The sequence below is a fragment of the Oncorhynchus mykiss genome, chromosome 4, assembly GCF_057628025.1.
Source record: "Oncorhynchus mykiss isolate SJ-2025 chromosome 4, ASM5762802v1, whole genome shotgun sequence".
In the NCBI taxonomy this organism is placed as follows: Eukaryota; Metazoa; Chordata; class Actinopteri; order Salmoniformes; family Salmonidae; genus Oncorhynchus; species Oncorhynchus mykiss.
This window is the reverse complement of record NC_143025.1, coordinates 52,612,735-52,756,913: the sequence shown is the minus strand read 5'-3', so window position 1 is coordinate 52,756,913 and position 144,179 is coordinate 52,612,735. Positions and strand designations below refer to the sequence as shown.

Sequence of the window (144,179 nt, the reverse complement as noted above, 5' to 3'; positions counted from 1 at the left end):
ACAATGGGATTGCCTTGCAGTTCTCCAGCTTTATCCACTGACAAGGGAAAAGCTGACTAGGGAAACTTTTCCACTGTTCTTAGAGCCTGTCTGTACGTTCAAACTAAAACAATTTAACTAATAATGGCATGAAAATGCCCTTTAGATATGAATTCGGAGGGCAGATATTATTAAATATGAAAGCATTAGACCTCTCACTAAAGGTGTCAGTCAAAAGTTATGCTTAAATCCGAACTGGGTTTAACGAAAAATGACATGAAAAGCACACATTTGTAAATCCCAAACTCCAATAATAATTGGAAAGATAGATACAAATGATTTGTGACATTGTGGTTAGAATAAAGAATGCTGTGCTTTTATTTACAGTAGTGATGGACAGCTGGTGGCATTTTGAAAACTTGTTTTTCACAAGTGTACTGTAGTACTGTATCAAATCAAATCACATTTTATTTGTCACATACACATGGTTAGCAGATGTAAATGCGAGTGTAACGAAATGCTTGTGTTTCTAGATCCGACAATGCAGTAATATCCAATGAGTAATCTAACCTAACAATTTCACAACAATTACCTTATACACACAAGTGTAAAGGAATGAATAAGAATATGTACATAAAAAAATATATGAATGAGTGATGGTATAGAACGGCATAGGTAAGATGCAGTAGATGGTATAGAGTACAGTATATACAGTGGGGAGTACAAGTATTTGATACGCTGGTGATTTTGCAGGTTTTCCTACTTACAAAGCATGTAGAGGTCTGTAATTTATATCAGAGGTACACTTCAACTGTGAGAGACAGAATCTAAAACAAACATCGAGAAAATCACATTGTATTCCACCATAATTTGCAAATAAATTCATTAAAAATCCTACAATGTGATTTTCTGGATTTTTTTCCCTCATTTTATCTGTCATAGTTGAAGTGTACCTATGATGAAAATTACAGGCCTCTCTCATCTTTTCATGCGGGACAACTTGCATAATTGGAGGCTGACTAAATACGTTTTTGACCCACTATGTGGGTAAGATCATTGAGATAGCTTTTCAGATATTGTAAGTTTCTAATTTTGAGAGAAAGTTATTTTCATTTCAAGTTAGTGTACTTTTAGCTAGATAGTTAATGTTAGCTGACTGACTTGTAGGATCTTATTATTCATATCTCTGAGCCATATCTCTGAGCCATTTTCTAGTTATAGCCTAATTTTAGCTAGCTAACATTGAACCTGGTTGGTTAGCTACCTGCAGATTCATGCAGGGTAGTAACGTCATGAGTTGGGATATGGTTCATTGTTTAGCTAGCTAGTTAACTAGCTACATGTCTTAACAAAAGACTTCACTGTGTAAGTATCCATTTCAATAGAATATCACTGCGACAACTGTTGATAGATGTAGTTGGTAAATTCGCTCTGGCCATCTACACCAATTTCAGAGCACTCTTGCCTGAGTGTGCCAGAGCGCACACTAACTGACGAATTTACGAAGGCTCAACACCCGTTGAATATGGCCGGTGTCAGTAAAGTTGCACAGTTGCAGACACTAATGCTCTGGATAACATAAAAATAGCCTAACCAGCTCTGCTGGTGTGAGAAAAATGGTCAGTGAGCTGTTCTTTGTGTCTGGAAGAAGCTTGCAAGCTAGCCAACATTAGCCAGTTTGCTTGGGTGCTTGACTGCTGTTAGGGCAGAACGCTCGGATCAACCCTTAAAGTGATGGGTGGGGCTAAACCTTAAGAGGTTGTGAATGAGGCTGAATGGGTTTAGACAAAGAAGAGCTCTCCAGTAGGTACCAAAACATTCAAAGGCCATTTTCTCAAAAGTGAGGTTACAAGTTTATAAACTTTCAAAGCATAATTACTTTCCCTTTCTTCCTCAAATGCAGTGTATGACATAGTATTGTGTAGCTCTGTGCTTTATTCCAATGTAAACAACACCATTTCAAATTTTGCTACATAAGACTGAATCAAGACGGTTTATCATATACCCTATGCATGTAGGGAAAGATTGGGTTACGAATTTACCCGTGGCACTGATGTCAATGAGGGCATCAATGAACACCACCACAGGACTCACACCACATGAAGTGGTAACGGGGAGACCGATGAGAGTACCAGGAGCTGTTATTCACATGTCACATAGTAGGGATCTGGCGGTATTGGAAGAATCTGTTTTCCTATTGTCAGAAAATGACCCATGCGTTGCATTGTGTGTATATTCCCAGGTGAAAGCAGCCCATGAGGAGCAGGCGTCAGGAGATAACCGAGAGCACAGGCTGAATCCCAGAGACCAAGTGTACATTAAGATCCACTAGGCGGGGACAGCGTTGGTCCAAACCACAAACAGTACTTCTTACAGCATCTGGAGCTGTGAAGACCACAGCCTCTCCTCGGTGGGTACACACTTCTCATGTGAAACGAGATCCAGCTGCACAATGGGTGAGCTGGAAGAAGCTATGATAGAGGAAGTGGAGCTAAATAGAAAGAAGAGACTAGATTCCACTGTAAACAAGCAGTCGGGTTTGGGAGCTAACTTTAACCGCCATGGTCTTTGTGTCAGTTGCTATAATGGTCAACACTCCATGTAAAAGGATAGATTGACAATCCACATAAAATGGGTGGCCAAATATGAAGACACCAGAGTACATTGGGGTAGAGTCCGGACTAACATCCCTAAAAACAGACAGGTCACAAATCAAAGTTACAGTGATCTGGGAGGAGCCACTTGATAACAGGACTAATATATTGGACATAGAGTGGTTGCTCAACTAAAAATGTTGAGATTATGCTGCGGGATTTAGAGGTCATTTGTGGTTTAGTAAGGTACCTTGCGTCACAGCTTCATTGCTCCAGACCAGCGCAAGTTGAAGTTAGAGCACTGATTATGCTTTTGGGTCCCAAGGAGCAAATGTGTCTCTAACCTTTCTGCCGCAGGGTTTCCGTTAGCAACCCACCTCGACAAAATCCGGTGAAATTGCAGAGCGCCAAATACAAAAATACAGAAATAGTCATAAACAATACAAATGTAATACATCGGTTTAAAAAGGAACTTCTTGTTAATCCAGCCGTTTTGTCAGATTTCAACAAGGCTTTATGGCGAAAGCATACCATACGATTATCTGAGTCCCACCTGCCCATAAGAAGTTAACGAAAAAAATAAGCAAACACGTTTGCTGTTCACCTAAAGGCATGTGGGAGACTCCAAAAACATATGAAAGAAGGTGCTCCGGTCAGATGAGACTCAAATTTAGCTTTTTGGCCATCAAGGAAAATGCTATGTCTGGCGCAAACCCAACATCTCTCATCACCCCAAGAAAAACATCCCCATATTGAAGCATGGTAGTGGCAGCAGCATGCTGTGGGGATGATTTTCATCGGCAGGGACAGGGAAACAGGATGGACAGCTGATTGTCCTCGCAGTGGCAGACCAGGTGTAACAACACCTGCACAGGATCGGTACATCCGAACATCACACCTGTGGGACAGGTACAGGATGGCACAGCAACTGCCCGAGTTACACCAGGAACACCCTCCACCCTCACCAGACATCACCAGCAGCAACGTCGCCTATGGGCACAAACCCACCGTCACTGGAACAGATAGGACTGGTGAAAAGGGCTCGTCACTGACGAGTCGCGGTTTTGTCTAACCAGGGGTGATGGTCGGATTTGTTTATCGTCAAAGGAATGAGCATTACACCGAGGCCTGTACTCTGCAGCGGGATCGATTTGGAGGTGGAGGGTCCGTCATGGTCTGGGGTGGTGTGTCACAGCATCATCGGACTGAGCTTGTCGTCATTGCAGGACATCTCAATGCTGTGCGTTACGGGGAAGACATCCTGCTCCCTCATGTGGTACCCTTCCTGCAGGCTCATCCTGACATGACCCTCCAACATGACAATGCTACCAGCCATACTGCTTGCTCTGTGCATGATTTCCTGCAAGATAGGAATGTCAGTGTTCTGATAAGGCCAGCGGAGAGCCCAGATCTCAATCCCATTGAGCACATCTGGAACCTGTTGGATTGGATGGTGAGGGCTAGGGCCATTCCCCCAGAAATGTCCAGGAACTTGCAGGTACCTTGGTGGAAGAGTGGGGTAACATATGGCAAATCTGGTGCAGTCCATGAGTAGGAGATGCACTGCAGTACATAATGCAGCTGGTGGCAACACCAGATACTGACTTACTATTGACCCCCTTCTCTCAGTTACACATTATTCCGTTTGTTAGTCACATGTCTGTGGAACTTGTTCAGTTTAGGTCTCAGTTGTTGAATCTTATGTTCATACAAATATTTAAACATTAAGTTTGCTGAAAATAAATGCAGTTGAGAGGACGTTCCTTTTTTGCTGAGTTTATATTTCTCCATTCCCTTCCCTGGCAGTTCAATGGTGAAAAATGTCTCAGTCCCTGGAGCAAAAACATTGTGGTATCCAGGAGCATATGTACAGGACATCAATAAGCTGCTCCCAAACGTTTTAAACCTGCATCAGAACATCATTAAACTGCTCCCAAACATTATAAACCTGCATCAGGAAATTGAGTCTATCATACTTAATGTGGGATTCAATTACATTAAGGGCAGCTCAGAACAGCTGATCACTGCTTGACACCAACAAACTACCCAATATATCTGGCCCTTGAATGTTTCAGCAGACTTTTAGCCCTCCAGAAATTGCTACGAGACTATTACAGCTCTGTGAGTGTAAAATTAAGAAGTTTGAAACCTTCTGGAAACAAAGCTCACATGAGGACGGGATCAACCCAAATCATTTGGTTTCCTGGATCCTTTCACAGCATTATAAGACTGTGTTGAGACAATGACTCAACTCAAGCCCAGCTAATCCCTACCATTGTTTCGCTGAGTTGTAAATTTGCTATAACATTATGACATTATCCCAGGGGCGTTGTACGCCATGTAAGTAACTAATTTATGTCCCTGTAACTGCCCTGAATGCCTCTGCTGATCCCACAGCTAATGTATGCAGTAATCATATGCCTATGAACCAGAGTTATACTGTTAGCACTGAGGCTGTGTGCCCTAATAGGAAGCCCACTGTGCAGCTCACCCTGCACTAACATAAATAGTATGAGCATGACTACTTTTACTAAGCTTCCTAGTAAAGCAATGAAAACAATCAAGCATTCCAGAAAAGCACAAACAATGGCCCATGTTAACATATATAATAACTTGCTAGTAACAGATTACATTCATATCTCTGAAACTCATACAGTGGTAGCAATACATGGTTAAAACATGTTGCGTACCTATCTAGGAAGAGGCAATGCAACACCCTGTATGGGACTGTAGGTGTGAGTAAGGATGACAAAAGGCAGAGAATTTTCCATTTACGAGGAATTTATTGCTTCACACGGTAAATTTGGGGAAAAGGGGCTGAACGGAACCAAAGCAAAGAAAGTAAATATCAAAGTTCCTCTCCTACCTTACCTGCCTACCCACTACTTACCTAACTTAGCACCACCTGGTGCGCTAACCAAAATACAGGGGGTAGTCCGCCCAGGTCTTACCTAGTGTGCATAGACAGTAAATACTACAGGTTATGTATGCCCGCAGGCCTCTTGCCTAAGCACTCCCTAGGTGCCTTCCCCTTCCCCCCCCTGGGAACAAAAACAGAATAATACAAACAATGTCAATAATGAAAAAACACTGCGTCCTATTGACAAACTGAGTCCTATTGACAAACTGAACATACTTATAAGCTCTCTCAGCAACAACCAACATAGGACACACTAATCATCTCTCTTCTGAGCAACGGAACACTGGCTTATATAGCTGGAGAAGGAGTCTGTAATGGGATACAGCTGTATCCCGACGAGAGGGCGGGGTCAGCTCCAATTAGCAATGGGGCCGACCAATCAGCTGCTTGGGGGAATTTCAGGAAGCCATCTGGAAACATGCATACAAAACCACAACACAGGAACTGGGGAACGTAACACGCCCACCACAAAACATGCAGTTTACAATAACAAAAACCAACGCATCCCCAGTTACTAAACGCTTGATAGAGCGTCGGCAACCACATTCGCTGAACCCTTCACATAGGCTATTTGTACATTGTCACCTTGTATAATCAGAGCACACCGCTTAAGGCGGCTGTTCTGATTGTACATTTGCTTCAAAAACAGGATTATGGTATGTGAAGACCAGGAAAGGCAAGGCACTAGAGTCCACATATACTTCAAAGAACTGTAAGGCTAGCAATAAAGCCAGCGTCTCTTGTTCAATGGTGGAGTACCTTAACTGACGGGCTGATCCACTCGCTCTTCATCTTCCTGCAAGAGAACCGCACCTACCCCCACAATACTAGCGTCTGAAGGACCTCAGCGTTACTCTGGACCCTAATCTCTCTCTTGACGAATATATCAACACTGTTTCAAGGACAGCTTTTTCCATCTACATAACATTGCAAAAATCAGAAACTTTCTGTCCAAAAATGATGCAGAAAAATTAATCCATGCTTTTGTTACTTCTAGGTTAGACTACTGCAATGCTTTACTTTCCGGCTACCCAGATAAAGCACTAAATAAACTTCAGTTAGTGCTAAATACGGCTGCTAGAATCCTGACTAGAACCAAACAATTTGATCATATTACTCCAGTGCTAGCCTCCCTACACTGGCTTCCTGTCAAGGCAAGGGCTGATTTCAAGGTTTTACTGCTAACCTACAAAGCATTACATGAGCTTGCTCCTACCCATCTTTCTGATTTGGTCCTGCCGTACATACCTACACGTACGCTACAGTCACAAAACGCAGGCCTCCTAATTGTCCCTAGAATTTCTAAGCAAACAACTGGAGGCAGGGCTTTCTCCTATAGAGCTACATTTTTATGGAATGGTCTGCCTACCCATGTGAGAGACACAGACTCGGTCTCAACCTCTTGGAACTACCCATCCCGGATCCGGGAGAATTGTCATCAACTACACTAATTAGCATAGTGCAACGGACAAGTAATCTTACTAGAAAATATTCATATTCATGAAATCACAAGTGAAATATAGCGAAACACAGCTTAGCCTTTTGTTAATCACCCTGTCGTCTCAGATTTTGAAATTATGCTTTACAGCCGAAGGGTTTCAAAATAAGAGGCACTTCCTGTTTGGATTTTCCTCAGGTTTTCACCTGCAATATCACTTCTGTTATACTCACAGACAATATTTTTACAGTTTTGGAAACTTTAGTGTTTTCTATCCTAAGCTGTCAATTATATGCATATTCTAGCATCTGGTCCTGAGAAATAGCCCGTTTACTTTGGGAACGTTATTTTTCCAAAAATGAAAATAGTGCCCCTTGGTTTCAAGAGGTTAATGATCGGCTATGAACATTTCTCCTGAGGTGCTGACTTGTTGCACCCTCGACAACTACTGTGATTATTATTATTTGACTATGCTGGTCATTTATGAACATTTGAACATCTTGGCCATGTTCTGTTATAATCTCCACCCGGCACAGCCAGAAGAGGACTGGCCACGCCTCATAGCCTGGTTCCTCTCTACGTTTCTTCCTAGGTTTTGGACTTTCTAGGGAGTTTTTCCTAACCACCATGCTTCTACACCTGCATTGCTTGCTGTTTGCGGTTTTAGGCTGGGTTTCTGTACAGCACTTTGAGATATCAGCTGATGTAAGAAGGGCTATATAAATACATTTGATTTGGTCTACCTCCAACTTAAAAGGTTTGTCAAAGTTGGCGGCGGCAAGCACCGGGGCACTACAAAGTAGCACTTTTGCAGCCAAAAAAAAGTATAGTTACAGTCCTGGGACCACTTAAATGGTACCATGGGATTAAGCAGTGATGTAAGTGGAGCTACTACCATCGAGAAATTCTTACAGAATGTACGATAGTACCCGAATCAGCGCAACTGGCGGCGAGTCGTGGGAGCTGGAAAAGCAACAATTGCGTCCACTTTCCCAGTTAGTGGGCACACTTGACCTCGTCCCACTTGCTTCCCTAAGTAAGTCACTGTAGCCTTCCCAAACTCACACCTGGCCAAGTTGAGGGTTAAAGAAACATTCTCCAAGCTCTAAAACATTAAGGTGGCGAGATGAGCAAACCAAGTAGATGAATGAATCACCACATCGTCAAGGTAAGCAGTATAATTTGGCACACCCGTGAACACAATGTTAACTAGGCGCTGAAAAGTAGCAGGTACATTACACATTCCAAAGGGCATCACAGTGTATTGTATGAAGTTATCTGGCGTAACGAAAGCCGATATGTCAGAAGCACCTGCCAATAACCTTTTAGCAAATCTAACTTACTAACGTAAGCAGCAGAGCCAATTCTATCAATGCAGTCATTAACCTCTAGTGACACCCCATCCCGTGAACGGGACCGTTGTCATCATCTGACACTAATTAGCAAAAGTCAACGGACATAAATATTACTAGAAAATATTCCTATTCATGAAAATCACAAGTAAAATATATTGAGACACAGCTTAGCCTTTTGTTAATCACCCTGTCATCTCAGATTTTCAAAATATGCTTTACAGCCAAAGCTAGACAAGCATTTGTGTAAGTTTATCGACAGCCTAGGATAGCATTATGTCCAGCTAGCAGCAGGTAATTTGGTCACGGAAATCAGAAAAGCAATCAAATTAAATCGTTTACCTTTGATGAGCTTCGGATGTTTTCACTCACGAGACTCACAGTTAGATAGCAAATGTTCCATTTCCAAAAATATTACTTTTGTAGGCGAAATAGCTCCGTTTGTTCTTCACGTTTGGCTGAGAAATCGCATTCACTAAAACGTCGAAAAATATTCCAAATTAGCTCCATAATATCAACAGAAACATGGCAAACGTTGTTTATAATCAATCCTCAAGGTGTTTTTCAAATATCTATTCGATAATATATCCATCGGGACAATTAGTTTTTCAGTAAGACCGATTGGAGTAATGGCTACCTCTGTATTTTACGTGAGAATCTCTCTGGGAGCATCAGGTGACCACTTGCACAATGTAGCCGCTTACGGGTATTCTTCTTCTTCACAATGCTGTAGACACCTTCGGGAATACGGAGAAAGAGTAATCTGGTTGATAGCCCATTCACTGCTCAATAGGGACACATTGGAACGCAACGCTTTCAAAACATGAGGCACTTCCAGATTGGATTTTTCTCAGGCTTTCGCCTGCAATATCAGTTCTGTTATACTCACAGACAATATTTTTACAGTTCTGGAAACTTCTATCCTAAGCTGTCAATTATATGCATATTCTAGCATCTTGTCCTGACAAAATATCCCGTTTACTACGGGAACATTTTTTTTCCAAAAATTAAAATACTGCCCCCGAGTCACAAAAGGTTAAATTTATTTGGCTAAGATCTATGTAAACTTCCAACTTCAGCTGTAAGTATCTTAATGTATTTGGACCCTATGACGAGTAGCTGCTGGCTTGGCAACAGCTAATGGGATTCCATAATAAATACAAATACTGTGATCCAGAATATTATCATCACAACAGAAGGGGCTGTCGGAGAACGGGCTCATTGTTATGACTGGAACAGAATCAATGGAATGGCATCAAACACATGGAAACAACTTGTTTGACTCCATTTATTTCATTCCTGTCAAGGGGTGTGTAACTGGTGGCATGGAAGTCAAATGCAGAAGATCAGAACTTGGTAAATAGCCAGAGCCGTTTTATGTAGATAACTACCGGCTTACAAAAATAACAAAACAGATGGGCACAAAACCCATATCGCACCAGTCACATACGGCACACGTACTTACAATAAACAATTCCCGACAAGGACATGAGGGAAACAGAGGGAATATATACAACATGTAGTTAGGGAATTGAAACCAGGTGAGTGCGACAACCAGACAAAACAAATGGAACAATGAAAAATAGATTGATGATGGCTAGATGGCCGGTGACGTCGACCGCCGAACACCTCCCGAACAAGGAGAGGAACCGACTTTGGCAGAAGTTGTGACAATTCCAGCCATTACATGGAGCCTATCCTCCTATAGCTTCTCCCACCAACTTCCTCCACATCACAAGGCTTTCTTATGCAAACATCGCAAATCAGAGTTTGACCCTTTAGAGTAACCAGCCCAATATCGCCAGCTAAATTCAACCATTTGATCACAAATAATAAAATTCACACATTCCCGAAATACAAACAAATTATTGGCAGAACAAAATGTAATTAAATTACAAATTTCAATGTCATCAAATTCTAAATAGGGATATCAAATAAGCACAAGTCCTTGTCAAAATCCAATAATTCAAACAATGAAAGACAACAATGTACCATAGCCTGGCAATAGAGACAGGACACCATAGAAAAACATGGAAGGTCAGAGAATAAAGACTACGTTTGTGAGTCGGGTTAGGTAGAGAATGAGCAGCACTTCCTACTCCACTGCTCCAAATATAGGTATTTATCTCCTGAAATTTTAGAAAGAACTGCCTGTTGAGGAGAAATCAGAGTTTTGGAGGGGCACTTAGAAACTTGCTGCAGATTATGTCCTGGCCTATCATAATATAAGAACGACAATAGCTACCGCCATGTCATACAGATGAGCACTTGTAGTGTCACGGTTTTCTTCCGTCGAAGGAGAGGAGGACCAAAATGTAGCGTGGTTAGAGTTCATGGTTTTTAATATGAGAAACTCAACATGAACACAATTACAAAAACAACAAACGTGGCAAAACCCGAAACAGACCTATCTGGTGCAGAGAACACAAGTACAGGAAACAATCACCCACAAAGTACCCACAGAATATGGCTGCCTAAATATGGTTCCCAATCAGAGACAACGATAGACAGCTGCCTCTAATTGAGAACCAATCTAGGCAACCATAGACATGCAACATACCTAGAAAGAAAACAGCCCCATAAACATACAAAACCCCTAGACAAGACAAAACACATACATCACCCATGTCACACCCTGACCTAACCAAAATAACAAGGAAAAGAAAGAATACTAAGGTCAGGGTGTGACAGTACTCCCCCACAAAGGTGCGGACTCCCGGCCGCACACCTAAACTTATAGGGGAGGGTTTGGGTGGGCGTCTGTCCATGGTGGTGGCTCTGAACGTGGACCCCACTTTGTCCTCTTTAGTCTCCTCCTAGGAACGGCGACCCTCACCGTCAACCTAGGATTGGCAACCCTACAAAATGGCCCCACTGGACTGAGGGGCGGCTCGGGACTGAGGGGCGGCTCCGGACTGGCTGGCGGCTCTGGCGGATCCTGGCAGACTGGCGGCTCCTTGAAGCTCTGGACGCGCGGGAGATTCTAGCAGCTCCGGATGCGCGGGAGACTCTAGCAGCTCTGGACGCGCGGGAGACTCTAGCAGCTCTGGACGCACGGGAGACTCTAGCAGCTCTGGACGCGCGGGAGACTCTAGCAGCTCTGGACAGGCGAGGCTCACTGTAGGCCTGCTGCGTGGTACCGGCGCTGGTGGTACTGGGCCACGCACCGCAGGGTGAGTGCGGGGAGGAGGAACAGGGAGTACTGGGCTCTGGACACGCACAGGAAACCTGGTGCAGGGGGCTGCCACCAGAGGGCTGGTGCGTGTAGGTGGCACTGGAGCTCTTGAGCACCGAGCCTGCCCAACCTTACCTGGTTGAATGCTCCCGGTAGCCTTACCAGTGCGGCGAGGTGGAATAGCCAGCACTGGGCTGTGCTGGCGAACCGGGGACACCATGCGTAAGGCTGGTGCATTGTATGCCGGCCCAAGGAGACGCACTGGAGACCAGATGCGTAGAGCCGGCTTCATGGCACCTGGCTCGATGCCCACTGTAGCCCGGCCGATATGAGGAGCTGGTATGTATCGCACCGGGCTATGCACCCGCACTGGGGAAACCGTGCTCTCCACAGCATAACACGGTGCCTGCCCGGTCCCTCTTGCTCTCCGGTAAGCACAGGAAGTTGGCACAGGTCTCCTACCTGGCTTCGCCATACTTCCTGTGTGCCCTCCCCCAATACATTTTTGGGGCTGACTCTCGGGCTTCCAGCCCTGCTTCCATGCTGCGTCTTCAAACCGCCGCCTCTCCGCTTTGGCTGCCTCCAGCTCTGCCTTGGGGCGCCGATATTCCCCCAGCTGCGTCCAGGGTCCATCTCCATCCAGTATCTCCTCCCAAGTCCAATAGTCCTGATTGCGCTGCTTCTCCTGCCTGTCACCACGCTGCTTGGTCCTGTACTGGTTGGTGATTCCAGTACTGTCACACCCCGACCTTAGTATTCTTTGTTTTCCTTGTTATTTTGGTTAGGTCAGAGTGTGACATGGGTGATGTATGTGTTTATTGTCAGTGTAGTGTTTGTTTGTATAGATCCACGACAGGTCTTCGTACCCATATTTGTTTATATTCATTTTTCTCATTAGTGTTATGGAGCATTTTACTTGGACATTTATTAAAATACTCAATTTTACACTCCGTTTGACCCTCCTGCACCTGACTTCCCTGCCACCTACACACACACACACACACACACACACACACACACACACACACACACACACACACACACACACACACACACACACACACACACACACACACACACACACACGTCTCTGACATGTAGATTTTGTTTCTCAATTATTGCTGTTTGTTTTCTTTTTGAGTATTATTTTCCATGTGTAATTGTTTATATATTATTGTTGCTCAAAAATATTGTTAATTCATTTTATACTTCATATACATCGCTATGGCAACAGTGGCAACCCCCCCATTCATGCCAATGAAGCATTTATTGAACAGAATAGAAGAGGGAGAGTGAGGGAGAGAGAGGAGGAGGGGGTGAAAGAAGGGGGAGGGAAAGTGAAGACAAAGAAGGGGGATACATAGGAGGTAGACAGAGAGAGACAGAGGGAGGCAAAGAGAGGGAGAGAGAAGGAAGGATGAGAGAGAGAAGAGACATATGGAGAGGGGGATTAGAGAATATAGAGAGAAAGAGAGAGACATGTCTGTCTGCTTGCCTGCCTTTCTATCTAAGTCCTTCACCAATTGACCAATTGCAGAAGATAATCTCCCTCTATTGAAAGCAGTATATTCACATAATCATAATGTTCCTTGATTCCTATCTTTTTGCAAAATCCTACCAGATTGATGTTTATATGCTAATACCAGCCTGTACCACCTTATTGTGCTGCCTACCTTAACAACAATGGATTAGTGTTGCCCCGTAACAAGGTTGTAAATATACTGTATGCAGTTATGGAAAACTTTATATATTTTTCTGTAAACTGTTGTATGAGTTGTATTCTATTGTTTGATAATATTTTTCAGCCTCTGCAGCGAGAGGGAGACCAATTGCTCACATGACATAAGGTCTCTTGAAAAAGAGATTCACATCTCAAGGGACCTTTTTTTTAACTAGAATGTTTGACCTTTTCTGAGATGGTAGGTTTGTTTGATTTAAAAATGCACAGGAATCTTTTTCAGAAACTCAACATCAAGGATTATCTCAAACTATTGAATATTACCTGAGCATTGCATTACTTTTAAGCAGCTTTGATATTCATTGAAGGGAAAGATTAATCTGGTTTGGTTTTAAATGTATGATTTCTATCCACAATTAATCTTAACATCCAAGAGTGACCTTTTACGATGTTTCAAACAGTAACAAATAGGGTAATTGGAGACCTTCACTTAAACACAGAATGTTGATTCCAAAGAGGATATCTGTGGTTGAAGATGGAAATATTGACCACTTGCAAGTGCTGCATCAGAAGTCTTGACCTCGTCTAAGAGCCTAAATTATCCCAAACTGCAGGGTCCTTTACATGATTACTCACACAGGTTATCTGTGATTGAGAGAAAGGATGATCATCAAAATGTCTCTTCAAAGTCAATTCCTCACACCAAATCGAAGCATAATTGTTTTTTGGCTTGAACACAGCATAATTCAGCACTCGTGGTTACATTGAAATTAAATCTGAAATTAGATTTCTAAATGTACTATTCATTAATAATACTACAGATATTTTAGTCAACAATTCATGTTCAAAATGGCATAAAACCAGGTAGTTATGTGTGTGGAATAATGTAATCTCTGATACTAAATACAATTGGTCCTCTAAAGTCCCTCGACCAAATGGTGCAGCAGTGCTTGTTCATACTTTTATGAATAAAAAATAAACAAACTTGTTATACAGCGCACATGGATGGAAGGTGCGTCACAGCCACTTAATGTTAAAACAACTGGAGAGACCTCATCATTCTTGACGACATGTTATTGACATCACTGTGCTACTACAGCTAGCAAACTGTAGGATGGTCGTTCCACGAACTCGGCGCCTTTAGAGAAGTACACCTTGGTAAAAAAAAAAAAAAAACTATTGATTTCACCTAAGTTTAACATTCTGTCAAAATGTTTTACCAACTCCAGGGGTACATTTTTTGTTGTTGAAATAAGTGCTTATTAAATGCCAAATAAAGAAACAGGGTGGACCGTAAAAGGGTTGATGAGTTAAATCAGCCATAAATCAGGCTTACAGTGGTTCTTCCTTTAAAAGCTGCATCATACTACAGCACACCTTGCGGGCTGCCGCAGAATTCTATGGCACGTTATTTAATTGTCAGCCATTGCTGCCATTAATGCTAGTTAGTGCTAGTTTGAGGGCATCTATGAGAAGCATTTGATGGCCTTCAACATCAGCTGTACTAGAGAATTTTAAACATTTTTTTTGTAAGGGCATAGTATATGGGATTGATTTTAAGAGATTTAGCTGAATCATTTTGATTAATATTATGGTGTTTCTATTCCAAGAAAAACAAAACCCTCAGGGTTTCTGTTAGGATGGAACGGAAAATATTGCTTTGTACAATGTGACGGTCGGGAGTAGGCTACAGTACTAAGAGCATAACATTTCCACACCCTAATTGCACTCTAACCATTGCCCAAACGGACATTCAGTGAAAATAAAAGTCTCATTGATTTATCAATGCTTGTGTGCTGAAATAGTTGACCACAGCAGGTAGGCTATTGCTCAAATCCTATTGCTTCTAACTTCAATATGCTTTTTAAATATAAATAAGACCTACATCACTTTTAACAGCACATTACTCAACACTTGTGAGACTCATGTTGCCTACGGTAGGTCTACAGTACATCGGAAAATACGTTTTTCAATGACGTGACTCTCCGCCAATAATTACATTTAGAAGATTGGAGGAGTCTAAATTAATATCTAAGAGGCATTTTTCATTAGATATTCTCACAGATCAGATTTGCTCTAAGGGGCTTTTATATTATAAATTAAGAAATAATAATAAGTCATTTTGTTTAAAAAATAACAATATTTTGGAGATTATTTCATTTTCAAATAACCTAAAGTGGGCTTGAAAAAGGCCATTATTGAACATGGGCTGAGACATTGTTACTAATTAGTAAATAAAGCCAGTTTGTTAATTTAGATTATTTGTTTCTGTTTTTAGAGGGAGAAAAACCTAAAGCCCACTGTCGCCTCATGGGTGTCTCGGTTGTGGTATCGAACCAGCATCAATGCATTTTGCACTGCAATGCAGTGTCTTAGACTGCTGCGCCTCTCAGACGCTGTACAATGTGACTGGTCGAGAGTAGGCTACAGTAAGAGCAAAATAATCCTAACATAATAATCCACATCCTAATTGTAGTCTAAGATTCTCTTAGAATAAAAATCTTAGTGTAACAACAGTTTTAGTAAGTAATATTCACAAGTAGTAACAAAAAAATAAGTATATTTTTCCTGGTGTGCTCGTGCAGGATAGACAAATAGCAATTCTTACACTATTGTTCTAAATTCAATCACCTTCTTCATCACCATTCAGTTCATTGAAATTCAATTTTGAAGTTCACAATTATCAGTTTCTATTTGGTTTATGGGGCCCATTTAAGTTACCTCTAAGTCCCGCAGCATAATCTCAAAACATTTAGTTGAGCAAATCCCCTTGTGACCTGCTTTTAGACAAAAAAATAAGTATTGTTGGGTTCTGAAAATATGAAATATTCTTATTCATGTCACTGAGGGAGAGAGGGCAATGTATAACGTTTACATTCTGTCCGGAATGTAATTGTTAGCCGTCAGGGATCCTATGGGAGGAGAGGAGACACAGTCTGGTACGAGTCAACATGACAGCTGTGAGTTCGGGAGGAGTGAGAAATTTGGGGCTGAAATCAGGTCAGATGAAGTAAGGGAGAACAGATATCAATAAAATTCTGTCTAGCAACCAAGATGTATTGGCTGTTCAGGTGTGTAGGAGGAGACTCAGTATAGGAGAAAGGGTTAAATATCAGTGCTCGTGTAATTATGTCTTGTTTTATGCAGCTGTATGACTAATTGGTGAATAAACTTGGTTTAAGCTTTACTAATCGTCCGGTAGTTTTATTAGGTTCATTTAGAACCTAACACCATTTTAAAACAAGAGTTCACTTCACGTAACAGGGTTGACCTTAGAATGGGTTGACATTAGACATGCTGCATTTTGACATTTTAGCAAGTCCTTATTCATATAAAAAATCTGATTTATTGAATTATCCATGTGGTCTATATTAAAGGGAGTAGACAGGAAGTTAATTTTACATTTCATTGAGAGATGAGTTACCTTTAGAGCAGCTCAGCTTCCCTGCAGACAGCTGTCATGGAAAACTGGAATCACCATAGTAGGGTTTAAACCGTGTGACCTTCTGGCATTGGGAAAATAGATTACCTACCGCTCCTCCAGAGCTCTCCCCATAACCACCTTCATTGCCTTATGCATGCAGACAAGGGAGTCCGAATTACTACTTAATACTTACTTTAGTTACTCATTACTTACTCAGCATTCACAAAATGTTACAGTGTTTAAGACCAATATTTAAGATGACAACTGAATTTAAGAAATCCTCAGCTAAACAAATACCAGTACCTTGACTCCAAGGGTGTGATAACTTCAATCAAAATTTGCCCGTTGGGTTATAAACAGCTCATTTAAACAGATTAATGAGTAAAGGCTTCAAATGTGTATCAGCTTTCAAAACAGATTATGACTTTGAAATATATAATAAGATAACAGCTTCCAGTAGTACACATACAATGAGTGTTATGTAAGAGTACCTGCACTCTCTATACGTTGGCAAAAAGAATAGGGAAGGGATTTAAAATAAATTTAAAAAAAAATTGATGTGAGTAAAGTAGTTCATGAAATGACATTTAATATTTGACTTTTCTCTTCCTGGCTAGTGTTACCTGTTAAATAAACCCTGGGCGAGCTATGGAAGCATCTTATTCTGCTCTGAATTGGCTAGATTTGGAGATTCAGCAGGAAATAATGAGAAGTGATAGGCCAAAGCTTTTTCAGGAGATACAAGGCCTCAAGGCTTTATGAATGCTGTAAAAAGTGGAGGGCAGTTTCCAGATTGGATGAGCCCTATACTCTTTGGGTTTACCGCGAGCATATAAAATCCAATTTATTCAGCCGCTACCATCCTCATGTGTACTTTATTGCATGACTGACCCTCACTTGGCAAAAGACAAACAAAGCTACAGTATGTCGGTCACCCCTGCATTTGAATACCACAGGGCGAAACAAGCCGTTACAGTTTTATTTAGCAGGTAAAGGATGACTTGGTGTGTTTTTTTAACTCTGTGTTTTACACCTTACTCTGATACCAAGTATTTTTTAGCTTGTAGAACAAAACATCCAGTCACAATAGCCCATGTAGCTAGGGCCAATGAGGGGAAAAACACAAACAGCAAAACAGAACTACATTAGTAACTTTCTCAACTGAAAAATCTGGCAATTTTTTTAAAACCCGGCTCTATGGAGGGATTCTCCCATCCCTCATGCACGAGTCTACTAAACACCAGGAAGACCTTCCTAATATTGATTTGCACGCCTTTTGCCTTCAGAACAGCCTCAATTTGTTGGGGCATGGACTCTACAAGGTGTCAAAAGCGTTCAACAGAGATGATTGCACATGTTAACTCCAATGCTTCCCATAGTTGTGTCAAGTTGGCTGGATGTCCTTTGGGTGGTGGACCATTCTTAATACACACAGGAAACGGTTGATCGTGAAAAACCCAGCAGTGTTGCAGTTCTTCACACAAAGCAGTTCACCTGGCATCTTCTACAATACCCCATTCAAAAGCACTTAAATATTTTGTCTTGCTCATTCACCCTCTGAATGGCACACATACACAATCCATGGCTCAATTGTCTCAAGGCTTAAAAATCCTTCTTTAATCTGTCTCCTCCCCTTCATCTACACTAATTGAAGTGGATTTAACAAGTGACATCAATAAGGGATCATAGCTTTCACCTGGATTCACCTGGTCATTCTATGCCATGGAAAGAGCAGAGCAGGTTCTTAATGTTTTGTATACTCAGTGTATATGTAGTGTTCATGTTGTTTTCGCTGTTAAAGCTTGAGTTCTTTTTCCATTCTCGGTGGTTGACAATCCCTGCAAACCTCCATGGGATCGTGGGGGATAAAGATGAATGTGTCAAAGTGAAATGAAATGCTCTCCACAACTCCTGAGGGGTAACCCGCTCTATGTGCCCAGCACTTGACAAGAAATGGAATCGGAGTGAGCAGAACTAGCAATGCCACCTGTGTGATAGCATGGGTCGTGCAGCTGCTAAACAGTGATTCAAATATCAGCTGGGTTTAGATTGTAAATGATATGTGAAATCCTGATCATGCAATGTCCCTAATATCAGTTAATATATCCATCTGCCGGTCTGTCTGATTGATTGAACAATGGATACAAACTCTAATCCTAGATCATTAGATAGTACAGGAGTCTTAAAAGTGTTAATGAGTTATCTTTTATGATGCTTGGCACAGTGCCTGGCTGCTAACATGAATGTCAGGCTCCATATAAGAAACACACTGGGATTTAATGAGGTTGTTAGATGATTGAGATCATCGCTCATAGTTATCCACCAGTAATATGTTCATCTGAAATTCATTGGTACAAAATATTTTCCCCAGGAAGTGGTAGAACGACAGTCACAGAAAGACAGAACATGAACATACTTCCCACTGGGCAAAACTGGTCGAATCAACGTCGTTTCCACATCATTTCATCCAGAGTGGCGCAGCGGTCTAAGGCACTGCAGCTCTGTGCTAGAGGGGTCACTATAAATCCTGGTTTGATTCCAGGCTGTATCACAACTGGCTGTGATTGGGAGTCTCATAGGGCAGTGCACAATTGGCCCAGCGTCATCCGGGTTAAGGTTTGGCTGGGGTAGGCTGTCATTGTAAATAACAATTAGTTCTTAACAGACTTGCCTGGTTAAATAAAGGTAAAACATAATAATAATGTTCTGGCAAAAATGTAATGTGATGATGTTGAATCAACGTAGAAAACTGATTGGATTAGAAAAAGGTCATCAACGTAAGGGATTTTTGTATTTTTTCACCCAACTCTTAACCTAAATGGTTGTTGATTTCACGTTAGATTCACATTCGTTGACAACTCAACCAAATGTAAATCAAAACTACTGTAGATGTTGAACTGACGTCTGTGCCCAGTTGGTATTTACTGCAAAGGGGTCTTTTTTAAATATATATACCTAGCTCGGTGGACCCCCTAGGAAGCTCAAGAGTTAACCAATCCTGTGAATGGGTTAGGCAACTCGGGTGTCAATAATTCAACATAAAAGTTAGATAAGATGGAAGTTTATAAAGTAGGGCCTTGTAAACAAAAGAGGGAGCGAAGTCCAGCCAACCTGTTGATACAGGATGCAGTGATGAGTATCAAAACTGATACCTGTAACAAAATGAAGGGCACTTTGGTAGATGGCATGAAAAGGTTTAAGAGTAGTAACAGCTGCACTTTGATAAATAATATTACCATAAGAACAGATAAAAAAGGTTACTGAATAATCTGCTTCCTACTGTTTAGAGAAAGACAAAATCTGTTTCTGTAGAAAAAGACAAATGTAAATCTTAGCTTCTTAACCAGCTTGTCTATATGTTTTTGAAATGCCAAATCCATATCAATCCAAATGCCTGAGTAGTTATATGCAGGTACTCGGCCATTTGGAGTACCATCTAATGAGTGAACATATTGTTCATCTGAAAAATTCTTATGAGAGTTAAACAAAAACAAGTATTTCATTTTACCTGTATTTATATATTTATTCAATTCTTATTTTAACCTTAAGTTTTAAATCAGCAGGGGATTCCTGCATAGCTATAAATAAAAAAGTTCTTACACAGCCAGATCAAGAGTCGGGGCAATAGCATACATAATAATTTCATCCGCGTATAGATTATGTTTAAACATTTTAACAAATTGACCAACGGTGTTTATATAAATAGAGAAGAGAACAGATCCCAAAATTCGACCCGTTGTACACTTTTATGCACTTCAAGAAATGTAGACTTAACCCCATCAATTATATAGGCCTGAGTTATGTCACTAAGATAATCATGAAACCATGAACAGTTGTCAGAGGCCAGTCGAGGACAACTTATTCAACAAAAGTATGATCAACAGTATCAAAAGCTTTTGACAGCTCTATAAACAAGGTGTCCTAAGCACTGACCAGATCATTAAACAACTAAATAAAGGGGTGCTATGACCAGGCCTAAACACTGATTAGTTTACTTTCAAAATACATTTCTCAGATAAAAAATAGCAAAGTTGTACATTTACCAAGGATTCAAGAATCTTAGCTAGACAAGGAAGTCTTGAAATGGGGTGATAATGATTCAGATCACTACTATCCCCACCCTTATGGAGAGGCAGCACAAGAGATGATTTCCATACTTTTGAAATAGTTCCTGATAAATGTTAAATACAAAATTTGGGTTATTGTTCCAACAATGATGGGCGCTGCACATTTAGCAGACTGGGATCCAATTGGTCGGCTCCTGTGGATTTCTTGTCTTTTTCTAGCAAGCATCCAGGAATTATTTTTCTGTAAGTAGCCTAAAAGAATAGCTTTGACTATCATTTCTCTGATTATTCAGCAAGTTTCCCCTATCAGCCTCTAGCCCAGCATATTTGTGGATAGGCTTAGAAGTTATTTCAAAGAGATAGCCTGCTGAAATGAAATGGTGATTAAATGCATCAATGATGCCATTTTATCTTTAATGAGACCAGTGTCTGAATTAATTTGTTATGGCAGAGAGGAGGAAGTAGAACCTTTAAGGGATTTGACAGTTTTACAGAATTTAGCCAGGTTCCCATTACAAAACTGAAAGAGTGGTTACATAAATCTGATTTAGCCTTTCTGATTTGTTTTACACAATGATTTCTCAGTTGCTTAAAAGCTTACCAGTTTGGGCCTAAGCCTGTGTTCCTAGCCTTGAACCAAGTATAATCTCTTATATGAATGACTTCGGATAATTCCGGAGTGTACCAGGCATTCAACCTACCTTTAACCATTAATTTTTTGAAGACATCTGTAAAAAAAAGCAGAAAACTAAATCAGGTACAGGGATAGCTGAAATACAATCAAGGTCACTAAAATAAAGATCATGTAAAAAAGTGTGTTCACTGAAGTTTTTTAACTTCCTCTTTGTATTGAGACGAGGCTTGGATGTATGCGTTCTAACATCTAACACAAACAACTGGGCAGTGGTCACTAATATCTTGGGCAAAGACACCAGTAGAAACATATTTCTCTGTTGTATTTGTTAGACTAAGATCAATCAGAGTTGATTGTGAAGGATCTTTAGGGTTGGGCCATGTTGGCTTAGTCACCAGCTAGGTTAGGTTTAGATCATTACATGTCTTTAAGATTGTGTGAAGCCTGCATTTCCCAATTTAGGATAATAACACCCAGGATAATAATTTCTGATTTAGTAAAAGAAAACTAGTATACACACTTCCCATATCAGAAGTCATTGCCATCAGTACAGTTGGATATGAACCAGTCCATTTTCACCAGGGTTTATATTGCTGACAAATAAAGCATCGAGTCTGAGTGTAATATAATCCAGGTTTGATTATCCTATTTACATGGGCAGTATAATGCCCTTGTTATTTAGAAACACACCATGCACAGCATAGCATGTCTAATTCCTGTTCAGGGACCTTCATTTGTTTGCATCCAGTGTTCAAAGGCATTCTATTGGACAATAATTCAGTAGCAAGAACAAAACAAGAGCCCCAATGGTTTTCTCAGCTGGGCAATTACAACTTTGCACACTGAACGACCCACTGCATTACAAACTGCTGGAACGAGGAAGCACACTTATCTGAACAGAATGCATCATAGCACAATACTATGATTTTGGGTTTTTACCTGTTCAAGTCAGCCTTTCTGGTTGCCTGGAGCCTTTCTCTCTTTAATTGAACCTGATCAGTATTTAACTGAGCAACTTTTCCTCATCATATAACATGATTCACAATTTAATTAAGAATTCTGAACTTTTTTAGGATGTATGGTTTATTCTAACATCAGACACTTAGAGTTTCAAGTACTCTATTTTCTTTTACATTGGATTTCAGCTTCTGTTTGACCATTGCTGAAAAATCTACAATTAAACTTCCCAGTATCATTGTATCAATTTATATGTACAATGCAAATACATACATTACATTGTGATACATAGAAATAAAAGGAAATGTGTTTCATTCAGTGGTGCAGTAGTTCATTCTTCAGGCAAAAAGCAATTTGAACTAAGCAAGCATCTAATAAATAACTGCAGCACAGCCCCTGCAGAGGCTGTAATCCAACAATGTGAAGGCAATTTGTAGTGGAGGGATTCAGGAGTTAGAGAAGGCAGAGGAAATCAATGATAAGGGAAAGCATAATGATAAAACTCTTAAAACTGTTCACTGCTTAGTGCCCCTAGTCTCTGACTGTCCGATACCAACCACATGGAAAATTCCCATTTGTATTCTATACAGCAACTGCAATGCAATTAAGGTTATGTTTTGTCCTTTCACCTTCCCTAAATCAATGTGGATGGTACCAATTATTAATGTCACCTGTTGTCATGCCAGGTCTGTTATAGTTTCCTCCCAAAAAGTCTGAAATATCACTGGTAGGGTTTTGGATGTTTTTCATATGGGCTGTGTATTTTGGGCATCTCTGACCGATGATTCCTCATCAATTTGTCCAACATATGTCTTCAAAACAACCGCGGTGTATTTTTATTATCAAAGTTTTGTCAGAAAAAGAATTTGACCAGTTAAGTCAAGCACACTTGCACACACACAATTGTCACATGATTTAATGATCCAATGTACTTAAATTCTGTACATCGCTTCACTGTTCTCCTATTAGTGAATTCCAGTGGTAAGATCATATGAGCCAATAAATGTCACCTGATGAGGTGTACGCATATGGACGGTATGGTATACTGTAGCAGCCTCTCGGACAGCATGTGTTACGCATGTGCCAGGAACGGCTGACGAGACAGCCAGGCCACAGAGAGAAGATGGAGTGTGGATCCTCCCCTTCTGTCTCAGCGTGACAAGGCTTCTTCTCTGCACCTTCACATTTCTCTAATGAGGTGATAAAATGAATGAATGAGGCATGAAAGAAAGGCAAGCTACTGGGGCCTGGATGTTCCCATCCTCACCCTGCTATTTATGTCTGGAGTGAGGATCGAAGGCAAGCACATATGAGTGTTCATTTATGAGACAGTTATTGCTTTGTATTTAACCTCTTTTAGTGACATTTTCCACCTGACCTCTGCCCTGCACAATGTGTCACATACAGTCACACAGGTAGAATGATTCACTGTCTTGATCACCTGTTTTTGGGGAGACCAACATTTTCATCACAGTACAAGACGTGTCATTGTGGTGAGTTATTACATTTGGTTGGAAGACTATTTAGATTTTCTTCAAGGTAAATGCCATTTATTTGCAGCCAAGTAAGTGTAAAATGTATTGAGCGAACAGGCATAACTCTGATGCAAGTTCATACAATGTAGAAAATGATTTCCCTTCTTTTTGTCAGAGCATAATGAAAGGAAACAAAAGGCTCCCTTTCTATTTCATTATCCAGGCATGGGAATGTTCCCGTTTCTGCCAATTCATTGTAATGTAAAGGAACATAATCAAGCTCTTTATTCTAACTGGCAATCACTTTCAGAGATACCGGCAGGGCTGTGATCAAGCCAAAGAGATGTATTGAGACAGGTTATTTTAGGCAATGTAATGTGCAAAGATTGCTTGTAAAATAATATGAAAAGGACATGACTGATCATATTAGGGAAGCAGAGCCAATATCAAGATCAATATCCTAATGCTATTTGTATAATGATTTATGGAAATAATGAAATATTTAGTCAAACTCACAAAGTAAAATGTTTTACAAGAAAGGAGTCAGACATTGTAATTAAAGTGAATACTGTTTGTTGCACCAAGCTAATTCAACTAAAATATAAATCTATGGATATCATGCAGTGTTTTGAAGACCAACTGTGAAGTATACTCAAACTGCCAATGAACCATGTATTGTATGTCTGTGTACTTGAAATATTCATTTAATTTCAATAGGAGTCATTAGTTCCACCTAAAGTGAAACTACAGGATTTTAATTTTAAAGCAAGGGCATACAGCTAGAAAACAAATACAGGTTTCTACTCGTGGAAAGATTAGTTTGCTCTTCGGAAATAATGACTCTGTTAACATTCCAATCTGTCAATCCAAATATTTCCAGAAGTTCTGTGTGTCATATCCCAGTGAACATACAGATTGATGGATTGTGAAGACTTGGGAACTTAAGACGGAAACAGTGGACCGTATCTTTGGAATGTCAGTGGGGACTGGCAATGGGCTTAGACGTATTAACTAGATCCTCAGACTTACACAAACAAAAAGGGAATTTGTCAGAGCCGAGACATTTTTAAAAACGCAGTGCAGTCTATCTACATTGCTGTCCTGGTTACAAACCTTCCGTTTAAAAAAAGGTGGTGTCTACATTCATTGGCATGGCACAGTTTAGCGAGGCCCTCCCGCAAGGTCCACCCCAACAACCCAAATTAACATATTTAACTTCATGCAATTCTACACATTTTGTCATGGGCCAAAGAGAACATTGAGAAGTTGTATAGCTAATCTCATGCTATTCTACACATTTTGCCATGAGGCTGAGAGAACATTTCATATTTTTAAAGCTAATTTCCTGCTATTCTACACATTTTGCCAGCTGCCCAGGAGAGGGAGAATTAATCAAGCTGTGTCAAGCCTGACAATTCAGTCAACGCAATTGGGTTATTGCGTATTAAAAGATACACGTCAAATAAACTTGTTGACCATTCAGGATCTGAATATGACTGCAGGTCACATAATACAGTAATTGAACATGTTCATTCATTTTGTACTTAGTTATTACACATTGATTACACTATCACTCGTATTTCATATGTCACAGCTATCTATTTATGATACATATGTTATGATATTGGTAGTTTTGTATCACGCACCTGCCGCTGCCATACGATGCCGACACACACTTCCCAAGCTCTGGGACAGTGCTGTTCAGAAAAAAAGCTAGCTAGCTGATGGATGCAAACAATGTTCTCCCAAAAAAATTGCAACACGAAATCATCCGTTTCAGCTAGATAACTATCTTGCTAGGTGTCATCACATAAAATACCCCTAATATATATATAATACAGTTTTAGTATTTTTTTGATGATGATCGGACCCGGTCTGGTCAAGCCACACTAAACAGATGAAGCTAGCTAGCTATTTATACTGTTAGCTTGGGGAAACAGGGCTAGGTAGTTGGCTAGCTTGTTTAATTCATTATATAGCTAGCTAACTGAAGTTCGATTTGAATAGGAGAACAACAAGTTTCTGCCTATCTAATATTCAGTCACATGTATTCCTATATCATTGACAATAATATTTAAATGATTGCAGTTTCTGGTCATTGTTTTCAGGCTGGTTGCATGCTAGCTAGGTACCAAGTTAAAGCTAGCTACCCCAGACATTTATAATAACATCTCTATCAAAGATATTTGTGAGTGACTTTGTCGTACACATTGTGGCCAGTGTGAATGCTTGTTTGCAGACTTTATTTGCTACTGACCATAGTGGCTGTGCTTGCTGCGCTTTCTCATGCAAATTCACTGCACACAACATTCTATTATGGAATTTTGCTATTTGATGAGTCAAATTAAAAGCTTATTTAATGAGTAAAAAAGTGTTATTTGACATGTATCTTTTTTGACACGCAAAGACCCAAACGGCATTCTATAGACAAGTGCAAGAAGTGGGCTGTATAAAGTGCCATGTTTATGTAGAGGTGTGGAGCTTGATAATACCACTGGGGTTAAAGCTGTGTTTGAAGATCACAGAGGCCTTGTTAAAGCAGAGAAGGGGAATCTAAGCCTTGTGCGCACCTTCCAAACTGCTCCCGCCACTACTCCCAGACAAGGAATGAACAAACCTGTCAAACTTTGGTCCAGACACTCGGCTCATGAATTTGTAATTGACTACAGAGTTTTCACAATATTTCAGCAGTCATAGCTCAGCAGGAATGTAATTGAAATGTTGTAAAATTCAAAGTAGGGATAAACAATGGCACCCCCACTGATAATCTGCAAAACAATAGGCATAAGAATTAAGGGACATCAAGACATTGAGTGTTTTATCTCAATGTAGGCTACTAAGGACTTCAGTAACTAATCTCAGTCCCTCTGTCTGTGTAGATATCTTCCAATAGAATCATATGTTAGAGTGATTTTTTTTTAAAGATATTTGCCTCAAGTCAGCTATTTTTGTCAATAATGGATATTTTATCTGAGGAAATCATAATTTGAACCAACCAAGGTTGAATCAAGGAAACGACTGATGCTTTAGGTATTCTAAATGGTCTACTCAGGTGGAAATTATAGTGCAGTGTAGACATGTGCCTGGTTCTGATGATGATGCCCATCAGCATCAGTTTTACTTACAATGCACAGAATACATAGGCAGGGTTGGGGAGTAACGTATTACCTTGATTAACCTGTACCCCCGCACATTGACTCGGTACCGGTACCCCCTGTATATAGCCTCGTTATTGTTATGTAAATGTATTGTGTTAGCTATTGATAGATTTTTTTTGTTTATTTAGTAAATATTTTCTTAATTTCTTGAACTGCATTGTTGATTAAGGGCTTGTAAGTAAGCATTTCATGGTAAGGTCTACTACACCTGTTGTGTTTGGTGCATGTGACAAATAACATTTTATCTGATTTTAACTTCTTAGTGATCCCTTCGGGGGCGATTTGACAACACCCAGTGAAATAGCAGCGCGCCAAATTCAAAAACATAATAATAATAATTCATAAATCATACAAGTGTTATACACTGGTTTAAAGATTAACTTCTTGTTAAAACTTCTTTGGGACAGAGGGCAGTATTTTCACGTCCGGATGAAAAGCGTGTCCAAAGTAAACGGCCTGCTAAGAAGCTAAGATATGCATATTATTAGTAGATGTGGATAGAAAACAATCTGAAGTTTCTAAAACTGTTGGAATCACGTCTGTGAGTATAACATAACTTATTTGGCAGGCGAAACCTCGAGGACAAACCGTTCAGATTTTTTTTGTTTTTGAGGTCACTCTTTTCAATGAGGTTTCATTGGGAATCCAGATTTCTAATTTACTTTCCTGCAGTTCCTATCGCTTCCACTAGATGTCAACAGTCTTTAGAAATTGGTTGAGGTTTTCCTTTGAGAAATGAAGTAGTAACACTGTTCAGAATGAGGCTCGAAGGAAGTGCACTCTTTGTTAGAGGCGCGTGACCTGAAAACACGCTCCACTTTATTTTCCTCCGGTATTGAACACAGTATATCGCATCTCCAATTTGATTGATTATTTACGTAAAAAAATACCTAAAGTTGTATTACAAAAGTAGTTTGAAATGTTTGGACAATGCTTACAGGTAACTGTTGAGATATTTTGTAGTCACGTTGCGCATGTTGGAACCGGTGTTTTTCTGGATAAAACGCGCCAAATAAATGGACATTTTGGATATATATCGACGGAATTAATCAAACAAAAGGACAATTTGTGATGTTTATGGGACATATTGGAGTGCCAACAGAAGAAGCTCGTCAAAGGTAAGGCATGAATTATATTTTTATTTCTGCGTTTTGTGTCGCGCCTGCAGGGTTGAAATATGCTTCACTCTGTTTACGGAGGAGCTATCCTCAGATAATAGCATAGTTTGCTTTCGCCGAAAAGCCTTTTTGAAACCTGACACGTTGGCTGGATTCACAACAAGTGTAGCTTTAATTTGGTATATTGAATGTGTGATTTCATCAAAGTTACATTTTTATAGTAATTTATTTGAATTTGGAGCTCTGCATTTTCACTGGATGTTGGCCAGGTGTGACGCTACCGTCCCACATATCCCAGCGAGGTTAATCCAGCCACAGTGTCAGACTTCAAAAAGGCTTTATGGCGAAAGCAAACAATGCTATTATCTGAGGACAGCACCCCATCAAACATACACATGAAAATAATAATTAAACTCGCCAGGCATAACAAAAGTCAGAAATAACATATAATTCATGCCTTACCTTTGAAGATATTCTTCTGTTGGCACTCCAATATGTCCATTAACTTGTAGTGACACCCCATCCCGTGAACGGGACCGTTATCATCTGACACTAATTACAGTGCCTTGCGAAAATATTCAGCCCCCTTGAACTTTGCGACCTTTTGCCACATTTCAGGCTTCAACCATAAAGATATAAAACTATATTTTTTTGTTAAGAATCAACAACAAGTGGGACACAATCATGAAGTGGAACAACATTTATTGGATATTTCAAACTTTTTTAACATATCAAAAACTGAAAAATTGGGCGTGCAAAATTATTCAGCCCCTTTACTTTCAGTGCAGCAAACTCTCTCCAGAAGTTCAGTGAGGATCTCTGAATGATCCAATGTTGACCTAAATGACTAATGATAAATACAATCCACCTGTGTGTAATCAAGTCTCCGTATAAATGCACCTGCACTGTGATAGTCTCAGAGGTCCGTTAAAAGCGCAGAGAGCATCATGAAGAACAAGGAACACACCAGGCAGGTCCGAGATACTGTTGTGAAGAAGTTTAAAGCCGGATTTGGATACAAAAAGATTTCCCAAGCTTTAAACATCCCAAGGAGCACTGTGCAAGCGATAATATTGAAATGGAAGGAGTATCAGACCACTGCAAATCTACCAAGACCTGGCCGTCCCTCTAAACTTTCAGCTCATACAAGGAGAAGACTGATCAGAGATGCAGCCAAGAGGCCCATGATCACTCTGGATGAACTGCAGAGATCTACAGCTGAGCTGGGAGACTCTGTCCATAGGACAACAATCAGTCGTATATTGCACAAATCTGGCCTTAAAACCTGTTAAGGATATGGCAGACATACGCCCCCTTTGGAGAGATTGGGTACCCCTAGTAAACTGGAAAAGAAATCTGTCAAAAATTGCTAATATATGCAAATAAAAATTATTATTGGATAGAAAACACTCTAAAGATTCTAAAACCGTTGGAATTATGTCTGTAAGTATAGCAGTATAACTCACAGGGCAGGCATTCTTCCAAACTAGTTTTTGTGGCCATGAAAGTTGGAGCAACTTTGACGTCATGGCCCCCACCCTTCCCAACCAGTTATGACACTTTCTATCTCTTCCGCTAGATGTCCTCTTTCAGTAGAGCTATGAATCGTTCAAATCCCGCGAGAATTGACCCTATGGGAGTGAAATTAGTGCGTGCCACGAGAGAATAGGCTGTGCGTATGGGCGCGAATTGGTCCCAGCCATTCCTTTGTTCCAGCACTCAAGAGAAGGGCAGACGATGGCCGATTGAATTGAAGTTTGTTTTGCGTGTCTAAAACATCATAAAGCTTGCTTCTGCACTTAGTTTGACCTGTTTAGTCGACATATAATATGTAATTTTGAAGTTTTGATGCGCAACTTTTCCGGACCAGAGGACGTTTTGGGTGCATTTCAGCTGATGTTATTAGCAGTAGCTAATACAAAGACGCAATACTTGAAACCAAACGATGTATTGGGTAAGTATGAAGCCTTCCAGAACATTCTGAACGAAGACCATCGAAGGTAAGGGAATATTTATGCTTAAATCTGTGTTTCTGTTGACTCCAACGTTACGTGGAAATGTAGCTTGGAACTGAGCGCTGTCTCAGCATATGGAATAGTGTGCGATTTCTGTAACGTTAAAAATAAATCTAACACAGCGGTTGCATAAAGAAGCAGTGTATCTTTCTAACTATATGTAGAACATGTATATTTAGTAAAAGTTTATGATGTCTATTTACGTTATCTTGCCGCGCTACATAGATTTCCTGCGGGCATTTTTGAGTAATGTCTGAACGTGAACTCACTGTAAATGGACATTTATGGATATAAATGGCATATTATTGAAAAAAAAAAAATATGTACTGTGTAACATGTCATATTACTGTCATCTGATGAAGATTTTCAAAAGGTTAGTGAGCGATTTATTTTTTAATCCTGCGTTTGTTGATTGCATGTTTTGGCTATTCAAATGAGCTGTGTCTGGTGGTGGTTTTACATATAGATGTGCTATGTTTTCGCCGTAAAACATTTTAGAAATCTGACTTGCTGGCTAGATGAACAAGGTGTTTATCTTTCATTTGAGCTATTGGACTTGTTAATGTGTGGAGGTTAAATATTTTTAAGAATATTTTTGCGTTCCATGCGCCACCGTTTCAGCTGAACGTGGGAGGGTTGATCCCCAATTGGGAACCAGTATCGTAGACAGGTTAATGGAAGAGTGGCAAAAAAGAAAGCCATTTCTTAAAGATATCCATAAAAAGTGTCGTTTAAAGTTTGCCACAAGCCACCTGGGAGACACACCAAACATGTGGAAGAAGGTGCTCTGCTCAGATGAAACCAAAATTGAACTTTTTGGCAACAATGCAAAACGTTATGTTTGGCGTAAAAGCAACACAGCTGAACACACCATCCCCACTGTCAAACATGGTGGTGGCAGCATCATGGTTTGGGCCTGCTTTTCTTCAGCAGGGACAGGGAAGATGGTTAAAATTGATGGGAAGATGGATGGAGCCAAATACAGGACCATTCTGGAAGAAAACCTGATGGAGTCTGCAAAAGACCTGAGACTGGGACGGAGATTTGTCTTCCAACAAGACAATGATCCAAAACATAAAGCAAAATCTACAATGGAATGGTTCAAAAATAAACATATCCAGGTGTTAGAATGGCCAAGTCAAAGTCCAGACCTGAATCCAATCGAGAATCTGTGGAAAGAACTGAAAACTGCTGTTCACAAATGCTCTCCATCCAACCTCACTGAGCTCGAGCTGTTTTGCAAGGAGGAATGGGAAAAAATGTCAGTCTCTCGATGTGCAAAACTGATAGAGACATACCCCAAGCGACTTACAGCTGTAATCGCAGCAAAAGGTGGCGCTGCAAAGTATTAACTTAAGGGGGCTGAATAATTTTGCACGCCCAATTTTTCAGTTTTTGATTTGTTAAAAAAGTTTGAAATATCCAATAAATGTCGTTCCACTTCATGATTGTGTCCCACTTGTTCTTCATTCTTCACAAAAAAATACAGTTTTATATTTTTATGTTTGAAGCCTGAAATGTGGCAAAAGTTTGCAAAGTTCAAGGGGGCCGAATACTTTCGCAAGGCACTGTAGGTAGCCATATTCCTTGGATAGAATAACAACCCACAAACTATGTTTAGTTGCCTGTTCTGCACTAGCCATATTGCTTCACGGTTCATTTTGTTGTTTTGCTTGGTTCTGTTCAGTGTTCTCTCTTTAATTAAAGAGTTGTGTTTGCTTACCACGCTACGCCTTGGTATCCTCACTATGACAACCGTGACACCCTCATTCTGAACTGCCCTACTTCTTCATTTCTCAAAGGAAAAACATCAACCAATTTCTAAAGACTGTTGACATCCAGTGGAAGCCTTAGGATCTGCAAGCAAGTGCCTTAGAAATCTAGTTCCCTCAATACTTCTCTTTTGCCTTGATAAATTCTCAGATCACGCATGTTTCAATGAGTGCCAATTAAGGGGTTTGTTTGTACAAGTAATACTGCTAATTGTCAGAGAGAAGCTTTTGTTGTCAATTTAATTATGTCATATCTCATTGAAAAGACCGTGACCCCAATTTTTTTTCCCCTGGATGGTTTGTCCTCGGGGTTTCGCCTGCCAAATAAGTTCTGTTATACTCACATACATGATTTTAACAGTTTTAGAAACTTTAGAGTGTTTTCTATCCACATCTATCTAATTATATACATATCCTAGCTTCTGTGCCAGAGTAGCAGGCAGTTTACTTTGGGCACACTTTTCATACGGATGTGAAAATAGTGCCCTCTAGTTAAAGGAAAGAGAGGTGTTTTATCAGAGGGAATTGTTTTGGAAACAGATCATAAACATCTTTATATTTTTAGAGATAGGACCATTTGACCCACCACCTCGATTCTGTATCGTGTAGCAAAATTAGAAAGTGTTTTTTACAATTGGCTAAAGGTAGAAACTCACTAGAAAATGGTATATCATACACTGCAGTTAAGGAAAAATGGGAAAGTACTTCCGCTTTGAAAATGTATGAATTTAACTCCCCTTTTGAGAAAATGGCCATTGAATGTTTTGGTACACCGACTGGAGAGCTCCTCTTTGTCTACACCCATTCAGCATTGTTCACACCCTCTTAAGGATTCACGTGAGGCCATGTGCTAAACAGCGTGAGTAAGGTAGTGTAGTAAACAACCAAAGCTTTCAAGACTAAAAGTGATGAAAGTATTAGAAAAAAGTAGTACTGAAAATACACTTTATTGAGATTTTGGCCTACAGCCTAATCTGACTTTGGTGCAGGTCATGTTGTTGTTCACATCAAATCAAATTGTATTTGTCACATGCGCCAAATACAACAGATGTAGTAGACCTTAGAGTGAAATGCTTACTTACAAGCCCCTAACCAACAATGCAGTGAAGAAAAATAAGTATTAAGTAAAAAATAAAAATAATCACAGAGCAGTAAAATAAGTAGTGAGGCAATATACAGGGGGTACCGGTACAGAGTCAATAAGCGGGGGCACCGGTTAATCGAGGTAATAAAATATTTGTAAGCAGGAATGAGGAGGATAGAATTATGGTCAGATTTGCCAAGTGGATGGCGAGGGAGAGCTTTGTACGCATCTCTGTATGTGGAGTAAAGGTGGTCTAGAGTTTTTTTCCTCTGCTTGCACATTTAACATGCTGATAGAAATGAGGTAAAATGTATTTAAGTTTCCCTGCATTAAAGTCCCCGGCCACTAAGAGCGCCGCCTCTGGAAAAGCGTTTTCCTGTTTGCTTATGGCCGTATTCAGCTCATTGAGTGCGGTCTTAGTGCCAGCAATGGTTTGTGGTGGTAAACAGACAGCTACATAGAATATACAGTTGACGTCGGAAGTTTACATACACCTTAGCCAAATACATTTAAACTGTTTTTCACAATTCCTGACATTTAATCATAGTAAAAATTCCCTGCCTTAGGTATGTTAGGATCACCACTTTATTTTAGGAATGTGAAATAAAATAGTCCAAATAATAGCAAAGAGTGATTTATTTCAGCTTTTATTTCTTTCATCACATTCCCGGTGGGTCAGAAGTTTACATAAACTCAATTTGTATTTGGTAGCATGGCCTTCCTCAAGCTTCCCACAATATGTTGGGTGAATGTTGGCCCATTCATCCTCATATAGCTGGTGTAACTGAGTCAGGTTTGTAGGCCTCCTTGCTCACACACGCTTTTTCAGTTCTGCCCACAAATGTTCTATAAGATTGAGGTCAGGGCTTTGTGATGGCCACTCCAATACCTTCACTTTGTTTTACTTAAGCCATTTTGCCACAACTTGAAGTATGCTTGGGGTCATTGTCCATTTGGAAGACCCATTTGCGACCAGACCAAGCTTTAACTTCCTGACCGATGTCTTGAGATGTTGCTTCAATATATCCACACCATTTCCTCCCTCATGATGCCATCTATATTGTGAAGCACCCCACAACATGATACTGTCACGGTTGGGATCGTGTTCTTCGGCTTGCAAGCCTCCCCCTTTTTCCTCCAAACATAACGATGGTCATTACGGCCATACAATTCTATTTGTGTTTCATCAGACTAGAGGACCTTTCTCCAAAAAGTATGATCCTTGTCCCCATGTGCAGTTTCAAACCATGGTCTGGCTCTTCTATGGTGGTTTTGGAGCACTGACTTCTTCCTTGAATGAGCGGCCTTTCAGCTTCTACACAAGGTCCTTTGCTGTTCTGGGATTGATTTGAACTTTTTGCACCAAAGTACGTTCATTTCTAGGAGACAGAATGCTTCTCCTTCCTGAGCGGTATGGCGGTTGCGTGGTCCCATGGTGTTTATACTTGCGTACTATTGTTTGTACAGATGAGCATGGTACCTTCAGCCATTTGGAAATTGCTCCCAAGGATGAACCAGACTTGTGGAGGTTTACCATTTTTCTTCTGAGGTCTTGGCTGATTTCTCTTGATTCTCCCATGATGTCAAACAAAGAGGCACTGAGTTGGAAGGTAGGCCTTGAAATACGTCCACAGGTACACCTCCAATTGACTCAAATGATGTCAATTAGCCTATCAGAAGCTTCTAAAGCTTCTAAAGCCATGACATTTTCGGGAATTTTCCAAGCTGTTTAAAGGCACCGTCAACTTAGTGTATACAAACTGACCCACTGGAATTGTGATACAGCGAATTATCTGTCTGTAAACAATTGTTAGAAAAATTACTTTTGTCATGCACACAGTAGATGTCCTAACCGACTTGCCAAAACTATAGTTTGTTAACAAGAAATTTGTGGAGTGGTTGAAAAACAAGTTTTAATGACTCCAATCTAAGTGTATGTAAACTTCTGACTTCAACTGTAGATTAAAACTCTTGTTAAATAGTGTGGTCTATATCTTATCGTGAGACTCTCTACCTCTTGTGAGCCAAACCTTGAGACTTCCTTACAATTACATTTTGTGCACCAGCTGTTGTTTACAAATATACATAGACCGCCACCCCTTTTCTTACCAGAGGCGGCTTTTCTATCTTGTAGATGGTCAGCTTTATTTTATCCATACCATCGTTTAGCCATGACTCTGTGAAACACAAGATATTAGTGGTAGAATATTCGTGATAGTAGTTTTTCTTATCCAATGATTGTACGTTGGCTAATAGAACTGATGGTAGAGGCAGATGACCATCTCGCCGTCAGATCCTTACAAGGAACCCCGACCTACGTCCCCGATATCTCAGTCTCTTTCTCATGCGAATCACTGGATTTGGGCCTTGTCGGGTGTCTGACGGACATCCTTCATGTCAAAGAAAAAATCTTTGTCCAGTATAAGGTGAGTAATCGCTGTCCTGATGTCTAGAAGCTTTATCATAAGGGACAGTGGCAGAAACAAAATAAGTTAAAATTACACACAATAGCACAATTGGTTAGGTGAACGTAAAACGGCAGCCATCTTCTCCGGCGCCATTGGAAAAACTTTACAGTCTTTGGTAAACACACACTTGTCATGGCGTTGCCCTGTTGGAAAGGTATTTAGGAGGTATACCCCTTCCCCTTTTTATCTCTCTACTCTACATTATGGTAACATCAAAAGGTTGGGAACGGAACAATATTTTGGTAATCCAACCAGTTGAATGTATCCTTTAGACTTAAAGAATACAGTGGCTTGCGAAAATATTCACCTGCCTTGGTATTTTCTCTATTTTGTTGCCTTACAACCTGGAAATAAAATGGACTTCTGGGGGGTTTGTATCATTTGATTTACACAACATGCCTACCACTATGAAGATGCAAAATATTTTTTATTGTGAAACAAACAAGAAATGACGCATAACTATTCACCCCCCCCAAAATCAATACTATGAAGAGCCGCAATTACAGCTGCAAGTCTCTTGGGGTATGTCTCTATAAGCTTGGCACATCTAGCCACTGGGATTTTTGCCCATTCTTCAAGGCAAAACTGCTCCAGCTCCTTCAAGTCAGATGGGTTCCACTGGTGTACAGCAATATTTAAGTCAAACCACAGATTCTCAATTGGATTGAGGTCTGGGCTTTGACTAGGCCATTCCAAGACATTTAAATGTTTCCCCTTAAACCACTTGAGTGTTGCTTTAGCAGTATTCTTAGGGTCACTGTCTTGCTGGAAGGTGAACCTCTGTCCCAGTCTCAAATCTCTGGAAGACAAACAGGTTTCCCTCAAGAATTTCCCTGTATTTAGCGTCATCCATCATTCTTTCGATTCTGACCAGTTTCCCAGTCCCTGCCGATGAATGTGTTCTCGGGGTGATGAGAAGTGTTGGGTTTGCGCCAGACATAGCGTTTTCCTTAATGGCCAAAAAGCAACATTTTAGTCTCATATGACCAGAGTACCTTCTTCCATATGTTTGGGGAGTCTCCCACATGCCTTTTGGCAAACACCAAACGTTTGCTTATTTTTTTCTTTAAGCAATGGCTTTTTTTCTGGCCACTCTTCCATAAATCCCAGCTCTGTGGAGTGTACGGCTTAAAGTGGTCCTATGAACAGACACTCCAATCTCCTTCAGGGTTATCTTTGGTCTCTTTGCTGTCTCTCTGATTAATGCCCTCCTTACCTGGTCTGTGAGTTTTGGTGGGTGGCTGTCTCTTGGCAGGTTTGTTGTTGTGCCATATTATTTAAAACATTTAGTAAGGGATTTAATGGTGCACCGTGGGAAGTTCAACGTTTTGGATATTTTTTTATAACCCAACCCAACTATCTGTAATTCTCCACAACTTTCTCCCTGACCTGTTTGGAGAGCTCCTTGGTCTTTATGATGCCACTTGCTTGCTGGTGCCCCTTGTTTAGTGTGCAATCTTAGTGGACAATTAGATTGCATACAGGTGGACTTTATTTAACTATTTATGTGACTTCTGAAGGTAATTGGTTGCACCAGATCTTATTTTGGAGTTTCGTAGCAAAGGAGTGAATAGATATGCACTCACTACTTTTATTTAGATATGCATGCACTAAGTCATTTATTTCATTTCCCTTCACCAATTTGGACTATTTTGTGTATGTCCATCACATGAAATCCAAATAAAAATCAGTTTACATTACAGGTTGTAATACAACAAAATAGGAAAAATGCCAAGGGGGATGAATCATTTTGCAAGGCATTGTATTCAGAAGTTAATCCTATTTGGTAATAGACCAAGTCCATATTATGGCAAGAACTGCTCAAATACGCAAATAGAAACATCAGTCCATCATTATTTTTAGACATGAAGGTCAGTCAACGTGGAGAATTAAGAACTTTTAAAAGTTTTCTTCAAGTGTAGTTGTAAAAACCATCAAGCGTTATGATAAAACTGGCTCTCATGAGGACCGCCACAGGAAAGGAACACCCAGAGTTACCTCTGCTGCAGAGGATAAGTTCATTAGATTTACCAGCCTCAGAAATTGCGTTCAAGTAACAGACACATCTCAACATCAACTGTTCAGAGGAGACTGCATGATGGAATTTCTGCAAAGAAACCCCTACTAAATGACACCAACAAGAAGATTTGCTTGGTCCAAGAAACACGAGCAATGGACATTAGACCGGTGGAAATCTATCCTTATATATCACTAGCCACACTAGCTACTTAATATAATGTTTACATACCCTACATTATTCATCTCATATGTATACGTATATACTGTACTCTATATCATCTACTGCATATTTATGTAATACATGTATCATTAGCCACTTTAAACTATGCCACTTTGTTTACATACTCATCTCATATGTATATACTGTACTCGATACCATCTACTGCATCTTGCCTATGCCGCTCTGTACCATCACTCATTCATATATCTTTATGTACCTATTCTTTATCCCTTTACACTTGTGTGTATAAGGTAGTAATTTTGGAATTGTTAGTTAGATTACTCGTTGGTTATTACTGCATTGTTGGAACTAGAAGCACAAGCATTTCGCTACACTCGCATTAACATCTGCTAACCATGTGTATGTGACAAATACATTTGATTTGATGAGTCCAAATTTGAGATTTTTGGTTCCAACTGCCTTGTCTTTGTGAGATGCAGAGTAGGTGAACAGATGATCTTTGCATTTGTGGTTCCCACCATGAAGCATGGAGGAGGAGGTGTGATGGTGTGGGGGTGCTTGCTGATGACACTAAGTGCTTTATTTAAAATTCAAAGCAAACCAGCATTACTGCCACAGCATTCTGCAGCAATACACCATCCCATCTGGTTTGAACATAGTTGGACTATCATTTGTTTTTCCAACAGGACAATGACCCAAAACACACCTCCAGGCTGTGTAAGGGCTATTTGACCTAGAATGAGAGCAATGGAGTGCTGCATCAGATGACCTGGTCTCCACAATCACCCGATCTCAATGGTTTGGGATGCGTCGGACCGCGGAGTGAAGCAAAAGCAGCCAACAAGTTCTCAGCATATGTGGGAACTCCTTAAAGACTTTTGAAAAACCATTCCAGGTGAGACAGGTGAGAGAATGCCAAGAGTGTATAAATCTGTCAAAGGGTTGCTCCTTTGAAGAATCTCAAATATATTTTGATTTGTTTAACACTTTTTTCATTACTTCATGATTCCATGTGTTATTTCATAGTTTTAATGTCTTCACTATTATTATAAAATGGTAAAAATAAAGAAAAACCCTTGAATGAGTAGGTGTGTCCAAACTTTAACTGGTACTGTAAATAAGGGATTTCCTCATCATCAGAGAAAGTCATCATGGCTCCATCGTCCTCCAGAAAGTGGTCCATCAATTTTTTGCCACGTATCTTTTTTGATAGCGCCTGTTAAATTCACGACAGCAATGTTGAGAGCAGTAGCAACACTTTCAGTCATCCATTATATCTTTCAAATAAGCCACGGTAGCAAGGATTATCTACACATAATGAGCAGTTCATGTTATATGCTACATGGCAGACCAATCCGAACTCATCCCTTTTCATGTCCATCGCCTCCATTATCTCAGCCAATCATGGCTAGTGGTAGCTAAACTGTCATGTTGTGTCTTGTCTCTGTCCTTTCCCTTCACCCTGTCTCCCTCTGCTGGTCGTTGTTAGGTTACCTTTTCTCCCCCGCTTTCTCCCAGCTGTTCCTTGTCTCCTCTAACTACCCATTCACCCCGTTTCCCACCTGTTCCCTTTTTCCCTCTGATTAGGTCCCTATATCTCTCTCTGTTTCTGTTCCTGTCCTTGTCGGATTCTTGTTTGTGTTTCATGCCTGAGCCAGACTATCGTCATGTTTGCTGTAACCTTGTCCTGTCCTGTCGGAATCTGCCGGTCTATCTGAGCCTACCTATGTTTGGTTATTAAAGAAGCTCTGTTTAAGTTAGTTCGCTTTTGGGTCCTCATTCACTCACCATAACAGAAGAATCCGACCAAGAATGGACCCAGCGACTTCGGATCCTCTCCACTCAGCCGTCGGGATCCAGGGAGCGATGCTAGGCAGACACGAGCAGGAAGTGTCTGCTGCTCGACATGCCGTTGAGACCCTGGCCACCCAAGTCTCCAACCTCACAGAACAGGTTCACCATCTCCGCCTCGATCCACCGGCCACTTCCAGGGCTTTCGAATCTCCGGAGCCCAGAATCAATAACCCGCCGTGTTACTCTGGGGAGCCCACTGAATGCCGCTCGTTCCTCACCCAGTGTGATATTGTGTTTTCTCTCCAGCCCAACACTTACTCCAGGAGCACTGCTCGTGTCGCCTACGTCATATCTCTCCTTATTGGACGGGCTCGTGAATGGGGCACGGCAATCTGGGAGGCAAGGGCTGAGTGTACTAACCAGTATCAGGACTTTAAGGAGGAGATGATACGGGTTTTTGATCGATCTGTTTTTGGGGAGGAGGCTTCCAGGGCCCTGTCTTCCCTATGTCAAGGCAATCGATCCATAACAGACTACTCTATTGAGTTTCGCACTCTTGCTGTCTCCAGTGGCTGGAACGAGCCGGCCTTGCTCGCTCGTCTTCTGGAGGGTCTCCGCGCAGAGGTAAAGGATGAGATTCTCTCCCGGGAGGTTCCTTCCAGCGTGGATTCCTTGATTGAACTCGCTATTCGCATTGAGCGACGGGTTGATCTTCGTCACCGAGCTCGTGGAAAGGAGCTCGCGCTCTCCGTCGCCCCCCTCTCCGCATCACTACCATCTTCCTCTGCCGGCTCGGGTGCTGAGCCCATGCAGCTGGGAGGTATCCGCATCTCGACTAAGGAGAGGGAACGGAGAATCACCAACCGCCTCTGTCTCTATTGCGGTTCCGCTGGTCATTTTGTCACTTCATGTCCAGTAAAAGGCCAGAGCTCGTCAGTAAGCGGAGGGCTACTGGTGAGCGCTACTACTCCTGTCTCTCCTTCAAGATCCTGCACTACCTTGTCGGTCCATCTACGCTGGACCGGTTCGTCTGCTTCCTGCAGTGCCTTAATAGACTCTGGGGCGGAGGGCTGTTTTATGGACGAGACCTGGGCTCGGGAACATGACATTCCTCTCAGACAGTTAAAGGAGCCCACGGCCTTGTTCGCCCTGGATGGTAGTCCTCTCCCCAGGATTCAGCGTGAGACGCTACCTTTAACCCTCACTGTTTCTGGTAATCATAGTGAAACCATTTCTTTTTTAATTTTTCGTTCACCTTTTACACCTGTTGTTTTGGGCCATCCCTGGCTAGTTTGTCATAATCCTTCCATTAATTGGTCTAGTAATTCTATCCTCTCCTGGAACGTCTCTTGTCATGTGAAATGTTTAATGTCTGCTATCCCTCCTGTTTCCTCTGTCTCTTCTTCACAGGAGGAGCCTGGTGATTTGACAGGGGTGCCGGAGGAATATCACGATCTGCGCACGGTGTTCAGTCGGTCCAGGGCCACCTCTCTTCCTCCACACCGGTCGTATGATTGTAGTATTGATCTCCTTCCGGGAACCACCCCCCCCCCCGGGGTAGACTATACTCTCTGTCGGCTCCCGAACGTAAGGCTCTCGAAGATTATTTGTCTGTAGCTCTTGACGCCGGTACCATAGTCCCCTCCTCCTCTCCCGCCGGAGCGGGGTTTTTTTTTGTCAAGAAGAAGGACGGGTCTCTGCGCCCCTGCATAGATTATCGAGGGCTGAATGACATAACAGTGAAGAATCGTTATCCGCTTCCTCTTATGTCTTCAGCCTTCGAGATCCTGCAGGGAGCCAGGTTTTTCACTAAGTTGGACCTTCGTAACGCTTACCATCTCGTGCGCATCAGGGAGGGGGACGAGTGGAAGACGGCGTTTAACACTCCGTTAGGGCACTTTGAATACCGGGTTCTTCCTTTCGGCCTCGCTAACGCTCCAGCTGTCTTTCAGGCATTAGTCAATGATGTCCTGAGAGACATGCTGAACATCTTTGTTTTCGTCTACCTTGACGATATCCTGATTTTTTCACCGTCACTCCAGATTCATGTTCAGCACGTTCGACGTGTCCTCCAGCGCCTTTTAGAGAATTGTCTTTTTGTGAAGGCTGAGAAGTGCACTTTTCATGCCTCCTCCGTCACATTTCTCGGTTCTGTTATTTCCGCTGAAGGCATTAAGATGGATCCCGCTAAGGTCCAAGCTGTCATTGATTGGCCCGTCCCTAAGTCACGCGTCGAGCTGCAGCGCTTTCTCGGCTTTGCGAACTTCTATCGTCGTTTCATCCGTAATTTCGGTCAGGTGGCAGCTCCTCTCACAGCCCTTACTTCTGTCAAGACGTGCTTTAAGTGGTCCGTTTCCGCCCAGGGAGCTTTTGATCTCCTCAAGAATCGTTTTACATCCGCTCCTATCCTTGTTACACCTGACGTCTCTAGACAGTTCGTTGTCGAGGTTGACGCGTCAGAGGTGGGCGTGGGAGCCATTCTTTCTCAGCGCTCCCTCTCTGACGACAAGGTCCACCCATGCGCGTATTTTTCTCATCGCCTGTCGCCGTCGGAACGTAACTATGATGTGGGTAACCGCGAACTGCTCGCCATCCGGTTAGCCCTAGGCGAATGGCGACAGTGGTTGGAGGGGGCGACCGTTCCTTTTGTCGTTTGGACTGACCATAGGAACCTTGAGTACATCCGTTCTGCCAAACGACTTAATGCGCGTCAGGCGCGTTGGGCGCTGTTTTTCGCTCGTTTCGAGTTCGTGATTTCTTATCGTCCGGGCTCTAAGAACACCAAGCCTGATGCTTTGTCTCGTCTCTTCAGTTCTTCAGTAGCCTCCACTGACCCCGAGGGGATTCTCCCTGAGGGGCGTGTTGTCGGGTTGACTGTCTGGGGAATTGAGAGGCAGGTAAAACAAGCGCTCACTCACACTCCGTCGCCGCGCGCTTGTCCTAGGAACCTTCTTTTCGTTCCCGTTCCTACTCGTCTGGCCGTTCTTCAGTGGGCTCACTCTGCCAAGTTAGCCGGCCACCCTGGCGTTCGGGGTACGCTTGCTTCCATTCGCCAGCGTTTTTGGTGGCCCACCCGGGAGCATGACACGCGTCGTTTCGTGGCTGCTTGTTCGGTCTGCGCGCAGACTAAGTCCGGTAACTCTCCTCCTGCCGGCCGTCTCAGGCCGCTTCCTATTCCCTCTCGACCGTGGTCTCACATCGCCTTAGATTTTGTCACCGGACTGCCTTCGTCAGCGGGGAAGACTGTTATTCTTACGGTTGTCGATAGGTTCTCTAAGGCGGCTCATTTCATTCCCCTTGCTAAGCTTCCTTCTGCTAAAGAGACGGCACAAATCATCATCGAGAACGTTTTCAGAATTCATGGCCTTCCGTCAGACGTCGTTTCGGACAGAGGTCCGCAATTCACGTCTCAATTTTGGAGGGAGTTTTGCCGTTTGATTGGGGCTTCCGTCAGTCTCTCTTCCGGCTTTCACCCCCAGTCTAACGGTCAAGCAGAACGGGCCAATCAGACTATTGGTCGCATCTTACGCAGTCTTTCTTTTCGCAACCCTGCGTCTTGGTCAGAACAGCTCCCCTGGGCAGAATACGCCCACAACTCGCTTCCTTCGTCTGCGACCGGGCTATCTCCTTTTCAGAGTAGCCTCGGGTACCAGCCTCCGCTGTTCTCATCTCAGTTCGCCGAGTCCAGCGTCCCCTCCGCTCAGGCTTTTGTCCAACGTTGCGAGCGCACCTGGAAGAGGGTCAGGTCTGCACTTTGCCGTTATAGGGCGCAGACTGTGAGGGCTGCTAATAAGCGTAGAACTAAGAGTCCTAGATATTGTCGCGGTCAGAGAGTTTGGCTCTCCACTCAGAACCTTCCCCTTAAGACGGCTTCTCGCAAGTTGACCCCGCGGTTCATTGGTCCGTTCCGTATTTCTCGGGTCATTAATCCTGTCGCAGTTCGACTTCTTCTTCCGCGATACCTTCGTCGCGTCCACCCGGTCTTCCATGTCTCCTGTATTAAGCCCGTTCTTCGCGCCCCCGCTCGTCTTCCCCCCCCCCCCCCATCCTTGTCGAGGGCGCACCCATCTACAGGGTCCGCAGGATTTTGGACATGCGTCCTCGGGGCCGTGGTCACCAGTACCTTGTCGATTGGGAGGGGTACGGTCCTGAGGAGAGGAGTTGGGTTCCCTCTCGGGACGTGCTGGACCGTGCGCTGATCGAGGATTTCCTCCGTTGCCGCCAGGTTTCCTCCTCGAGTGCGCCAGGAGGCGCTCGGTGAGTGGGGGGGTACTGTCATGTTGTGTCTTGTCTCTGTCCTTTCCCTTCACCCTGTCTCCCTCTGCTGGTCGTTGTTAGGTTACCTTTTCTCCCCCGCTTTCTCCCAGCTGTTCCTTGTCTCCTCTAACTACCCATTCACCCCGTTTCCCACCTGTTCCCTTTTTCCCTCTGATTAGGTCCCTATATCTCTCTCTGTTTCTGTTCCTGTCCTTGTCGGATTCTTGTTTGTGTTTCATGCCTGAGCCAGACTATCGTCATGTTTGCTGTAACCTTGTCCTGTCCTGTCGGAATCTGCCGGTCTATCTGAGCCTACCTATGTTTGGTTATTAAAGAAGCTCTGTTTAAGTTAGTTCGCTTTTGGGTCCTCATTCACTCACCATAACATAAACAAACTAGGCTCATAATTGAACAATTTATTCATATTTACAGATGGCATACACATTTGGTTATTAAAGCACATGAAAGTTCACGTTCCAGAATGCATTTCTGCCAAAAAACACATTTTGATAAATGTTTTGATAATGTTTTACATTAAAATGCATCTCCTGTGAAGCAGTGACGTGCGACATAGTAAATGTGACCCATTTCAAGAAGCTATCACTCTAACATTGCCCCTTGAGAGACGGAATGTCAAGTAGCCTATGTGACGGCTCCCTTTGGGATGTCACCGGGAGAGGCAGGCACATATGGCTGGGAATTTGAATATATCCCTTCAGAGGACTTTAATCTCACCTCTATTCCTAACCGTAGGTGGTACAGTATGAAAAGAGGCCACACCCACACCCCCTCTGATATGTCACTCTGTTAATTGAGTTCCATGCCAGCCTATCTACTCTAATAAAGAGCCGTGCCCTGTAGACTAGTGGCTGTGCCGGGCTAGGTGTGAACCATAGGGAAGACACGACAGATGGAGGGAGCAGTGGGAGATGAGGTGGACCCTCAGTCCTGCGGTGAGTCCCCTGGGCCTCAGCGGAAAGTGACCGTTGTAATTAATCCATCTTCAGTTTTTATCCTCTAAATATTGAGCCTCCCGCTGGACTGTTCATTGAAGCGCACAGACTCTACAGTAATAATTTCTTCATTTTTCCTTTCTTTCTTTCTTTCTTTCTTTCTTTCTTTCTTTCTTTCTTTCTTTCTTTCTTTCTTTCTTTCTTTCTTTCTTTCTTTCTTTCTTTCTTTCTTTCTTTCTTTCTTTCTGTCTTTCTTTATTGAGAGAGCTACAGGGAGGTAGCTAAAGGGGCAACTTAAATGGAGGTCATAATGGCCTTACAATGAAAAAGATAAGATGTTAGTCATCTGGGGGTCTTGGTCGATTAAGAATTCTTAATTCTTGCCAATAATACTGGGAAATATTCCCACTGTCATGCTGTTGATGATCCCAAAAAAACTGCTGATATATCTTTCTAAAAGTATGCCAATATCAAATGTATTGAAATATATCTACAGTACATGGAAATTAGTACAACCACGTATTGTAATAACTCATTTAGTAATTTTATGAGGTAATTGATCATCTAAATATTTATCTGTGTTTAGGTAAAAGCAGCTCGTCACTGAGCTCCCCTCAACTCAGAGATCAGAGCAGTAATCTCAGCTCCCTCTGTAATGTATTGTACTGTATCTGTGTCCAGAGTCCCGTATGGATTGTGTCTGATTATCTTCTTTTATTTAGAGATTTAAGCTTACCCTTAAATCAAAAAATTATCCTGTTATTTATCTAGTTATTTATTATCAAGCCTGCAATGTAAAAAAAAAAAAAAAAAAAAAAAAAGTTAAGTAAACTTTTAAATCTAGGCAATTAGATGCAATATGATTTCTAATATAGTTCACTCATCTTTGGAGCAGAAAAGGTCTGCTGACATACATTCCTGAGTTGTCTCAACACATTTGACAAAGTTGAGTAAACTAGAAATCGTATTGCAGCTGGTTGCCTTGATTTTTACGTTGACTCTGTCAAGGCTCAGGAGAAGACCCAGATGCAGACAGTTTTGAAGTAACAAAAGTTTATTACAAAAACAGGGGGGCAGGCAAACAACAGGTCAAGTGCAGGCAGAGGTTAGTAATCCAGAGCAGAGTCCGAAAGGTACAGAATGGCAGGCAGGCTCAAGGCAGGCAGAGGTAAGTAATCCAGGGTGGTGTGACAAATTACAGAATAGCAGGTAGGCTCAGGGCAGGCAAAATGGTCCAAACCAGGAAAACAGGCATTAGATCAAGACAGGCGCAAGGGAAACTGCTGGTTAGCTTGACAAAACAAACTGTCAGCAGACCATCAGAGAACACAGGTATAAATACACTGGGGATAATGGGGAAGATGGGCGACACCTGGAGGGGGTGGAGACAAGCTCAAAGACAGGAGAAACAGATCAGGGTGTGACAGACTCAACTTCTGATTTTAAGTCCTCTCTACATAAAGATGTAAGGATATCATCAGCTGGGCAATAATTTGTTATTGAGAGATGGCTGTTGTATTTCTTATTTTGATTAAGTACGTTAATGATGTACTTTGAGTCCTCATTGACTCTGCTCTGACTAACAGCAGACGAGATAAACAGGTAAAACCATATGTTAATATGTAATATGTTTATGAGATACATTTCTTAAGCGAACAGTATTTTTTTTAGGTTGCGGGTCTCAGCAAACTAAAGTCTCTTTTGTGATCAACTGTGTTGCAATGGCGAACGTCAGTCACTCAATTGTTTTTAAAATTGTTCTCAGACTAGGCAAACATCATTGGGTTAGTGAAGTGTTCCATGTCAGCTCAACAGTGTCCCAATTTGAAGTCCTGACAATTTGTTTTTTTAAGCAAAGTAGCTTTTATTTTTACAGCATGCTGTTCTCAACCCGAAATGTACTTCTGCACTTAGTTCCTCATCACTAACATACAGTATATAGAGATTTTATGTTACCAGTTCAGTGTAGTTTGTGTAAGAGCAATACTTGTGTTAAATATTTTGTCCAGTATTAATGCACCTGATTGGACTAATCAAGATTGTTTATTTTGTTGATTATTTGGTGGGTTGGAATAAAAGCCTGCATACTCTGTTGTCTGGAGTTGGAGTTTGAGACCCCTGGTGCAGTCCCTATCATGATTAATTGTTATTGAATTAGTCAACCAATGTGCTTTTTTTGCATTCCATATAGTTAAAATATTACAGAAATGTATTATACCATATATTCAACCCCCCCCAGCCATTTAGTTTTTCATTTTAAAATCTGTGAAGTTGCACACAGTTTCCCAAGTTGCATCATGATGAACACACTAGATCAAAGGAAATATTGTTTTTTTCTCTCTCTTTATAGATTATAGCATTGGACACATGAGTATCCTATTATCTTATTAACAATTGGTTGTCCATGTACTTCATGGAATCAATAGTTTTCACTCACACAGTATGATTTAATTTGTCTTGGTAGGTCAGAGTATTTCAAACTTGTACAAGGAGACCTGGGGTCTTTTTCATTTGAATCAATACCATACCCTGAAGTCGAGACACTGTATGGAAAAATATTAATTCCTCTTAAGACTTCAGCTCAGAGAAACGGTTGTCTTTTGCTCTTCTTCAACATTGTCATTGTAGTGTTTTTTTTAATCACAAATAATCATCTTGAAAACATAGATGTAGCCATCTCTGATTTGTCACTCCTGTCCAAGGAATTGAAACTTGGGAATAATAGGCAGTGAAAACAACTCTAACAGTGCTTAATGGACAGATGGCGTATTAGGGTGCTAAATTATCCTTGGCACCTGAAATTGGCACACTTTACTTGAGTGACAAAAAAGCTTGTCAAAGCAATCATGACAGATTGATATCTGGCCTTGTGTAGTGTGTGTGCCTACATTCCCATTGGAGGAGTAGCTACAGTTAATAACTTGACATGCTGTTTGGTGGTCTAGAGTTCCACTACAAAACCCACTTCACCTAATCTTATCAGATCAGTTAGCCCAATTAAACTTGCAACAGTACATGGGAGACCAAGCAACCAACCATGGTCCAGTATGGAGCAATTAGGGAACCTTCTTAGGGCTGCAATCCTGTTAATGGGATGATATGACAACAGCCAGTGAAAGTGCAGGGCGTCAAATTCAAAACAGAAATCTCATCATTAAAATTCCTCAAACATACATGTATGATAAAAGATAATACAAAGAAAAAAATATGCTTTAAAAAAAAAATGCAGTGAGAAATGCCAGAATGTAATATTCCAGGTTTGGCTGTCATTTAGATTTTAGCAGTGTTTGTGCAACGTTTTGGACTGATTCAATGAACCATTGTATTTCTGTTCAAAATGTTGTATCAAGACTGCCCAAATGTGCCTAATTGGTTTATTAATACATTTTCAGGTTCATACCTGTGCACTCTCCTCAAACAATAGTATGGTATTATTTCACTGTAATAGTTACTGTAACAGTGGGCTTTGGACAGTGGGCTTTCTGGCCATATCAGATATTTCTATGTCCTGGGAAATGTTCTTGTTACTTACAACCTCATGCTGATCACATTAGCCTACATTAGCTCAATCGTCCCATGGGACGGACACTGATCCGGTAGAGGTTCAAGAATACTCAACATCATTTAGAAATGTTATTAAAACAATTTGACCTGAAGTTTTCAGAAATTATAGTATCTAGTACCTACTCATTCAAGGGTTTTTCTTTATTGTTTTATATTTTCTACAAAACTATTAAAAACACATATGGAATCATGTAGTAACCCAAAAAGTTATAAACAAATCAAAATATATTTTATATTCTTCAAAGTAACTACCCTTTGCTTGATGACAGCTTTGCATACTATTGGGATTCTCTCAACCTGCTTCACCTGGAATGCTTTTCCAACAGTCTTGAAGGAGTTCCCACATTTGCTGAGCACTGCTTTTCCTTCATTCTGCAGTCCAACTCATCCCAAACCATCTCAATTGGGTTTGGGTTGAGGTCGGAGGATTGTGGAAGCCAGGTCATCTGATGCAGCGCTCCATCACTCTCCTTCGTGGTCAAATATCCCTTACATCGCCTGGAGGTGTGTTGGGTCATTGTGCTGTTGAAAAACAAATGACAGTCTCACTAAGCGCCAGATGGGATGGCGTATCGCTGCGGAATGCTGTGGTAGCCATGCTGGGTAAGTGTGCCTTGAATTATAAATAAATCAGACAGTGTCACCAGAAAATCACCATCACACCTCCTCTATGCTTCATGGTGGGAACCACATATGCAGAGATCAGCTGTTCACTTAGTCTGTGTCTCACAAAGACAAGAAAAACTAAAAAAAATCTCAAATTTGGACACATACATAATCCATGTCACAGTTGTCTCAAGGCTTTTGATGCGTTCAATCACAGATTTGAGATCATCATTGGGTGATCCCAGCAGCGTACTATTGCAAATGTGATTAGAAATGTAGCAACAATGTTTCAAGTTTTTAATGTCACATGCACAATTACAGTGAAATGCCTTCCTTAAACTCAAAACCCTACAATATAATAGCCAAAAGCAATGTAATACTAGACAAATACATGCGATATGAGAAGAAATATGAAGAACACAATAAGTAAGCATACTATATACACGGTTCGTTCCAATACCATATTTACAATGTGCAAGGATACTGGAGTGATGGAGGTAGATCTATGCATAGGGGTAGGGTGACTAAGCAACAGGATAGAAGATAAACAGAGTAGCAGCAGCTTGTATGTGAGTTGGTGTGCGTGTGTGTAGAGTCAGTATAAATCTACTGTATGTGCATATTACGTGTGAGTGAGCAGATGGAGTGAATGTGTGTGTGTGTGTGTGTGTGAGTGTGTAGGGCCAATAAAGGTCAATAACGATACAAGGTTAACTCAGTCTGTGTAGCTATTTTGTTTGCTATTTATCAGTCTTATTGCTTGGGGATATAAGATGTTCAAGAGCCTGTTGGTGTCACACTTGATGTACCAGTATCGCTTGCAGTGCGGAAACAAAGAGAATAATCTATTGCTTGGGTGGTTGGAGTCTTTAACGATTTTTCTGGGCCTTCCTTCCACACCGACTGATAGGTCCTGGATGGCAGAGAGCTCTGCCCCAGTGATGTATAGGGCTGTCCGCACCACCTTCTGAAGTGCCAGGCGATCGAGGGTGGTGCTATTGCCATACCACGCAGTGATGCAGCCAGTCAAGTTTCTCTCAACAGCTGTATAACTTTTCAACGATTTGAGGGCCCATGTCAAAATTTATGAAAACTTTGAATTTGGACTGCAGCCAATGAACAGCATTCTCACATAGGTATTCCTCTTATCTAGTTGGGTGAGGGCAGTGTGAAGAGTAATTGAGATTGAGTCATCTATGGATCTGTTGGAGCGCTATGCAAATTGGAGTGGGTCTAGGATGGTGGAGCTAATGTGTGCTATAATCAGCCTCTCAAAGCACTTCATGATTACAGAAGTGAGTGCTACAGGGCAGTAGTCATTGTGGCATGAAGCCTTAAATTTCTTGGGGACAGGAATGATGGTGGTCATCCTAAAACGTGGGTATTACAGACTGGGAAAAGGAGAGGTTGAAAATTACCGTGAATATGCCTGCCAGCTGTTCTGAGCATGGGCGTTGGGCCACGCGGCCCTGTGGGTGTTGACCTGATTAAAGACCTTTCTCATGTCGACCTCGGGTTGTTGCCAACCCTCACACCTGGCACGATGTTGTTGTCAAAGCGTGCATAAAATGCATTGAGTTCATCTGGTAGAGAGGCATCGTTGGGCAGATCACGGTTGGGTCTTCAGTAATGGACTGTAACCACATGCGGTGGGCATCGGAACCTGTGTAATATGATTCCACCTTATTTGTATATTGCCCTTTTGCTCATTTAATGTCCCTGTGGAGGCCGTAGCAGAACTTCTTGTACTTAATCTTGTCCTTGGCCGTAGCCTCAGGGTTGTCTACGATAGCTCTGCGTGTGCTAGCCCTTTCCTTTAGTTTGGTGCCAACCTCTGTGTTAATCCAGGGCTTTTGATTGGGGAAGCAGCAAACCCTCACCATGGGGACAACGTCACTGATGCATTTTGCATAATGCAACATTGCCGATGCATAATGAAGACGGTGACAGAGGTGGTTAGCTCATCAATGTTATCAGCGGCGTCTCGAAGCATATTCCAATCAGTGCTAGCAAAGCAGTCCAGTAGCATAATCTCTGATTCTGGTGACCATTTCTCAACGGAGCGAGTCACGGATACTTCCTGTTTAAGTTTCTGCTTGTAAGCAGGAAGCAGGACTATGGAATCATGATCTGAATTTCTGAATGGCGGACGAGGAAGGGCCTTGTATGCTTGCTGTGGGTAGAATAACAATGAATTAGGACTTTTTTTGCCCCTAGTGGCATTGGAGACGTTTTGATGGAAATTGGGCATCACGTGATTTAGTGACGTGGAATTCCAATTTTTGGCAACCAGGAAACAGCCTCTGGATGTATGTTTTCTTGTTTGTTTATAGCCTTGAACAGTTAGATAAGTGCCAGCTTGTTATTTTTCTTGTCCTGAGGTGGACTGCACACAACAGTCTCGTTAACAGTCGAAAACTACCTCGGAAGGTAGAAGGGTATTCCAAGACGGGTTGACACTTCCACCGCGCTGGAGTTAGCACACCAGTTGGTGTTGATGAAGAGGCAATAATTTTGCACGCCCAATTTTTCCGTTTTTGATTTGTTAAAAAAGTTTGAAATATCCAATAAATGTCGTTCCACTTCATGATTGTGTCCCACTTGTTGTTGATTCTTCACAAAAAAATATAGTTTTATATCTTTATGTTTGAAGCCTGAAATGTAGCAAAAGGTTGCAAAGTTCAAGGGGGCCGAATACTTTCGCAAGGCACTGTATTTATAGGCAGTAGTTGTAGTAACTAGTGTGGTTTTGATCATCAATGTTGTAGTTGTGTGGTTAAGTGTTTGATGTCAGTAGTTGTGTGGTTGTGGCCAGGAGCTTTGGTCAGTATTAGTCAGGAGTGGTCAGTGGTTGTGTTCAACAATTGTGGTTAGTAGTTTGGTGGTTTTTGGTCAGTAGTTGTGGTAAGTAGTTGATGTCAGTAGTTGTGAGGTTGTGGTCAGTAAATCTGGCCAATAGTTGTGTGATCAGTAGTGTTGGTCAGTAAATGTGTTATTGAGTGGTTGTGTTGCAGGTTCTTTCAGCCCTACAGTTTGGATGTGGGAAGTAGTTGTGGGCAGCAGTTGTGGTCAGTATTTTTGTTTTCAGTAGTTGTGTGGTTGTGGTCAGTAGTTGTGTATTCAATAGTTGCGTTCAACAGTTGTGGTCAGTAGTTGTTTCGTTTTTGTGATTGTGCTGCTGGTTCTTCGGGCCCTACAGTATACACATGGTAAGTTGTTGTGTTCAGTAAATATGGTCAGAAGTTGAGTGTTCAGTAGTTTGGTGGTTTTTGGTCAGTAGTTGTGGTAAGTAGTTGATGTCAGTAGTTGTGAGGTTGTGGTCAGTAAATCTGGTCAATAGTTGTATGATCAGTAGTGTTGGTCAGTAAATGTGTTATTGAGTGGTTGTGTTGCAGGTTCTTTCAGCCCTACAGTTTTGATGTGGGAAGTAGTTGTGGGCAGCAGTTGTGGTCAGTATTTTTGTTTTCAGTGGTTGTGTGGTTGTGGTCAGTAGTTGTGTATTCAATAGTTGTGTTCAACAGTTGTGGTCAGTAGTTGTTTCATTTTTGTGATTGTGCTGCTGGTTCTTCGGGCCCTACAGTATACACATGGTAAGTTGTTGTGTTCAGTAAATATGGTCAGTAGTTGTGGTCAGAAGTTGAGTGTTCAGTAATTGTGTAGTTTTAAGTAGACGTGGTCAGTTCTAGTGGTCAGTAGTTTTGTTGTTGTGGTCATTAGTTGTGTGGTTCAGATGTTTTCTGGTCAGTAGTTGTGGTCAGTAGTTGTGTGCTCTTTGTCAGTCGTTTTGGTCAGTAGTTTTGTGATCAGTCATTATGTGGTTTAGTAGTTGTGGTCAGTAGTTATGTTGTTTTGGTCAGTACTTGTGGTCAATAATAATATGTATTGTATTTATTATGGATCCCCATTAGCTGCTGCCAATTTTCAAAACATTACAATACATTCATAACAACCTGACTGAGTGGGCAGGGATCTAGTAGGCCGAGCGGCCGGGGAGCTCACCTTGACTGAGGTGCTTTTGAAAAAGCTTATGTCAAGTAACATGGAGTCGGTGAGAATCTCAAGCAAATTTACTGATACACAAAGCAACTCAATCAGGTGTATCTCACTGATCATCCCTAAAGCCAACACCTAATTTGGCCGCCTTTCCTTCCAGTTCTCTGCTACCTGTGACTGGAACAAATTGCAAAAATCGCTGAAGTTGGAGACTTTTATCTCCCTCACCAACTTTAAACATCTGCTATCTGAGCAGCTAACTGATCGCTGCAGCTGTACATAGTCCATCGGTAAATAGCCCACCCAATTTACCTACCTCATCCCCATACTGTTTTTATTTATTTCCTTTTCTGCTCTTTTGCACACCAGTATCTCTACCTTCACATGACCATCTGATCGATTTTTTGCCTACCTCCTCATGCCTTTTGCACACAATGTATATAGACTCTTTTTTTTATTTTTCTACTGTGTTATTGACTTGTTTATTGTTTACTCCATGTGTAACTCTGTGTTGTTGTCTGTTCACACTGCTATGCTTTATCTTGGCCAGGTCGCAGTTGTAAATGAGAACTTGTTCTCAACTAGCCTACCTGGTTAAATAAAGGTGAAATATATATATCTTTTTTTTAAACATTGAAATTGCAAGCAACATCCAATCCTCTCATACAGCATGGTTACACAAATCATTTTTTTATCCATGTCACACCCTGACCATACAGAGCCCTTGGGGTTCTCTATGGTGTTTTAGGTCAGGGTGTGACTAGGGGGGTTTCTAGGTATTATATTTCTATGTTGGTGTGTGTGTGTGTGTGTGTATGGTTCCCAATTGGAGGCAGCTGATGACCGTTACCTCTAATTTGGGATCATACTTAGTGTGTCCTTTTTCCCACCTTTGATGGGGGATATTGTTTTGTATGAGTGCCTATGTGGCGACGTATTTCACGATTGTTATATATATATATATATATATATATAAAAAAAATTGGGGGGGGGCGGTTTCACTATCACTAAAATGTGGAATTCTACTCACGCTGCGCCTTGGTATAATTATTCAAACGACAGTCATGACAATCCAACTGTTTGCCTCAGCAACTGCTTGTGGCTATATAATTTAGCTAGTTAGGCCAAATGGCCAAATGGAATGTAAGCACTATTTATTTATCATGCTACATAGCTACTTCATCTTAGACAATTTAAGTTGAAACTTTACAGGGTGGGTCTGGGTACTTCTCATTAAATATATACTTTCATTGGCATGTTTATTAATGAATTATTATGGCTGCAGGGGCAGTATTGAGTAGCTTGGATGAAAGGTGCCCAGAGAAAACGGCCTGCTCCTCAGTCCCAGTTGCTAATATATGCATATTATTGTAAGTATTGGATAGAAAACTCTGAAGTTTCTAAAACTGTTTGAATGATGTCTGTTAGTATAACAGAACTCATATGGCAGGCAAAATCCTGAGATGATATCCAAACAGGAAGTGGTAAATCTAAAGGTTGGTCGATTTTCAACCCAGCCCCTATTGAATACACAGTGGGATATTGGTTATGTTGCACTTCCTAAGGCTTCCACTAGATGTCAACCACCTTTAGAAACTTTAATGAGGCTTCAAGTGTGATGTGGGGCCGGATGAGAGCTCTTTCAGTCAGTGGTCTGGCAGAGAGCCAGGTCCTGGTCACACGCATTTCACATGATAGCGACCTGCGTTCCATGGCATTTCTACAGACAATGGAATTCTCCGGTTGGAACGTTATTGAAGATTTATGATGAAAACATCTTAAAGATGTTCAAACCCCCGAGCTGACAAGGTCTGTCGTTCTGCCCCTGAACAGGCAGTTAACCCACTGTTCCTAGTCCGTCATTGAAAATAAGAACTTGTTCTTAACTGACTTACTTAGTTAAATAAAGTTAAAAAAAAACAACAGTGAAATGCTTACTTACAGGCTCTAACCAATAGTGCAAAAAAAGGTATTAGGTGAACAACAGGTAGGTAAAGAAATAAAACAACAGTAAAAACACTGTATGTAGCGAGGCTACATACAGACACCGGTTAGTCAGGCTGATTGAGGTAGTATGTAGATATGGTTAAAGTGACTATGCATATATGCATATTGTCCAGGTGGGAAAGGGCAGTGTGGAGTGCAATAGAGATTACATCATCTGTGGATCTGTTTGGGATGTATGCAAATTGGAGTGGGTCTAGGGTTTCTGGGATAATGGTTATTTATGTGAGCCTTTACCAACCTTTCAAAGCACTTCATGGCTGCGAACGTGAGTGCTATGTGTCTGTAGTCATTTAGGCAGGTTTCCTTTGTGTTCTTGGGCAGAGGGACTATGGTGGTCTGCTTGAAACATGTTGTTATTACTGACTCAATCAGGGACATGTTGAAAATGTCAGTGAAGACACCTGCCAGTTGGTCAGCACATGCCTGGAGCATACGTCCTGGTAATCCGTCTGGCCCCGCAGCCTTGTGTATGTTGACCTGTCTAAAGGTCTTACTCACGTCGGCTACGGAGAGCGTGATCACCCAGTCGTCTGGAGCAGCTGATGCTCTCATGCATGCCTCGGTGTTGCTTGCCTCAAAGCGAGCATAGACGTGATTTAGCCTGTCTGGTAAACTCGTGTCACTGGGTAGCTTGCGGCTGTGCTTCCCTTTGTAGTCTGTAATAATTTGCCAGCCCTGCCACATAAGACGAGCATCGGAGCCGGTGTAGTATGATTCAATCTTAGCCCTGTATTGACTCTTTAACTGTTTGATTGTTTGTCGCAGGGCATAGCAGTTATTCTTGTAAGCTTCCGGGTTAGTGTACAGTCACTGTGGGGACGATGTCCTCGATGCACTTATTGATAAAACCAGTGACTGATGTGATGTATTCCTCAATGCCTTCGGAAGAATCCCGGAACATGTTCCAGTCTGTGATAGCAAAACAGTCCTCTAGTTTAGCATCTGACCACTTTTTTATAGACCCAGTCACTGGTGCTTCCTGCTTAATTTTCTTGCTTGTAAGCAGTAATTAGGAGGATAGAGTTGTGGTCAGATTTACCAAATGGAGGGCGAGGGAGAGCTTTGTACGCATCTCTTGTGTGTGGAGTACAGGGGATCTATAATTTTTTTCCCTCTGGGTACACATTTAACATGTTGATAGAAATTTGGTAGAACTGATTTAAGTTTCCCTGTATTAAAGTCTTTGGCAAACTAGGAGCGCCGCCTCTGGGTGAGTGGTTTCCTGTTTGCTTATTTCCTTATACAGCTGACTGAGTGCAGTCTTAATACCAGCATCTGTCTGTTGTGGTAAATAATCACCCACGAAAAGTATAGCTGAAAACTGTCTAGGCAAGTAGTGTGGCCTGCATTTGATCACAAAATACCCTACTTCAGGCAAGCAAAATCTAGAGACTTCCTCAGATTTCGTGCACCAGCTGTTGTTTACAAAAATCCTCACCGGAGTGTGCTGTTCTATCTTGCCGGTGCAGCGTATATCCTGCTAGCTGAATATCCATGTCGTCATTCAGCCACGATTCCGTGAAACATAGGATATTACAGTTTTTGATGTCCCGTTGGTAGGATATTTGTGATCGTACCTCGTCTAGTTTATTGTCCAATAGCTTTGGCGTTAACGGCAGCTTTCACACTCGCCTTTTTCAGGTCCTGACCAGGCATCCGGCTCTTTGTTCTCAGTACCTGCGTCGCTTCCTCTTGCAAATAACGGGGAATTTTGGCCCTCTCGGGCCTTTGGAGAATGTCCTGTGCGTCTTGCTTGTTGAAGAAAAAATCTTTGTCTAATCCGAGGTGAGTGATCGCTGTCCTGATATCCTGAAGCTCTTTTTTTGCCATAAGATACGGTTGCAGAAACATTATGTACAAAATAAGTAAAAAATAATGCGAAATAAAAACACATAATAGCACAATTGGTTGGGCTCCCGTAAAACTGCTTCCATTTCTTCCGGCGGAGAGACATTCATGGACATTTAGTTTGCTTGTTGTTGCTAGCAGTAGAGGCTGGTGACGTGGAACCCATGGAGATGACAAAGTGTGATCCAAGATCCAAGATGGCGTAGCAGTAAGACGTGTTTGTTTTTGTCCCGTTTTTGCCCCGTGTAAATATTGCTTTTTTGGTATACTCTTATTTTCCAATCTCTTTTTTCCATTTTCGGATCAAATATACCTCCCTGCAACCCACCTAGCCCAATGTGGTTCGGCTCTGCAATTTTTTTAGACCTTATTACTGGAACCTCCATCAGAGGCTAGCCATCAGCAGCTAGCCAGCTAATGAGCTACTAGCTATTTAGTTTGTAAGCCATTGTTAGCCACTGCTAGCGGTCTTTACCCTTCGTTCAGATCATCCCGGATATTACCTGCCAGTCTGCACAGCGTGATGTCAGCCCTGAGCATATCGGACTGCCTTTTTTCACTATATTACCGAATTCCTGCCACAAGCTCTGGACCATCAAACCGTATCATCGCAGCTAGCTAGCTGCTACAGAGTGGCTATTGTGGCTAAGGCCCTTGTCCAGAAAAGAAATGATAACATAATTCAAACGGAAGGAGTTTGCATTTTGGCGCAGTCCAGGCAGTGCTGAGGGGGAGCTAGCCTCACGCTAGGCCCATCTCCTGGCTAGCAAATGAAGTACACCAACTACAATACCTCTCTTCCAATTTGGCCTGAACACTTTGTCGACACGGAGCCCTCCAATCCATCACGACTGGTCTGCTGGTCTGCTGACGTAATTCGGCAGATGTGCTCTCAACCGGCCTCTGCGTCGTTGATGTCGGTGAAGACCCATCTGCTAGCTCCGGGCCGCTAGATATCTGAACGCTGTGTCTCCCGCTCGCCTATTGTAGTAACGACTACAGAACAGCTCCCTGTTTCATCTATTGCTGATCATTGGACCCTTTGATCACTCGGCTACACATCTGATGCCTACTGGACTGCTGGACTGTTCAATAACATGGTACTCCATTTTGTTTATCTGTTGGCCCCAGCCTCAAACTCAGGCCCTGTGTGTAGCTAACTGACCCTCTCTGCCCATTCATCGCCATTTACCCGTTGTTGTTGTCTTAGCTGTTTACCCCATTGTTGTCTTACCCGTTGTTGTCTTAGCTCTCCCAATCAACACCTGTGATTGCTTTATGACTCTCTCGAATGTCAATATGTCTTGTATACTGTTGTTTAGGGTATCTCTCAATGTTTTATTCTACTGTGGAGTACCTAGTCCCGCTCAACATGCCTCAGATATCTCCTTTGTCCCACCCCCTACACATGCGGAGACCGCACCTAGCTTAACTGGCACCTCTCTCATCGTCATTCAATCCCTAAGTTTACCTCAACTGTACTCGCACTGTACCATACCCTTGTCTGTACATTATGCCCTGAATCTATCCTACCACGCCTAGAAATCCGCTCCTTTTAGTCTCTGTTAACAACGCACTAGACGACCAGTTCTTATAGCCTTTAGCCGTACCCTCATCCTACTCCTCCTCTGTTCCTTTGGTGATGTAGAGGATAACCCAGGCTCTGTGTGTCCCTTGGCGCTCTCATTTGTTGACTGATGTAACCGTAAAAGCCTTGGGTTCATGCACGTTAACATCAGAAGACTCGTCCCGAATGTTTGCTTTATTCACTGCTTTAGCACTCTCCGCCAACGCTGATGTCCTTGCCGTGTCTGAATCCTCGTTTAGGAAGGCCACCAAAAATGGTGAAATTTCCATCCCCAATTACAACATTTTCCGTTATCCCATGTGTGACTCTGTGTTGTTTTTGTCGCACTGCTTTGCTTTATCTTGGCCAGGTCACAGCTTTAAATGAGAACTGGCCTACCTGGTAAATAAAGGTAAAAAAATAAAAAAAAAATAAAGACATTATAGTACAATATTATGGGGAATGGGAAGGAGAGGGATACTTACACCGTGTTGGAAAGTTATCACAGCAGTGATTTGAATGAGGGTATGAGGCATGAGATGAGGTGTTCAGACGCTTGACCAGTGCAGGACAGGATTTGACAGGAAAGACAAACAATAACACAACACACTACACAGTACGACAAAAGAGAGAAAATAATGAGTTAGTCCATGCAAGGAGTATAATCATTGATGTGTAATAATGTGATTATGTATGTGATTGACTCTACATACAGTAATGAGAGAAAATTGATAGGAGTACTGACAGTGCTAGGAGGGGAAACATTCAATGTGCCAGTGAATGAGTAGGCATATAAGACATGGTAGTGGAGTAGTCATCACCTCTTGATCAGGGAACAGGAGGGGACTTAGCTGTAAAGTTTTGCTATGAACTTAAACTCAGACACCTCAAAATTCATAAAGTCAAACACAGACTGCGCATCTCGCCCACCTATCCCAAGAAACGTTCCTGACTAAAGCCCTGATCATTCACATACCTGACGATAACTGACAACTGCAAGCAGACTAGTGGCACCATAGGTCCCAGAGCGGTGGGGCAATTTTTAGCAGTTGATCAGACATAAAAATCATCACATTTTTATCCCATACAGCATATCAGATTTCTAATGCTTAGGTGTAGTCTAGGCTGCTGCAACATTTATGTCATGAGTTCTTGCTTGTGTCTGTCTGGAGTGATTGTGTTTTCACCTTTGATAAATAAATACCAGAAGAAAGTGAAAAGCCTACTTGAGCACACGTGAAATAATGCACTGCGTCAACCTCTCTGTTTAATCTAACTTTTAATGGATGATGCGATGGAAGCTTTCAAATCATTCAGAATTGTTTTTGACATCCCTGAAAAGACAGTCGAAAGTTTGATATGTTCAGCAAGGAAAGCATCATAACGTGCAATTCCATCTGCAAGATCTTTGAAGTTAAATAAAGGTTAATTAAAAAAATAAAATAAAGTTGCCCTTATTGGTAGAACTTTCCCTTTTGTTGTGTCCTCTAAAAGCAAATTCTTGCATGCCCTGTTAGTTCTCTGATCCTAATTCTATGATTGGATGGACAACATGTCAGTTTATCCTGCAAAAGATTTAATCTGTTGGAGGATGTCTTCTGGAAGTGGTCATAATTACCATGTATGTCTAAGAAACTGGGTGAGGCCTATGAGCCTCCTAGGTTTTGTATTGAAGTCAATGTAACCAGAGGAGGACAGAAGCTAGTTGTCCTCCAGCTACACCATGGTACTACCTCAGACAGTGCTGTTGAAGTTGATGTAGACCTTTATTGCAAAACAGTGTATTTGAATAAATTATTTTGGGACATGTATATATTTAGTACAGTTTCATCAAAAAGGATACCTTTTTTAATGTTTCAGTGTTTTATTTTTATGAAATTTCACTGAGGAGGATGGTCCTCCCCTTCCTCCTCTGAGGAGCCTCAACTGGTTGCTAGGTCATTTGTCCTGAAAAGTAAACTTTGGGTTGTTATTTTACCTGAATCTTTGTAGAAGTTTGTCCCATGTCATACAAAATCGTGTTCTCTATTTGTATTTGTTAGGAATCCCCTTGACATCCACATGCCAAGGCAGCAGCTACTCTTCCTAGGTTCCAAACATATGTGTGTGTGTGTGTGTGTGTGTGTGTGTATATATATATATTACACACACACATGTTTGGACCCCAGGAAGAGTGATGGCTTAAGAATTTTTTCTTAACTGACTTGCTTAGTTAAATAAAACAATAAAAATATATATAATTTTTTTTAAATGCCCTATGGGACTCCCAATCACAGCTGGTTGTGATACAGTCTAGATTTGAACCAGGATGTCTGTAATGACACCTCAAGCACTGAAATGCAGTGCCGTGGACCACTGCGCCACTCAGGAGCCCACTTTTAAAGCACTTACATCACATATAAATCAAAAGATAAAACAGTACATCATATAACATTATTACCAACCACGATATAAAATCCACAGAAGAAGAGGTTTATCAAATAAAATAAAATAAAAATGAACTAGGTTTCCCCTTTTTATCTGTGGATTAAATATAGAGTAGTAGGGCAATCAACTTTAAGGTGCATTACCGCCTCCAACTCCTTGGGGACCGTTCGGGTGGCTCTCGGCGGTCGTCGTCACTGGCCTACTAGCTGCCACTGATTCTTTCCTCCCCCTCCTTGTCTGTTTATTGGTTACACCTGTTGTATATTTGCTGATTAGTTGGGCTTTATTAGCCAGCCGGCCCGCCTGCTCTTTGTTCGGGATTGTTTTGTGTAAATTGTGTGCACATCTGTGGGTTACGTGTTTCCCATTTCGTGGATTTTGCTGGACAGTTTCCCCGTGTTTGGGGCGTTAGTTTTGTTGTGCGCCCTGTGTTTGTGGGGTTGGCTTATGTTCAACATTTTGTGCATAAAATTAGGACTACCCTGAACTCTCTGCTTCCTGCGCCTGACTTCTCACCCACTACACCCAGAACGTTACAGAATCCCACACATTTTAATGGAGTCAGCAGGAGCAGCGGCCAACCCTCTCCCATCGATGGAGGAATGTGTTTTCCACCACACCACCGTCCTCCATCGGATCGGATCCGCCATGGACCAAATGATGGAGAGAATGGACCGATGGGAGAGGAGTGGTCTCCTCTCTCCACCTTCGGCTCCCACAGCTCAAGACCCCCTTTCTCCTCTCTCCCCACCCCCCGGCTCCAGCGCTCTCCGTCTTGTGCTCCCGAGGGATTATGATAGAGCGGCGGCAGGGTGTCAGGGGTTCTTACTCCAACTGGAGCTGTACCTGGCGACCATGAGACCCACTCCCTCAGGAGCGGAGAGGGTGAGTGTCCTCGTCTCCTGCCTGACGGGTCGTGCTCTGGAGTGGGCAAACGAGGTCTGGAATGGCCCAGACTCAGCGAAGGAGCACCACCCAGAGTTCACCCGCCGCTTTCGTGCCGTGTTTGACCACCCTCCAGAGGGCCGAGTGGCGGGAGAGTGACTGTTTTATCTTAGGCAGGAGAGGAGGAGCACCCAGGATTACGCGCTGGAGTTCCGGACCTTGGCCGCTGGATCTGGGTGGAACGACAGGGCCCTTATCGACCACTACCGGTGTAGTCTCCGGGAGGATGTCCGCAGGGAGCTAGCGTGTCGGGACACCCCTCTCTCCCTAGATGAACTATTTTGTCCATTTTGCTGGACAATCTGCTGGCTGCCCGAGGGCGTTCGGAGAGGGTCCTGTGCGTTCCACCACCCAGCACCCCCGCTCCCATTCCGATGGAGTTGGGAGGGGCCGTGCCGAGGGGTACCGGAGTAGGAGGCTCCTCCTGGACCAGCTGTGTTCGGAGAGGACACACGGCCGATCGGTGCTGGGGGGGGTCCGTCTGGGAGTCGAGATGGCAGGTGGAACGCTTCTCGGCCACCCCAGGTCAGTCAGCACCAAACTCACCCAGAATCCCCTGTTGGTCACATGTTTGTCTTGATTTTTTTCCTTGATTTTTCCCCCTCTTCCCAGCATAAGGAGCTAGTCGATTCAGGTGCAGCTGGGAACTTTATTTATCGCGGACTTGCCAACAAGTTAGGTGTTCCGCTTGTGCCGATAGATTCTCCCTTTCCCGTGCTCTCCCTAGATAGCCGGCCATTAGGGTCAGGGTTGGTCAGAGAGGCCACGGTTCCACTGGACATGGTGACGCAGGGGAATCATAGGGAGTGTATAAGTCTCTTTATTATTGATTCGCCTGCGTTTCCACTGGTGCTGGGGATTCCCTGGCTGGCTCGCACAATCAGGGGGTTCTCCAGGGGTGGTCAGAGGAGTTTTCTGGAAGGTGTCTGGGAGTTTCCATCGGTGCCACGTCGGTGGAGAGTCCAGACCAGGGTTCCACGGTGCGCATCCCCACCCGAATATGGTGATTTGACTAAATGACCACCTCGTCGACCGGGAGGGGATTGTGCGATAGATCTCCAGGTAAATGCTGCGCTTCCCAAGAGTCATGTGTACCCATTGTCCCAGGAGGAGACGTTGGCTATGGAGACATATGTCACGGAGTCTCTGGGACAGGGGTACATTCGACCCTCCATCTCACCCGTCTCCTTTCCTTTTTTGTGAAGAAAAAGGATGGCGGTTTGCGTCCGTGTATTGATTATAGAGGTCTAAATGCCATCACAGCCGTCTTTCAATCTTTTGTAGACGAGATTCTCAGGGACCTGCACGGGCAGGACGCGGTTGTTTATATCGATGACATGCTGATCTACTCAGCCACCCGCGCCGCACATGTGTCTCTGGTACGCAAGGTGCTTGGTAGACTGCTGGAGCATGACCTATAAGTCAAGGCTGAGAAGTGTGCGCTCTCCAAACGAGCCGTCTCCTTCCTGGGTTATCGAATTTCCACCTCGGGGGTGGTGATGGAATGTGACCGCATTAAGGCTGTGCGTAATTGGCTGACTCCGACCACGGTGAAGGAGATGCAGCGGTTTTTGGGTTTTGCCAACTACTACCGGAGGTTTATCCGGGGTTTTGGCCAGGTAGCGGCTCCCATGACCTCACTGCTGAAGGTGGACCTGGTGCGTTTGCAGTGGTCAGCAGAGGCGACCAGAGCGTTCAACAGGTTGAAGGCGTTGTTCACGGATGCACCCGTGTTGGCGCACCCGGACCCCTCTCTAGCATTCATAGTGGAGGTGGATGCGTCCAAGGCTGGGGTGGGTGTCGTGCTATCACAGCGCTCGGGTACGCCATCAAAACTCTGCCCCTGCGCTTTCTTTTTGAGGAAGCTCAGTCCAGCGGAGCCTAACTATGATACGGGGGAACGGGAGTTGTTAGCGGTGTTCAGGGCTATGAAGGTTTGGAGACACTGGCTTGAGGGGGCTAGGCACCCCTTTCTCATCTGGACCGACCACCAGAATCTGGAGTATATTTGGGCAGCTAGGAGACTGAACCCACGTCAGGCAAGGTGGGCCATGTTCCTCATGCGACTCCGTTTTATGTTGTCATACAGACCGGGCTCCCAGAATGTAAAGGCTGACGTACTGTCCCACCTTTACAACACGGAGGATCGGTCCACCTAGCCTACTCCCATCCTTCCCGCCTCGAGGCTGATGGCACCAGTGGTATGGGAGGTGGACTCGGACATTGATTGGGCGTTACGGGCGGAGCACGCGCCTCCTCCGTGTCCGGCTGGGCGGAAGTACGTGCCGCTTGGTGTCACCCTGGGGTGGCAAGGACAGTGGGGGGCCTCCGGGAGAAGTATTGGTGTTCCACCTTGGCTAGGGACGTTAGGGTTTATGTGTTTTCCTGTTCAGTATGCGCCCAGAGTAAGGCTCCTAGGCACCTTCCTAGAGGGAAGTTACAACCCCTCCCTGTTCCACAACGACCATGGTCTCACCTATCCGTAGATTTCCTGACCGATCTCCCCCCGTCTCAGGGGAACACTACGGTTATGGTGATTGTCGATTGGGTTCTCTAAGTCCTGCCATCTCCTCCCGTTGCCCGGTCTCTCTACAGCCCTACAGACTGCGGAGGCATTATTCACCCACGTCTTCCGGCACTACGGGGTGCCGGAGGACATCGCCTCTGATGAAGGTCCCCAGTTCACATCTCGGGTATTGAGGGCATTCATGGAGCATCTGGGGGTCTCGGTCAGCCTGACCTCCGGTTATCACCCCGAGAGTAATGGGCAGGTGGAGAGAGTGAACCAGGAGGTGGTTAGGTTTCTGCGGTCGTATTGCCATGACCGGCCAGGGGAGTGGGCGAGATACATCCCCTGGGCTGAAATGGCCCAGAACTCACTATGCCACTCCTCTACTAACGTGTCCCCATTTCAGTGCGTGTTGGGGTACCAGCCGGTCCTGGGACCATGGCATCCGAGCCAGACCGAGGCTCCTGCGGTGGATGAGTGGGTGTAGCGCTCCAAGGAGACCTGGAGGGCCGTCCAGGAATCCCTCCAACAAGCCAGTGGACGGCAGAAGAGGAGTGCTGACCACTACCGCAGTGAGGCACCGGTGTTTGAACCGGGGGACAGGGTCTGGCTCTCAACCCGAAACCTACCCCTCCGCTTGCCCTGCCGGAAGCTGGGGCCGCAGTGTGTAGGGCCCGATTAAACGAGGTGTGTTATCGATTACAACTCCCTTCCTATTATCGTATTAACCCCTCGTTTCATGGCTCTCCTCAGGCCGGTGGTAGCTGGTCCCCTGCAGGACGGTGAGGTGCAGGAGGTCCCTCCATCCCCTCTGGACATCGAGGGGTCTCCGGCGTACACGATACGGGCCATTCTGGACTCGAGACGCCGGGTGAGGGGCCTGCAGTACCTCGTGGACTGGGAGGGGTATGGTCCGGAGGAGAAGTGCTGGGTACCGGTGGGGGATATTTTGGATCCGTCGATGTTGAGGGATTTCCATCGCCTCCATCCGGATCGTCCTGCGCCTCGCCCTCCGGGTCGACCTCGAGGCCGGTGTCAGCGCGCGGGGGGGGGGGGGGCTACTGTCACGACTCCTACCGAAGGTAGCTCCCCATCCCGTTCGGGTCGCGCTCGGCGGTGGTCATCACCGGCCTGCTAGCTGCCACTGATTTTTTCCTCCCCCTCCTCTGTTTATTGGTTACACCTGTTGTGTATTTGCTGATTAGTTGGGCTTTATTAGCCAGCCGGCCCGCCTGCTCCTTGTGCGGGATTGTTTTGTGTAACTTGTGTGCACGTCTGTGGGTTATGTGTTTACCATTTCTTGGGTTTTGCTGGACAGTTTACATCCCCGTGTTTGGGACGTTTGTTTTGTTGTGCGCCCTGTGTTTTCGTGGGGTTGGCTTATGTTCGCCGTTTTGTGCATTAACTTAGCACTACCCTGAACTCTCTGCTTCCTGCGCCTGACTTCTCACCCACTACACCCAGAACGTTACAGGAGTGTGGATGTCGCTCATCTTTAAATCACCCATGTGGGTACATGCTCGTAAAAACCAATGAGTAGATGGGAGAGGCAGGACTTGTTCTATTTTAGTGCCTGGCTACGCAAACGCCTGTTAACGCGCTCAAGCAGTTTGGGTGAAATGATTGAATAACATGTATGTTTATTTTGCAATGCTTGCGCACAATGTGGGCCGTCTGGTCAGCATGTTACACTCTTTTAACTCAAAGGAAGTAAACTCAAAAAGAAATGTACTGTGCTGTAGTTGATTGTTAATTCATAACAATACAGGGAAGTGAAAAATGCCAAGGGAGATGATTAAAAACCACACAGAAAATAATAAAATAGAAATCGGAGTTAAATTTAAGCAACTCTGTGCTGGATATTTACTCCATTTAGTGTCGTTTTAACTTCAAAAATGTCAATACCATGACCAGAATACTTTTAACAAAAAATGGGGATGGGACCATATAAACCCCAAAATAGTGTTACATTTGAATCCATAGAAGTAGATTTTTACTGGGTAGGACATTTGTACTAAAATAATAACTTTTGCCCTTGGTTTTGGGTTGTTTTTTGAAAAAGAATAACTGTTTTTGATTTTGGTAAAAAATGAAAAAGTGCATTTTGTGGGTTGAATGCTTTATAACAACACAGAACTAAACAATCGATAGTAGTGACTGACATTACTATCCCTTATTACACTCTAAACATCATTTAGTCACATTACTTTACTTAAATAAAATATTTTGATTAGTTTTTATTATGATGATGACTTTATTATGTAAGGAATAAATGTTTCTGTTCTGTACATTATCTTTGAAATAATGGACGACGCAGTGGGACAAAGTGGAGCCGAGTCCCTTCGCTGAGACATAACATTTATTTGTATTACTCTATTTACATTGGTAACCAGTTAATAATAGCAATAAGGCACTTCTGGGGTTTGTGATATATGGCAAATATTCCACGGCTAAGGGCTGTATCCAGGAACTAAGTGTTTTGTTATGCATAAGAACAGCTTTTTACATTCATAAACCATGTTGCGGGCCATTCTAAAACTGCTTGCTGTTAACACTTTGTTCAGTCATGTTACATCATTGGTTAGACAGCTAACTTTTGGAGGCACAGAAAGGAAGGAAAAGAGATAGCTTCTTCAGGAGATCAATGATCACAGCATAGCAAGAGCAGATCTCTTGCATGCTGTCATCACAAACGTTACATTTTTAAAGAGACAGTGTACCATTTTCAAAGTAATGCATCTCAATATTTTTTTTACACAATGTAGAAATCTTATATTCCACAGATGGCTTTGTAATTTCAATGACAGGTATTCGTATCAACGTTTGACCTGTTTCAGGAAACTAGTCGTGGGTCACTACTTCCCAGGTGAGCCATTTGAATGTAAACTTTTTTATTTTCATAAAAATAGTTTTTTTTGAGTAAATGCCTTCTCAAACATGTGAATTTTCATGTGCCTTAATAACAAACGTGTATGCCATCTGTAAATATGAATACAATTGTTAAATAAAAAGCGTATTTGGTTAAGCTACAGAAAAAGTGGCAACCTTCACGCTACCAAAGATTTTGCCGAGAGAAGAGTTTGGATTGGTCTTCCATATAGCACGCTATTTGAGCTGGTCAGTTTGTGTAGGTAATCCTGTTTAAAGCTACTTTTTAAAAAATTGATTGTGTCGTGAAATGTAACAAAATACTCAACTGTGCCAGTATCCATTTCAATAGAACATCACTGCAACAACTGTTTCAGAGCACTCTCGTCTGACTGTGCCAGAGTGCAGAATAACTGATGAATTTACAATTGCTCAACACCGGTTGAATATGGCCGGTGTCAGTAAACGTTGGCAAAAAAGCGTGATGAAAATGTTGCCTGGAGCACAGTTAGTCACCAACGCTCTGCTAAGCATGAAAATAGCCAAACCAGCTCAACTACTGCGAGTAAAATGGTCAGAGAATGGGTGGGGGTTATATCTTAAGGTGATTCTTATGGCATTGCACATGGTCAGTGTAACCCAGGGTGACTTGACACAACAACTGGCCAAGCAAGCTGTACATACAAAACGGAAATGACACAGGACATCTTATTTAATGAAATGGGTTGCAGAATGCCTAGAAGCATTCATCCATGTATACGGGTAAGAGTAGCTACAGTTTCAGATAGTGTAAGGGAATCTAGTCAGTTGTACAACTGAATGCCTTCAACTGAAATGTGTCTTTCCACATTTAACCCGACCCCTCGGAATCAGAGAGGTGAGGGGGGGCTGCCTTACTCGACATCCACATCTTCGGCAGCCGGGGAACAGTGGGTTAACTGCCTTGCTCACAGGCAGAATGACAGATTTTTACCTTGTCAGCTCGGAGATTTGATCCTACAACCTTTCGGTAACTGGCCCAACACTCTAAAGCTTGCTGTTAGCTAGCTAGCTGACGTTAGATGGCTGGCTTGCTAGCTAACATTACGTTTATGATCTGTGTGTAGTAATGTTATCTCAGAATGCCCTTTCACATTGCTAGTTATAGCCTAATGTTAGCTAGTTAACTAGCTAACATAGGTCCTATTTGGTTAACTTTACCCAGCTATAACAATCGGTTTGTATTGCTAGTGCTCTATGGATTGGGATTATGTTGGTTCATTGTTTAGCAAGCTAGCTAGCTACATGTCTAAACAAAATACCCCAAGTTAAAGCTTACTGCTAGCTAGCTAGCTGACGTTAGATGGCTGGCTTGCAAGATAACATTACATTTATCATCTGTGTGTAGTAACACTCATATTTCCTTATGCATTCCTTGTTATGGCCTAATGTCAGCTAGCTAACTAGCTAACGTTGAACCTATTTGGTTAACCTTTAGCTAGCTATGACATCTTTTTTTATTGCAAGTACTCTATGGATTAGGATTATGGTTCATTGTTTAGCTAGCATGTCTAAACAAAAGACTGCACTTCGCCAGATGATTACATGACACATCAAGTTAGCCAGGTGTGTCAGACGGTGATTACAGCTATCTATTGTATAATAATACCAAAATATTTGTATCTGGAATTTGTCTTTCAGCATCAGTAGATGCTGTGTGTTATCATTTTAACTTCCAGTTTCCAAAATTATGTTTGTGAATGCAGTGCTGCTGCTCTACACATTTGAAGGTAAGTGAAATGTACCTGTTAATGATGCATTAAAAAAATGTATGTTTATGTTACATTTTCTTTTCATTAACTTTTCTTAATGTTCTTTTGTTGTTTGCAGGTGCATTATCCTTCTGACCCTATGCAGCCAGGTCCCATCTACTTTTTAACTCCTTGCAAGTGTGGCTTGTTTGCTGTGAAGGAATACCACAACAAGTCAACTACAGTTGAAGTTTACATACACTTAGGTTTGAGTCATTAAAACTCGTTTTTCAACCACTCCACAAATTTCTTGTTGACAAACTATAGTTTTGGCAAGTTGGTAAGGACATCTACTTTGTAAATTACACAAGTCATTTTTCCAACAATTGTTTACAGACAGATTATTTCACTTATAATTCACTGTATCACAATTCCAGTTGGTCAGAAGTAACATACACTAAGTTGACTGTATTATGTCATGGCTTTAGAAGCTACCGATAGGCTAATTGACATAATTTGAGTCAATTGGAGGTGTACCTGTGGATGTATTTCAATGCCTACCTTCAAACTCACTGCCTCTTTGCTTGACATCATGGGAAAATCTAAAGAAATGAGCCAAGACCTACAAGACCTAAAGTCTGGTTCATTCTTGGGAGCAATTTGCAAACGCCTGAAGGTACCATGTTCATCTGTTCAAACAATAGTACGCAAGTATAAACACCATGGGACCACGCAGCCATCATACCGCTCAGTAAGGAGACGCGTTCTGTCTCCTAGAGATGAATGTACTTTGATGCGAAAAATGCAAATCAATCCCAGAACAACAGCAAAGGACCTTGTGAAGATGCTGGAGGAAACAGGTACAAAGTATCTAATTCCACAGTAAAACGAGTCCAAAATCGACATAACCTGAAATGCCACTCAGCAAGGAAGAAGCCACTGCTCCAAAACCGCCATAAAAAAAGCCAGACTACAGTTTGCAACTGCACATAGGTATGAAGATCATACTTTTTGGAGAAATGTCCTCTGGTCTGATGAAACAAAAAATAACTGCTTGGTCATAATGACCATCATTATGTTTGGAGAAAAAAGGGGGAGGCTTGCAAGCCGAAGAACAGGGGGGACTGGTGCACTTCACAAAACAGATGGCATCATGAGGATGGAATATTATGTGAATATATTGAAGCAACATCTCAAGACATCAGTTAAAGCTTGGTCGCAAATTGGTCTTCCAAATTTACAAAGTTGTGGCAAAATGGCTTAAGGACAACAAAGTCAAGGTATTGGAGTGGCTATCCCAAACCCTGACCTCAATCCTATAGAAAAGTTTGGGCATAACTGAAAAAGCGTGTAAGAGCAAGGAGGCCTACAATCCTGAGTTAGTTACACCAGCACTGTCAGGAGGAGGAAGCTTGTGGAAGGATGCCCGACTCGTTTGACCCACGTTGCACAATTTAAAGGCAATACTACCAAATACTAATTGAGTGTATGTCAACGTCTGACCCACTGGGAATGTGATGAAAGAAATAAAAGGTGAAATAAATAATTCTCTCTGTTATTATTCCGACATTACACTTTCTTAAAATGAAAGTGGTGAATTCTTACAAGGATTAAATGTCAGGAATTGTGAAAAACTGAGTTGAAATGTATTTGGCTAAGGTGTATGTAAACTTCCGACTTCAACTGTACATATGAGATGAGTAATGCTAGATATGTAAACATTATGAAAGTGGTATTATTAAAATGATTAGTGATCCATTTATTAAAGTGGCCAATGATTTCAAGTTTGTATGTAGGCAGCAGCCTCTCTGTGTTAAGTGATAGCTTTAACAGTCTGATGGCCTTGAGATAGAAGCTGATTTTAAGGCTTGCGAAAGTATTCATCCCCCTCTGGATTTTTGCTTTTTTGCTGCCTTACAACCGGAATTTGGGGGTTGGTATCATTTGATTTACACAACATGCCTACCAGTTTGAAGATGCAAAATACTTTTTATTGTGAAACAAACAAGAAAAAAACTGAACTTGAGCATGCTTAACTATTCACCCCCCCCCCCCAAAGTCAATACTTTGTAGAGCCACCTTTTGCAGAAATTACAGCTGCAAGTCTCTTGGGGTATGTCTCTATAAGCTTGGCACATCTGGCCACTGAGATTTTTGCAAATTTTTCAAGGCAAAACTGCTCCAGCTCCTTCAAGTCGGATGGGTTCCGCTGGTGTACAGCAATCTTTAAGTCATACCACATATTCTCAATTTGATTGAGGTCTGGGCTTTGACTAGGCTATTCCAAGACATTTTAATGTTTCCCCTTAAACCTGCTGGAAGGTGAACCTCTGTCCCAGTCTCAAATCTCTGGAAGACTGAAACAGGTTTCCCTCAAGAATTTCCCTGTATTTAGCGCCATTCATCATTCTTTCATTTCTGACCGGTTTCCCATTCCCTGCCAATGAAAAACATCCCGACAGCATGATGCTACCACCACCATGCCTCACTGTTTGGACGGTTTTCTTAGGGTGATGAGATGTGTTGGGTTTGTGCCTGACATTGCATTTTTCTTGATGGTCAAAAAGCTCAATTTTAATCTCATCTGACCAGAGTACCTTCTTCCATACAGTGCCTTGCGAAAGTATTCGGCCCCCTTGAACTTTGCGACCTTTTGCCACATTTCAGGCTTCAAACATAAAGATATAAAACTGTATTTTTTTTCTATCCAATACAAATAATATTAATATATTAGCAACTGAGACTGAGGAGCTGGCCGTTTACTCTGGGCACCTTTTCATCCAAGCTACTCAATACTGCCCCTGCAGCCATAAGAAGTTAACCTCTCTGGGATTTCTTTCCTTCTTAAAACCTCTCTGGGATACTAGTGTCCCACCTGGCCAAAAGCCAGGGAAAATGCAGAGCGCCAAATTCAAATTAATTTACAAATAAAACTTTCATTAAATCACACATGTAAGATAACAAATTAAAGCTACACTTGTTGTGAATCCAGCCCAAATGTCCGATTTCAAAAAGGCTGTTCGGCGAAAGCAAACAATGCTATTATCTGAGGATAGCACCTCTGTAAACAAAGAGAGAAACCATATTTCAAACCTGCAGGCGCAACACAGAACACAGAAATAAAAATATAATTCATGCCTTACCTTTGACATAAACATCACAAATGGTCCTTTTGTTCGATTAATTCCGTCGATATATATCCAAAATGTCAATTTCTTTGGCGCGTTTGACAACAACAACAACTTGCGCAACGTGACTATAAAATATCTCAAAAGTTACCTGTAAACTTTTCCAAAACATTTCAAACTACTTTTGTAATACAACTTTAGGTATTTTTTTACGTAAATAATCGATAAAATTGAAGACGGGATGATCTGTGTTTAATACAGGAAGAAAACAAACTGTAGATAGCTTTCTGGTCACGCCCCCTCTATCTAACAGTACACTTCAAGTGACCCTCTTTCAAGATGGCCGTACTTCTTCATTACACAAAAGAATAACATCAACCAATTTCTAAAGACTGTTGACGTCCAGTGGAAGCAATAGGAACTGCAAGAAGGTACCTTAGAAATCTGGATTCCCAATGAAAGCTCATTGAAAAGAGTGACCTCAAAACAAAAACAAATCTGAATGGTTTGTCCTCGGGGGTTTTGCCTGATAAATATGTTCTGTTATACTCACAGACATGATTCAAACAGTTTTAGAAACTTCAGAGTGTTTTCTATCCAAATGCACTAATAATATACATATCTTATCTACTGGGGGTGAGTAGCAGGCAGTTGAATTTGGGCATGCATTTCATCCGGGCGTGAAAATACTGCCCCCTGTCACCAAGAAGTTAACAGGAAGCCAGTGTAGGGAGGCTAGCACTGGAGTAATATGATCACATTTTTGGGTTCTAGTCCGGATTCAGAAAGCTTTATTTAGCACTAACTGAAGTTTATTTAGTGCTTTATCCGGGCAGCCGGAAAGTAGAGCATTGCATTAGTCTAACCTAGAAGTAACAAAAGCATGTATTCATTTTTCTGCATCATTTTTGGACAGAAAAGTTCTGATTTTTGCAATGATACGTAGATGGAAAAAAGATGTCCTTGAAACAGTCTTGATATGTTCGGCAAAAGAGAGATCAGGGTCCAGAGTAACGCCGAGGTCCTTCACAGTTTTATTTGAGAAGACTGTACAACCATCAAGATTAATTGTCAGATTCAACAGAAGATCTCTTTGTTTCTTGGGACCTAAAACAAGCATCTCTGTTTTGTCTGAGTTTAAAAGTAGAAAGTTTGCAGCCATCCACTTCCTTATGTCTCAAACACAGGCTTCTAGTGAGGGCAATTTTGGGGCTTCACCATGTTTAATTGAAATGTACAGCTGTGTGTCATCCGCATATCAGTGAAAGTTAACATTTCAAATGACATCCCCAAGATGTAAAATGTATAGTGAAAACAATAGTGGTCCTAAAACGGAACCTTGAGGAACACCGACAATTTCAGCTGATTTGTCAGAGGACAAACCATTCACAGAGACAAACTGATATCTTTCCGACAGATAAGATCTAAACCAGGCACGAACTTGTCCGTGTAGACCAATTTGGGTCTAGTGTAACCAGGAGGTGAGGCCTCATTTAACACAGTAAATTCATCAGGCTTAAGCCATGTTTCAGTCAGGCCAATCACATCAAGATTATGATCAGTGATTAGTTCATTGACTATAACTGCTATCTGAAGTGAGGGATCTAACATTAAGTAGCCCTATTTTGAGATGTGAGGTATCACAATCTCTTTCAATATTGGCAGGAATGGAGGAGGTCTTTATCCTAGTGATATTGCTAAGGCGAACACCGCCATGTATAGTTTTGCCCAACCTAGGTCGAGGCACAGAGATGGTCTCAATGGGGATAGCTGAGCTGACTATGCTGACTGTGCTAGTGGCAGACTTCACTAAGCTGGCAGGCTGGCTAACAGCCTGCTGCCTGCCCTGCACCCTATTTCATTGTGAAGCTAGAGGAGTTAGAGCCCTGTCTATGTTGGTAGATAAGATGAGAGCACCCCTCCAGCTAGGATGGAGTCCGTCACTCCTCAGCAGGCCAAGCTTGGTCCTGTTTGTGGGTGAGTCCCAGAACGAGGGCCAATTATCTACAAATTCTATCTTTTGGGAGGGGCAGAAAACAGTTTTCAACCAGCGATTGAGTTGTGAGACTTTGCTGTAGAGCTCATCACTCTCCCTAACTGGGAGGGGGCCAGAGACAATTACTTGATGCCGACACATCTTTCTAGCTGATTTACACGCTGAAGCTATGTTGCGCTTGGTGACCTCTGACTGTTTCATCCTAACATCGTTGGTGCCGACGTGGATAACAATATCTCTATACTCTCTACACTGGCCAGTTTTAGCTTTAGCCAACACCATCTTTCACAGCTTTCTATATCTGTTCGTCCTTGCTTTTTTGTTAAATAAGCTGTTTGCACATATATTCAGTATTTATATTTTCATATTTCCGAGCTGAATCCACCTGTTGTACCTGTACAGTAGAGCGCTGCTTTTATTGGGAGTGGTCGATCTGATCTGATAATATATTGATAATTTCATGAGGTTGGACTGTCGTATTGAACACTTAATCCATATTTTGTGAAAGTATAATTTTTCCCATTGTGTCACTGCAATGGCTTGCTTTTGTAGAATCTCTCTCTCTCGGACAGTCAGCCTGTGTTGTCAGTGGTGTTTTTGGTCATATTTTTTGCTGGAGAATGTATGACCAGCCACTAAGCAATTTCTGCATATGCCAGTGCCAAACGCATTGTTTTTTGTGTATGGGTGGGTATATGCACTTCACCAGACTAAAACCGCGAACTGTAATAATAGCATATTAATTTTTGCCAAAGCAACTTAATATGACATGGATAAAACATTTAGCAAAGTAATAGTATCTGTGAAACCAAGGTTAGTGTTCCAATATTCCTTCAAAGTTAGGCTTACAGTGCCCCCTAATGCTCAGACATAAAACACACAGGAGTGCTGTATTTTGGTAAAGATATTGGCCAGGCCCAAAGCATGATACATGATTAGAAGTCATTCTACTTTCCGAAGGTTCAATGGGAGGACTTGTTTGAAGTGCAAATTGTACGTTTTTTTACATTCGTGGTTATTGTTTGTATATCTATTGTTTTGTCAAGGACAAAATGTGTGTGAACGAATTATATTCTGTGAAACCCTTGATGCAGTGTGTGAATATGAATGTGAGACGAAATCTGTAGAGTGGATAGAGATTCCCGTGGCAACGCTCTTGTAAATGGCCAACCTCAGATGGCTTTTGGGCTGGCTAATTTAGGGTACCTAATGAGCTGTGTCTCAGTCAGAGTAAGTGAGAATAGGAGAAAGAGGAGCGAGGGGTAGGCCTATTCTTCTGAATCACTTGATTTTTCATTTGCTAATGCCTTTGTTCGAAAGTCATTGTCACACCTCTCTGCCTAATGAGATCAGTACAAGGACTGGTTACCCTTGTCCTTTCTGATGTGACATGTCGACTGATCTGTAACAGATTATGTGCATTCAGGAAGAACAGAATTGGAACATTAGGTAAATCATAATGTGATGTTAGATATGTAACCTTGAACATAATAGTGCAGCCAATATTCCCGATTATACTCACCCTGTTGATGTTTGGATGGTGATATATTTTCCAAGTTTAGCACCATCTGGCTAAATTATCTCTTGATAACTGAAGCCATAGGTGAAGTCATGGGTAAAGATGTGGTAACTGTCTATGTCATCAGTGACATTGGCAGCCAATGTCAATTTGTTCAGTCACAAATGTGATAATACGTAATGAGGCTATCACTTTATAGTAAGGCAGCCAAATCATCATCATGGAACTGTATGTTACATTACTGTGACAAACCACACCTGAGAGAGTATTCAATCAAATGTGAATGTGATGGCCACACAGCGGAAATATCCCATATCCTTTGAACTTTAACATTCATTTGTACCAAACATTTTAATGCCAAACAATTAAAGGAAAGGGGGGCGGAACGACTCCACAAATGGTTTTAATTTCAAATATCACAAGCATAACTTTATTACATTTCTGGGTCCCGCTTTAAATGATGTTCAGCTTATAAGGCTTCATAAAACCTTCTTAATGCCTTCACAAGCGCAACAAACATGTTACAAAGCATCTATAACCATATGTCATGCTTTACAAAGGGTTTATAAATATGGCATAACTGTGAGACATAACCCACTATGTCGAATATGATATAAACATGTGCTTTATAAAGGGTGACGTGTTCTAAAGTGATGTCACATTACACCTAATCTCATTCCCAGACACTTCCGCCTAAATGTGCAGAAGGTCTGATGGACCAACACATTAAACTTTGCCTTCATTAGTTAGGGTTAGGTTTAACATTAATATTTAAGAAGATAAATTGTGTAAATTGGCAGGGTTTAGCAATAGTTATGACTTTTTTAACGGTGTTAAGTAGTGATGATGACAAATACTATACTCTGTAAGGTCACTCCGATAGAATTCTATGGTCACTCCCACTAAGGCCAAATTGAATGGTTGCTATCCCAGCCTTATATGTGCCATGTGTGCAATAGCCTGGGCAAGAAGTTACAGCAAGAAACACTTACCTTGATGACAGACCCCAACCTAAAGAAATTGAAAGTTTCTTTCTTCTGGAACCAAGTTACATGTTCCTCAGTACGCAAACATGCACACAACAAAAAAACGAGCCATACTGCACAGTGTTGGGCCCAGTCAGGTCTTTGACACATTCACCCTCTCCCCCGCTGAAAGATCAGCCACAAAATGTTGGCACCATTGTAACAGGTTTTAATCAAGCCCTGGTCTCCATCATGGGAACAGAAGAGGAATACCCGGTACGGTAGTCTCAGGTTGGACTACTCCAAATCATTTTAGTCCTGAGACACTCATACACCTACAAGCGCAAACTTTGCAGGTCCGTCAGCCTATTTAAATACCTCTCACATCCTATAGTAACCTGTGGATCATGAGAGAACCTTCGTAAATCAGCAGAACGTTAAGAACCTACTTATTGACACTTCATTTAGTGTCCTGTAATGCTTAGTTTGAAGTGAGACACCTTCGGTCATTCATCCATAAATGTATTCTATCATATGACGCTGTACTTACTATAAAGTCAGACCTATTTGGTAATTTATAACACATACAGTACCAGTCAAAAGTTTGGACACTTACTCATTCCAGGGTTTTTCTTAATTTTTTGTATTTTCTACATTGTAGAATAATAGTTGAGACACCACAACTATGAAATAATACATATGGTATCATGAAGTAAACAAAAAAGTGTTAAAAATCTAAATACATATTTTTTGAGACTCCTCAAAGTAGCCATCCTATGCCTTGATGACAGCTTTGCACACTCTTGGCACTCTCTCAGCCAGCTTCATGAGGTAGTCACCTGGACTGCATTTCAATTAGTGTGTGCCTTCTTAAAAGTTTGTTTGTGGAATTTCTATCCTTCTTAATGCATTTGAGCCAATCAGTTCTGTTGTAACAAGGCAGGGTTGGTAAACAGAAGATAGACCTATTGGTTATTGCCTCTCTTCCTACCGGATCTACTGCATGTTGGTTCCAACCTTAAAAGTAACAACAAAGAAAGTTAGCAGGTTTGTTAGGAAATGCCTTAGTTACACCATCTGGATAAGGGCATTTATTTGCTGCACCAGAAACTAAATGGGAAGATGGAAAACTCCATTAAATTCATGTTATTATAGTCCTTTTTCATTTACAAATCTCATGATGTGACTATGAGACATGGCTGTAATCTAGGGGAATTTGTATTTAGCTGAGCCTGCTATCTAGCTACATTTCATCTAGCTAGCAATTGCTGTGAAGTCACAGAAATTATTTGAAATAACAATTGAGGTAGCTACAGTATGTAATGTAACTCTACACTTAACTACTACAAACAAATTTAAATTTCAATAAATAAAGGGTCAATTAATAGGATTTTTGTTGTCCAGTGGCAGAAAGGATTTGATTTGCTGGCTCATCACATAAACAGCAACACTAAAAAAGTACTTCCGGGTCCCCCACGTAATAGTAGAAAAGTGTCAATAAACATGATATATGAAAAATAATTGTCTGAACTTTAACAGTGATGCCTACAGTATGTGTTCATATTTAAGTGACATTTGCATGAAATGTGGGTTTTTAAACATGTTCCATGGTCAAATAACTGCCCCCAATGTGAATAACTGGATATGGAATACATATTGTCGTAGAGCAATAACTATTCTGGCTGCAACAGTAAAAGTATTGTATATACTCAGTAGGGCCTGTAGAATGTATATATGGTTTCATTTCATGGGTGTGCATCTACATTAATGTGTATGCAACCATGATTATATATAATCCTGAATGAATTGTGAATAATGATGAGTGAGAAAGTTAGAGGCATAAATATCATACCCCCCCAAAAAATAATAACGTCCCCTGTTACTGTAATGGTGAGAGGTTAGCATGTCTTGGGACACAAAACAAACTACCAAATGCATACAACTAAATTGCAGAGTCACCTGCTTGATGTAGTCATTGCGTGCTATGAATAGGGGACCAAATACTTAACTTTTTACTACTTTAACACACATGGTGTGTTATATACGTGCACATGTGTTGACTATGTTCAAAAAGTCAAATCAAATCAAAGTGTATTTGTCACGTGTGCTGAATACAACAGGTTCACCTTACAGTGAAATGCTTACTTACAGGCTCTAACCAATAGTGCAAAAAAGGTATTAGGTGAACAATAGGTAAGTAAAGAAATAAAAATACAGTGAAAAACCGTAGCGAGGCTATATACAGTAGCGAGGCAACATACAGACACCGGTTAGTCAGGCTGATTTGAGGTAGTATGTACATGTAGATATGGTTAAAGTGACTATGCATATATGATGAACAGATAGTAGCAGTAGTGTAAAAAGGGGTTGGCAGGTGGTGGGTGGAGGGACACAATGCAGATAGCCCGGTTAGCCAATGTGTGGGAGCACAGATTGGTTGGCCCAATTGAGGTAGTATGTACATATGTACCTGCATGTATAGTTAAAGTGACTGTGCATATATGATAAACAGAGAGTAACAGCAGCATAAAAGGGAGCATCAGCAGCGTAAAAGAGGGTTGGGGGGAGCAGACAATACAAATAGTCCGGGTAGCCATTTGAGTACCTGTTCAGGAGTCTTATTGCTTGGGGGTAAAAACTGTTGAAGCCTTTTTGTCCTAGACTTGGCACTCTGGTACAGCTTGCCATGCGGTAGTAGAGAGAGCAGTCTATGACTGTGGTGGCTGGGGTCTTTGACAATTTTTAGGGCCTTCCTCTGACACCTCCTGGTGCAGAGGTCCTGGATGGCAGGCAGCTTAGCCCCAGTGATATACTGGGCCGTACGCACTACCCTCTGTAGTGCCTTGCGGTCAGAGGCCGAGCAACTGCCGTACCAGGTAGTGATGCAAAATGCCAGGATGCTCTCGATGTTGCAGCTGTAGAACCTTTTGAGGATCTGAGGACACATGCTAAATCATTTCATTTTCCTGAGGGGGTTTAGGCTTTGTCGTGCCCTCTTCAAGACTGTCATGGTGTTTTTGGACCATTCTCAACCTGCTCCACTATGGCCCTATTGATGAGAGTTGGGGCGTACTCGGTCCTCCTTTAACTGTAGTCCACAATCATCTCCTTAGTCTTGGTTGAAGGATAAGTTGTTATTCTGGCAACACCCGGCTAGGTCTCTGACCTCCTCCGTATAAGCTGTCTCGTAGTTGTTGGTAATCAGGTCTACCACTGTTGTTGTCTGCAAACTTGATGGTGTTGGAGTCGTGCCTGGCATGCAGTCGTGGGTGAACATGTAGTACAGGAGGGGACTGAGCACGCATCCCTGGGGGGCTCCAGTGTTGAGGATCAGCGTGGAAGATGTGTTGCTACCTACCCTCACCACATGGGGGCGGCCCATCAGGAACCAAGATAAAGTTGCAGAGGGAGGTGTTTAGTCCCAGGATCCTTAGCTTAGTGATGAGCTTTGAGGGTACTATGGTGTGGAACGCTGAGCTGTAGTCAATGAATAGCACTCTCACATAAGTGTTCCTTTTGTCCAGGTGGGAAAGGGCAGCATGGAGTAGAGATTGCAAAAGAGATTGCATCATCTGTGGATCTGTTTGTGCGGTATGCAAATTGGAGTGGGTCTAGGGTTTCTGGGATAATGATGTTGATGTGAGCATTTACCAGCATTTCAAAGCACTTCATTGCTATGGATCTGGAGTCATTTAGGCAGGTTGCCTTTGTGTTCTTGGGCACAGGGATTATGGTGGTCTGCTTGAAACATTTTGGTATTACAGACTTAATCAGGGACATGTTAAAAATGTCAGTGAAGACACCTGCCAGTTGGTCAGCACATGCCCGGAGCACAAGTCCTTGTAATCCGTCTGACCCCGCAGCCTTGTGTATGTTGACCTGTTTAAAGGTCTTCCTCTGCCCTTTAGCTCAGTGTGAATGTTGCCTGTAATCCATGGTTTCTGGTTGGGGTATGTACGTACAGTCGCTGTGGGGATGGCGTACTCGATGCATTTATTGATAAAGCCTGTGACTGATGTGGTGTATTCCTCAATGCCATCGGAAGAATCCCGGAAGATGTTCCAGTCTGTGATCGCAAAATAGTCTTGTAGTTTATTATCTGCTTCATCTGACGACTTTTTCATAGACCCAGTCACTGGTGCTTCTTCCTTTAATTTTTGCTTGTAAGCAGGAATCAGGAGGAAAGAGTTGCGATCGGATTTACCAAATGGAGGGCGAGGTGAGAGCTTTGTACACGTCTCTGTGTATGGAGTACAGGTGATCTAGAATTTTTTTCCCTCTGGTTGCACATTTAACATGTTGATAGAAATTTGGTAGAACTGATTTAAGTTTCCCTGCATTAAAGTCTCTGGCCACTAGGAGTGCCGCCTCTGGGTGAGTGGTTTCCTGTTTGCTTATTTCCTTATACAGCTGACTGAGTGCGGTCTTAATGCCAGCATCTGTCTGTGGTGGTAAATAAACATCAATGAAAAGTATAGCTGAAAACTCTCTAGGCAAGTAGTGTGGCCTGCAGTTCATCACAATATACTCTACTTCAGGCAAGCAAAATCTAGAGACTTCCTCAGATTTCGTGTACCAGCTGTTTACAAATATCCACAGACCGCCCCCCCACCCCCCCCCCCTCGTCTTATTGGAGTATGCTGTTCTATCTTGCCGGTGCAACGTTTATCCCGCTAGCTGAATATCCATGTCATCAGTCAGCCACGATTCTGTGAAACAGAGGATATTACAGTTTTTGATGTCCTGTTGGTAGGATATTCGTGATCGTACTTCGTCTAATTTATTGTCCAATGATTGACGCCATTTCCTCCGGCGCCATTTTAATACAAAAGTGCTGTAATTTCTAAATGGTTCATATATCATATGGATGAAAATAGCCTAAAATTAAAGCTGACAGTCTGCACTTTAAAACCTGTTAAAGAGGCTGCGCTTTTTTTCAACTTTTTGTTAAAAATCGCGTAACATTTCAACGTCCTGCTACTCATGCCAGGAATATAGTATATGCATATGATTAGTATGTGTGGATAGAAAACACTCTGACGTTTATAAAACTGGTTAAATCATGTCTGTGACTATAACAGAACGTGTTTAGCAGGAAAAATCCCAAGGAAAACTGTTCACAAAAAAAGAAATATATATATCCCTCTGCCAGTCTCTGTAATGTCTATGGCAAGGGAAAATAGATAGGGCCCTGTTTACAATGCCTACAGATTCCACACGATGTCGCCAGTACTGTCAATTGATTTTAAATTGGCACTTCCTGTCGTCGAGCACACCAGAGGAAGTTATGAAAGAGAGAATGTGGAACATGATTTCAAAACGTGATGCTATTGAATACAGATCGCCCCGTGATCAATTTGATCGATTATTAACGTTTACTAATACCTAAAGTTGGATTACAAAAGTAGTTTGAAGTGTTTTGTCAAAGTTTATAGGTAACTTTTTTAATTAAAAAAAATTACGGTGCGTTTTGGAACTGTGCTTTTTCATGGATCAGACGGGCTTCATAAATGGACATTTTGGGTATACATGGACGGATTTAATCGAAAAAAATGCCCAATTGTGATGTTTATGGGACATATAGGAGTGCCAACAAAGAAGCTCGTCAAAGGTAATGAATGTTTTATATTTTATTTCTGCGTTTTGTGTAGCGCCGGCTACGCTAATTATTTTGTTTACGTCCCCTTTGGGTATTTCGGGGGTTGCATGCTATGAGATAATAGCTTCTCATGCTTTCACCGAAAAGCATTTAAAAAATATGACATGTTGGCTTGATTCACAACGAGTGTAGCTTTAATTGAGTACCCTGCATGTATGTTTTAATGAAAGTTTGAGTTGTATCGAGTACTATTAGTTGTCACTCTGAAATTTCTGCTGATGTCCGCTGATGTTGATCCCTGTACAGGGACAGCAGCCGTAAAAAGTTTCTTAGCCATTGTATCACTACTTGAGTACAGAGGCAAAAAATAGATACAACAATGTCACTGTCCAAATACTTCTGGGGTTTGCTGTATATCATAAGGACTAATTTCATCCTAACAAAGTGGTCTGAAACGCCTGGTTTACATACCACATCAAGCATCTAATCACACCAAGTCACATCATGCTGGCTTGCCATGTTATGTGTAATTCTTATTGGATTCCAGCCAGTCAGGATATCCAACAACTGCCACTTTTAATCACCCGCAACCTGCATTCAGAATGACTGCCAGGGTAGGGAGGATTGTTGAGAATACCTAAATCATAACTACTGGAACAGCCATCTCAGTTACAGGTGCAATAAGTCTAACTACTAAAAGATTAGATTAGTTTAGAAAAAGGTTATGTATGTTTGTGTAGGATAAAACTAATTAACCACTCAAAGTATATACATGCAAAACACAGGTATTGAAACAAACAATTCTGAAAATCAAGCTGCAAGAGCACATGCTGGGAAATATGATAACGATTGTCGTGGATTTTAATTGTTTTGAACAAACATAATTTTACACAACAAGCCTGTTCAAATTCAGATGACTTCGAGTTTGTTGAGTAAACACTTTTTAACCTCTTGAGTGTAGGGGGCAGTATTTTGATGTTTGGATGAAAAAACGTACTCAAATGAAACTGCTTATTTCTCAGGCCCAGAATCTAGAATATGCATATAATTGTCCGATTAGGATAGAAAACACTCTAAAGTTTCCAAAACTGTCAAAATATTGTCTGTGAGTATAACAGAACTGATATTGCAGGCAAAAAACCTGTGGAAAATACAACAAGGAAGTGCTGTTTTTCTTGAAAGCTCTCCGTTCCATTGCATACCTTGCCTCCATTTAAAGGGATATCAACCAGATTCATTTTCCTATGGCTTCCACATGGTGTGAACAGTCTTTAGACATAGTTTCAGGCTTTTATTTTGAAAAACGAGCGAGAAAGATAACATTGCATCATTGGATGGCTGGGTGCCAGCAGCGTTTTGCAGTGGACCAGACATTTTCTCTCTCTCTCCTATTGAAGAAGATACAGTCCAGTTGAAATACTATCGATTATGTATTGTAAAAACAACCTGAGGATTGATTATAAAAAACGTTTGACATGTTCCTTCGAACTTTACGGATACTGTTTGGAATTTTCGTCTGCCCCGTCATGACCGCTCGAGCCTGTGGATTTCTTAACATAACGCATCAACCAAATGTGTTGATGTGTTTTGCTATACTTGTCACGAACGTCGTAGTGAGGAGACCAAAGCGCAGCGTGATGTGAATCCATTATTTTAATGTAAGACGAAAATAACACAAAGTACACGAAACAAACAAAGAATATCAAATCGACCGTGAACGCTATAAACACTGAGTGCAAACATGCAACATCACATCGACAATAACCCACGAAATACCCAAAGAGGATGGCTGCCTAAATATGTTTCCCAATCAGAGACAACGATAAACAGCTGCCTCTAATTGAGAACCAGTCTAGGCAACCATAGACATACATAAACACCTACATGGTAAACAAACCCATAAACCTACAAAACCCCTAGACAGTACAAAAACACATACATCACCCATGTCACACCCTGACCTAACCAAAATATATAAAGAAAACGAAGAATACTCAGGTCAGGGCGTGACAATACTGCACTTGTGATTTCATGAAAATGTTATATTTTTTGTCATTTAATTTGAATTTGGCGCTCTGCAATTCAGCGGATGTTGACAAAAATTATACCGCTAATGGGATGGGTGCATGTTAACACATAAACTCAAATTATTGTATTTTTGAAGTCCAATCAACTCACAGAATAATATTGATTTAAGTAATTGGTAAAGTTGTCTTTTTTCAGTGCACTTGAAAACACTCATTATTTACTGACTGCCTCGGACCACTCATAGAACAGCTAAGTGTGTCGTTAGAGTCTTTTTTGCCACTTTAATACACAGAAGATATGCACTTAACATAGAATCAAGATGTTTATCTGTATCTCAGTGACCGCCAATAACTTCAGAGCAAAGTTGAGACAAAGTTGCTAGTTTTTGCAATGTTACTAACAGATTCAAATGAATATCGAGATCTCTGCATTAAAATATATATACAGTTTAGGCTACATAGACATTTGTATTTCAATTACATAATATAGCTAAATCAACTTAGATATATTGTCCTAATGTCTTAGGCTTTTTGCCTCAATAGGTCTATTTCATGACGTGTAACAACATGTGCGCAATGATGTGACAAATCTGTAATTTAATGCATTATTATAGGGTAAGCATAAGAGTAAGCTATCTCAGTATTTTCTGGGAGCTGATCCCTTGACAGTATTGTAGAATAATTCTAATGGTAAGATTTGAATGGAGAAAGCTGCTCTGAGAGCAGCGGTGCCTTTCCTTCGATTCTATCAGTATCGACACATGCTCAGACGACTCAATTAGTGATCGTTCTGTCTACGTGGTGTTTTGGGAAACACAATACCTATTCAGCTGTTAGGTAGCTTAATTCCATTGCTATCAAGAAACCAGTCCCTGGCCAGTGCACTCCCTTTATATTATGTGCGCTAACCTTATGGCTTCTGTTAACCTTTGAGTTGCTCACCCTGTTCTGTTATGTAGACCTCAGTTATACATTAATCTATGTAGAGGCTTTAGTCTATTTAATGCACTTTATGGTTTGAATTCTCTTTGTCAACAACTTCAATTTGGGAAAACAGAACCACTAGTATTTGCACCCTACTCAGTTGTCTCTCGTTGCCTGCTTTGTCTGTCTGTCCCTTACATTGAACCAGCACTCGAAATACAACTGTGCTAGATTAATTTGATCAGACAAAGTTAATTGTTTAAAAATAGTCAATTTAATAATGATTTTACACTTATCTGATTCCCCAATCTACAAGTGTATGTTAAATATCCTGAAAGAAACCCAATAGACAAATGAATAATGCGAATGTGTCTATGGTCTGTTTGTGGGGTGTAAGAGCAAACAAGACCAAAGGCTAACATTTAGGAACTTGGATAACATTTACTTATTACCAAATCCTGACATAGTCACTTTCAGTCTCTCAAACAGAACATGTCAACAAGGCCTTGGCTTGAACACGTAATTCTTTCATAGACTGACATGACATATCTTGCAGAGGGTCATGATGAACGCTCAGCATATTTCAATGAAAAGCAGCATGGTTATTCTCCTGCTAAAGTTTTGTTAACCCCTAAAAGACTACAGAATTCTGACAGGGCTGTGGTGGAGCAGGTTGAGAGCTTCAAATTCCTTGGGGTCCACATCAACAACAAACTAGATTGGTCCAAACACACCAAGACAGTCTTGAAGAGGGCACGACAAAGCCTATTCCCCCTCAGGAAACTAAAAAGAGTGTTGGAGGCTATTTTGTAAATTACATCACCGAAGACGAGGATCAGTAGGATGGTCAGTTTTACGAGGGTATGTTTGGCAGCATGAGTAAAGGATGCTTTGTTGCGAAATAGAAAGCCAATTCTAGATTTAATTTTGGATTGGAGATGCTTGATGTGAGTCTGGAAGGAGAGTTTACAGTCTAGCCAGACACCTAGGTATTTGTAATTGTCCACATGTTTTTATTTATTTTTCATTTCAGCTTTATTTAACCAGGTAAGCTAGTTGAGAACAAGTTCTCATTTGCAACTGCGACCTGGCCAAGATAAAGCATAGCAGTTTGACACATACAACAACAGAGTTACACATGGAATGAACAAAACATACAGTCAATAATACAGTAGAAAAAAATAAAACAATGTCTATATACAGTGAGTGCAAATAAGGTCAAATAAGAGAGTTAAGGCAATAAATAAGCCATGGTGTTGAAGTAATTACAATATGGCAATTAAACACTGGAATGGTAGATGTGCAAAAGATGGATGTGCAAGTAGAGATACTGTGGTCCAAAAGGAGCAAAATAAATACAGTATGGGAATGAGGTAGATAGATGGGCTGTATACAGATGGACTATGAACAGGTGCAGTGATCTGTGAGCTGCTCTGACAGCTGGTTCTTAAAGCTCTGAAGATAGATGGGGGGCAATCAAGTCACATATGGTGTCCAGGGCATAACTGTGGGCAGAGGGTGGTCTATAGCAAGTGGCAACGGTGAGAGACTTGTTTCTGAAAAGGTGGATTTCTAAAAGTCGAAGCTTGAATTGTTTGGGTACAGACCTGGATAGTAAAGACAGAACTCTGCAGGCTATCTCTGCAGTAGATTGCAACTCTGCCCCCTTTGGTAGTTCTATCTTTTCGGAAAATGTTATAGTTAGGGATTTACATTTCTAGAGACATTTTTACTAGCGCCATCACACATGCACAGTGAGATGTGCTTGCTAATGGTGTTTGCAACACTTTAGTTTCAGGATTTGAAAAGGTGAGTGCTGATTACTTAAATATGCACTAAATGTGTCCAGTTTTTTTCTCTCTGAGTAACAAGTTGGGAAATGCCAGCTCCCGTTCAGAATCTTGGGAATTTGGATTGTGCACATAAACACCTGCTTATAAGAGATCTGTGTATTAACTACATTACACTAATGTTGTCAAAGACATATACATATAAGTGATTCTAAATACTGGCTTGTTTGCAACACTTTTAGTTCAGGATTTGAAAGTTGAATGCTTGGATGATTTTACAACAAAATGTGTCCTCTGCTTCTTCTTTCTCAGAACAAGTTGGAAAATGACGGCACCAGTTTAGGTCAGAATCCTCTTTGGAGAAAATTACTCGCAGCAATTGACTCTTCCGTCTGGAATTCATGCGTCTGTGAATGTTCTCAAATAAGATGAAGAGGCAAGTTTAGGCTTCAATTCAAGAGAATCAAATTATTACACTATTACCCTACTGTTAACAAAAACACACAAATTAAATTAAATTGCACAAATCCTATATCACACAAATAGAGTAACGCATTATAAAGAAGAGAACCTGATTATTACACTATTGCACTTCAAACAAGAAGCACACAAACTCAATTGCACAACTAATTACATTAGTACTGTACAAAGTTAGAGGTGCGCTATTTGATAGATTCCCCCGCTCCCCCTACCCCGGACATCCAGTGGGGAGACCTGAGGACAACTTCCCATCTCGTAATTTTGAGGGGGAGACCTTCCCAGGCAGTAGCCTGCCTAGGTCACAAACTAGAATCAGGGCACACACTCCGACAAGGATAAATGACCCACAGTCCCACACGGTGACATGATATCATTGACGTGACGTGCAAATCGCGCAAATGTCACCATTCCGAATATTTTTTAAATAAAAAAATACAACATTTGTGCGGGTGCCCCGTGCCACACCCAGCAAGATGCCGCCCTTGGCGGCTACCCATGTCGCCTATACCTAAATCCACCACTGTCAACAGCAGATATCCAGGACAAAGGTACTATCAAAGTGATATCTTTGCCTGATTCGCCCATCCCTTGTAATGCTATTGTTGGAGTTCAGTTTTTGACAGCTCTTTGGTCTTGGCCATAGTGGAGTTTGGAGTGTGGAGTGTGACTGTTTGAGGTTGTGGACAAGTGTTTTTATACTGATAACAAGTTCAAACAGGTGCCATTAATACAGGTAATGAGTGGAGGACAGAGGAGCCTCTTAAAGAAGAAATTACAGGTGTGTGAGAGCCAGAAATCTTGCTTGTTTGTAGGTGACCAAATACTTTTTTTCCACCATAATTTGCAAATAAATTCATAAAAAATCCTACAATGTGATTTTTTTTCTCATTTTGTCTCTCATAGTTGAAGTGTAACTATGATGAAAATTACTGGCCTCTCTCATCTTTTTAAGTGGGAAAACTTGCACAATTGGTGGCTGACTAAATACTTTTTTTGCCCCACTGTAAGAGAGCTCAGCTTCTCCAACCGTAACTCCCAGAAGTGTGCAGTTGTTCACTCCCTCTGTTGCTAGAAGCCTTTGATTGTTGTACCATTTTATGTATTTTCAATCCATGGGTGTGTGTGTATGTCTGCGTGTGAGATTGTGAAATTAATTGGGGTTGGGGTGCTGCGGAAAGGTTCGGTTGACGCTCAAACAGCAGTAATAAAGGCCATATGCACTAATTTTGTGGGGGAAAAAAAATCTTTAAAAATCTTAATTATTTGTTAATTGTAGTACCGTCAACATCCATTCTTCCTGAACTTTGTTTTTGCTGATTCTTTATTCCTAAATTCAGATACCATACCTAAAGAGTAGTGCGTACGGCACAGTATATCGCTGGGGCTAAGCTGCCTGCCATCCATGACCTCTACACCAGGCAGTGTCAGATGAAGGCCCAAAAAAGACCCCAGCCACGCCAGTCATAGACTGTTCTCTCTACTACCGCATGGCAAGCGGTACTGGAGTGCCAAGTCAAGGACAAAAAGGATTCTCTGCAGTTTTTACCCCCAAGCCATAAGACTCCTGAACAGGTAATCAAATGGCTACCCGGACTATCTGCATTGTGTGCCCCCCCAAACCCCTCTTTTAAGCCACTGCTACTGTCTGTTTATCATATATGCATAGTCACTTTAAGTATACATTCATGTACATAGTATCTTAATTGGCCCGACCAACCAGTGCTCCCACACATTGGCTAACCAGGCTATCTGCATTGTGTCCCGCTACCCACCACCCGCCAATCCCCACTTTTACACTACTGCTACTCTCTGTTCATCATATATGCATAGTCACTTTAACCATATCTACATGTACATACTACCTCAATCAGCCCGACTAACCAGTGTCTGTATGTGGCCGCGTTACTTTTATAGCCTAGCTACTGTTATTTTTCACTGTATTTTTACCATTTTTATTTCTTTACATACCTATTGTTCACCTAATACATTGTTTTGCACTATTGGTTAGAGCCTGTAAGTAAGCATTTCACTGTAAGGTCGACACCCGCTGTATTCGGCGCACGTGACAAATAAACTTTGATTTGAGCAGGCTACACAACTGAGGGAATGTTAGCATGCTCTAAATTTGTTTGAACCATCCCTTTAACACTGTCTTCTGGTGGAGTGTTGGGTGCTTAACGGGGTCTCCTGGTCACATTGGGAGGAGAATTTATATGGTGTAGAAAATCATGTTTGTCATCCCTTGAAGATGGACCATTGGCAATGCTTGACATGTCATGCAACATTTTGGGCAACAATTTGCAGTGAGCAGCGAGCAAAATAACCATAACATGTCAAATAGACAGGAAAGTACAGGTCTGGGCGGGACTGATTTATTCATCCCTCTCCTGCCATCAGCTTTTCATACCGTACACTCCCGTACCCTGACGTTCTGTCCAACTCCCACCTACTACTGCAAGAACTGGTCCTGAACCGAACTGCAGTCCTGCAATGTTATTTTAGACTGTATGTGAAGCAGCTCAATTGTCAGCCATGGTCCCAGCAATGTTGCAACATATAGGCAATATAAAAAATGACCTACGAAATAGGTTAATTTACCGGAGTTTCTCACATTCAAGTGGCACATTATATCTCCTAAACTATAGCATGATCATATTTAGGAAGTACATTTCCGTGCTTCTCCGCCCATGCATAGGCTATAGTCTGCTCTATTTAATTGAGACCAAACACACACCTGATCTTGCACATATGTATGGCTACTGAACATGAAGCTGCAAGAATGATGAGTGGACACTTGAACTTTCTCTTGAGCTACATTTTGCATATAAAATATAGCTGACCTTTGAGGACAACGATTTTCAGGCTGGAACAAATAAATGGGTAATCAATATTTATTGAAAATGAAAAGGCGCAACGTTTGCTCACCATGCGTTGCACCTTCTTTTCAAAAGCTAGGTCTCCATCCAATTGCCGACAGATTTTCATGAGAATATTTGAAAATCTCCATAACTAAAATATGTGCATTTTCCCCACCATCAAATTAACCTGTTATGGATAAAAGTCTGTGCACGATGACATTTATTTTGTGGTTAAATTTCCATGTATCAAATAAATAAAAATTGTGTTAAATAGCGAATGTCCCCATTCTGGTATTGGCACTTGCGCTCTAGCCAATAGTTTGCAGATATAGTGCCGGTATAGCCTATATGAGTAGATTATTATGGACAAAAGAGCCAGATAATACCCTCGATATTTATTGAAAATGACGTTGCACGTTACACTTTCACCACCCTGTTGAATTTCATCATAATTGATTTAATCGGTAGCCTAATAAACTGAATATCTTCGTGCGACTCCACGTTTACTTCGATGGGATGTTTATTATATCAATATTTGCGGATAAAAGTGTTTCCACTGCCATTTCTGTTGTAATATATTTTACAGCCACAAAAAGATCCCTCCTTGTCTAGCGTATTTTGTTTTGTCCTGGTTAATGGTGATCAATTTTTTGGGATTGCACCTCGACTCACATTGGTTGAGCACACTCCACTTCTTTCCATTACCAATATTTATTTACAGACACTGTAGTAAACTATAGTCTAATCATATTTAATTACATTTCCTTGTAAAGATGACTGCCACATGAGTCTTTGCCTAGATTCTCCACCCTTGTATAGGCAGCCTACTCTATTTCATTGAGACCACGCCTCCTGTATACTGGGCACAGTTGATCTCCCACGCCCAACTAGGAGGAGACTTGAAGCAGCGAATTCTGAGAGTGTGAATAATGCGACAAATATGTGTTTTTAATACAATAGGTAGGCCTAGGCTGACGCATACAAAGCAGAAAGACAAACATTTAAATAATCTGAGGGACAACAAAACATTTTCATCCTAAAGCTGTCTGACCGCCCGTTCCCATGAAAAATGAAACTGCACTGCAATGATCTTATAACACAATAATGGCTGGATAATTTTTTAAATATAATTTTATAAACATTTTGGATATCCTTGGCTGGTTGTTTTTAACATAAGTCCATGTACTCAACAAACTACATCATACCTAAAATCCCTTTGATTCTATATAAAAAAAATGTTCGCATGAATAGAGACTGTTGCATGGAATGTACGTCAGTCACCATTATCAGCCAAAGAGACAATTCTAATGGACTTTCTTCAGCTAGCTAACGTTAGCTAACTAACCCTGCTTTTAAGGTACTGAAAAGCTAAAGTTGGAGAAAACACTACCAAATCAAGTTTAATCAACTGCCCAAGGACCAGGTAAGATGAACTTCATGGTTTCAGGCTGTAGCCCAGGTTGATGATGGAAATCTGTGGGCTCCAGTTACTCAATACATTTGTGTGTTTAATGCACATAATTCACGGTAAATCGCTAGCATACACTTGTTTGTAATCTAGTAGCTACTGTATGTGTATTGCCTGTGTAAACCTGGAGATTCTCCTATGTAGGTGTAAATATCACCATAGTCTACTTTGGGCCATTTGGTAGAGTTGTCTGCACAGCTGATCTCTGGCGAGTTGAAAGGACATATTAGGCAAGCCAAAAAAAAAAAACTTTTCTAAATACCTAGACTGTTCAAGGGCAGGTAAAGACCGGAAGTAGTTATGCGGTATATCTAAGACTATTGAATTAGATCAAGATTCATTTATCTTCCTAGCCAGCCAGCTAACATCAGTTAATGGGCAAAAAAGCGATGGGTAAACCAACAGTGACATAAGAATAATGTGACAGTTTTACTAGCTTAACTGCCAGTGTTAGAAGGTCAGGTAACACAGAGTGGCAGAATACGTATCATGCAAATCATTTGTTGTTGTGACAGCCAAGTATGTTAATAATGACATGTGACACTGCTGAAAACGTTTATTGAAACAACAAAAAAAGTGTCAGTAGTTTGCTTAGAATGACACCAAAGTTAGCCTAATTACATGGGAGTAATGGGAGTACCCTACGTCTGTACCATACTTGGGGGTGTGGTCACATTAATCTACACCTCACCATGTGTATTTATCTTGCGGGAATGCATCCCTCTACGGGAAGGCACAATATTCAAGGCAAGTTCCAAAAGACTGCATCTTGTGTTCGCATTGCATGCATCACAAAATTTTGGTTAAGAAATTAAGAAAGTGCCTCCTTATAACACCATTGCTGCTTAAAATTCAAAATGTGCAGCAAATTATACACTTCATGTAGCCTTTGAACAAGGGTGCAGCCCATTTGTTGCAATTGCCTTTCAACATCTGGTGCTTTGACACACAGTGAGGAGATCTCCTAAATACAAATGACATTGGTCAAAAGAACTATAAAATAAAGTGCAAAGAATTTGAAAGATAAGTTAATTCTCTGTTGAGGAAAATTATTGAAGAATTAATCATTTTCCACACCAGAGAATTTAGATATCTTTCAAATTCTGTGCACTTTTATTTAAAAGTTTTAACAAATGTAATTCATATTTAAGGACATTTCCTCTCTGGGTTTGCTTATTTGTGTGGCAATGTGTAGGAAGTTGAAAGAAACTCATTCTGTCACACTCTGACCATTATTTGAGTTGTTTGTTTCTATGTTTTGTTTGGTCAGGGTGTGATATGAGTGGGCATTCTATGTTGCATGTCTAGTTAGTCTGTCTCTATGTGTTTTGGCCTGATATGGTTCTCAATCAGTGGCAGGTGTTTGTCGTTGTCTCTGATTGGGAACCATATTTAGGTAGCCTGTTTTGTATTGTGGTTCGTGGGTTATTGTCTATGTGTAGTTGCCTGTGTCTGCACTCGTTGTCATTGCATCACGTTCGTTTTGTTGTTTTTGTTTAAGTGTTCTTCGTGTTTTTTGTCATTCAATAAAATAATGGATTCACACCACGCTGCGCTTTGGTCTATTCCATGCGACGATCGTGACAGAATAACCAACCAACAATGGTCCAAGCAGAGTGGTAATGGCCAGCAGCAGCAGCGGCAAAGAACGCAGGACTCATGGACTTGGGAGGAGATTCTGGACGGGGGAAGGACCCTGGGCACAGCCAGGGGAATATTGCCGCCCCAAAGCAGAGCTGGAGGCAGCGAAAGCAGAGAGGCGCCGGTATGAGGAGGCAGCACGGCAGCATGGCTGGAAGCCCGAGAGGCAGCCCGAGAGGCAACATTTCTTGGGGGAGGCACACGGGGAGTGTGGTGAAGCCAGGTAGGAGACCTGCTCCAACTTCCCGTGCTTACCGGAGAGGGACCGGGCAGGCACCGTGTTATGCGGTGGAGCGCACAGTCTCCCCAGTGCATGTGCATAGCCCGGTGCGGTACATTCCAGCCGGCATGAAGCCGGCTTTATGCATCTGGTCTCCAGTGCATCTCCTCGGGCCGGCGTACATGGCACCAGCCTAACGCATGGTGTCCCCGGTTCGCCAGCACAGCACTTATCTGGTTGAATGCTCCCGGTAGCCAGGCCAGTGCGGCGAGGTGGAATAGCCCGCACTGGCCTGGCTACCGGGAGCATTCAACCAGGTAAGGATGGGCAGGCTCGGTGCTCAAGAGCTCCAGTGCGCCTGCACGGTCCGGTCTATCCAGTGCCACCTCCACGCACCAGCCCTCCCGTGGCAGCCCCGCACACCAGGCTGTCTCTCCGTCTCATCCCTACAGGTGCTTCCGCCTGTTCAGCGCTGCCAGAGCCTTCCTCCTGCCCAGCGCTGCTAGTCTCCCGTCTGTCCTGAGCCGCCAGAGTCTCCCGTCTGTCCTGAGCCGCCAGAGTCTCCCGTCTGTCCTGAGCCGCCAAAGTCTCCCGTCTGTCCTGAGCCGCCAGAGTCTCCCGTCTGTCCTGAGCCGCCAGAGTCTCCCGTCTGTCCTGAGCCGCCAGAGTCTCCCGTCTGTCCTGAGCCGCCAGAGTCTCCCGTCTGTCCTGAGCCGCCAGAGTCTCCCGTCTGTCCTGAGCCGCCAGAGTCTCCCGTCTGTCCTGAGCCGCCAGAGTCTCCAGTCTGTCCTGAGCCGCCAGAATCTCCCGTCTGTCCTGAGCCGCCAGAGTCTCCCGTCTCTCCTGAGCCGCCAGAGTCTCCCGTCTGTCCTGAGCCGCCAGAGTCTCCCGTCTGTCCTGAACCGCCAGAGTCTCCCGTCTGTCCTGAGCCGCCAGAGTCTCCCGTCTGTCCTGAGCCGCCAGAGTCTCCCGTCTGTCCTGAGCCGCCAGAGTCTCCCGTCTGTCCTGAGCCGCCAGAGTCTCCCGTCTGTCCTGAGCCGCCAGAGCCGCCAGTCTGTCCTGAGCCGTCAGAGCCGCCAGTCTGTCCTGAGCCGCTAGAGTCTCCCATCTGTCCTGAGCCGTCAGAGCCGCCAGTCTGTCCTGAGCCGTCAGTCAGCCAGGAGCCGCCAGAGCCGTCAGTCAGCCAGGAGCCGCCAGAACCGTCAATCAGCCAGGAGCCTCCAGAGCCGTCAGCCAGCCAGGGGCTGCCAGAGCCGGTTGTGACTGCTTTGGTCTACTCCATACAACGATCGTGACACATTCAAAATGGATCAGGTCAAGTGGTAGGGGTACATAAGGTGATTATGTTTTATAGTATTTTTTTCCTCTAATATCAATTTGTTAACGCTAAGTGTCACAGTCAGAACAATTCCCACAATATTAGCCAAACCTCTCTTCTTTCATATCTTTCAGTCTGGAGTCCCAACATTAAAACCTCTTGCAGCTCCCCCCCCCTACTTTGTGCAATTTCCTCCTGAAGACATACTCAAATCTAACAGCCTGTAGCTCAGGCACAGAACCAAGGATATGCATATTCTTGGTACCATTTGAAAACACTCTGAAGTTTGTGTACATGTGAATTGAATGTAGGAGAATAACACACATTAGATCTGGTTTAGATAAAACAATGAAAAAAACATGTTTGCTTTTTCTTTTTGTATCATCATCTTTAAAATGAACAAGATAAAACAAACATTCAGATAGAATGATGGGGACAATTTCAGTGAAAAATATAAGAGGGCAACAGTACAAAGTTTCAGAATGATAACTTCCAAAATGAGTGGGCTACATGACATGTATCATGAAGTCACCCAGGTGTCCCACACAAGCAGCTCAAATGTACCCAAGTGACCAAATTGGTGAAGGTTTACATTTTGAAACAAATAACTATATACAAAATGCCAAAATGGTATTCTAACACACCCCCCCCAAAAAAAGTTGAGAAAAAAAAATGGAAGAAAAAAATGAAAAAAATAAATATATATACATTTACAAAATAACAGGGGTAACTATTTACACATTTTCAATATTTGGATGACCCTCAGTCCTCTATCAAATCAAATATATTTATATAGCCCCAGCCTAAAACCCCAAACAGCAAGCAATGCAGGTGTAGAAGCACGGTGGCTAGGAAAAACTCCCTAGGGAGGCAAAAACCTAGGAAGAAACCTAGAGAGGAACCAGGCTATGAGGGGTGGCCAGTCCTCTTCTGGCTGTGCCGGGTGGAGATCACAGTGGTTGAAGAGGGTGCAACAGGACAGCACCTCAAGAGTAAAAATGAACAGTTTAGGGTTCCATAGCCGCAGGCAGAACAGTTGAAACTGGAACAGCGGCAAGGCCAGGTGGACTGGGGACAGCAAGGAGTCATCATGCCAGGTAGTCCTGACGCATGGTCCTAGGGCTCAGGTCCTCCGAGAGAGAGAAAGAGAGAATTAGAGAGAGCATACTTAAATTCACACAGGACACTGGATAAGACTCCCATTCGGAGTCAGTGTCACTGTGAAAGAAAATGTTCAGTTAGAATAGTTTCACATATTAGCCCTGTATCAACAGGTATAATAAACATATATATAGAGAGTTGACGGTTGAATATATTATTATAACCTGCTAGATCTACTGTCTCTTTTATATTATGACATTTCAGCTAGATCTACTGTCTCTATTATATTATGACAGACCAGCTAGATCTTTGTCTTTATCATATTACTGTCTTTATTATATTACAACAGACCAGCTGTATCTACTATTTCCATTTCACTTTGGCCATTGATGTGGTCCTGCACTCTCCTCAACAGCCTCAAATAGGCTATTTCATGTGGGTTGGGGTGGGGCGGCAGACACACGCATCTCACATTTCATGACATTAAATGTTTATATATTGCTTATAAAATAAATAATAAATCATAAATAACATTTTATATTATTAATTTCAAACAAGGGCATTAACATGATAAGAACTTACCAGTCCAAAACGATGTCCTCTCCCGTTCAAAAAATATCCACAATCGCTAAATGAAGCGTCCTACAACATCTCTGTCTCACCTTCCCAATCAATTTACTCTAAAGTTGTGTGTACATCTGTATATCTAGACTTAGATTTTGCTTTCCCTGACTTAGTCGCCATAATGATTGATATATAAACAGCTGATTCTGCGCATTCACCAAACAATACAGGGCGTAAATGCGTAGCTTCTTCCGGTATGAAAATTCAATAGCGCATGACTCTCTTTACGCTGGAGCTTACTACATGGGTTGGTCTTGCAACACATAAACATGGCGTATTGCCACTTAGCTCAGCTCATTGGCTATCTACCCAGCTAAATTTCAAGACAATCAGTGGTCATTGGGTTAAAAGACAGTCAATCAACGAAACAGCGGGCAAATCATTGGAGCACGATGATGTCATGACTTGTTGTCTTCAAATCGGTTTCTTTCAGTCAATACGTCCCGCGAAATGACCCATCAGGTTTGATTGTGTTACAAACAAACCAGTTGATTGCAGTGAAACCCAACATGACTGGAAAAGTCACGTTCTGTGTGGGGTATTTACCTGGAATGTGTCTTTGAAAATGGAATGAGACGGAATTCACTACACAAGCGGTTCAAAAAATGTTTCGTGTAGGCTATAAAAACGGATTTTATCAAACAAAAGATAATTCAGTGTTTAACAATGAGCATTGGAATTGCAAACGGACGAAGATCGTCAAAGGTAAACTATTTATTTTATTGCAGTTTGTGAATTAGTTGCGCCTGTGCTGGTTGAAATAGTTGTTTTTTATGGGGCTCTATGCTCAGATAACCGCATTGTGTTCTTTCGCAGTAAATCATTTTTTGAACCTGACAACGCAGTTGGATTAGCATGATTCTAGGCTTTCGATACAGGTGAGACACTTGTATTTTCATGAATGTTTAATATGACTATTTATGTAGCGACCACCGTATGTTGTGGAACTTCAGCCCGCTAGCGGGTTCCGTGCGCAGAGAGGTTAAAGACAAAGTCTGGGATCTGGGAATCTGTCCAATGGTCATTTGAATTATTGATATTTACTCATTGATTCTTGAAGAATATAAGTTATAAATGTCTCATGAGCTTAGCAAGCGTCTTTCTCTATCATAACTCAGAAGGTAAGGTTTTAGTAATCAGTTGATTACAAAAAACTGTTGTGAAAAACAATTCATAGCTTCAAATGTTCTGTAAACAGGGTTACTTTTCCTTTGCACCATGCCTCAGCTGTATACCTCAGCCTTATGTTGTTATTTAAATCCCAGAATGTCCCCTCACTAGAATGAGAGAATTGCCAGGGATTTCATCAGCACTGAAGACCTCCAGTCTCAACGCCAACAGTGAAGAGGCGACTCCGTGATGCTGGTCTTCTAGGCAGAGTTGCAAATAAAAAGCCATATCCCAGATGGGCCAATAAAAATAAAAGATTAAGATGGACAAAAGAACACAGACACTGGACAGAGGAACTCTGCATAGAAGGCAAGCATCCTGGAGTCGCCTCTTCACTGTTGACATTGAGACTGATGTTTTGTGAGTACTATTTAAATGAAGCTGCCAGTTGAGGACTTGTGAGGCGTCTGTTTCTCAAACTAGACCAGTGGTTCTTAACCTTGTTGGAGGTACTGAACCCCACCAGTTTCATATGTGCATTCACCGAACCCTAAATTGGAAAATAAAATATGATTTTTTCAAATTCAAAACATAGGTATATATTTTACTGGTACACAAAATGAACCGTGCATCAACATCACTGTGTTCAAAGAACAAAATCATCCAAACATGATTTTCACACAAAAACATAATAATGAATATTTACTGCAATCAGTGTGACTTCTGGAAATGCGCGGCTTCACCTTGGCAAGTGCCACTCTCATGTCATTTTCGCAACAAAGTCTGTTCCTTTTCTTCTTTTTTATGTCCAGCATCCTCGAAAAGGATTGCTCGCAAAGATATGTTGTGACGGTATGAAAATCTCCAGAGCTTTCTTAGCAGTAACAGGGTACGTTACCATTTGTTGACACCAAAACGTTGAAAGCGTTGTTGTTCTGAAGAGTTGCTGTTGAACCTGGCTCTGCTGAATTTCAATGATTTCATAGAGGAATTCATCATTGACATCTGTTGTCTCAACACTAAACGTGAACGGCTGTCTCACCGATGCTGGATATGACTCTCCTATAGGGAAGTATCCGTCGAGAGACTTTGCAAGCTCATCTAAGTGCGTGGCAATTGCTTGCTTCAGTTCCGCGGGTACAGAAATGTCTCCGATTCCAGATACATCTTCGATCTTACTTACACAGTCGTCCAGCAGGGGAAAGTTTGCGAAGTTACGGTTCTCTGTTCGTCGTTTCCATAACGTTAGCTTTTTTTTAAAAGCCTTCAGGTTTTCCTCCGCTTCGATGATGTTGACTCCACCGCCCTGCATCTTTTGATTGAGATGATTGAGAGCTGCGAAGATATCAGCCATGTACGCTAAAATGAGAATGAACTCAAAAACAGAGCTAATTCCACACGCACGGCAAAAACACGATTCAGCACCTGTCCCCGGGATAACCACCGAACGTTAGAATGGTACAGAAGTACCTCGAATTCAGAGCCCATTTCTTTACACAGCTCACTGAAGATGCGGTGTCTCAGAGCACTAGTTCGCACATAGTTCACGCATTCCAAGGCTTTTAAAATGATAAACTTGGATTAGCTAACACAACGTGCCATTGAAACACAGGAGTGATGGTTGTTGATCATGGGCCTCTGTACACCTATGTAGATATTCCCTAAAAAAATCTGCCATTCCTGCTACAACAGTCATTTACAACATTAACAATGTCTACACTGTATTTCTGAAAAATGTCCTTATTTTTGAAAGAAAAGCACATTTCTAAGTGACCCCAAACTTTTGAATGGTAGTGTATATATTAGGATGAGGAATTTTGGAATAGCATTGCTCAGTGATTCGCTTAATACAGAAGTTGACAGATGACTGATTTTTTTACTGACTAGCTAGGCAAGTCAGTTAATTAAGAACAAATTCTTATTTTCAATGATGGGCTAGGAACAGTGGGTTAACTGCCTTGTTCAGGGGCTGAACGACTAATTTTTTTACCTTGTCAGCTCTGGGATTTTATCTTGCAACCTTACAGTTACTAGTCCAACGCTCTAACCACTAGGATACTTGCCTCCCCAGATGCTAAGCTACAGGACTGTTTTGCTAGCACAGACTGGAATATGTTCCGGGACTCATCCGTTGGCATTGAGGAGTATACCACATCAGTCACAGACTTCATCAATAAGTGCATCGATGACGTAGTTCCCACAGTGACCGTACTTACAGTGCCTTGCGAAAGTATTCGGCCCCCTTGAACTTTGCGACCTTTTGCCAAATTTCAGGCTTCAAACATAAAGATATAAAAATGTATTTTTTTGTGAAGAATCAACAACAAGTGGGACACAATCATGACGTGGAACGACATTTATTGGATATTTCAAACTTTTTTAACAAATCAAAAACTGAAAAATTGGGCGTGCAAAATTATTATACAGTTTTATATCTTTATGTTTGAAGCCTGAAATGTGGCAAAAGGTTGCAACGTTCAAGGGGGCCGAATACTTTCGCAAGGCACTGTACATAACCCAACCAGAAGCCATGGATTACAGGAAACATCCGCACTGAACTGAGCTAAAGGGTAGAGCTGCTGCTTTCAAGGAGCTGGACTCTAACCCGGACGCTTATAAGAAATCCTGTTGTGCCCTCAGATGAACCATCAAAACGGGCAAAGCGTAAATACAGGACTAAGATTGAATCGTTCTTCACAGCCAGCACTGCAGCTGCAATGAATGAGTAGTTGAATCATACTACACCGGCTCGTCAGACACTCGTCGGATGTGGCAGGGCTTGCAAACTATTACAGACTACAAAGGGAAGCTCAGCCGCGAGCTGGTCAGTTAGTTACAAAAGCCTACCAAACAAGCCAAATGACTTCTATGCGTGCTTTGAGGCAAGCAACACTGAAACATGCATGATGGCACCAGGTGTTCCGGATGACTGTGTGATCACACTCGCAGGGCCAGACTGATTACCAGGATGTGTACTGCGAGCATGCGCTTACGAACTGGCAAGTGTCTTCACTGAAATTGTCAACCTCTCCCTGTCCGAGTCTGTAATTCCAACATGTTTTAAGCAGACCACCACAGTGCCTGACCACCACAGTGCCCAAGAACACTAAGGTAACCTGCCTACATGAATAACCACCCGTAGCACTCCCATCTTTAACCATGAAGTGCTTTGAAAGGCTGGTCATGGATCACATCAATACCATTTTCCCAGAAACCCTAGACCCACTCCAATTTGCATACCTCTCAAACAGATCCACAGATGATGAAATCTCTATTGCACTCCACACTGCCCCTTCCCACCTGGACAAAAAAAACATCTAAGTGAGAATGCTATTCATTGACTACGTCTCAGCGTTCAACACCATAGTGCCCTCAAAGCTCATCAATAAGCTAAGGACCCTGGGACTAAACAGCTTCTACCCTCAAGCCATAAGACTTCTGAGCCACCCAGACTATTTGCATTTGCACCCTCTCCCCCTCTTCACACCGCTGCTGCTCTCTGTTGTTATCATCTATGCATAGTCACTTTAATAACTCTACCTACATGTACACATTACTTCAACTAACCGGTGCCCCCGCACATTGACTTTGAACCGGTTCCCCCCTGTATATATTCTCACTATTGTTATTTTTCTGCTGCTCTTTAATTACTTGTTACTTTAATTTCTTATTCTCATTCATATTTGTTTTAACTGCATTGTTGGTTAGGGTCTCGTAAGTAAGCATTTCACTGTCAGGTACAACAGGTACACCTGTTGTATTCGGCACACGTGACTAATAAAATTGGATTTGATTTGAAAATTGCAAAAGATTCCAGACACCCTAGTCATATAATGTTCTCTCTGCTACAGCACGGCAACCGGTACCGGAGCAGCAAGTCTAGGTCCAAAAGGCTTCTGAACAGCTTCTACCCTCAAGCCATAAAACTGCTTCACAGCTAATCAAATGGATACCCAGACTAATCATGTAGTAACCAAATTAGGTGTTGAACAAATATAAATGTATTTTATATTTGAAATTCTTCAAAGTATCAACACTTTGCCTTGATGACAGCTTTGCACACTCCTGGCATTCTCTCAACCAAATTAATCATGAATTAGTTACCTGGAAGGCATTTCAAATAACAGGTGTGCCTTGTTAAAAGTTAATTTGTGGAATTTCTTTCCTTCTTAATGCGTTTGGGTCAGTCAGTTGTGTTGTGACAAGATAGGGGTAGTATACAGAAGATAGCTTATTTGGTAAAATACCAAGTTGATATTATGGCAAGAACAGCTCAAATAAGCAACGAGAAATGACAGTATTACTTTAAGACATGAAGGTCAGTCAATTCGGAAAATTTCATTAACTTTGAAAGTTTCAAGTGCAGTCGCAAAAACCATCATGCACTATGATGAAACTGGTTCTCATGAGGACCGCCACAGGAAAGGAAGACCCAGAGTTGCCTCTGCTGCAGAGAATAAGTTCATTAGAGCTACCAGCCTCAGAAATAGCAGCCCAAATAAATGATTCACAGAGTTCAAGTAACAGACACATCTCAAAATCAACTATTCAGAGGAGACTGCGTGAATCAGGTCTTCATGGTTTAATTGCTTCAAAGAAACCCCTACTAAAGGAAACCAATAAAATAAGAGACTTGCTTGGACCAAGAAACACGAGCAATGGACATTACACCGGTGGAAATCTGTTCTTTGGTCTGACGTGTCCAAATTTGAGATTTTTGATTCGAACCGCCGTGTCTTCGTGAGATGCAGCATAGGTGAACGGATGTCCTCCGCATGTGTGGTTCCCACCGTGAGGCATGGAGGAGGAAGTGTAATGGTGTGGGGGTGCTTTGTTGGTGACACTGTCTGTGATTTATTTAGAATTTAGGGCACACTTAACCAGCACGGCTGCAAGAGCATTCTGCGGCGATACGCCATCCCATCTGGTTTGCTCCTGAAATGGTTTGGGATGAGTTGGCCCGTAGAGTGAAGGAAAAGCAGCCAACAAGTGTTCAGCATATGTGGGAACTCCTTCAAGACTTTTGGAAAAGCACTCCAGGTGAAGCTAGTTGAGAGAATGCCAAGAGAGTGCAAAGCTGTCATCAAGGCAAAGGGTGGCTACTTTGAAGAATCTAAAATGTAAAATATATTTAGATTTATTTAACACTTCTTTGGTTACTACATGATTCCATATGTGTCATTTCATAAAATGGAATCAAATATTCTAGTTATACTTTGGGATCTCATTTTGATTAATATTCACAATATCTGTGAATAATATAATTTTGGGAATGTTTACATATTCATGAAACCGACATTCTTTCAAATAATGAATGTTCAAAGAATTTGAATGATGCAGATTACCATTTTATTTCACATCAATAGGCAAACTCTCTAGTGAAAGAAGGTAGACGTTTGAAAATATTGATTTCAGATATGATATCCAAATTAAAGTTTAACACAAAAACACTTATTGTACAAATAAGACTTATGGTCTGCCTTCTCCAGATCTTCACTTTTTAGAAATGTCAATGTATGCCATTAGCCTCATTGTTGATGAAAAGATTCACTGCATGGTCATGGATTTCTGTTCCTTTAGTTGTCCTTCTGCAGTACACAATGGAAATGGTAAGACTAGTAAAACAATCAACATGATTCATAACCTTTATGCTAAAAAACAAAGGCCCCTGATGTTTTGAGCACAACACCAATGAAGTAAGACGGGGGAATAATGGGGCGTTAAGAACAATCCATATCAAGTATATAAATGTCACCTGTACATTTATAAATTGAGCTCAGTACACATTTTTTTCAGCCCAAAAACAATTATTGTAATTTACCTTATAGTTCTTTATGCATCTCCAATGTTGAGTTTCCCATTAACTGTTGACCGTCCTCAAAATCGGTCACTTGGATTGGAATAGCGATCTCCTGATGATATACTGTCAACTGATGTAATGACAAAAACATACTGTTAGAAAAGCACCAAAAACAGCTAGAAACACTTTATAATAAAGGCCATGAGCATGCATAAAGAATATTAATAAATAGTAAGCATGTATTTTGTATTACAATTAGGGCAGCACAATATTGGCAACAAATCAAATTGCAATTTTACTTGGGATTATATACAGAACAAAAATATTAACGCAACAATTCCAAAGACTTTACTGAAAATGGGGAAATCAGTCAATTGAAATAGATTAGCGTCTAATGAATCTATCGATTTCGCATGACTGGGAATACAGATATGCATCTGTTGATCACAGATACCTTAAAAACATGGGCCTCACAATGGGCCTCTGGATCTCGTCATGGTATTTTTGTGCATTCAAATTGCTATTGACAAAAAGTAATTGTGTTCATTGCCTGTAGTTTATGCCTGCCCACACCATAATCCCAACGCCACCATGGGGGACTCTGTTCACAATGAAAATTTGGCAGACATCAGCAAACCGCTCACCCACACGATGTCATACACATTATCTGCGGTTGTGAGGCCGGTTGGATGTACTGCCAAATTCTCTAAAACAACGTTGGAGGTGGTATATGGTAGAGAATTTAACATTAAATTCTCTAGCAACAGCTCTGGGGACATTCCTGCAGTCAGCATGCCAATTGCACGCTCCATAAGCTATGGACAACAAACACAATTGGATTTTATCGATAGCAATTTGAATCCACCAAAATACTGTGACTAGATCCTGAGGCCCATTGTGAGGGCAATTTTTTAAGGTATCTGTGACCAAAACTTGAAATATCTGTGGCATTTTGTTGTGTGATATAACTTCACATTTTAGAGTGGCCTTTATTTGTACCCAGCACAATGTTAATCTGTGTAATGATCATGCTGTTTAATTAGCTTCTTGACATGCCACACTTGTCAGGGGGATTTATTATCTTGGCAAAGGAGAAATGCTCACTAACAGGGATGTAAACACATTTGAGAGAAATATGCTTTTTGTGCATATAGAACATTCTTGGATCTTTTATTTTACATGTTGCGTTTATATTTTTGTTCAGTGTAGATCAAAACACTTCAGTAAACTTTTGGAATCATAGAAATGGATGATCATTATAATGATCATGGTGAAGCCCAAAAATTGACCTCCCTGGAAGCCTGTGTTTCAGACATTATGAAGTGGATGGCGGCAAATCTTCTACTTTGAAACTCGGACAAAACAGAGATGCTAATTCTAGGTCCCAAGAAACAAAGAGATCTTCTGTTGAATCTGACAATTAATCTTGATGGTTCTATAGTTCTCTCAAATAAAACTGTGAAGGACCTCAGCGTTACTCTGGACCCTAATCTCTCTTTTGACTAACATATCAAGACTGTTTCAAGGACAGCTTTTTCCATCTACGTAATATTGCAAAAATTAAAATATTTTTGTCCAAAAATTATCCTGAAAAATTAATCCAAGGTTTTGTCAATTCTAGGTTAGACTACAGCAATGCTCTACTTTCCAGCTACCCGGATAAATAACTAAATGAACTTCAGGTTAGGGCTGATTTCAAGGTTTTACTGCTAACCCACAAGCATTACATGGGCTTGCTCCTACCTATCTTTCTGATTTTGGTCCTGCCGTACATACCTACATGTACGCTACAGTCACAAGACGCAGGCCTCCTTACTGTCCCTAGAATTTATAAACAAACAGCTGGAGGCAGGCCTATCTCCTGTAGAGATCCATTTTTATGGAATGGTCTGCCTATCCATGTGAGAGACGCAGACTCGGTCTCCACCTTTAAGTCTTTATTGAAGGCTCATATCTTCAATAGGTCCTATGATTGAGCGTAGTCTGGCCCAGGAGTGTGGTGAACGGAAAGGCACTGGAGCAACCTTTGCTGTCTCTGCCTGGCCGGTTCCCCTCTCTCCACTGGGATTCTCTGCCTCAAACCCTGTTACAGGGGCCTTGGCTCAGGATAGTAAGTAGGTGGTTGAAGATATCCCTCTAGTGGTGTGGGGGCTGTGCTTTGGCAAAGTGGGTGGGGTTCTATCTACCTGTTTGGTCCTGTCCGGGGGTATCGTCGGACAGGGCCACATTGTCTCCCAACCCCTCCTGTCTCAGTCTCCAGTATTTGTGCTGCAATAGTTTGTGTCGGGGGCTAGGGTCAGTCTGTTATATCTGGAGTATTTATCCTGTCTTATCCAGTGTCCTGTGTGAATTTAAGTTTACTCTCTCACTTTTTCTCTTTCTTTCTCTCTCCCTCACTCTCGGAGGACCTGCGCCCTAGGACCATGCCTCAGGACTACCTGGCTTGATGACTCCTTGCTGTCCCCAGTCCACCTGGTCGTGCTGCTGCTCCAGTTCCAACTGTCCTGCCTGCTGCTATGGAGCCCTGACCTTTTCACCGGAGGTGCTACCTTGTCCTAGACCTGCTGTTTTTTCAACTCTCTAAAGACAGCAGTAAAGATACTCTGAATGATCGGCTATGAAAAGCCAACTGACATTTACTCCTGAGGTGCTGACCTGTTGCACCCTCAACAACCACTGTTATTATTATTATTTGACCCTGCTGGTCATCTATGAACATTTTAACATCTTGGCCATGTTCTGCTATAATCTCCACCCGGCACAGCCAGAAGAGGACTGGTCACCCTTCATAGCCTCGTTCCTCTCTAAGTTTCTTCCTAGGTTCCGGCCTTTCTAGGGAGTTTTTCCAAGGCACCGTGATTCTCCACCTGCATTGCTTGCTGTTTGGGGTTTTAGGCTTGGTTTCAGTACAGCACTTTGTGACAAACTGATGTAAGAAGGGCTTTATTAATACATTTGATTGATTGATCATTCTAATTGCATTGTTGCAATACAGCGAGCACTTGGAATTCCGTTTTCTTTGGCATGACAGCCGAAGTAAGGGAGGAGATGGTTGGGACAGAGTAGGAACAATTTGAAATGGTACATTCACCAATTATTGTAGAATATAGCCTTTTTCTCTCTGGTTAAAAACAAGCTGTTGAACTAACAATGCTGATATACTCCACCGCTGGTACTGGCCTGTATATAAACACAATTGATATGTTAGGAGGAAATCCAAAGAAAAACCAACCGGTACATTTTCTTTTTGATAGCCCATGCTCTTACAATGGAAAGCTATGGGGCATATGCAATTCCAGCTCCCAGATTGCAATTCCTATGGCTTCCATTAGATGTCAACAGTCTTTGTTCAAGGATTCAGGCTTGTTTCTTCCCAAACGAGGACACATTTTGAGTTTTGGTACTGGGAGTCAGAGTTGGTTAATAATTATTAAAGAAAAAAAATAAGCAAACATGTTTGGTGTTCACCTAAAGGCATGTGGGAGACTTCAAAAACATGCAAAAGACGGTACTCTGGTCAGATGAGACTCAAATGTAGCTTTTTGGCCATCAATGAAAAATCCCATTTTTATTTATCCTTTATTTTACCAGGTAAGTTGACTGAGAACACGTTCTCATTTGCAGCAACAACCTGGGGAATAGTTACAGGGGAGAGGAGGGGGGATGAATGAGCCAATTGTAAACGGGGGTGTTACGGTTTTCTTCTGGTGAAAGAGAGGAGGACCAAAACGCAGCGTGGTTATCTTTATACATCTTTAATGAAAGATGAAAATAGAACAATATACAAAACAAGAAACGTGAAAATACCGAAACAGCCCTATCTGGTGCAACAAACACAAAGACAGGAAACAATCACCCACGAAATACCCAAAGAATATGGCTGTCTAAATATGGTTCCCAATCAGAGACAACGATAAACACCTGCCTCTCATTGAGAACCACTCTAGGCAACCATAGACTTTCCTAGACAACTCTACTAAACACAACCCCATAAATCTAATAAACCCCTAGACAAGACTAGACACATAAATCACCCATGTCACACCCTGGCCTGACCAAAATAATAAAGAAAACACAAAATACTAAGGCCAGGGCGTGACAGGGAATTATTAGGTGACTGTGATGGGTTGAGGGCCAGATTGGGAATTTAGCCAGGACACCAGGGTTAACACCCCTACTCTTACGATACGTGCCATGGGATCTTTAATGACCTCAGGAAGTCAGGACACCCGTTTAACATCCTATCCGAAAGACGGCACCCTACACAGGGTAGTGTCCCCAATCACTGCCCTGGGGGATTGCGATATTTGTTTTTAAACCAGAGGAAAGAATGCCTCCTACTGGCCCTCCAACACCACTTCCAGCAGCTTCTGGTCTCCCATCCAGGGCCTGACCAGGACCAACCCTGCTTAGCTTCAGAAGCAAGCCAGCAGGGTGGTGTGCTGCTGGCAAATGTCTGGTATTCTGCTGGCTATGTCTGGCGCACACCCAACATCTTTCATCACCCCACGAAAACCATCCCATGGTAGTGGCAGCATCATGCTGTGGGGATGATTTTCATCGGCAGGGACAGGGAAACTAGTCAGAATTGAAGGAATGATGGATGGAGCTAAATTCAGGGAAATTCTTGAGAGAACCATGTTTCAGTCTTCAAGAGATTTGAAACTGCGAGGGTGATTCACCTTCCAGCAATACAATGATCCTAAGCATACTGCTAAAGCAACACTCAAGTGGTTTAAGGGGAAACATTTAACATTTCTGGCGCAGCCGTTCCTCTAGCGACCCACCTTAACAACATCCGGTGAAATTGCAGAGCTCCAAATTCAAAATACAGAACTAGTCATAAACATTCATAAAAAAATACAAGTGTTATACACCGGTTTAAAGATGAACTTCTTGTTAATCCAGCCGCTTTATCAGATTTCAAAAAGGCTTTACTGCGAAAGCATACCATGTGATTATCTGATGACAGCGCCCCGCATACAAAAGCATACAAACATTTTACAACCAAGTAAAGGAATTACAAAAGTCAGAAATGGCGAAAAAATGAATCACTTACCTTTGAAGTTCTTAATATGGTTGCAGTCACAAGAGTCCCAGCTACACAAATGTTTGTTTTGTTCAATAAAGTCCATCTTTATGTCCCAAAAACTTGTTTGTTTTGTTGCACGTTTTATTCAGTAATCCACTGGCTCAAAGGCGGTCAAAACATGCAGACAAATACATCCTAATAGTACCGGTAAAGTTCGTCGACACATGTCAAACGATGTTTATAATTAATCCTCAGGTTGTCAATTGTCTAAATAATCGATAATATTTCAACCGGACAATAGTGTATTCAATAGAAAGGAAAAACAACGAAGGGTGCTTACTCAGTCACCGGCACAAACCAACTCTGCATTCTTCCTCAGTCCACTGACTCAGTTCACTAACCAGCTCTCATTCTTCTTCATTTAAAAAAAGCAAGCCTGAAACAATGTCTAAAGACATTAGTGGAAGCCATAGAAACTGCAATCTGGGTCCTATCCCATTAGATAAAAAATCCCACTTCCTGGATGGATTTACCTCAGGTTTTCGCCTGCCATATCAGTTATTTTATACTCACAGACATTACTTTTAACAGTTTTGGAAACCTTAGACTGTTTTCTATCCAAATATTCCAATTATATGCATGTCATAGCTTCTGGGCCTGAGTTACAGGCAGTTTACTTTGGGCATGCTTCTCATCCAGACGTCAAAATACTGCCCCCAAGCCATAAAAATTAAATGTCTTGGAATGGCCATGTCAAAGCCCCGACTTCAATCCAATTGAGAATCTGTGGTATGACTTTATGACTGCTGTACACCAGTGCAACCCATCCAACTTGAAGGAGCTGGAGCAGTTTTGCCTAGAAGAATGGGCAAAAATCCCAGTGGCTAGATGTGCCAAGCTTATAGACATACCCCAAGAGACTTGCAGCTGTAATTGCTGCAAAAGGTGGCTCTACAAAGTATTGACTTTGGGGGGGGGGGGGGGGGGGGGGGGGGGTTAATAGTTATGAATGCTCAAGTTTTCTGTTAGCGTGCACAAATTCAACTTCCTACTACTCATGCCAGGAATATATTATATGCATATGATTAGTAGGTGTGGATAGAAAACACTCTGAAGTTTCTAAAACTGGTTCAATCATGTCTGTGACTATAACATAACTTATGTAGCAGGCAAAACCCCAAGGAAAAACTGTTCAGAATAAAACATTTTTTTCCCTCTGACAGTTCCCTCAATTGTCTTTGTCAAGGGAAATTAGATAGCGCCCATTTTACAGTTCCTACGACTTCCACAGGATGGCACCAGTCTTTGGAATTGGGTTGAAGTTAATCATTGGTGAAACGAAGAAGAGGCACATCCTGGTACACATTACACTTTTGATTGTTACGCTTGAGGGAAAAAGGAGCATGTTTTGTTTACTTTCTCTATCGAATACGGTATGCCCCGTCTACAATTTGATCGATTATTAACGTTTAAAAATACCTAAAGTTGGATTACAAAAGTAGTTTGAAATATTTTGGCAAAGTTTATAGGCAACTTTTGGATTGACGTTGTGTTTTGGAAAGCTGTTTTTTTCTGGATCAAACCTGCTTTATAAATGGACATTTTGGGTATACATGGATGGAATTAATTTAAAAAAAGGACCAATTGTGATGTTTATGGGACATATTGGAGTGCCAACAAAGAAGCTCGTCAAAGGTAATGCATGTTTTATATTTTATTCCAGCGTTTTGTGTAGCGCCGGCTACGCTAATTATTTTGTTTACAACTTGTTCAGGTGGTTCAGGGGGGGGGGGGGGTGCATGCTATCAGATAATAGCTTCTCATGCTTTCGCCGAAAAGCATTTTTTAAATCTGACATGTTGGCTGGATTCACAACGAGTGTAGCTTTAATTGAGTACCCGGCATGTGTGATTTAATGAAAGTTTGAGTTTTATCTCTTTTTATTTGAATTTGGCGCTATGCATTTCCCGAGGCTATTGGCCACTTGAGACGCTAGCGTCTCACTATCCCTAAGAGGTTATAAGAAGCAACGTGGTAAACTTGTTTGGAAAAATGTGTTGAGTGTGTGCTGTTTTTTAGTCCATAAATGCAGAGTGAATCTCGAGCACGAGGAACTACCTGCTCGAGTGGGGTTTGGTGTGTGTGGGATTGGGACTGGGAAGCGGCCAAAAGACGAACAATAAATCAAAATATTATGTTTTTGTTACAGAAGGGGTGTTTCAAAATATCGCAGCCTCTTACTATATGGATATTGAGCATGAAACAATTGTATTAATCGTGCAAACCTTATTACAATGGATAACAATTACAATTACATTTAAATGGTTAACATTTATAACAATTCATAAAGCATTTATAAACTTATCTTTTTCTATAAGCCATTATAACGTTTTATAAAGTGAGTCTTAGAAAAGATTACTATGGATAAAAAACAGATTTATAACCAATGTTAGTGTATTACCCACATCAGGGAGCTTGATCGTCGTAGCAATGCTGCCTGCTGTTGCTGCAACAACTGATGCAGAAACTTCATGTTTGGCATTTGTGGCATGTTTCTGGTAAAACCCCAAAAGGAATGCCATGCCTGGAATGTACTTCTCAATACTAAAGGAGAAAGAGATAATGTAGTTATTTTAGATATTTAACTGTTATTTAAGCAGGGGGAAATGTCTCTTATACAAGGGAGCCCTGCATTACAAAAGCAGCAAGGCGTTAGTGACACGATACATCAATCAAGGCGGGAACACAGCAAACACGAAAATACAAAAACAAGAAGACATGCACAATACATATATTATGATAAATGGAATTGAAATTTCAGTTTTCCTGTATTAAAATCACCAGCCACTAGGAGTCTGGTCTTACTGCCAGCATCGGTTTGTGGTGGTCAGTATACAGCTACGAAAAATATAGATATAAACTGTATTGGTAAATAGTATGTTCTACAGCTTATCAGGAGGTATTCTAACTCAGGCAAGCAGAATCTCGATACTTACTTAAAATTAGAGATTGCGCAACTGTTGTCCTTGACGCATAGGATATTACAGTTCTTCGGGTCCCGTTGATAGGATAGTCTGGAAAGGGGCTTGTCTAGTTCGTTCTCCAGTAAGTGTACATTTGCCAATAGAACACCTCCATAGTTTTATCAGGCTGCCCCCACGTCGGCCTTACATTACCATATTTTCCGCTTCCGAGTGTCGGGGATAACGGCCTGGTCCCAGGTGAGCAGTATGTCCTGTCATTGAAGTAGAATTCTTCATCCAAATTGAGGTTAGTGATCGCTGTTCTGATGTCCAGAATACATTTTTGGTCATAGAGAAGGATGGGGGAAACATTATTAAAAAATGTTTTTAAGATCATCGCAGAACGGAGCCCATAAAACGGCCAGCACCATTTAGACTCCAACACCATCATTAAGTTTGATGATAACGCAACAGTGGTAGGCCTAATCATTAGCAACGATAAGACAGCCTCTAGGGAGGAGGTCAGAGACTTGGCAGTGTGGTGCCAGAACAACAACCTCTCCCTCAACTTCAGCAAGACAAAGAAGCTGATCGTGGACTACAGTAAACGGAGGGCCAAGCATGCTCCAATTCACATTGACGGGGCTGTAGTGAAGCAGGTTGAGAGGTTCAAGTCCCTCTGTGTCCAAATCACTAAAGATATTTCATGGTCAACACACACCAAAACAGCCATGAAGAGGGTACAAGAACCTCTCCTCCCCCTCAGGATTCCGAAAAGATTTGACACGGGCCCTTAGATCCTTAAAAGGTTCTACAGCTGCTCCATTAGGAGCATATTGACTGGCTGAATCACTGCTTGGAATGGCAACTGTTCGGCATCTGACCGCAAGACACTACAGAGGGAAGTGCGTATAGCCAGTACATCATTGAGGCCCTGCCATCCACAACCTCTGTACCAGCCGGTTTTATTTTTTTATTTCACCTTTATTTAACCAGGTAGGCTAGTTGAGAACAAGTTCTCATTTGCAACTGCGACCTGGCCAAGATAAAGCATAGCAAATCGACACATACAACAACACAGAGTTACACATGGAATGAACAAAACATAGTCAATAATACAGAAGAACAAAATAAAACAAAAAGTATATATACAGTGAGCGCAAATAAGGTAAGATAAGGGAGTTAAGGCAATAAATAGGCCATGGTGGCGAAGTAATTACAATATAGCAATTAAACACTGGAATGGTAGATGTGCAGAATATGAATGTGCAAGTAGAGATACTGGGGTGCAAAGGAGCAAGATAAATAAATAAATAATGTATGGGGATGAGGTAGGTAGATAGATGGGCTATATACAGGTTCAGTGATCTGTGAGCTGCTCTGACAGCTGGTGCTTAAAGCTAGTGAGGGAGATATGAGTCTCCAGCTTTAGTGATTTTTGAAGTTCATTCCAGTCATTGGCAGCAGAGAACTGGAAGGAAAGCCCCCAAATTGGCTTTGGGGGTGACCAGTGATGTATACCTGCTGGAGCGCGTGCTACGAGTGTGTGCTGCTATGGTGACCAGTGAGCTGAGATAAGACGGGGCTTTACCTAGCAGAGACTTGTAGATAACCTGTAGCCAGTGAGTTTGGCGATGCGTATGAAGTGAGGGCCAACCAATGAGAACGCACAGGTCGTAATGGTGGGTAGTGTATGGGGCTTTGGTGACAAAACGGATGGCACTGTGATAGACTGCATCCAGTTTGTTGAGTAGAGTGTTGGAGGCTATTTTATAGATGACATCACCAAAGTCAGTTTTACAAGGGTATGTTTGGCAGCATGAGTGAAGGATGCTTTGTTGCGATATAGGAAGCCAATTCTAGATTGAATTTTGGATTGGAGATGCTTAATGTGAGTCTTGAAGGAGAGTTTACAGTCTAACCAGACACCAAGGTATTTGTAGTTGTCCACTTATTCTAAGTCAGAGCCGTCCAGAGTAGTGATGCTGGACAGGCGAGCAGGTGCGGGCAGTGATCGGCACGCATTTAGTTTTCCCTGCGTTTAAGAGCAGCTGGAGGCCACGGAAGGAGAGTTGTATGGCATTGAAGCTCGTCTGGAGGTTTGTGTCCAAAGAGGGGCCAGAAGTGTACAGAATGGTGTTGTCTGCGTAGAGGTGTACCACAGAACCACCAGCAGCAAGAGCAACATCATTGATGTATACAGAGAGTCGGCCCGAGGATTGAAATCTGTGGCACCCCCATAGAGACAGCCAGAGGTCCGGACAACAAGCCCTCCGATTTGACACGCTGGACTCTATCAGAGAAGTAGTTGGTAAACCAGGCGAGGCAATCATTTGAGAAACCAAGGCTGGTGATTCTGCCGATAAGAATGTGGTGATTGCCAGCTGCATACGGCTGCATAGTAATGTCTCTTATCGATGGTGGTTATGATGTTGTTTAGGACCTTGAGCGTGACTGAGGTGCACCCATGACCAGCTCTGAAACCAGACTGCATAGCGGAGAAGGTAGAGTGGGATTCGAAAATTCTCGGTAATCTGTTTGTAGTGCTGTTGACCGGGGTAGGAGTAGCCAGGTGGAAAGCATGGCTAGCCGTAGAAAAATGCTTATTGAAATTCTCAATTATGGTGGATTTATCAATGGTGACAGTGTTTCCTATCTTCAGTGCAGTGGGCAGCTGGGAGGAGGGGTTCTTATTCTACATGGACTTTACAGTGTCCCAGAACTTTTTTGAGTTAGTGTTGCAGGAAGCAAATTTCTGCTTGAAAAAGCTAGCCTTGGCTTTTCTAACTGCCTGTGTATAATGGTTTCTAGCTTTCCTGAACAGCTGCATATCACGGGGGCTGTTCGATGCTAATGCAGAACGCCATAGGATGTTTTTTTGTTGGTTAAGGGCAGTCAGGTCTGGGGAGAACCAAGGGCTATATCTATTCCTGGTTCTAAATTTCTTGAATGGGGCATGTTTATTTAAGATGGTTAGAAAGGCATTTAAAAAAAATATCCAGGCATCCTCTACTGACAGGATGAGATCAATATCCTTCCAGGATACCCCGGCCAGGTAGATTAGAAAGGCCTGCTCGCTGAAGTGTTTCAGGGAGCGTTTTACAGTGATGAGTGGAGGTCGTTTGACCGCTAACCCATTACGGATGCAGGCACTGAGGCAGTGATCGCTGAGATCTTGGTTGAAAACAGCAGAGGTGTATTTAGAGGGCAAGTTGGTTAGGATGATATCTATGAGGGTGCCCGTGTTTAAGGCTTTGGGGAGGTACCTGGTAGGTTCATTGATAATTTGTGTGAGGTTGAGGGCATCAAGTTTAGATTGTAGGATGGCTGGGGTGTTAAGCATGTTCCAATTTAGGTCGCCTAGCAGCACAAGCTCTGAAGATAGATGGGGGGCAATCAGTTCACATATGGTTTCCAGAGCACAGCTGGGGGCAGAGGGTGGTCTATAGCAGGCGGCAACGGTGAGAGACTTGTTTTTAGAGAGGTGGATTTTTAAAAGTAGAAGTTCAAATTGTTTGGGTACAGACCTGGATAGTAGGACAGAACTCTGCAGGCTATCTTTGCAGTAGATTGCAACACCGCCCCCTTTGGCAGTTCTATCTTGTCTGAAAATGTTGTAGTTTGGAATTAAAATGTCTGAATTTTTGGTGGTCTTCCTAAGCCAGGATTCAGACACAGCTAGAACATCCGGGTTGGCAGAGTGTGCTAAAGCAGTGAATAGAACAAACTTAGGGAGGAGGCTTCTAATGTTAACATGCATGAAACCAAGGCTATTACGGTTACAGAAGTCGTCAAAAGAGAGCGCCTGGGGAATAGGAGTGGAGCTAGGCACTGCAGGGCCTGGATTCACCTCTACATCGCCAGATGAACAGAGTAGTAGTAGAATAAGGGTGCGGCTAAAAGCAATAAGAATTGGTCGTTTAGAACGTCTGGAACAGAGAGTAAAAGGAGGTTTCTGGGGGCGATAAAATAGCATCAAGGTATAATGTACAGACAAAGGTAAGGTAGGATGTGAATACAGTGGAGGTAAACCTAGGTATTGAGTGATGAAGAGAGAGATATTGTCTCTAGAAACATCATTGAAACCAGGAGATGTCATTGCATGTGTGGAAGGTGGAACTAATAGGTTGGATAAGGTATAATGAGCAGGACTAGAGGCTCTACAGTGAAATAAGCCAATAAACACTAACCAGAACAGCAATGGACAAGGCATATTGACATGAAGGAGAGGCATGCTCAGTCGAGTGATCAAAAGGGTCCAGTGAGTGGAGAGGTTGGTTGGGGGTCACGGCGATTTAGACAGCTAAATCGGTAGCAAGCTAGCATAGGAGCAAGCTAGCATAAGATGGAGGTCTGTTATTAGCCAACTCTTGCGTTCCGTCAGTAGATTAGTGGGTTTCCGTGTGGTAGAGGGGATGAATCCAAATCACACAACAACAACAAAAATAAAAACAATAGATGGCAAGCGGTACCAGAGCGCCAAGTCTAGGACCAAAATGTCCCCAAGCCATAAGAATCCTGAACAGCTAATCAAATTGCTAAGAATAATAATAATGATGACCAAGCTATCAGAGGCGTTGGCCCCCATTCCCCTGCTAATTGGTGAACCCTCACCCATGGAAAGGATGATTGCTGAAATCAGCAGCGATATTATCCCAAATTTTGCCAAAGAGCTGAGAATGTTAGATCACAATGCAATAAGTGAAAAAAACTGCAGAAATGCCAAAAACAGACGCCAAAATAAACCAACAGGCGCAGGCCTTGTAAGGTTCTCTCGAATTTAGCCCTGAGGTATGGCCACCAACAGAGACTGACATCGGTCAAGTTTCGCAGTGCACAGCAGAAGCACGAGCAGGAAACGGTTGAGATGAAAGGACAGGTGGAGAGAACCAGGAAACTAATGCCAAAAGCAGAAAAGGAAAAGATACTGCTTGACGAGGAACTGCATTTGGGAACTGAAAAATTAAAAGAAATGGCAAAAACTTATGATGACGAACAAGCACAAACTCTTGAACAAAATCATCTTCTACAGGAACAAAATTGTATTTTACAGGAACAACTCGATTTAGCCAAAAATAAATATGACAAGCAAATCTATATAAATTGTGCGAGTTTGCTACAAACAGGGGCGGGCAAATTGATAACATGTATGCTGTTTTGATGAACAACACTCAAAGCAATAATGTTCCAGTCCAAATGCTGCAGACCAAAGACGATCAGTTAATGAACACAATGACCAAGTCAGATGACAAAACAGCTACTTTCCTGCACCCAACCCACACAAGGTGTCAGGGCACAAGGCTCAAAAGGCTTCAATGACGATCAAATTGTAGACCGATGCTCTCAAGACGTTCTGCTAAGAGAAATACAGAGCAGCAACATTTGAGAAAGACGAAAAACATAAGTCACCATGACTAGCGAGGACAAAAACTATTAAATTACCCCCGCTCTCACTCAACACTCTATCCAGGGCCCGCTCGATCAAGAAACAAGCCCACAGGCTTTGACTATAGACTTAGATACAAATGTTGCTACGCACAATGTAAACAACATCGCAATAGCCAACTCCACTCAAACTCTGATAAGTCAATCTGTTTTCACCATGAAGAAAAATTATACATTACGCCATTGCAAACAATCACTCCACTTTGTGGAGAATATGACCACAAAACGCAACTCAAAGACTGCTTAACCCATGATGCGCTAATTGATTCAGGCTTGACAATGATCTCAAAAGTGCTGTGAACCCAGCTAAACGTTGGTTAAGGACAGAACGATAAGACAAACTTTGAGGGTTAACTCAGACTACCTCGCCTCTCACAATCCGACTAACGCTAAAACTATACTTCCAAGATGTTTCGCTTATTCACCCTGTGTATGTTACCAGCCTCAACACTGAACACATGCTACTCGGAGCAGACTTGATGGATCGTTTGGTTTCTCTGATGGATTGGAAAAACAACCAATTGTGGTCACAGGTAACCGTGCTGTCTCCACTGACCACACTGTCTTCTCCTAACGCTGGCTGCAACACAGTCATCCACAGGGAGCATCTGTTGACAGGACCCTTTGGGAAAAAGACATTTCGCAACCGCTTGGTGCAGAATCTGACTCAAGCAGATATGACGATGTCTCGTCACATTAAATCAGCAAACCAGATAGACTATTGTTTTCAAGATTGTGAGCCAACATTCTATGTGAGTGAGCAACTTCGCTCCTCCTTGGAGTCATGCGATACCATAGCTAAGATTAACTTATCTTGTCCTTCAGACACTTCCACAAGCGTATCAGGAAACAAAGCATCAACTTTCAGAGTGGACTCTGCTTCTGATGATACGCTTTCTGCTAGGAGGGGGACTGAAACCCCTTACAATAAAACTAACAGTGTCAGTCCCACCACTGACCTGGTGACTCCAGCTGGTGAAACACTGCAATATTGCCGAAAGATATCCTTGTCTCAGTTCGCAGGTACTGGAACGGTTGCCACATGCAGATGTTGTGGTGAATGGCAGGCCACGACAGCCACTGGGTGTTTTGAAGCACAAACACTAGGAGATTTGGTTGAAACATTATAGCCAATCTACTATAAATGCAGCTGCTGACAACTCGTACAAAGGGCACAATCTTTTTGTTTGTGCCACGGACACCAACACCAACTGCGGGTGGGGAGTCCTGAGACACAAAGGGCGGGAATACTAGTCCAGACTCATGATATGCCTCGTCAAGGCCAGTGGGGGGTGGATCGAGGCTACGTGCAGCGCTGTACGAGGCTGCCTGATCAGGAAACAAATCAAGTTGTAAACTTCCCCAAGAGAACAGAGAGGAGTGGACAAGCCCCTCAACGGGGATAACCTTAGGATACATCTGACATATCACTGAGGTGTCCCACACAGGTCATAAAAGAAGTCCAGTGGACTTTGCGCCTCCCCCCAAAATAACAATAACTTCCTTGCCATGAATAGTCTCAACTACATTGCAACTATTTAAATGCTCTAATCATGTGAAGGATAACATTATGGAATAAATTGGTAGCTTAGCTGGTCCCCTTGGATACTAGTATCAATGCCAGCAAAGGCCAGTCCAGCCACAGTCAGTAAGAAGGTTAGGAGACCTAACAATTCGAATTGCCCTTGATAACAGCAACAGAGCAGTTAGTAGTCACTCAGTGGAAGGGAATCTCCAAAACACTCTTCTGATGGTTAACACACATGCTGGTAAAACCTTATCATGTAGTTATCAACTTAGGATAGCGCCGTAAGAAAAACACCACTAAGTAGAATCACCGTAGGTACACTTCAACTATTACAGACAAAATGAGAAAAAAAAATCAGGAAAATCACATTGTAGGATTTTTAATGAATTTATTTGCAAATTATGATGGGAAATAATTATTTGGTCAAAAACAAAAGTTTATCTCAATATTTTGTTATATACAGTGCCTTGCGAAAGTATTCGGCCCCCTTGAACTTTGCGACCTTTTGCCACATTTCAGGGTTCAAACATAAAGATATAAAACTGTATTTGTGAATAATCAACAACAAGTGGGACACAATCATGAAGTGGAACGACATTTATTGGATATTTCAAACTTCTTTAACAAATCAAATACTGCAAAATGATTCTGCCCCTTTTCTTTCAGTGCAGCAAACTCTCTCCAGAAGTTCAGTGAGGATCTCTGAATGATCCAATGTTGACCTAAATGACTAATGATGATAAATACAATCCACCTGTGTGTAATCAAGTCTCCGTATAAATGCACCTGCACTGTGATAGTCTCAGAGGTCCGTTAAAAGCGCAGAGAGCATCATGAAGAACAAGGAACACACCAGGCAGGTCCGAGATACTGTTGTGAAGAAGTTTAAAGCCGGATTTGGATACAAAAAAGATTTCCCAAGCTTTAAACATCCCAAGGAGCACTGTGCAAGCGATAATATTGAAATGGAAGGAGTATCAGACCACTGCAAATCTACCAAGACCTGGCCGTCCCTCTAAACTTTCAGCTCATACAAGGAGAAGACTGATCAGAGATGCAGCCAAGAGGCCAATGATCACTCTGGATGAACTGCAGAGATCTACAGCTGAGGTGGGAGACTCTGTCCATAGGACAACAATCAGTCGTATATTGCACACATCTGGCCTTTATGGAAGAGTGGCAAGAAGAAAGCCATTTCTTAAAGATATCCATAAAATGTGTTGTTTAAAGTTTGCCACAAGCCACCTGGGAGACACAACAAACATGTGGAAGAAGGTGCTCTGGTCAGATGAAACCAAAATTGAACTTTTGGCAACAATGCAAAACGTTATGTTTGGCGTAAAAGCAACAGCTGATCACCCTGAACACACTGTCAAACATGGTGGTGGCAGCATCATGGTTTGGGCCTGCTTTTCTTCAGCAGGGACAGGGAAGATGGTTAAAATTGATGGGAAGATGGATGGAGCCAAATACAGGACCATTCTGGAAGAAAACCTGATGGAGTCTGCAAAAGACCTGAGACTGGGATGGAGATTTGTCTTCCAACAAGACAATGATCCAAAACATAAAGCAAAATCTACAATGGAATGGTTCAAAAATAAACATATCCAGGTGTTAGAACGGCCAAGTCAAAGTCCAGACCTGAATCCAATCGAGAATCTGTGGAAAGAACTGAAAACTGCTGTTCACAAATGCTCTCCATCCAACCTCACTGAGCTCGAGCTGTTTTGCAAGGAGGAATGGGAAAAAATGTCAGTCTCTCGATGTGCAAAACTGATAGAGACATACCCCAAGCGACTTACAGCTGTAATCGCAGCAAAAGGTGGCGCTACAAAGTATTAACTTAAGGGGGCTGAATAATTTTGCACGCCCAATTTTTCAGTTTTTGATTTGTTAAAAAAGTTTGAAATATCCAATAAATGTCGTTCCACTTCATGATTGTGTCCCACTTGTTGTTGATTCTTCACAAAAAAATACAGTTTTACATCTTTATGTTTGAAGCCTGAAATGTGGCAAAAGTTCGCAAAGTTCAAGGGGGCCGAATACTTTCGCAAGGCACTGTACCCTTTGTTGGCAATGACAGGTCAAACGTTTTATGTAAGTCTTCACAAGGTTTTCACACACTGTTGCTGGTATTTTGGCCCATTCCTCCATGCAGATCTCCTCTAGAGCATTGATGTTTGGGGGCTGTTGCTGGGCAACAAGGACTTTCAACTCCCTCCAAAGATTTTCTATGGGGTTGAGATCTGGAGACTGGCTAGGCCACTCCAGGACCTTGAAATGTTTCTTACAAAGCCACTCCTTCGTTGCCCGGACGGTGTGTTTGGGATCATTGTCATGCTGAAAGACCCAGCCACGTTTCATCTTCAATGCCCTTGCTGATGGAAGGAAGTTTTCACTCAATCTCACGATACATGGCCCAATTCATTCTTTCCTTTACACGGATCAGTCGTCCTGGTCCCTTTGCAGAACAACAGCCCCAAAGCATGATGTTTCCACCCCCATGCTTCACAGTAGGTATGGTGTTCTTTGGATGCAACTCAGCATTCTTTGTCCTCCAAACACGACGAGTTGAGTTTTTACCAAAAAGGTCTATTTTGGTTTCATCTGACCATATGACATTCTCCCAATTTTCTTCTGGATCATCCAAATGCTCTCTAGCAAACTTCAGACTGGCCTGGACATGTCCTGGCTTAAGCAGGGGGACACGTCTGGCACTGCAGGATTTGAGTCCCTGACGGCGTAGTGGTTTACTGATGGTAGGCTTTGTTACTTTGGTCCCAGCTCTCTGCAGGTCATTCACTAGGTCCCCCCGTGTGGTTCTGGTATTTTTGCTTACCGTTCTTGTGATCATTTTGACCCCACGGGGTGAGATCTTGCATGGAGCCTGCGTCACCTGAGGGGGTTGATTCACTGATGTGGTCATTCTGTCTGGGTTGGCGCCCCCCCTTTGGGTTGTGCCATGGCGGAGATCTTTGTGGGCTATACTCAGCCTTGTCTCAGGATGGTAAGTTGGTGGTTGAAGATATCGTTCTAGTGGTGTGGGGGCTGTGCTTTGGAAAAGTGGGTGGGGTTATATCCTTCCTGTTTGGCCCTGTCCGGGGGTGTCTTGTTTGGCCCTGTTGGCCCTGTCCGGGGGCAACCCCCATGAAGTCAGTAATTTCTCCCAACAGATGTCAAAGAAAAGTTCTCACACACACACACACAGCAAGGATGGAGTGACAAAGTGTGGTGCTTAAAGACACACAGAGCCTGCAATGGCATTTCTATATTCTCTAGGCCGTGCCGAGTTCAACGAGATGCCCCGCTTGACCGTAGCTCGCTCTGAGTGCAGCGACCGTGAAAAAAAGTAGGCCCAAAATTAAGCCTGGCCCTAAATGTAATTTGCTTTTGGGTGACAGTGAGAAGCACAATTCGACCTCAGGTACGATCCTGAGGTCCTCCCGATCTGTGCAAGCCTAACCTTGACCATGTGGCATTAACCCTTAACAGTAAAACAGGGTATTTTGATCTCACCGATTACATTGACATCTCTCCCCATAGGAATACATTGCCTGCTCCTCTAAAGTCAACCTGAAGCCTATGCGGGTTATGAATGCCTTATGAACCTGCCTTCGATGACAGTCCATCAGGACACTATGAGGTCTGCCTGTGTCGATTCTAAGCTTCCTGAAGCAACCGGAAGTGGTTAAAATCACCCTAAACGTGTTTTTCCATACCCTACCAGCAGTTTGTAATAAATAGTGAATTCAACCCTGTGTAAATCAGTCAGTTCTTAACGTAAACACTTAAAACTCAGGATTCTGTAAAGGCATACCCCAATGAGGATATGTGTTTACTTATAGCTTCCTGTGCCAACCGGAAGTGCCATAATTGGTGTCACAGGGGCTGTTTCGAAGGGTTAAAAAAGTCAGATCTTTCCAAAACTTCATGTGTGATTAGGCAACCCCCATGAACTGTATATCAGTCATTTTTCCCATAAAATTTAAAAGAAAAACTAAATCACACACACACAGCTTGGAAGGGGGGACGTATTGGGGTGCGTAGAGACAGACAGTGCCTGCAAAAGTTAGCTTTGTTCGAGCTAAAAAAGAACCGTCAGACCTAGAGTTCTGAAACTTTAGAAACCTGTTCTAGACCTCAGGTCGATAGTGTGTGGTGAGTTACTTGGCTCTAGAAGGTTCTCGGACCGAGAAACAGCCTCGTACATTTGCAATGACTTCAATTCATTTTGACCATTACAAAAATGACGACATTTAGAAAAGTCTCAGAGACGCAAGACTAGGTGCATTGCAACCGCCTCGGCCCATATAGATGGACCCCAACGTTTCTGTCCGATTGCTCATTCAAGGACCCTGTAGCAAGGCATGGAAAAAAAGTGGATTTTCAGCATCAATTAGGGTCTTGCTCGGGCACCAAATGACCTATTGAGCCGAAACTTGGGATTCGGGGTCGCCTCAGCTAGGCCTACACATAACATCAGAACTGGACTCGCAGCTAGAACGTAACTACGTGTTTTACATTTTTATTATGGTTTGAACAGAAGGCGTTGTGAATTTTGGGCCAGCTCTGTAGTATGTGATAGTTGGCTACTAAACGAGTTGGAAAAAGTGGGTTTGGTGTCAGTTTGTATCAGTTTGGTGTCAGAATGATATCTAATTGACTGATGGACAGTGACTTGCTGGTGACTATTGTCCATTTGCAATATGGTTAAACAGTGAGGTAACATCACCAAAATGACATTCTGAAATCAACACAACGAGCGATGGAGAGGAACCAGAATCACTGCCAAGCCATCCCAAGTTCATCGGGCCAGTCAATTTCACATTCCTGTAGGATTTTTGAGCATGACAAATTCGTGATGGTACATGCCCATTGAAACATATTGCAAATGCACGTGCACTTGCAATATGATTCAACAGTGAAAAAAACATCACCAAATCGACATGATGAAATCAACACAACGAGTGATGGAAAGGAACAACTATCACTGCCCGGCCATCCTGTGTTCATCAGGCCAGTCAATTTTGAGCACGTCACATTTATGGCATTTGGCCAAAGAAAAAGTGACTTTTGACTTTGACTTTTGACTTCCTGTGAAATCATATCGCAAATGGACAAAACATATGCCTTATGCACAAGTTAAAATTTTAAAACTAATTATGATAATAAAATTGGACAAAAGTGTATTCATACAGTTCTTACACATGTGTAATTGACAAAAAAAATCGAAAGAATTTCGAAAAACAGTCCAGAAAGCACTTTTTAAGGGGTTGCTAGGTTTTTGATTTTTTTTTTCTCACTTTTTCAAAATGTTGCTTTTGGATGTTGACTTGTGTTGCATTTGCAATATGAAAAACCACGATGGAGCGCGCTCGCCACCTGTTGAATTTTTAAAGTGTTACACCTGGCATTTGCAATCAACTTTGAACGAAACGACGCCGAATTGAGTGGTATTGGACACCGTGTATATGGTTTGTCCAGTGCCAATGACTTCCCATTGTCCATTTCAGGGGGGTGTTCCCTTACATATACAGCACATTCTGAAAGTATTCATAAACCTTGAATTTTTCCACAATTTGTTACATTACAGCTTAATTCTAAAATTGATTAAATTGTTTTTTTCCTCATCTAGCTACACACAATACCCCATAATGACAAAGGAAAAAATATATTTTCGTGAAAATGTATTAAAAACAGAAATATCACATCTACATACATACATAAGTATTCAGACCAATCCTTTATTCAGTACTTTGTTGAAGCACCTTTGGCAGCGATTACAGCTTTGAGTCTTCTTGGCTAAGTTCTGTCAGATTGGATGGGGAGCGTTGCTGCACAGGTATTTTAAGGTCTCTCCAGAGATGATTGATCGGGTTCAAGTCCGGGCTCTGGCTGGGCCACTCAATGACATTGAGAGACTTGTCCCAAAGCCACTCCTGTGTTGTCTTGGCTGTATGCTTTGGGTCGTTGTCCTGTTGGAAGGTGAACCTTTGCTCTGAACCTTTCAGGGTCCAGTCTGAGGTCCTGTGCACTCTGGAGCAGGTTTTCATCAAGGATCACTCTGTACTTTGCTCCATTCATCTTTGCCTGGATCCTGACTAGTTTCCCAGCCCCTGTTGCTGAAAACCATCCATACAGCATGATGCTGCCACCACCTTGCTTCACCGTAGGGATGGTGCCAGGTTTCCTCCAGATGTGATGCCTGGCTTTCAGGCCAAAGAGTTCAATCTTGTTTTCATCAGACCAGAGAATCTTGTTTCTCATTGTCTGAGAGTCCTTTAGGTGCCTTTTTGGCAAACGAAGCGGGCTGTCGTGACTTTTTCTGAGGAGTGGCTTCTGTCTGGCCACACTACCATAAAGGCCTGATTGGCGGAGTGCTGCAGAGATGGTTGTTCTTCTGGAAGGTTATCCCATCTCCACAGAGGAACTTTAGAGCTTTGTCAGTGTGACCGTCACGTTCTTGGTCACCTTCCAGACCAAGGCCAAAATGCAAGCTGTCATCAAGGCAAAGTGTTTCTATTTGAAGAATCTCAAATATAAAATGTATTTTGATTTGTTTAACACTTTTTATTCTACAATATAGAAAATAGTACAAATAACGAAAAACCCTTGAATGAGTAGGTGTGTCCAAACCTTTGACTGTTACTGTACATATAAATAATATATCATAGTTGGTACAGTTTGAATGAGTAATTTGGTGACATTTTGTACAATTTAAATACTCTAGAGTTTTGTGTTGTGAGTGTTAATTGTTTTTTGATAGTGAGTGTCTTTACACAATGGGAGACAAAATTGGTGTTATTCCTATCGACCTGAATGTGGTGTCATATTTAAACTAAGTTGACTTGTAATTGTCATTTGTTTTTTGTTCTTGAGCTATGTCTGTGTATTTGAAATTTGTGAGAAAATTTGCTTAATCTTGAAAATTCTCAGTAATCTACAGCAGCATTCTAGAATTCTATTGGGGTCAAAAGGGTTAAATCAGTAGAGTATCTTTAGAAAACAACTTTTTTCCAAATTCAGTACATGTTTCAGGTCAACGGGTGCTTTTTGTATGACATTACATGCAGTCTGTAGATCGGCTATAGCTGGTTCACAGAGGAGTCAGTACATCACAGTGTCATCAGCATAAAATAACCAATAGCATTTATATACAATGTGAATAGTCACACGACCTGCTAATACATTACTCTGATTGCAGTAGGATTGGGAAACTGAATATAATTTTCAGTGTACTGAATGTGTGCTTGTCTCACCTTTTTCCAACCTCTATCATGTACCCTGGAACAGTCTTCCAGTGAATCTTGGCCTTCAGAGTGGGTCTGGACCCAGGCAGATGTGCAGTGGCAGTTTTCATTGACATCTCATATGACTGACACTCAGCTCCCCATCTTAGGTGCATCTAACATGAAAAGGAGAACACTTATGAAGCCATCACATTGAACAACATGTCATGTTTCTCCAATCCCTATTGAGAGATATCTCTTCCCACCTTGTATCTACACTATTTAGAAAAAAAGGTTTGAAAAGGGTTCTGCCCCTCTCCTGATACGAGAACACGTTTTGGATCCAGGTAGAACTGTTTTGGGTTCCATGTAGAACCTTCTGGAGAAATATTTCTACATGGAAACCAAAAGAGTTCTACCTGGAACCAAACAATTGTTCTTCAAAGGGTTCTCATGTGGGGACAGCTGAATAACCTTTTTAGGTTCTAGTTAGTACCTTATTTTCTTAGTGTACTGCCTATTACCTTCAGGGTTGGGAGGGTAAACAGATTACATGTAATCAGTAACATGTAAGGGATTACAAAAATTAGTAACTGATCTGTTACGTTACCAGCAAAAATGTTGTAATCAGATTACAGACACTTTTGAAAAACTAGATTACTTCGAGGATTACTTTTAAATTCAGAAAGGATGTTTGCAAAAACATATTTGGCACCTCTCTGTTTTGAAATGACATTCAAATCAGCATTGAAAAAATGCTCAAATGTAAGTTTGTTCCACCTGGGTGTCTGACCACAAGCCAGAGACCACTATGATGACACACCAAATGTGTTGGATGTGGGAATGGATCGCGGGAAAAGAGCAGGAATAGGCTTATATAGTCTACAGTCCAAGATATGTCTCCAATGGTGTGACTACTGCCGGCATACAAAGATTATCCAACTTGAACAAACGCTTGGAGGTAAGGATAACAACCGTTTTGTAGTCTATGGCGAAATGGATATCAATTATTATTAATATCTACATAGCGCATTGATGTGAATCACACTGCTGCTCTCTCATTTAGTTATTTGCGCCTTATGGATTGTGGTTGTTATGGATGGCTGTTCACAAATTGAAATGTACATTTGAACCAAAGAAAATCAAGAAATTTAAGTTGCACAACAATCACTGTTCTTGAAACCAGTGGACAGCCAGTGAAATATGCGCTCTTGCAACAGCTGCATAGTGCGGATCCCAGCCTATAGAATAAAGGTGGGCATTTTATTGCTCAATCTAATTCATGCTAATAAGAAAAGAAAATACATAGGCCTAATGGACACATGCTCAAATTCGCACACGTTTGATAGACTTAAAGGGGCAATATGTATTTGCTACATATTGTGTGAAGACAGCCAATGTTCCTTTTTTCCAAGAATATTATTTTTGTTGGCGAAATAGCTCCGTTTGTTCTTCACGTTTGGCTGAGAAATCGCCCGGAAATTGCAGTCACGAAAACGCCGAAAAATATTCCAAATTAACATCGACAGAAACATGGAAAACATTGTTTATAATCAATCCTCAAGGTGTTTTTGGTTTTTCAGTAGGACCGATTGGAATAATGTCTACCTCTGTATTTTACGCGAGAATCACCCTGGGAGCAATCAGGTGACCAGTTGCACAATGTACAGTGCCTTGCGAAAGTATGCGGCCCCCTTGAACTTTGCGACCTTTTGCCACATTTCAGGCATCAAACATAAAGATATAAAACTGTATTTGTGAAGAATCAACAAAAAGTGGGACACAATCATGAAGTGGAACGACATTTATTGGATATTTCAAACTTCTTTAACAAATCAAAAACTGAAAAATTGGGCGTGCAAAATTATTCAGCCCCCTTAAGTTAATATTTTGTAGCGCCACCTTTTGCTGCGATTACAGCTGTAAGTCACTTGGGTATGTCTCTATCAGTTTTGCACATCGAGAGACTGACATTTTTTCCCTTCCTCCTTGCAAAACAGCTCGAGCTCAGTGAGGTTGGATGGAGAGCATTTGTGAACAGCAGTTTTCAGTTCTTTCCACAGATTCTCGATTGGATTCAGGTCTGGACTTTGACTTGGCCATTCTAACACCTGGATATGTTTATTTTTGAACCATTCCATTGTAGATTTTGCTTTATGTTTTGGATCATTGTCTTGTTGGAAGACAAATCTCCGTCCCAGTCTCAGGTCTTTTGCAGACTCCATCAGGTTTTCTTCCAGAAGGGTCCTGTATTTGGCTCCATCTATCTTCCCATCAATTTTAACCATCTTCCCTGTCCCTGCTGAAGAAAAGCAGGCCCAAACCATGATGCTGCCACCACCATGTTTGACAGTGGGGATGGTGTGTTCAGGGTGATGAGCTGTGTTGCTTTTACGCCAAACATAACGTTTTGCATTGTTGCCAAAAAGTTCAATTTTGGTTTCATCTGACCAGAGCACCTTCTTCCACATGTTTGGTGTGTCTCCCAGGTGGCTTGTGGCAAACTTTAAACAACACATTTTATGGATATCTTTAAGAAATGGCTTTCTTCTTGCCACTCTTCCATAAAGGCCAGATTTGTGCAATATACGACTGATTGTTGTCCTATGGACAGAGTCTCCCACCTCAGCTGTAGATCTCTGCAGTTCATCCAGAGTGATCATGGGCCTCTTGGCTGCATCTCTGATCAGTCTTCTCCTTGTATGAGCTGAAAGTTTAGAGGGACGGCCAGGTCTTGGTAGATTTGCAGTGGTCTGATACTCCTTCCATTTCAATATTATCGCTTGCACAGTGCTCCTTGGGATGTTTAAAGCTTGGGAAATATTTTTTGTATCCAAATCCGGCTTTAAACTTCTTCACAACAGTATCTCGGACCTGCCTGGTGTGTTCCTTGTTCTTCATGATGCTCTCTGCGCTTTTAACGGACCTCTGAGACTATCACAGTGCAGGTGCATTTATACGGAGACTTGATTACACACAGGTGGATTGTATTTATCATCATTAGTCATTTAGGTCAACATTGGATCATTCAGAGATCCTCACTGAACTTCTGGAGAGAGTTTGCTGCACTGAAAGTAAAGGGGCTGAATAATTTTGCATGACCAATTTTTCAGTTTTTTATTTGTTAAAAAAGTTTGAAATATCCAATAAATGTCGTTCCACTTCATGATTGTGTCCCACTTGTTGTTGATTCTTCACAAAAAAATATAGTTTTATATCTTTGTTTGAAGCCTGAAATGTGGCAAAAGGTCGCAAAGTTCAAGGGGGCCGAATACTTTCGCAAGGCACTGTATGTGAATTGATTGCCCTCCATCTATATTCAGAGCTTGTGCTGTTAGGTGACCTAAACTGGGACATGCTTAACACCCCGGCCATCCTACAATCTAAGCATGATGCTCTCAATCTCACACAAATTATCAATGAACCTACCAGGTACAACCCCAAAACTGCTACCAACCTATATCTATCCTACCCTGCCTTTCTAAGGTCTTCGAAAGCCAAGTTAACAAACAGATCACCGCCCATTTCGAATCCAACCATACATTCTCTGCTATGTAATCTGACTTCCGAGCTGGTCATGGGTGCACCTCATCCACGCTCCAGGTCCTAAATTATATCACAATCACCATCGATAAAAGACAGTACTGTGCAATTGTCTTCATCGACCTGGCCAAGGCTTTCGACTCTGCCAATCACCACATCCTTATCGGCATCTTGGTTTCTCAAATGACTGCCTCGCCTGGTTCACCAACTACTTCTCAGAGGTCGGACCTCTAGCATTCTCTATGGGGGTGCCACAGGGTTCCATTCTCGGGCCGACTCTTTTCTTTGTATACATCAATGATGTCTCTCTTGCTGCTGGTGATTCTATGATCCCACCTCTACACAGACGATGCCATTTTGTGTACTTCTGGCCCTTCTTTGGACACTGTGTTAAAACTTCTTGTGGATCATTGGGACGCTACCGTCCCACCTGGCCAGCATCCTGTGAAATTCTAGAGCGCAAAATTCAAATTACAAAAATTCTAATATTAAACATTCATGAAAATACAAGTGTCAGTTAAAAGCTTAACTTCTTGTTAATCCAGCAGCTTTGTCAGATTTCAAAAAGGCTTTACAGCACCATGCGATTATCTGAGGACAGCGCTCCGCACACAAAGCATTACATTAATTTTCCAACCGAGCAGAGTAGTCAAGAAAGTCAGAAATAGGGATAAAATTAATAATTTGCCTTTGAAGATCTTCATCTGGTTGCAATCACAAGGGTCCCAGCTGCATAACAAATGGTAATTTTGTTCGATAAATTCCTTCTTTATATCCCCAAAAAGTATGTTCCATTGGCGCGCTTGACTCCGTAATCCACTGGTTTCGCTCATTAACCTTTTGTGACTAGGGGGCAGTATTTTCATTTTTGGAAAAATAACGTTCCCGTAGTAAACGGGATATTTTGTCAGGACAAGATGCTAGAAAGTGCATATAAGTGACAGCTTAGGATAGAAAACACTATAAAGTTTCCAAAACTGTAAAAATATTGTCTGTGAGTAATACAGAACTGATATTGCAGGCGAAAGTCTGAGAAAAATCTAATCCGGAAGTGACTCATCTTTTGAAAGCTCTGCCTTCCAATGCGTCCCTATTGAGCAGTGAATGTGCTATCAACCACATTACTTTTTCTCCGTATTCCCCAAGGTGTCTACAGCATTGTGACGCAGTTTTTTACGCATTTATGTTGAAGAATACCCGTAAGCAGCTACAGTATGGTGACCAGGGCACAGTTCGGGGCAGAAGGTGGTGTACAGCAAGCGGCAACGGTGAGAGACTTGTTTCTGGATAGTAGGCTATCTCTGCAGTAGATTGCAACACCGCCCCCTTTGGCAGTTCTATCTTGTCGGAAAATGTTATAGTTAGGGATGGAAATGTCAAGGTTTTTGGTGAACTTCCTAAGGCAGGATTCAGACACGACTAGGACATCCGGGTTGGCAGAGTGTGCTACAGCAGTGAATAAAACTATCTTAGGGTGGAGGCTTAACATGCATGAAACCAAGGCTTTTTACGGTTACAGAAGTCAACAAATGAGATCGCCAGGGGAATGGGAGTGGAGATAGGCACTGGATTAACCTCTCATCACCAGAGGAGCAGAGGAGGAGTAGGATAAGGGCACGGCTGAAGGCTATAAGGACTGGTCGTCTAGTGCATTTGGAACAGAGAGTAAAAGGAGCAGATTTCTGGGTGCGGTAGAATAGATTCAATGCATAATTTACAGACAAAGGTATGGTAGGATGTGAGTACAGTGGAGGTAAACCTAGGCATTGAGTGATGATGAGAGAGGTATTGTCTCTAGAGACATCAATTTAACCAGGTGTGGTCACCGCATGTGTGGAAGGTGGGACAAGAAGGTTAGCTGAGGCATATTGAGCAGCGCTGGAGGCTCTACAGTGAAATAAGACAATGATCACTAACCAAAACAGCAATGGACAAGGCATTTTGACATTAGGGAGAGCCATGCGTAGCCAAGTGATCATGGGGTCCAGTGAGCTAGCGGGCGGGCATGGGCAAGCAGGCTAGCAGATGGGCCTGCTCGTGCGGTTACGTTGGCAGACCAGTCGTGATGGATCAGCAGGGGTCGGTGTAGTAGAAGGGTCCAGGCCAATTGGCAAAATAGGACCTCTTCAGCTAACAGTCTGGTATGCTCTAGACAGCTAGCGGGCCGTGGCTAGCAGATGGAAAATTCAGGGACGTCGTGACGGAGGAGCCTGTTGAAAAATCCCCTCAGGCGGACTACGTCGATAGTTCAGTTGTGATGGATTGGTGGGGCTCCGCATCGGCAATAAATTGGGGTCCAGGCCAATTGGCAAAAATAGGTATTGTAGCCCAAGGAGTGGCTGATGGAATTCTTCAGCTCGCCGGGAGATGGGCCTAGCATAGGCGAGCTCCAGGCTAATTGGTGCTTGCTTCGGGACAGAGTCATTTTCCAGGAGAAGCCAATCGGCTAGCAGCTAGCTAGCTGCAATTATCCAGGTTAAGAGGTTCAGAGCTTGTGGTAGGAATCCGGGGATATGGAGAAAAAGAAGTCCGATAAGCTCTGGTCTGTGCAGACTGGCAGGAGTTGTCCGGGCTAAAGGTTAGCTGATGACTGCTAGCAGTGGCTAGCTGACTACTAGCTAGGAGCTGGCTAGCTTCTGTGTGGGGTTCTGGTTCTCAATTAAAGAAAATAGCAGATCCATACCACTGTGGGTGAGGCGGGTTGCAGGAGAGTATGTTGAAGTTGGGTTTAAGAAAAATATAAAAAATATATGCGAAGAAAAAAATATTTAAATATACGTATACTGTATATATACCGTATATGTATACACATGGGACACGACAAGACGAAGAAAAAAGACGCCTGACTGGTACGTCATCTTGGATTCTGTATAGACTCATAAGATGCTAAAAACAATAATTGTGATATCATGGATGGTCAGCCCTTGCATCCATAGCTCTGTCTATTAATCTGAGAGTGGTTATATTTCTCAAGGCCCCTCCCTCAGCTTTTTACCAAAACAGAGGCGGGGAAACTGTTTTGTTATTGCTTCATCTGTGGATTTGTCCTTTAAACAGCTGCATATTATCAACATATCAAAGGTTCACCAACAAAACGGTAAATAATAGGCCTTTTGCAAATGCAGCACATGGCATTAATTATTCACATGTAAATAGCACTTTTCAGTAGCGCTTAAAGCCTGCAATTCCATGAGCGCAGCATTTATTTTTCAACTCGACTCAATGAGCCCACCGTGACCACAAAATAATTAACAACAGAGTAGGGATAGCTAATAAGTTTTGGGGTGATGCTCAGGTAAAACCTTTCCAGAAACAAGTCTCTCACTCACTCACTCTCACTGGTCATCCCCAAAGCCAACACTTACTTTGGCAGCCTTTCCTTCCAGTTCTCTGCTGCAAATGACTGGAAGGAATGGCAAAAATCAGTGAAGCTGGAGTCTTATATCCCCCTCTCTAACTTTAAGCATCGGCTGTCAGAGCAGCTTACCGATCACTGTACCTGTACACAGCCAATCTGTAAATAGCACACCCAACTACCTCATCCCCATATTGTTATTTATCCTCTTGCTCTTTTGCACCCCAGTATCTCTACTTGCACATCATCATCTGCACATCGATCACTCCAGTGTTAATGCTAAATTGTAATTATTTTGCCTCTATGGCCTATTTATTACCTTATCTTCCTACTCTTCTACATTTGCACATGTATACATATATTTTTCTATTGTGTTATTGACTGTACGTTTGTTTATATGTAACTCTGTGTTGTTGTTTTTGTCGCACTGCTTTGCTTTATCTTGGCCAGGTTGCATTTGCAAATGAGAACTTGTTCTCAACTGGCTTACCTGGTTAAATAAATGTGAAATAAAGAAATATTAACAATTTGGCTAATCTATACTTCCATATTTCCAAGTCGTATACTTGAAGATCATGGAGTATATAATTTATTGGACTGACTGGAATTGTGATAGACTTTGGTTTTCCATGTAAAGATATAATTTAATCATATTATTATATGTAGTAGAACGCAATGGGTTTGAAGAAGCCTACTTAACCAACCCATAAAGTAAAATTGAACATCCATATATGGCCAGCTATGTAAACTTTAACATTGATTAGTCCTGCAATAGATGTTGTTCAATTGGTAACATACATTTTTGTCTTCTTCTAATGCCTCTTAAGGGGAAAGTAATCTCAAATTAACTCAATGTAATCAGATTACGTTACCGAGTTTGGCTAATCCAAAAGTTAAATTACTGATTACAATTTTGGACTGTTAACTATTAACAGACTACATTTAGAAGGTAACCTACCCAACCCTGATTACCTTTAGCTGCTCCTGCCGGACCTTATCCACATTTGCATCTGTGCACAACTTCCAGTTGGCCTCCTCCCCAATCTGAGACACGATCAGCTGGGTGTTGTCCATCTGGGCAGCAGGGGTGTAGAAAGCAGCTACTTCGTAACCCTCTGGCTTTGTGTTGCCATTCATGGCCAGAACCTTGATGGCGAACACTGGTTCAGAATTGGCATTCAAAGCCTGAGGAGGAGTACAAGAAGGCACAAAGGTCCTTATACTGCCATCACTGTTTTGTAAACACAACTAGGTTTCAGAGTGAAATACATAATACTTCCGTCATGTCTGAAATAATGCAGACAGTGATGACACTGTCTTTGAATATTGATTGATATGAATATACCCCCCTTAAAACAACAACCACAACAAAAAGTTACACTAGTCAGTGGTGCACTTCAGCCATAGCCCTACCTCAGAAGCAGAAGCTTCTTTGGCTTTGAAGCTTGCTTGATGAGATGTTCTGCTGCTTGAGGAACTAGAGGAGTGATGGAAACTCTTGGTTGCGTACTGCAAACACAAAAATAGAGTAGAAATGGTCATATACTGTATGAACTTAGCAATGTATGTGTGCAGATCATGACAGTACAACCATGACCAAGTACCTTGGGAAGCTTCTGCAGGGTGTCAAGCAGGTGGCGGACACTAACTGGGTACTTGGTTAGGCTGGCGTTCATCTCAATGTGAATCTTGTCAACAGGTTTGTTGGACTGGACTGATAATGAAAGAGAGGAATTTTATTTTAATAGTCACACTTATGAAATCTAATGAGGCTTGTTTTTGTTTAATGGAATTCCATTTCCCTTTCAAATGTTGGTGCTTTATTGTGAAAGAATGAAAGGCGAAGATAGATTAGAGGAATGTATATAATAGGTCCAGTTAAGTAAGGTGTAAGCAAGGACTGAACCCTGCCACAGGGCTGATGTACAGTCTGGGGTCGGCAGCACAAACGGTGGACCAGTTCCTGGCACATCCAATAAGGCTCAATAAATGACGGTCCAAAACAATGTACAAGAAAAAGCCTATTACGTCATACTTTATACTTGTATATGCTGTTACCTGGTTGAATTGTACATGCAAAGTTGGTGTATCCCAAGAAGTAGTAAAGGGGGTATTCATCAATGTAGTGTGATCTCGTTGCCTCAAACTCAACACAGAAAACTGCCCCATAGATGTTAGTCTCTGCACACACCTTTACTTGTGGATGGTAAATGTCAAATTTTACAATCTATTTGGCAAAAAAGAAAGCATATTAGGAGTGCACACATATCTCTCTTACTTTGCGTGTAATAATCTTTGCCTTGGAGAGTGATTGTACCTTTTGTCCAGAGGTCAAATATCTTTGCTTAGGTGGCTCTATATCCTTATTAGCCTCAACAGAGTCAGGCATCATTGGGGTCATTTTAGCACGTGATGGCTCCTCAATATTCCTTGAGACCGCATATACGTCAAACCTATTGTAACAAGAAGAAAGCTAGCAGCTGTTAAGTTACTATCCATTGCGACACTTAAAATATTGTTTTTGACAGGTCTAATGAAATGTGAGAAACATACTTGACTGAGAAAAGTTTAGTCTCCTCTTTGCAAGCAGGAAGGTCAATTTCAAATGTTTTTTGTTTGACGTTCATTTTCATGCTGAATTCCCATGGTATGGCAACTACTGTTTTACTCTTCAGTTCCGCACCACACTGGAAAATGTCAGTGTTTATCCCATGGAAGACAAATTGGTCCTTTGAGAAACTGCAGCAAAATTACATGTAGAACACAATCAGTTATATTAGCATTGAACAATAATTGAGCCATGAAAACACTCTGTAAAATGAAGCCATTGATATGGGAGGGTTCATCATAGTATTGTTCTTCTCATAATATGATGCAACATATTGAATAAATACTTGCCGAGGCCTGGAGGGGTCCAGCTCTGTAAGCCGCTGCCCTCAGTGCCTCCAGATCACACTTACTTGGTAGTGCTGCAAGCAACCCATTGCTCTAGCACTACCTCTCTTTCTCACTATCCTTTACAAGAAACATACAAATATGCAAGTTTGACTGCCCCAGCTACCAAAACATATATACATATTTTACCCAGCAAATCCATCAGTCACTAGTGAAACATCTGAGGTCAACAGTTGTCCCAGGCGATCAGTCAGTGGTGGGCTGATTGCAGCCTTAGCTACATAAGAGAAAATGTTTGTGTTTTATTGATTTTGTATATATATACATTCATTTAAAAAATGGTATTCTGCTTTGTAATTCAAATGGCCTTGGTATTCAATGTTTACCATTGACGGTAATGGTTGTTACTGTGTTATAATATTTGCTGATTTCCAGTGGGAGACCAAGGGAGGTGGCTTGGATGTAACGGGTCTCAAACATAAGGAAGGGCTTGGTCCAGTGCCATGACATCCCCTTCTGAAGATTTTCAATCATACTCCAGACTGGACTCTCTTTGCCTGCAGATGGACTGACAGTCTGCATGGAGATACCGTGGCAGAAGAGCACAGTGTGTAACAGCTTATTGAGACCACAGGAAATGTGTATCATGAGGTTTTGTTATTTCCCAGAGTGGATAGAGAGGGACATGATGTTATACTGAGTAACATGCAATACTTGATTGACTAGAAATCTCACCTTGATAACACTCTGAATTAAGTCATTGTTCAAATCCGCGAAGAAGAACTCTTGACCAAAGATTCGTGTATAGGCAGACAAAAGAGGCTTATCCCCGGGCAATGTCTTCCAATCTTGCAGCTGAAAGAAGATGATTCAATAGAACAAAGTTGAGTTTAAAGGGATGGTACAGTACATTTGAGGGCACTTTCTTACTTTTTCTTGAAAAGTCATGAACTCACCACTTTGAATATGGCCTCAAAGTCAGCGTAGCTGAGATGGCCGTTAAAAACTTGAATGTTCTGTCTAAACAGTTCCTTAATTCCGTCAGCACGGAAACCAAGCTTTATGACAGAAACAATAGTCAAATAATGTTTTACTTCAGCATGAAACAGAACAAGTACAAAACAATTAATATGAACATTAGCGATTACCTCCACAAGTTGTAATATTTTGCCAATGAAATGGAATTTCCCTTTAGTCACTATTTCTGTTGGGATGTAGCTTGCAGCATTTTTCAGCATGAAGATCTCAGTGGCTGTACCAATCAAGAAGTCGTCTGGATATTCAAGAGATATGTGGTCAGTCAATGTTTTTGCGAAGAAAACAGTTTCCTCAGCCTTTTGTATACTGTATGTTCTCAAAGTAAACCCATGCCGCTTATAGGTGTTTTGAACTTACCATTAAACCAATCTAGGTGCATGGCTTTGCTGTAGTGGTAACTGACACGACCAAATTTAGGGGCCAGGATTTTCACAGCGACATTGCAGGCTGTTGAGCTTTAACAAAGATAACAAAACAGCCACAGTTTAAATGCAAAATCAGAAGCATTGACACAACAAATGTCACTCTGCCCTGACAGAAACACTCACAGGAAGTGGTTGTCCGGAGTGCTTGATTTGGCAATGCTCCCAATGAGAGAGTAAGAAAAGCTAGCCACATGCATGTCAGCCTCTTCCAATAGGAATGCAGTCACTGTAGACACCAAAGCCAAAGGTGGCTTAGTTTCAAACAGAATCATACATGCCAGCATACGAATCTCAGTGGGAAGGTGCCTCTGCACAAACAGGCTCACTGTGATGTCCTGGACCTGAAAACACATACGTAAGACATACAGTAGCTAAAGTCATATTATCAAAGAGATTAGACTGGGACTAATACAAAATCCGACTGTATGTCAACTGGTCATCATTTCGTCTGATATAAAGTAAATTTAGTAAATCAATAGATACTCAGTTGCATATTTTTCAATGAGGTCTTTAATGAATTTTCATTTGGGGAATTGACTTGATATCCTAATGTGAGTGGGTTGAAATGTTATTGACACCAATTTAACTCTGACACCAGAACCACAATATCTATGACCGACTTCCTAAATATTATCACCTTTTTAATTTTTTGGTTTGTATTCTGGAATTCAGATTTTAGTTGTGAATGTGTACACAATGAAATAAACCAAACTACTGCTACTACTACAGTGCCTTGCGAAAGTATTCGGCCCCCTTGAACTTTGCGACCTTTTGCCACATTTCAGGCTTCAAACATAAAGATATAAAACTGTATTTTTTTGTGAAGAATCAACAACAAGTGGGACACAATCATGAAGTGGAACGACATTTATTGAATATTTCAAACTTCTTTAACAAATCAAAAACTGAAAAATTGGGCGTGCAAAATAATTCAGACCCTTTACTTTCAGTGCAGCAAACTCTCTCCAGAAGTTCAGTGAGGATCTCTGAATGATCCAATGTTGACCTAAATGACTAATGATGATAAATACAATCCACCTGTGTGTAATCAAGTCTCCGTATAAATGCACCTGCACTGTGATAGTCTCAGAGGTCTGTTAAAAGCGCAGAGAGCATCATGAAGAACAAGGAACACACCAGGCAGGTCCGAGATACTGTTGTGAAGAAGTTTAAAGCCGGATTTGGATACAAAAAGATTTCCCAAGCTTTAAACATCCCAAGGAGCACTGTGCAAGCGATAATATTGAAATGGAAGGAGTATCAGACCACTGCAAATCTACCAAGACCTGGCCGTCCCTCTAAACTTTCAGCTGAGGCCCATGATCACTCTGGATGAACTGCAGAGATCTACAGCTGAGGTGGGAGACTCTGTCCATAGGACAACAATCAGTCGTATATTGCACAAATCTGAACTTTATGGAAGAGTGGCAAGAAGAAAGCCATTTCTTAAAGATATCCATAAAAAGTATCGTTTAAAGTTTGCCACAAGCCACCTGGGAGACACACCAAACATGTGGAAGCAGGTACTCTGGTCAGATGAAACCAAAATTGAACTTTTTGGCAACAATGCAAAACGTTATGTTTGGCGTAAAAGCAACACAGCTGAACACACCATCCCCACTGTCAAACATGGTGGTGGCAGCATCATGGTTTGGGCCTGCTTTTCTTCAGCAGGGACAGGGAAGATGGTTAAAATTGATTAGGAAGATGGATGGAGCCAAATACAGGACCATTCTGGAAGAAAACCTGATGGAGTCTGCAAAAGACCTGAGACTGGGACGGAGATTTGTCTTCCAACAAGACAATGATCCAAAACATAAAGCAAAATCTACAATGGAATGGTTCAAAAATAAACATATCCAGGTGTTAGAATGGCCAAGTCAAAGTCCAGACCTGAATCCAATCGAGAATCTGTGGAAAGAACTGAAAACTGCTGTTCACAAATGCTCTCCATCCAACCTCACTGAGCTCGAGCTGTTTTGCAAGGAGGAATAGGAAAAAATGTCAGTCTCTCGATGTGCAAAACTGATAGAGACATACCCCAAGCGACTTACAGCTGTAATCGCAGCAAAAGGTGGCGCTACAAAGTATTAACATAAGGGGGCTGAATAATTTTGCACGCCCAATTTTTCAGTTTTTGATTTGTTAAAAAAGTTTGAAATATCCAATAAATGTCGTTCCACTTCATGATTGTGTCCCACTTGTTGTTGATTCTTCACAAAAAAATAAAGTTTTATATCTTTGTTTGAAGCCTGAAATGTGGCAAAAGGTCGCAAAGTTCAAGGGGGCCGAATACTTTCGCAAGGCACTGTAGTACTGCTATTACTACTAACGCTGTGGGGGTCTCTGACTGCCAGGTGTCTCAGAGACTGCACGGCTGCACTTAGCACACGGGCTGGGAGTGTCACAGGAGCGGCAGACACTCCGGGGAGGAAGCGCCTGATGGTCTTAATGCTGGATGGGTGGCCTGCATTCCCAATGGCCTTCAGGGCTAGCACCATGTCGAATTCATTGTTTCTCTTCAGGCCATCGATCACCAGGTCCAACAGGGGCTGTTTGAGACGGACGTGTCACATCTTGAATTCTGTAATCTGCAGTGATTGGCAGCTAATATCTATTCAGAAAGAGTCTGAACAACAGCAAAACTACAGAAGATTATCGTAGCAGTAGTCATAACATTCACAATACCAACTTCTGCCATATAACCAGAATAAACTGGAACATAGATTATGCATTTGGTTTCTTTACCAGTAAGTAATGCAATGGTAATTGAGCCAATTACCTGAACAACTGCCGCCGGGCAAGACCGACCATACTCATAGGTACAGTACCTGTAGACCAGTGATCCATAGGACAACACCACAGTGTTCCACAGCATTGGGTGGGACTTACTGAAGGGCATGGACAGAAACTCCTACAGAGGGACAATTGATTATGAATCACTCTGAACACATCACATGATTTTTTTCATCTAGTGTAAAAATAAATGTTAAATGGCCCATAAGCCCATGTAGGGACAATGTACTCTTTGTCTTTCTACTGTATAACAATAATACCTCCAGTAATGTAGTGATCATTATGCTAAAATCCAGTCTGTGTATTAGTACAGTGGGATTCCAGTTCCATGTTTTACAGTAGCCAGACAATGGGAGTGATATGCCATGTGTACTATGTCATACCAGCATACTTCTGATTAAAGTTCAACTAAAGTATACGAACACCCCAACCACAGTTCTTATAAACATATGCAATTTAAACAACCAAGACAATCACCTTGGCCATCTCCATCAAGTCAGTCTCTGCTGCTAAATGATTAAATGCGATCAGAAGTGTTTGTCCAGCCTCGTTGGCTGATACATCACCGGCTTTGAATCTGTTCTTCAGGAATTTGAGGACTCTTGCATCTGCAACTTCAACAATCGTGTCCAAAAGCCACCGTCTGACAAGAGAGAAGGATGACAATTAAAAAAAACTTTGTAGCAAACATAGGCAATCCTTTGAAATATTACACTTAACATAGAAATGTTTACCATGTAAACCATAGAATGTTTAAATTAATATAAAAATATGTCTATATATACACACACTACCGTTCAAAAGTTTGAGGCCACTTAGAAATGTCCTTGTTTGTCCATTAAAATAACAAAAAATTTATCAGAAATACAGTATAGACATTGTTAATGTTGTAAATGACTATTGTAGCTGGGAACGGTATATTTTTAATGGAATATCTACATAGGCATTCAGAGGCCCATTATAATTTTAGAAGGCTAGTTGATCATTAGAGAACCCGTTTGCTATTATGTTAGCATAGCTAAAAACTGTTGTTCTGATTAAAGAAGATATTAAACTGGTCTTATTTAGACTAGTTGAGTATCTGGAGCATCAGCATTTGTGGGTTTGATTACAGGCTCAAAATGGCCAATTCCATGCGAGAAATTGCCAAGAAATTGAAGATCTCGTACAACGCTGTGTACCTCCCCCTTCACAGAACAAAGCAAACTGTCTCTAACTAGAACAGAAAGAGCAGTGGGAGACCCCGGTGCACAACTGAGCGGGAGGACAAGTATATTACGGTGTCTAGTTTGAGAAACAGAGACCTCACAAGTCCTCAACTGGCAGCGTCATTAAATAGTACCCACAAAACACCAGTCTCAATGTTAACAGTGAAGAGGCGACTCCGGGATGCTGGCCTTCTAGGCAGAGTTGCAAAGAAAAAGCCATATCTCAGACTGGCCAATAAAAATAAAAGATTAAGATAGGCAAAAGAACACAGACACTGGACAGAGGAACTCTGCCTAGAAGGCCAGCATCCCAGAGTTCCAGCTACAATAGTCATTTACAACATTAACAATGTCTACACTGTAATTCTGATCAATTTGATGTAATTTTAATGGACAAAAAACAAGGACATTTCTAGGTGACCCCAAACTTTTGAACGATAGTGTACATACAGTAAAACATATACATTTGATTATAAATTAAATAAACATGAATATGCACCTGTGTTCATCATTCCCTGAGAGCTGTTTCCACAGAACCTCGTGGTTTTCTAGCGATGTCACACGCAGGAGTTGGAAAAGAACAACAACATCCTCACTTGTTGCACTGTCCGTCTGGTAGATGTTCGCTTGGGCCAAACGTTTGATCATGTCTGCAATCTGTGAACAACAATGTGGTTGCATTTGTTTGAGGCATATCACATGTTAGCAGTAAATAATCATGAGCCATAAACATTTTCATGACAGGGTGAGGAAAAAAACATTTTTAGAGCAAGTTTTGAGTATTATTGATACCCTGTTCTTTACCTTGGGCACTGGATCATCCAACTTCTTCATCAAAATGGGGATTTGGGCCAACACTTTCACAAACTTGTAAACTAGATTCCCTCGGCTAATCATGGGACCAACAGCAGGGGTCACCACTGTGTCAGTTACACTGAGCAGCACAAGCTCTTTCCTAAAGGAGAGTCAACAAGAAGAGCATCTAACACATACAAACTTTGGCATCCTGGTGAGTATGCCTCACTATAGCCCCAAGACTGAGAAGCTCTCAGTGAACCTCTTCGTTGCACTTCATCTAAGGCTGCGTTTACAGGGAGCCAAATTCTTATATTTTTTATCACACATTTTTTCTTTTGACCAATTAGATCAGCTGTTTTGCCAATAATCGGGCAAGAAATCTGAATTGGGCTGTCTGTGTAATCGCAGCCCTATAACTCGTCTCTGGACATCTCCTCCTGGACATTCCTTCACATAATTTAGTGTTAGGCTGTGTTTTCACTACGGAAGCCCAATTGTTATTGTTTGCTCAATTATTGGCAAAAGATCTTATTGGTCCAAAAAAACATTTGTGGATTTCATCAATTATCAGAGTTGGGCTGCCTGTGTAAACGCATCCTTAGTGTGTACATGGCAAATAAACCACATTCACCTATTATTCTGTATGTTGGTGTTTAGTCATTACGCCTCTAACCGTGCCATCTCTTTCAAGTCCTCCAACTACAAGGTGGTTCTCATTTTCAGACACCCAATTTTATATAGTGAAATGAAAGAAAACAATGAGATTTGTCATACGTGGCTTGCAGTTTGGAGTTCCCCCCTTTCACGTTGAATGGGGAGAAATGCTGGCGCTCCAATGCATGAGCCTTCTTGATCAGGCCTCCGTCAACTGTTGGTTTCACTGTGTAGACATATCTCACTGTTGAAATGACGGAGTCACCTCTCTAGATGACGTAAAATAATACAAAAAGTATTGAAAGTGAGTGATTGTTAAAGTATACTATTTACCTCGATGGTCTCTGTAGTGTTGGCACTGTATACTCGTTTAAATAGAATTGTGCATGTTCACATATAGGTCTATGGATTGGAAAGACAAACCTCTTTGGAAAGTTTGTTGTCGACAGCAAGTGCCATTCCTCTGTAAATTGCTGCCTTTTTTTTGCAGTTATTAATGTCAACAATTTGGGTGACCGACAATTCTTGGGAGTTGGCATCCTCCTCATTGGCATACGTACTCTGGCACAATCCATGGATCCCGAACTGATAACAAATACATAGAATAAACCTCACATTAACAGTGCTCTCTGCAATTTCTTTACAGATGAAAATGCAATATAACGTAAGCATTGTTTATGTAAAACCTGTTTTAGTTACCTCCTCAAGCTCATACACTCTTTGGGTGGTCTTGACTGTGACTTGGAAGAACCCAATTATGCCTCTCACAATATTGACGATGGTGTCAGATATTTCAGCAGAGGTGCGAATGTCACCAACCCGTCCCTTGGCGTACTCGAACATGAAGGGTTTGCTGAGCTCGGCAGCAATCCGTTTGGTAAGCTTTGGTGAGGCATCAAATGCATTCTTCCCTGGGATGCCATTGAACTCCTCAAAGTTCAAGTTTGAAACCTTAAAACAAGAAAATATAATTGGATCACCAGGTAGAATGAATTGCTTATTTACGATTAAAACACGTTTTTCAAAAGGAGTTTGTTTAAATTCCCAGGATATTGACACATTTTATTTTCATCAAAAGAAACGTAGATCCTTAAAATAACACATGCAGTACATTTCTCTTCTGAAAAATTAGGTAAAGGTCTATGAAGTACATTGCATTGGTAATTTTAATTGAATGCATACCCGGAGAAGGAATGTTTGTGCAGACACACCAATGATCTTGACTTTGCACACAAGTCTCACACCAGACTCTACAAGGTTTGGCATGCCACGCCCAATATTCACCATTCCCTCATATCTGTACTCATAGGTTTTCTTAGGGTTCAAGCCAGGCTCTACAATACATCATTGATATATAATTATTCATGAAAACATGCTCATTTGAATGTAGGGTTAGTTTTAAACGATACATTTCAAATCACTTGATAAAGAACTCACCATAACTGATATGGGCACATGCTGAAATGAAAAAATGAAAAAATAATAAAAAAATTGTCATAAGTAGCTAATTAAAAATAATTTCCATATTTTTGTTTCTCTGCACACTTACCGGCCAAGGCCACAAGGTGACAAAGAAGGAACCCCCACATGGTGAAATCCAGGAGTGGGATCCTGCAGCTCAACGTTTCCTTTTATATGCAATGCTGTGTTCTCAATGACTAAACGAGTACATGACCCAGTGTCTGCACAGCACATCTTTGGCATCAATGAGGGGCATAAAGTAACAAGGGGGCAAAGGTATGTCAGACGAGTGTAACCAGTGACGTTGACAGTGGTCAGTATGACATGGAAAAGGAGGACATTTCAGGAAAAATAAACAGTGATCTAAAATGGACACTAATAATCAGTGCTTTGTGAAACTCACATTACAAAGAATTGTTTAAAATTCAACATATTTGACCTTATTTGAATGCACAAAGTGTGCTGCTTGCACAAATAATATATTCACAGGATGTACACAACATTAGGAACACCTGTGCTTTCCATGACATAGACTAACCAGGTGAAAGCTATGATCCCTTATTGATATTAATTCCACTTCAATCAGTGTAATGAAGGGGAGGAGACAGGTTAAAGGAGGCTTTTTAAGCCTTGATAAAATTGACATGGATTGTGCTTGTGTGCAA

At 41.9% G+C, this 144,179-nt stretch overlaps 1 protein-coding gene and 1 long non-coding RNA gene across 4 annotated transcripts; one reads left to right on the top strand and one right to left on the bottom strand.

The window, feature by feature from the left end:
- Nucleotides 1-96,802: 96,802 nt before the first annotated feature.
- On the top strand, nt 96,803-105,671 carry LOC149984058 (uncharacterized). The gene is made up of 3 exons (XR_016495325.1): nt 96,803-96,939; nt 97,051-97,112; nt 105,550-105,671. It is a non-coding gene; the product is annotated as an uncharacterized LOC149984058 (long non-coding RNA).
- Nucleotides 102,678-143,756, bottom strand: vtg3 (vitellogenin 3, phosvitinless). Of its 3 annotated transcripts, none has more exons than XR_016495324.1 (28): nt 143,603-143,756; nt 143,491-143,511; nt 143,236-143,387; nt 142,753-143,004; nt 142,477-142,638; nt 142,174-142,322; nt 141,406-141,556; nt 141,101-141,258; nt 139,871-140,036; nt 139,380-139,511; nt 138,931-139,149; nt 136,721-136,938; nt 136,530-136,627; nt 136,283-136,407; nt 136,091-136,192; nt 135,870-135,989; nt 135,521-135,710; nt 135,324-135,411; nt 134,793-134,978; nt 134,557-134,692; nt 134,298-134,466; nt 133,844-133,953; nt 133,653-133,748; nt 133,212-133,424; nt 125,372-125,517; nt 110,638-110,780; nt 103,166-103,274; nt 102,678-102,932 (listed from the first exon to the last, which is right to left on the bottom strand). XR_016495324.1 is itself a non-coding variant. In XM_021599921.3 (28 exons), exons 1-27 carry the CDS (start codon nt 143,640-143,642, stop codon nt 103,167-103,169), a joined length of 3,846 nt encoding a protein of 1,281 aa, XP_021455596.2. In that variant the 5' UTR covers nt 143,643-143,756; the 3' UTR covers nt 102,678-102,932; nt 103,166. The 3 variants fall into 3 exon arrangements, 2 of the variants coding, with proteins under 2 accessions (XP_021455596.2, XP_090088401.1); XM_021599921.3 differs by having other exon boundaries at nt 110,642-110,780; XM_090232275.1 differs by lacking the exons at nt 102,678-102,932; nt 110,638-110,780 and having other exon boundaries at nt 103,164-103,274.
- Between the last annotated feature and the right edge of the window lie 423 nt (nt 143,757-144,179).

Excerpts from the sequence above, each read along its gene's own strand:
- vtg3 (XM_021599921.3), bottom strand. The coding sequence starts at position 143,642 with ATGTGGGGGTTCCTTCTTTGTCACCTTGTGGCCTTGGCCG. Across the intron at positions 143,388-143,490 it reads ATGTGCCCATATCAGTTATG|AGCCTGGCTTGAACCCTAAG; the intron begins GTGAGTTCTTTA and ends GATGTATTGTAG. Across the intron at positions 136,939-138,930 it reads CAGTCAGAGACCCCCACAGC|GTCCAGGACATCACAGTGAG; the intron begins GTTAGTAGTAAT and ends ATGTGTTTTCAG.